The following is a 144,179-nucleotide window of genomic DNA, read 5'->3' on the forward strand; positions in this document are numbered from 1 at the left end:
CAGAACAGAAGGAATGAACAGGAATAGCTTTGTACAGAGCTTCCCATTCATTCACACACAAAGCATAGTAAATTGTTTACTATGCTTCCATTATTAATGAACACAGTCAGTGATCGATACAGATCATTGACTTTGTCCATTCAGAAAAGGAACATTCTCCGTTGCCCATCCAGCTGATGAGATAGTTGAGGGGGAAAGGGGGGGAGACAGCAGAAAGAAGAGGAAGCTAGATAGGAGGGGCACCATATAGAGGAATCGATGCCTTCAATTTTCCTCCTGCAGCTGCTAAATGTCTATGGGTGGGGGAGAGGAGGAGAAGCAGGCTTTCAGCAGCTGCAGGAGGAAAATGGAGGGCATTGGTTCCTCTATATGCCACCTCTCCTGTACAGGGGAGCAGCAGAGACCCCCTGGAGCATGGGGCCAGGTCGCAACTGCGACTCCTGTAGTTACACCCCTGGGGTGCAGCATAGGATACATTCTCACACAACTTAGTGCAGGAATTCATTATAAAACTCTGCTCATCTTGAGTGTACAGGTGAGGTTTGGTCACCAAGTCTCAGGTAGGATGGCATTGGACTAGAGGTCATCTGAGAAAGGAGGCCCCGCCTCCGAAACACGTTGTCATAGCAACAGACGTGGGACGTACAGTTGACCCACTCCTCCCTCCCCATCATCCTTAGCCTTCTGGGTAAGCCACGGCGCCCCTGCCTACAGTGACTGTCGGCTAGTCCGGGCGCATGCCCACCCTGCCGAGTACGCCGGGGCCCCATGTGAGGAGGACTTGAATTCCATCAGGGGATGTCACAGGAGCAGCGATCGAGCTCCGTGCTACTTGAAGGGGAATATTAAATGTACATGCCCACACCATCCGGGAATATGTGAGTGCAACTATTACTCAAGTCTTGTTTTATGTTTACAATAAAAACGTTATTATGCTAGGGCGGCTGTGCGCTTGTCTTCCTTTGAATCTTTGTACAGGGCTTTCATCCACCATCCAGAGGAATCGAGAGGAGCTGCAACAACCTGACTACCTACCAGCCAACTCCGAAGGACAAATTGGTCAGCGCATGAACTGGTGAAAAATCTTTTTATGCTTTTAGTATAAATTGACACAAGTGCATTTACACCCGCTGGTACATTGGAATGCAAAAAAAAAAACTGATAGGCGGACCTGATCAGATTGCCCATGTGAAAGTGCTCTAAGCCTCTGTTAACACCAATTCCGACTTTGAAATCGCACAATTTCAAAGCTGCATGTCGATGCAACTTGGCTGACATCTGTGAGACATGCACAGATGTCATTGTAAGTCACACCTGAAATCTGCAAAAATAGCGCAGGAACCTCTTTTTCAAATCGGTGCAGCACCGCAAAGTCAGCATTGCACCAATTTGAACAGTTCCATTGCCGACAATAGGGTGCGACTTGTCAAATCGCACCGGTGTAAACGGGGGCTAAGGACCAGTTCCCACCGGGAACGTTAATCCCACTGAAACATGGAATCAGTAGTGCATGTTTTACTTTAATAACACCAAACGCGCATGCTGGTCTAAAGCCCATCGCATGTGGGTATAAATCCTGCTGCAAGCCAATATCACTCAGCCGGTTCAGTCTCAGGAAAGATCCTGACTTTTAAGTTGGGATCCACCCAGGTTCCTAGGCTGGCAGCTGGCTCAGCCTCTATGAGCCGCTGGGAGGCTAAGCCAGCGGCTCCTGCCCCTCCACAGCCTGGCACTCTAGTGATCGCTGGAGGGGCAGACCAGAGAGCCAGCAACTGACAGTCACTAGCTCATTACAGGCCGAAGACAGAGAGCTGAGCCATCAGCGGTCTTTGATCAGTTCTCTGTGTTGGTGAGGTGGTGGGGGGGAAGCTGAAGCTAGGATCAGTGCTACTGCCATCTAGGGGAGGATTTTTTTTTATGTTTTTAACCCGATCCTGCCACCAGTATGCATAGCTGCGGCCTCACTGGACTGGGCTTTTTCCAGTGGGGCCACATAAATGTATACATCTTTTTGTGCTGGGAATGCGCCATGCTGCGCACTCCCTCCCAGCACAGAAACCGGTCTCTCACCTAGTTCCAGGACACCGGATCGCCTCTGGATTGGCTATCACCAGTGATCCTGCCCCTGTGTTTACTTCCCCTACTGAATGAGGAGGAAGATACACCATATTTTCCTCTCCTTGTAGAAGATGAAGATATAAATACAAAAAAGTGAGGAGAAAAAAAAAATAGATCAGGGTTAGATCTAGATCAGTGCCAGTGTTAGTAGTATTATGGTCAAGGCAAGAGTCAAGGTCAGGGTCCGTATACGTTTGGTGGGATTTTTATTTTTAAAAAAGCATTTTTTTTTTTTTTTAATTAGTGTCAATGTGTTGTAGGTAGATAGAATGAAAAAAAAAAGTATATGTACACCATTGCTTCTGGGCCCTACAACGGATACAAATAACACACATCTGTGGTATTGCTGCAATTGTCAGGAGCAGGAATTTTATTTTAGGTTATTCTATGGTGGTAAATCATGGTAATAGCGAGAAATATACAGCTAAATTTAATAAAAAAAATGTGTGTACTATGAGTACAAACAACAAATAACATACACATATGTGGTATCTCTGTGATCATCGGGAGCAGGAGAGTTTATTTTGAGTTGTTCTTTGGTGATAGGTTATGGTAGTAACAAGAAATATACAGCTAAATTTAAAAAAAATATATATTTTTTTTTTACTATTTTGGGCCAGTTTTCCCTTGCTACTAATAAAATTTGCCACCAAAAGAAAGCCCAATTTGTCCTGGAAAAAAAAAAAAAAAAAAAAAAAAAACAGGTATAAGTTACAAAATGATGTTCAGGCATTAACATTTGTTTTACCCTCCATCACTAAGAAGCCCAAAAGCCGTGCTTCTCTTTTTATACATCCAGGTCCCGGTATACTGTAGCTCATAGTAGTGAGGCACATTTAGCTGTGCATGTTCTGTACTGTTGAAGATGTTTCACCATTCATCCAAGTGTCATCTTTAGTTCTAAATTGAATGGGCTACTTGGATCCAACAATGACGTGGAAGACACTTTGGGATGAGGGTATTTTTAAGCGACCCTTCTGTGTCCTGAACATTGCAGTTGTGTAAATGGATACAGCTCATAAATAGAAAGGCAATGTCAGGCATTTACTAGGATTGCAAAAGCTCCAGTATGTTTTGAACACCTCAGCTTGAAAACAAAGGTAAACAAACAACTTGTTACAAGGAGGTTCATTTACTAAAGGCAAATACACTTTGCAAGTGCAATTGCACTCATTTTCCCCAGAGCTTAGTGGATGTGGTGAAACTTCAGTTTGTTAAAAACACCCAATCGGCTGCAAGGGGAAAAAAAAACCTTCATTCTTTGCTTGTATATGATTGCTTGTATATGATTGGATAATGGAAATCAGCAGAATCTCACCACATTCCCTAAGCTCTGGGGAAATAATTGCAACCATGCTTGCAAAGTGCACTGTCTATTTAGCTTTAGTAAATCAACCCCAATGCCCAAGTAGCAATGAAGTTAGTAGGTTTGTGATTTAAACATGTTATACTAACCTGCTCTGTGCAATCGTTTTGCACAGTGCAGTCCTGATCCTCCGGTTCTTGGGTTCCTCGCCGATGCTCCTGGCTTCTCCCAGTCGCAAGCCACCTGCAATGGGGGCACTCATGCATGCTCGCTCCTGAGCCCCACTCTGTGTGTCATCACTGGCTGTGATTAAGTGAAGCAGGAACCAATGGCTCCTGCTGTTGTATCTGAGCCAAAAAGGAGAGGGAGAACACACAGAGCCTCTGCTCTCATGCACACGGCAGGAACCAGGCGAGCTCAGGTAAGTATGGGGGGGGGGGGGGGGGGGGCTGCTGGAAAAGCTGCATGCAGAAGGTTTTTCTTTTTACCTTACTGCATAGAATGATAAGAAACAGTAAGGTAAGAGAAAAAAAAAAAAGAAAAAAAAACCTTCTGCCTTTACAACCACTTTAAACATCTATTAGTAACCCCATCCACTATTAACACGCCTCAATTTTTTATGTGCCCACCTTTTTCCTTGTTTTTCCCCTGCCCAATCACCCATCATTGCTAAAGCATGCTTTACAACCAGGGCAAATAAAAGTAAAAATTGGCCAAAGTAAACAGCTTTTATACAAACCCAATTCCAAAAAAGTTGGGACACTGTACAAATTGTGAGTAAAAAAAGGAATGTACTCATTTACAAATCTCATAAACTTATATTTTATTTACAATATAATATAGATAACATATCAAATGATGAAAGTGAGACATTTTGAAATGTCATGCCAAATATTGGCTCATTTTGGATTTCATGAGAGCTACACATAGTTGGGACAGGTAGCAATAAGAGGCTGGAAAAGGTAAATGTACATATAAGGAACAGCTGGAGGAACAATTTGCAACTTATTAGGTCAATTGGCAACATGATTGGGTATAAAAAGAGCCTCTCAGAGTGGCGGTGTCCCTCAGAAGTCAAGATGGGCAGAGGATCACCAATTCCCCCAATGCTGCGGTGAAAAATAGTGGAGCAATATCAGAAAGGAATTTCTCAGAGGAAAATTGCAAAGAGTTTGAAGTTCTCATCATCTACAGTGCATAATATCATCCAAAGATTCAGAGAATCTGGAACAATCTCTGTGCATAAGGGTCAAGGCCAGAAAACCATACTGGATGCCTGTGATCTTCGGGCCCTTAGACGGCACTGCATCACATACAGGAATGCTACTGTAATGGAAATCATAACATGGGCTCAGGAATACTTCCAGAAAACATTGTCGGTGAACACAATCCACCGTGCCATTCACCATTGATGGCTAAAACTCTATATGCCAAAAAAGAAGCCATATCTAAACATGATCCAGAAGCGCAGGCGTTTTCTCTGGGCCAAGGCTCATTTAAAATGGACTGTGGCAAAGTGGAAAACTGTTCTGTGGTCAGACAAATCAAAATATTAATGTTTTTTTGGAAAACTGGAACGCCATGTCATCCGGACTAAAGAGGACAAGGACAACCCAAGCTGTTATCAGTGTTCAGTTCAGAAGCCTGCATCTCTGATGGTATGGGGTTGCATGAGTGCGTGTGGCATGGACAGTTTACACATCTGGAAAGGCACCATCAATGCTGAAAGGTATATCCAAGTACAACATATGCTCCCATCCAGATGTTGTCTCTTTCAGGGAAGACCTTGCATTTTCCAACATGACAATGCCAGACCACATACTGCATCAATTACAACATCATGGCTGCGTAGAAGAAGGATCCGGGTACTGAAATGGCCAGCCTGCAGTCCAGATCTTTTACCCATAGAAAACATTTGGTGCATCATAAAGAGGAAGATGGGACAAAGAAAACCTAAGACAGTTGAGCAACTAGAAGCCTGTATTAGACAAGAATGGGACAATATTCCTATTCATAAACTTCAGCAACTTGTCTCCTCAGTCCCCAGACGTTTGCAGACTGTTATAAAAAGAAGAGGGGAGGCCACACAGTGGTAAACATGGCCTTGTCCCAACTTTTTATGAGATGTGTTGATGCTATAAAATTTAAAATCAACTTATTTGTCCCTTAAAATGTTACAATTTCACTTTAAACATTTGATATGTCATCTATGTTGTATTCTGAATAAAATATGGAAATTTCAAACTTCCACATCATTGCATTCTGTTTTTATTCACAATTTGTACAGTGTCCCAACTTTTTTGGAATTGGGTTTGTATTTGATATGAAGCAAGATATGATTGGTCTTAAAGTAGAATCAAAGTCAAATACTTTTCATTTTGGATAGAGTAAGGGTGGCCATACATTATACAATTTTCTTAAAGATTTACCAAAACCATATACAATGAGGTCAAACCTAAACACTTTCAAATTTGTATGCAATTAGGCAGGTCCTTGCACTGCATAGCTGAAGGTAAATCTAAAGGAAGTTGAACAAGAAAATTGTATAATGTATGGCCAGCCTAATGGAGGGCTATAACCCTTGACAGTTTTTTGCCATCTGTGTCCCATCGAGATTTCCCTTCACTTCCTGTCCTACAGCCAAAGTATTAAAGACTACTTTGAAATGCAACTCCTGTGTGAACTTAGTCTAATGGATGCAAGCAACGACTAAGAAAATAAGAAGAAAATATAGTAGCAGAAGTGCTGATTAAACCTTTTCTGCAAATAGAATAAAGGAAGGCACGGAGCTATGAGGAACAAAAATAAAAAGCTAGCATTTTGTAATTATAAAAAAACCCAGAGCAATGAAGATAAGGAAATCTACAAGATTAGGCAGAAAGAGGCCAAGCAAGTTATAAGAACTTCTAAAGCGCAGGCAGAAGAAAAACTAGCTCAGTCTATGAAAAAGGGGGATAAGACATTCTTCAGATATATAAATGAAAAAAGAAAATTAAAACAAGGAATAACTAAATTAAAAACAAAGGACGGAAGGTATGTAGAAGAGAATAAAGGGCTAGCCGACTGCCTTAATGAATACTTCTGTTCAGTTTTTACAGAAGAAAAAGAAGGAGAAGGACCTCCACTTGAAAGGATGACTAATGAATAGTTTGATGCATGTGTCTTTACAGAGGAAGACGTTCTAAGATTGCTGTCTAAAGTGAAGACAAATAAGTCACAGGGTCCTGATGAGATACACCCAAAATTATTAAAAGAGCTTAGTGTTGAGCTGGCAAAACCATTAACAGATTTATTTAACCAATCATTAGTAACAGGAGTCGTCCCGGAAGATTGGAAATTGGCAAATGTCGTGTCCATTCACAAGAAAGGTAGTAGGGAGGAATCGAGCAACTATAGACCAGTGAGTCTGACATCAATAGTAGGCAAATTAATGGAAACCCTATTAAAGGATAGGATTGTGGAACATCTTAAATCCCATGGATTGCAAGATGAAAAACAACATGGGTTTACTTCAGGGAGATCATGTCAAACAAATCTTATAGATTTTTTTGACCGGGTGACTAAAATAATAGACGGTGGAGGTGCAGTAGACATTGCATATCTAGATTTTAGTAAGGCTTTTGACACTGTCCCACATAGAAGACTTATCAATAAACTGCAGTCATTAAGCATGGACTCCCATATTGTTGAGTGGATTAGGCAGTGGCTGAGTGACAGACAACAGAGGGTTGTAGTCAATGGAGAACATTCAGAACAAGGTCATGTTACCAGTGGGGTACCTCAGGGATCTGTACTGGGACCAATTTTGTTTAATATCTTCATAAGTGATATTGCAAAAGGCCTCGATGGTAAGGTTTGTCTTTTTGCTGATGACACAAAGATATGTAACAGGGTTGATGTTCCTGGAGGGAAACGCCAAATGGAAAAGGATTTAGGAAAACTAGAAGAATGGTCAGAACTCTGGCAACTGAAATTTAATGTGGATAAGTGCAAGATAATGCACCTGGGGCGTAAAAACCCAAGGGCAGAATATAGAATATTTGACACAGTCCTGACCTCAGTATCTGAGGAAAGGGATTTAGGAGTAATTATTTCAGAAGACTTAAAGGTGGGAAGACAATGTAATAGAGCAGCACGAAAGGCCAGCAGAATGCTTGGATGTATAGGGAGAGGTATAAGCAGTAGAAAGAGAGAAGTGCTTATGCCGCTGTACAGAACGCTGGTGAGACCTCACTTGGAGTATTGTGCGCAGTACTGGAGGCCATATCTCCAGAAGGATATAGATACTCTAGAGAGAGTTCAGAGAAGAGCTACTAAACTAGTACATGGATTGCAGGAAAAAACTTACCAGGAAAGGTTAAAGGACCTTAACATGTATAGCTTGGAAGAAAGAAGAGACAGAGGGGATATGATAGAAACTTTTAAATACATAAAGGGAATCAACTCGGTAAAGGAGGAGAGCATATTTAAAAGAAGAAAAACTACCACAAGAGGACACAGTTTTAAATTAGAGGGGCAAAGGTTTAAAAGTAATACGAGGAAGTATTACTTTACTGAGAGAGTAGTGGATGCATGGAATAACCTTCCTGCAGAAGTGGTAGCTGCAAATACAGTGAAGGAGTTTAAGCATGCATGGGATAGGCATAAGGCTATACTTCATATAAGATAGGGCCAGGGACTATTCATAGGATTTAGATATATTGGGCAGACTAGATGGGCCAAATGGTTCTTATTTGCCGACACATTCTATGTTTCTATGTTAAATAAGTGTAGGGCTGGCATGACAAGGTGGAAGGGGAACCAGACAGCATATCGTTAACATGTTTAAGAGAAGAGATGTAAGGTTTACTTACGTGATTGGTGGAGTAGATGGGGTGATGGGGGAGGAGCGTAAGAGAGTAGACTGTAAGAAGGGGTGGGACATTAACAATCGGAGTTGGGAAGCCACCAGATAAATGTCCGTCTGCACATCTCCTGCGTTTGTGCATGTGAAAGCAGAAATGGGAGATTTAAAACAGCTTTTAAATCGGCTTAGGGCTGCAGGTGCTTTCCGTGGCCCTGAGCTGTTGCAGGGCAGGATTTCTGACATGCTGAAGGGGATGGAGCAATGGCATCCGGGACCGGAACCTGCCCCTCGGACACGTGCTTGGAGGTCACAGCCTCCGATGCGTCTTAGTCCCAAAACTACCACCTCGGGTTCTAAACGCACACCTGCTGGGAAGGGTGATCCTGGTAGGAATCCCCATCACAGGCGGAGCTGGGGGGGTGTGGGGGGTGGTGGAAACTTACCAGACACCTGCACCTCCCATCCATCATCGTAAGGATTCAGGAACGGACAGCTGGCTCCACTGGTGAGGCTTCGGTCGGGGGGTCAGCTCAGCGTGCGAGAGTGACTGCTGTGGGCGCCGGCCTGTCTCCTGGTGCAGCTGGCAGCCTGTCTTTGTCAGGGGACAGAGGACAGCGAGGGGGCACAGCTCACAGGCAGAAGCGGCAATCGGAAGCAACTTGGTCCGGATACCAGCCAGTACATGCTGCCTGTGTAAGTGGCTGCCTCTGCACTGCTCAGCCCGGACCAGGAGGACTTGTGGATGACATCACGAGGGGGGGAAGAGCAGAGGCACAGCCGCTGCTCACAGGCTCTTAGCTGTGACAGGTCGGCCAGGAAGAGCAGAGCTCTGTGCAGGGACGAGGGGAGAGACAGCCAGCAGCAGCAGTGGAGAGTGATCTGAGTGGAGGAGAGGACAGCTATAAAGGTTCCTCTGCCCTGGATCCAGAAACCATCCGGTCTGAAGGGGAAGTGACCAGCTCTGAAGATGGTGATCTCCAGAAGCCAGCGGGGTCCTCCGGATCTGTGGCTGGAAGGGTTCCTGGCCCTGAGCAGCCTGGCAAGTGCTCTAATGTGTCTTCCTCTGTGTGCTTCTTCTGCCTCTGTTAATTTTAGGTAGTGGGGCTGGGGGTTTTGGAGAGTTGGGAAGGGGTGGGGTTGGTATTAGGGACGGGTTGCCTGGCCTGAGGGATCTGCTTCAATGCTTGAATTCAGGGATGGTCCCAAGGCGGCAACGGGGACCGCACTGGAGAGGTCAAGTGTCAAACCCCCTGAAGGAAAGTACGCACCAGGGAGTATGTGGCTAAGGCCCATTGAAAGAAGACTGCCAAGGCCGACACCTGACCCTTGATTGTACTCAAGGCCAGTTTCTGCTCAACCCCCCCCCCCCCCTTGAAGGAAGGTCAAGATCCGAGCAACAAAAAAAAGAGCGAGGATGAACCCCAAGAGACTCACATGCAATGTACGTCTTCCATGTATGATGGTAGCTCTTCCTAGAAGTAGAATTCCTAGCTTTTAACAGCATTGGAATCATGACATTTTAAAAAAAACTCTATCCATCAGCACCTGGCGTTCAACAGCCAAGCCGTCAAAGCCAGCGACTGTAAAGAGGATGGATGTTTGGTCCTTGGACCGCAGATCCTCCCTGAGAGGAAGCTTCCAAGGAACGTCAGCGACCAGCCGCACCAGATCAGCGTACCAAGGCCAGTCTGGAGCCACTAAGATGACCGGAATCCCTTCTGCCTCAATCCTGTGTAGAAGTCTTGGCAGAAGTTTGAGAAGAGGGAAGGTGTAAATCAGACGATACTGACCCCACAAGGCCACCAGCGCATCTGTGGTGTCCGCCTGCCAACTGAGGTAATCCCTCTGCCAGTTTTCCACCCAGGAAATGTGTACCCCAGGGGGAGAGAGGGCTGGAACGAACCCATCTTAAAATGCCAGCTACCTCCAGAACACTTCTTTTGCCACCTTGGTGATTGACATAAGCCACGGCCATGGAATTGTCAGATTGAATGCACACTGGTTATCCCTGAACACGATCCGTCCAATGTTTCAGGCACAGTCTGATCGCTCGGAGTTCGAAGACATTGATCAGTAGTCTGGACTCTTCCAGTGTCCAGATCTCCTCAGCAGAATTTTTGCAGAGGACGCCTCCCCAGCCGGACAGGCTGGCATCCTTGGCGGCCACTGTCCAATACAAGGGGAGGAAGGATTTTCCCAGCCAAAGCACCGGAGAATAAGGCCACCATATTGGGGACTCTTTCATCCCCTGGCTCAGCCAGATCTGATTTTCCAGAGACTGGGTAAGGCCGAGTCCAGAGTCAGACCCAGATAGTCCAGCTTTGTGGACAGAACCAGAGCAGACTTCTGAAAATTCAGAATCCAGTCAAACTCCCTAAAACGTTTGTATGATGATTTCCAGGTTTTCCCCCAGAGGAGATTCCGCTCGCAGAAGGAGGACATCCAAATAGCCCAGTACCACGATCCCTCATTGGCATAGCAATGCTAGCACCGGGGCCAACACTTTTGTAAGGACCCGAGGAGCAGGGGCGAGACCAGAGGGTAACGTCACAAACTGATAATGCTCCTCTCCCAGGGCAAAGCGAAGGAAGCGCTGGTGACCGACACATATTGGAATGTGAAGGTAAGCGTCCTTGATGTCGATGGAGGCAAGAAAATCCCCCTGATACAGGGAAGCCACCACCGTGCAAATGGACTCCATTCTGAACGTCTGCACCCGCATTAAGCAGTTCAGCACCTTGAGGTCCAGAATTGAATGCACCTTGCCTTCCTTCCTGGGGACTATAAACAGGTTTGAGTAAAAACCCCTGAAAAAAGTCGGAAGCGGGACAATCACCAGTTAAAGTAAAAGGTCTTACACTACCCCAAAAAGAGCCTGTAAGCGGACCGGGGACAGCTGCACGTTGGAAGGAAGAACCTTACCGGAGGATAAGAACAAAACTCAATCTTTTAGCCAGACCGTATGACCTCGTGGACCCACTTGTCTTGTACCCGGGACATTCACGGGCCTGGGAACCAGCGAAGATGTCCCCCCACCCCATATATGGGTGAGGGCACACCTTCCTGCTGAAGGGGCCTTGTCCACTAGTCTCGAGAAGCTGGCTCTTAAATTGCCAGACGAAGTTCACTTGGATCCTCCAGAGGAGGCCCCGAAGGGCTTCAATCCCTTGTCAATCGACCCTGAGGGACGAAAAATCTTCTTATGAGCCGAGAAGGAGGGCCCACGTCTACGACGAGGGTCCTTGCCCTTAGTAGCCTGAGGAAGAAAGATACTGTTCCCTCCTGTGAGACCTTTAATGATGTTATCCAGGGTAGCACCAAACAGGCGATCTCCTTGAAAGGGAAGATCAGTCAGGCCTTTTTAGAAGTCTGGTCCACAGACCAGTATTTGAGCCAAAAGACACGCCGAAGGACCACTGCCGAAACAGAGAGCCAAGCCACTAGGGGAGCCGCATCCAAAGAGGCATCACAGTTAAACTGATTTGTTTGGGTTTGGTGCCTCAAGCCAAATAATTGGGACTTTAAGGGCAAGAGTAAGAAGAGTAGTATAGCATTTAGATAAAATTAAACAATTTATTTTCAAAAATTTCAAAAATTTTTTTACAGAGTAATAGACAGGTTTGTCGTGGATGGGTTGAGGCCCATCAGTGGAAGAAGTGAAGAAGTTTAGAAGGTAAGTGACAAGGTGAAAATTGGTGACTCTATGAGGGACATTAGTCTCTGTTGTTCCATGCATAACTCCAAGCTTGGAACTTTGTTCAGAGGAAACGTCCAGCTGTTTATCCTATGCGTTTTGGCCATATATTAAGGCCCTTTTCAAGGATAAGTCACCATATCTACAAATAACAAATAATAATTTTAAGTTGATAAAGGCACATATGCAGAAACTCAATTAGAATTGTGCAATCTGCTTTATATTACACACATCTTTTCTCTGTTCCATGTGTGAATGGTATTCCCTCAGGTTTCTAGGTCACATCAGGAACTACTGCTGCTTCTACAAAAGTGTAATTAAGATAAGTTGTTTATTGAAACTCCAAATGAGAGTAAAAAATAAATTAGGAAAAAAAAAATATATATATATATATATATATATAATTTGTATATTTACTTGAACGTTAAATAAAAAAGATTAGCCGTGTTGATAGGATCCAAATAGGTTCCTTCTGGGTTTTGGACCTTGGTAACGAAAACAAGAAATAATTTGGAGTTTGGAAGAATAAATCCAAAAAGGAAAAAATTCCTTAGGAGCTGAAAAAGTAATTCAATGAATAAGAGTAAAAATCATGAGGTTCATGGTGAATATAATTTATTTGGAGCCAACATGAATATGTTGTTTGTGACTGGTAAGCAAAGACCGATCAGTCTTTGAAAAAACTCACTGTTGTTTGGTCTTGGTAAAGGGAATCCACAAGCAACGTCTCTCAGGGTGTTGTCTCTCCCTGAGTGTGTTCCCCGGCCTTATAAAGCGGTTCATACATCGGCACCGCTGTGCTGCGTGATACCACGTGACGCGGCTTCTCCCTATTCGGCGCCTGCGCATCCCGGATGCCGTGTGGTCGTGCAACGTAGTCCGCCAGTACGTATAGTGGAGTCACGAGACTCCGGGAAGGGGGAATCTAAGGAGGCAAAAAACACCATCCTTTTAACTCCAAGTGCCCCGATCATTGGATAGGGGCTTACCGTGCCGGGTGCAACTAATAGAAATACTGACGGCAGTCATCACATGTAAAGACTTTACATTTTAGGAAGATAACATCATTTATATGTCTGCAGATCAGAGTATTCATACAGAGGTGGAAATATAGCTATATTCAAAGTATATACACGATATCATATCATATCATATAGTGTTAACAGCAGTTATTATTTTGGGATAGGAGGTGGCACATGTAGTGCCTGGGTAGATTAAACTGGTATAGGGGAGGGGGAGAGCAGTCTAAAACCTGGGCAAGGCCATATGTCCTCCAGGGATGGGATCTGTTTGGGTTTGAATCCCTAGGTGAGGGAGGGCATTTGTATAATTTTTCAGGATATAATTAAGAGAGAAGGGGAGAGGGATGTTTTTATATATATTATATATATATATCCTCAAGGATGACATGAAGAGATGGAGAGGGAAGAGGAGGTGAATAGATTCACTTGTAACCTTATGTAGTGAGGTATTTTCCAGAAAGGAATTGTGCAAGCTTATTGATGAATGGATGACAGTTTTTTGGTGAATGGATTACGTCATATTTTTTAGGAAGGGGTGTTAATCTGTTTTTCCGGAGGTGAAGCCTTCGAGGAACGGATGGAAACTTTCCGCTTAGTTTAAGCCTGGTGATCGTGTGGCTGATCCACCGCATTTTGATTTGCAATAGTGTTTTATTCCAATCCCCTCCTCTCATTGGAATGTGGATTCGATCTAAGGCCATGAATTTCACTTTTGGCATCTTGTAATTGTGATCATAGGCTACATGTCTCCCCAAAGGGACATAATAGTTACCAACACGCATGGTTTGAAGGTGCTTATTTATCCTTTTTCCAAATTCCTGTTGGGTTTTACCGACGTAGAATGATCCGCATTCACATAGCATTATATATACTATCCCTTTTGTTTTGCGGTTGCAAAAGTGTCTTGGCTTGAAGATATCTCCATTTGGTAGAGTAATAGTTGTGGATTGACAAATGACAGAGCATTGTGCGCAGCTTCCACAGAGAAAAGTTCCTTTTGTTTTTCATGGATCTTTTCTGGATCCTTATTTGTGCTCACTATGGACCAAGCTTTGTTTCAGGGATCTGGCTTTTCTGAATGTGATGGGTGGATTTTCCGGTATCAGTCCAGTGATGTTGGGGTCCTCTTTGAGGATATGCTAATGTTTGTTTAGAATACTTCAGATTTTTTGATGCTCATTTGTGAATCTCAGAATTATCCTGGTGGTGATTTCCTTACATTCTGGTTTTTTGTTGTCTTTAAAGAGGAGTTCTTTTCTATCTTTTTTCTTCACCCTATTAAAGGCTTTCCTCAAAGATGTCTTTGTATAACCTCTTTGTGTGAGGCGCTCAGTCAGGGCATTCGTTTTTGACTGGAAATCCTTTGGGTTTGTGCAATTTCTCTTAAGCCTTAAAAACTGACTGTATGGGATGGAGTTTTTTAAAGGCGTAGGGTGGAAGCTGGAGGCATGTAGTATTGTGTTGCCCGCCGTTTCTTTTCTGTATAGTGTGATTGAGATTCTTCCAGTTTTGTTTTTGTAAATCCAAGTGTCAAGAAAAGAGACGTTTTTTTACTAAAGTTCATAGTAAAAAACATATTATATTGGTTTTGGTTCATCTCTTGTAACAGATCATAAATCATGTTGTCTGGGCCGTTCCACCAGATGATTAGTATATCATCTATATACCTTTGCCATATCATGATGTTGTTTGTGAGTTCTCTTCCCTAGATAGGAATTCTTGCTCCCACATCCCTAGGTAAATGTTTGCGTAAAACGGGGCACAACTAGTGCCCATAGCAACCCCACAGGTTTGGAGGTAATAATTTCCACAAAAGCTGAACACATTATGGTTCATAATGAAGTCCAACATGTCTATGATGAAGTCGTTGAATTTTTGGTAATGTTGGCTTTGTTGGCCTAGTGCTTTCTGGACGGCATGAAGGCCCTTGTTATGCGGGATGTTGTTATATAGCGATTCTACATCAATGGTTATGAGATGTGCGTCAATTGGTATTGTTAAATCATTGAGGATTTTGAGTAGATGTAGTGTATCTTTGGTATATAAAGGTAACTTTATATACCAAACTTTATATACCATGAGGTCTGAGGTACAGGTCGATGACCTTGCTCATTGATTCGGTAATATTGACGTTACCGGAAATTATGGGTCTTCCTGGTGGGTTCGCTGCATTTTTATGTACTTTGGGCAATTCGTACGTACTCCCACAGTGTTTGAGATATTGTTCCATTGTTGAGCACTCTATCGGTTTTTTTGTAAAATTCTTCGTTGTAGGTTTTTGTCATAATAGGAGAAATTTTTTTGTAGCATTTCTTATTTGCTAGTACACTCAAACACATGGCTTTATATTTGTCATTATCCATTATTACTACATTCCCTCCTTTTATCAGAAGGTTTAATGGTGATTTTCTCATGGTCTTTAAGCTCTCTTAGAGCTAGTTTTTGTTGTTTCGTGAGGTTCTGATTGTTTTTTTCCTCACGTATTTTCTCAATATCTTTGGTAGTTTGTCTAACAAAGAGTGCGTTTGCTGGGTTGAGATTGAGTGAAGGAAATTTACTTGATTTCTTTTTGAATTTTGGGTCTTGGCTTGTTTCTTCCTCTTCTTCACTATCTACTATTATTTCTGATTCCATTTGGTCGTCTAGGTCGTCCATATTTCTTTCTTGAAGTAGGCCTTATGGCTCTAAATTCAGCCGCTGTTAATGCTGGTGATGTTTGATCTTGTTGGGGTTGCTTTTGATAAATAGTTTTAAAGAGTAAATTTCTGGCAAACATGTTGATGTCTTTGATGGCTTCGAATTTATCCATGCCGATGTTGGGGCAGAAGGATAATCCGAGTGATAGTACTTCTTGTTTATCTGTAAGTGTGTATGAGGATAAATTTATGATCGTTCGTCCCTTTTGTCTTCCTGTCTCTTCTCTTGTGGATCTGTTGACAGTGGGGGTTTCTTTGTTGGTTTTGTGTTTTGTTTCCCTAAAAAAAACCACATTGTTGCTTTGGGTCGTCCTCTTTGTTTTTCTTTGATCTTGTAAAAATATGGTGGCGTCTAATCGGTTGATTCTGTTCTCCTTCATGTTGTGACTCGGTTTCAGGGTAAGTAGGGTCTCCCCTTTCATTATAGGGGTCTTCCATTCTATTTTCGTTGTCCATTTGTGGGTCATGCATAGTTGGTTTTTGTGTTTCTCTTCTTCCTCTGTTTTGTTCAGTTCCAGAGGCATAAGAAGATGAGTCTAAGGAATAGTATTGTCCTGTTTTGTTAGGAGGTCTGTTGCCATATTGTTTTTTATGGTTTTGTCTTTGGTTAGTCCATTTGTACGCTCTTCCTTGAGTGAAGGCGTTTTTGTCTCGCCAGTATTTGCATTTTTGTTAACAGAGAATTTCTTTGCTATGCTCCTCTAGGTGTAGTTTGAGTTTGTTTTCCTGTTCGCTATATAGCGCAGCCGATTTAAGAGGGGATAGTTGTTCATAAATATTTTTTATGTCGCTATCCAGGCTTTTAATTTGCCTTAAGTATTCTTCTTGTAGCAAAATCATTAGGTTGCATGAGCATTCATTTAATTTATTCTTTCAGTCTTTTTTCATTTGTACAGTCACGTTGTCCATGGTTGGAAAGATTTGAATCCTTAGGCCTACAGGATTCATATTTTCATTTATTATTATTTTAAATATTTCTTAATTACACTTTTGTAGAAGCAGCAGTAGTTCCTGATGCGACCTAGAAACCTGAAGGAATACCATTCACACATGGAACAGACAAAAGAGAAAAGATGTATGTAATATAAAGCACATTGCACAATTCTGATTGAGTTTCTGCATATGTGCCTTTATCAACTTAAAATTATTATTTTTTATTTGTAGATATGGTGACTTATCCTTGAAAAAGGCCTTAATATATGTCCGAAACATGTAGGATAAACAGCTGGACATTTCCTCTGAACAAAGTTCCAAGCTTGGAGTTAAGCATGGAACAACAGAGACTAATGTCCCTCATAGAGTCACCAATTTTCACCTTGTCACTTACCTTCTAAACTTCTTCACTTCTTCCACTGATGGGCCTCAACCCATCCACGACAAACCTGTCTATTACTCTGTAAAAAAAAAATTGAAAATAAATTGTTTAATTTTATCTAAATGCTATACTACTCTTCTTACTCTTGCCCTTAAAGTCCCAATTATTTGGCTTGAGGCACCAAACAAACAAAATAATTTTCATAGGGACGGTGGCAAAAACCACACTACAGGGCTTCCCCCAGATCAAAAAAAACCCCTCTCTACTCACAGTTAAACTGAAGCCCCTGGACCAGCTGGTCTGCCAGCTCAACAAAGGCAGGGGGGAGCTACTCCCCCTCCAGGTCACGGCGCAAAAGCTTAGCCCATTCGGTCAGAGTCTGCGACACCAGGGCAAGGGTGAATATCGGCCTTAGTGCTGAACCAGCCAGGGTGTTTATATTGCGAGCCACAGCCTCTGTCTTCCTGTCAGCCGGGTCCTTAAAGGCTGGGGACTCTTCAACCGAAATCATGGTTTGCCTTATTTATTCTGGAAACCAAAGGGTACACCATTGGTGGAAGAGTCCACTTCTTAAGAAGGGACTCCTCATAGGGGTATCACCTAGTAACTCGCTTAGGGACCCCAAGGGGACGCTTTGGTCGTCCCCACTCTTCAGTGACAATTATGTCAAAATAGGAGGGGAAAGGGAACACCTTTTCCGCTCTGGATGGCTTGAGTGGCAAAGGGAACCTGCACCTCCATTGCAGCCGCAGCTGTGTCCTCCAACTTTAATGCCCCATACACACGTGCAGATTATCTGCAGACTTTTGTCTGCAGACTTACCAAAACCATATAATATGAGGTCAAACCTAAACACTTTCAATTTGTATGCAATCCGGCAGGCCCTTGCACTACATAGAAAAGGTAAGTCTGCAGACAAAAGTCTGCAGATAATCTGCACGTGTGTATGGGGCATTAGTCTCAAGCACAGATACAATCAGTGCATCCACCAGCGCTTCTTCGTACTCTGTTGCAGAAGTGGGGGAATCCTCACTATCTGAGAATTCAGGGCGTGTGGTCACAGGCCAGGCAGGATGACCCACATCCGCGGCGGCCGAATCAGATTCAGGATCTGATGAGACAGATGAGCAGGGGAGGGCAGGGGGCTTAATGCCAGCCTCTCGCCCAAAAGTCACCTCCACTTGGGACACCAAGGACTACAGGAGTGCTGTCAGTGCATCGGTGGATGGATGGGATCAGGAGGGACCCGCAGCGCCAGAGAGGGGAGCAGGTGGGGAGATGTGCTCCAAAGACTCCATGAGTCACTAGGGGGACCCCACAAAAAAGTGTAAAACACTGCTAAGGGACAACCTCCACCGCTATGGCAGTACCACCTGGTTGCCAGTCACAGATCACCAATCGATCCTCAGCAGAGAGGAAAAGGACCCCACCAGACTCACCACTCCGCAGAAACCAGGCATCTGCAGCCACCAGGAGAATCTGCACTGCAAGATCGACGATCAGGAAATGAAAAAATCCAGGAGTCAGCACCAGGGGATGAGGAAGGGCTCCCACCGCCAAAAACACCACCCAGAAGGCTCCACAAACATGGCCGCCGCTGTTTTCTATGGCAGACCACCGCAAAATGTCCACCGGACTACACAAACATGGCCTCTGTGCATTGCAGCACAAGGCTACAAAATGGCAGCACCACAAGGCTCCCAGGAGGGATCCCTAGGCCTGAAGGACAAGCCCAGGCAGGACAGGGGGCCCTGGCAGGAGCCCCCACCAGGTACAGCCCCCTGCACAGCTAATCATCCAGTCGCCGGCGGTGCACCCCCCGCCCCCATCGCCAGCATAGCGCCCTGCCCCACCACTGGAGGTGGACCAGACCACCCACACAGCCCCAGCATAAGTGGGAGTAGGATGGGGGACAGATGAAGGGGGGTGCCTGACGGGAAGAAGGGGAACCTGGGGGTCTGACTGTCCCATGGAGGGGCCCATGTCCACCCCAAAACCCTCCAGAGGGAGAGAGGGGCAATTACTCACCATACCAGGAACCAGGCGAGCACCGCTCCAGACAGAATCCCTCACCATCTAAATGGGGAGCTGTCGGCCAGGAGGAACACTGCGACCGTATGCAACCTCACTAGGTGTTTAACTTGCAGGCCAGCCCCTTCCTGTGGGGCTATGTCACGGATGACCTAGCGCAGAGGTGAGGTCTGCGTCAACTCGCTGGCCAGACTGGGGTGACCACTGGATCTAGATTATTCAGCCTGTGGCCCAGTCCAGGAGTTGATTGTAGATCTCAAAGGAAAAAAAAACAGGAGAAAAAAATCTATCTAAAAAGAAAAAATTTGCTAGGACCAGAGATCCCAGCAAGGAACTAGGTCCTTACTTCTGACTAGGCAGAAAAAAAAAACTAAATACCTATAGCAGAGAGAGGGAGTTTACCCCCTGGAACTGCCCATAGGCGTAGCCAGACTTTCTTTCTGGCTAGTGTCCTATCTCTGTAGGGGGCAATATAACCCCAATGGTTAAGATCAGGGGCTGTGTCCATCATTGAACAAAAGAAAAATTAAGTTTTATTATATTGGATGCCAAATGTCTGGTGCCTGCCTAATAGAAGCATTTGGTACGTGTTAATTGTTTATATACATACTTCCCCAATAATTAGCATTTTATTATTTCTGGCCATTAAAAGCCACAAATATACAATTTGTAACTCTAAATTTCAAGTAATTCATTCACAAGTAAATAAGTATATTTTAAAATGCCACAAAATTAGCGCAGGACGTTCAACCCCCTTAAATTAACACCACCTAAAATTAAATTTAATAATTTACTGGTTCCTTATCAAATTCTGTACTAGCCTGTAATACCTATTCATTACCAGGCCATTTTTTTTTTTTTGCTATTAAAAAAGGAAAAAACATTGTTAAAAAAAAAAAAAAAAAGCCCAGTTTACCTTAGGTTTCTTTCACAAGGAGCAGACTCTGTTTTATCAGCAGGGGATCTGTCCACTGATCAGAGCAGAGAGAGCTCATTCAACCCAGAGTATGGAATAACTGTCATGGCATGCTATAAAACATAATGTGCATAGTCACTCATCCACTAAAGATTGTTTTATGTAGAGTGAAAAATACCTGGTTGATTCTGCCCTTAGCTGTCGCTCCTGTCTTCTCGGTGTCCCTGATGCAGCCTGAGATTGTACATCTTGCCCGTTGCCACATCTATTGCACATTCTCCATTTTCACTTCAAATCTAACCTGTTTATATCCTCCTCTTTAGCTACTGAGCAGCCCACATGACCACATGTGGGCGTATATACAGTACTAAATGATAGTCCCCTCTCTCTATCCCTCCTCCTCAATGCCCCATCATCTTTGATTCCTACACCATGTTACTGCACAAAAAAAAAAAAAAAAAAAACTGCTCCCCTATAAATCTATAGCAAGCAGTAAACATTTTTTTTTTTCCTATTGGTAAAGGTCCATCCCAATTTTAAAGGTAACATGGCCAGCACAGAACAAATCAGCACTGTACAGACACATAGTTCAGACGTCCTCTGCTGACAGAGCGTCAGCAGAGTAATGACAGCTCCTTCCAAAGGTCTTTCCCCCATGGACAGCAAAGAACAGGGAAAGATCACATGACCAGTGAACAGACCTGTTGAAACAAGGTACTGAGAAAATTTAAAATACAGTGGCATGATCGATATGCATTAGCTGAAAGAATGACAATTAAGACTTCTCTGTTTAACTATCACTTTAAGGACACTGCTGATACAAAAAATATACCTGTTGATCTGCCAGAGGTTCACTTATTTTGGGTTAACACCACACAGCATTTTTTGGACAGTGGTATCAGCCCTGTCCAGTGTCTTTTGCTAATCTATTCAACCACTCCCATTCTCAGATTTCAAAAACATAATGGCTATTTATTCTGTAGTCCAGGATAAAATCTGGAAGGGTAAAAATGGATTTTTGTAAGATCTTACCGTAAAATCCTTTTCTCTTAAGCTCATTGACAGACGTAGTCTTCTTGATTCTCAAGAGCTGGGTTATGTTGTCTCCGCAGGAGTAGGACTAGGCAGAAAGACAAAACGTTCTGGCTCCACCTTAGGGGCAGTCCCTGAGGGTATATCCTCCCTCTCTCTGCTACAGGGAATCAGTTCTGTTCTAAAGCAGTAACAGAGAATTTAACCCAACCCAACTCAATGATAGAGGGGCGGGTACTACGTCTGTCAATGAGCTTAAGAGAAAAGGATTTTACGGTAAGATCTTACAAAAATCCATTTTTCTCTATCGCTCATTGACAGACGTAGTCTTCTTGATTCTCAAGAGCTGGGACATCCAGAAGCAGTGCCACAAATGAGGGGTGGGATTGACAAAAATCAAATCCAATCTAGAAGGCCCAACCGGTGCCAAACTAGAAGTTTTAAAGGCTCATTATAAACAAAGAATGAGACTCAAAAGAAAAATTTCCAACGGAAAAAAACCCTCGAGGCAGACCACTGGTCTCCTCAAATGGCGGCCTGCAAAACCTTGCGGCCAAACACGGCATCAGATGATGCCATTACATCAACTTTATAATGTTTTGTAAAGGTATGCACCGACGACCAGGTAGCCGCCTTGCACACCTGGACTACTGACGCCTGATGGCGAAAGGCCCATGACGCACTAAGCGCCCGAGTGGAGTGCGCCTTAACAGGGAACGGGGGCTCCCGACCCTTAATAGAATAAGCCTGTACCACCGTCTGTCTGATCCATCTGGAAATGGTCGCGGCAGATGCAGGCAACCCCTTTTTGGATCAATCCGGGATCACAAAAAGTGAATCCGTCTTGCGAAACGAGTCTGTCGTTTTCAAGTATACCCTGATCGCCCGGACCACATCCAAGGAGTGTAAAGCAAACTCCCGAGGATGACTGGGCTTAGGACACAGGGAAGGTAATACAATTTCTTCATTCAGATGAAATTCTGAAACCACTTTTGGTAGGAAGGATGGATTCGGACGAAGAACCACCTTATCTCTATGAACCACCAGATATGGGGAACGACAAGATAAAGCGGCCAGTTCTGACACCCTGCGTGCAGAAGTGATAGCCACCAAGAAGGCCACCTTCTGGGACAACGTAGGTAGAGGAATCTCCCTAATATCTTCAAAGGGAGGTTTCTGAAGAACCGACAATACTAAATTAAGATCCCAGGGTGGTAACGGTGCGCGCACTGGCGGAGCCAGATGTCGCACCCCCTGGATGAAATTCCGCACCAAGGAATGAGTAGCCAAAGGCTTCTGAAAGAAGATAGCTAATGCTGAGACCTGACCCTTGATAGTGCTCAAGGCCAGTTTCTGCTCAACCCCTTGTTGCAGAAAAGCTAATATTCGACTAACCGAATAAGACCGTGGACGGAACCCCAAAGGTTCACACCATGCAATGTAGGACTTCCATGTGCGATGATAAATCTTTCTGGAAGTCGCTTTCCTTGCTTCAACTAGAGTAGGAATAACTGAAGCTGACAATCCCTTGTCCTTCAGCACCTGGGTCTCAATAGCCAGGCCGTTAAAGCCAGCGATCGTAAAGCAGGATGGAAGATCGGTCCCTGAGACAGTAGGTCCTCCCTGAGAGGAAGTCTCCACGGGACATCCGCCACCAGTCTGACCACGTCGGCGTACCAAGCTCGACGAGGCCAGTCCGGAGCTACCAGAATTACTGGAATTCCTTCCTCCTCTATCCTGCGAAGAAGTCTTGGCAGTAACGCGAGAGGAGGGAAGGCATACATTAGCTGGTATTGCCCCCACGGGGCGATCAGTGCGTCTGCGGTCTCTGCTAGAGGATCGCGGGAGCGAGCCACGAATCTCTGTACTTTCCTGTTGAATCGTGATGCCAACAGATCCACATCCGGGGTGCCCCAACGTAGGCACAACTGGTGGAAAACTTCTGGATGGAGGGACCATTCCCCCTGATCCAGAGTCTGACGGCTGAGATAATCTGCCTGCCAATTCTCCACCCCCGGAATGAACACCGCAGAGATAGCTGGAACAAATCGTTCCGCCCAGCGAAGAATGCAAGCCACTTCTTTGGCCGCTCGGACACTCTTGGTGCCCCCCTGGTGATTGACATAAGCCACGGCCGTGGCGTTGTCCGACTGGATCCGAACTGGGCTGCCCTGGAGCTGCTCGGTCCAGTGAATCAGAAAAAGTCTGATCGCTCTCAGTTCCAATACATTTATCGGCAACCTGGATTCTTCCAGGGACCAAAGTCCCTGGACAGATAACTGACCGAGAATTCCTCCCCATCCGGATAGACTGGCATCCGTGGTCACTATCGTCCAATATATTGGCAGAAATGACTTTCCCTGGCTGAGCATCGGAGACCGAAGCCACCAGACCAGAGACTCTCTGGTCTGTTTGCTCAATCGGATCTGATTGTCCAGGGATTCCGGATTCCGATTCCATCTGAGAAGAATCTCTTGCTGAAGAATTCGGGTATGGGACTGGGCAAATGGGACTGCTTCGAAGGAAGCCACCATCAATCCCAGAATCCTCATGCAAGTTCGAAGAGAAGACCAGCTGTTGGATAGTAACAACTGGACTGCTAATTGAATCTTCCGGAGTTTCCCTACCGGAAGAAAAACTCTTGTCCTGACTGTGTCTAGAATTAGACCCAGATATTCGAGCCTCTGTGTGGGAACCAGAAATTACTTTTGCTGGTTCACCAGCCACCCGAATTCCTGTAAAGAAATCATAGTAATTTCTATGTTTTGTAGCAAGGTCTGAGGAGACTCTGCATGAAGCAGAAGATCATCTAGGTAACCAAGAATCGATATGCCTCTTTGGCGCAGTAGTGCCAACATTGGGGCCAACACCTTCGTGAAGACCCGAGGAGCCGTGGCGAGACCGAAAGGTAACGCCACAAACTGATAGTGGTTCTCTTCTACGGAAAAGCGCAGAAACCGCTGATGTCCTGCGAAAATGGGAATGTGAAGATATGCGTCCTTGATGTCTATGGACGCTAGGACATCCCCTGTATGCAGGAAGGCTGCTACTGTGCGAATGGACTCCATTCTGAATTTTCTTATGTTGACAAAAGAATTGAGTGCCCTTAAGTCCAGAATTGGACGCACTTTGCCCTCTTTCCTGGGTATTGTAAATAGGTTTGAATAAAACCCCTGAAAACGTTCTGTCCAAGGAATGTGGACTACCACTCCTTGTTGTAGTAAATCCGTGACTGCTCTCCGCAGATCTTCTAAACGATCCGGGGATAGTCGAATATTGGAAGGGAAGAATCGCGGCGGTGGGAGAGATCGAAACTCGATCTTGTACCCTGACCTTATGACTTCGCAAACCCACTTGTCCGGGATTCTGGAAAGCCATGGATCCGGGAACCGGCGAAGACGTCCCCCCACCCCAGTTATGGGTGGGGGCGCACCTTCAGGCTTTGGACGATTTATCTTCAGGTCTGGAGGGGGCGGGCTTTTGCTTGCCCGACCAACGTCCCCTGAAGCCTCCTGAAGGAGCTTTGGAGGACTTAATTTTTTCACCCACGGGACGAAAAAACCTCTTGTGAGCAGAAAAAGAAGGCCCTCGTTTTTGACAAGTTCCTTTACCTTTAACATTTTGCGGTAAAAAGGTGCTCTTTCCACCCGTGAGATCCTTAATGATCTCATCTAAGTTGGCTCCAAATAGACGCTCTCCTAAAAAGGGGATATTAGCCAATGCTTTTTTGGAACCTTGGTCGGCTAACCAACCTTTTAGCCACAGTGTACGCCTGAGAACCACCGCTGAGACAGATGCTCGCGCCAATAATGGAGTGGCGTCTAACGCCGCATCACACACAAACTGTAACCCCTGTATCATTTGTTCCAACAAATCTGATACCGCCTGAGGGACCTCTTCTAAGTCCCGGCGTAACCACTTGGTCCATTCAGTTACAGCCTGCGAAACCAGACCAATAGCAATTATTGGTCTGAAAGCTGATCCAATCAAGGTAAACATGGTGCGAGACATAGCTTCTATCTTGCGATCCACTGGATCTTTAAAAGACGGAGCGTCTTCTAGAGGAATAACCGTGGCTTTATTCAATCTAGCAATTGGTGAATCCACCACAGGTGGTTCTGTCCATTTCTTAATGAGGGTTTCCTCAAACGGATAACGCCTGTTAATGCGTTTAGAAATAGTAGAAGTGCGTTTTGGCAGACTCCATTCTTCTTTGATTGGATTGCCAAAACATTTGGGCAATGGAAAAACCTTCGCCACTTTGATGCGTTTTTTAGTCCCAAAAGGGATTTCAGTTTCAGCTATTTCTGACGGAATACCCTGTAATCTTAAGGTTTCTTGAACAGATACAATGAGTGCGTTTACCAACGCTTCCTCTTTGGCTATGGCTGATGCCGAAACATCCTCCTCACTGTCTGAAGAGACAGTACACGAGACACCAATCCCAGATGAAGTACCTGCAACTGCAGAAATAGGCTCAGAGTCTGAATCCGAGGTTTCAAATAATAAAGGGTTAGGCGGGGGTCGCTTTCTTGCGCCCTGTCCCTGACAAGCCACTTCCACCCGGGACACAAAAGTTTCCATAATAGCTGACAATGATTCAATCGTCAGTGGGGTGCTGGAGGATCCTGCAGACCCCTCGAGGGGATCCGGAGGAGATACATGAGTGGCAGGGTCCATGTTAATTCAGGACACCTTTGCCAGAAAACACAAAAAAATTTTTTTTTTTTATGTGTCTCCCCCTAGCGCAATAGCGCCCCTCAGAGTACCTGCTTCTCGATCCCCACAGAGAGAGAGAGGGACCCCCAAGGCTCACCAACCGATGCAGTGAAGTTTCCCACCAACTGCAGTCAGCGTCTGTCCTTTACAGACTGGAAGGAGCTGTTGCTTTTTCCCGGGTAGAAGGACGTGGCTCCGCCCCCTGTGTACGCCTTCCGGCGTTCCCAGCTCTCCACGAGGTAGCTGGGCTCATGAAACATGGCCGCCCCCATACAGGAGACATTAGACTCCAAAAACATGGCGGCCGGCGTGACCTGAGGACATACATGCACCTGGTCTACGGCAAAATGGCGGCGGACCGCCGAAATCGTTTTTCCCCAGCACATCCACCTGCATCTCTGCTGAGTGGCGATTTATTGATCTAGAGGAGATACACTACAAATAAGGTAGGATTATACCTCCTATGTCTGCTGTAATGCTACAGTCTGCTGGGTAGAGTGTTAGCTCTCAAACCAAGTCCACTTCCCACAAACACATACTGTATTTACTAGGGGGACTTTTAGTGTCAGATAAATACTGACCATGTATGGAGGGGCCCATAATTCATACTGCCTCATAACGAGGAAAGAAAAAAGGGAACGTTTACTCACCATACCGAACCGACAGGCACCCTCTCTTCACAATACCCTCTCCACCGGGGTGGGGGGTTGTGGACCACTCCGGACGCCTCGACTCTCTGGTTCCTGGCGTCCAAGCGAGACTTTTAACTCGCAAGGTCAGTCCCTCCACTGGGACTCCGTCGCGGCCGACCCAGCGCGGAGCTCTGGTCTGCACGCGCTCGTAGGCAGAAACCGGGGTGACCACTGGATCTCAACATCCAGCCCGTCGCCCGGCCCCGCATACTTACTTGAATGTGTCGCGGCCGACCAAGCGCAATGCAATGGTCTGCGCGCGCTCGTAGGCCGGCTGGGGTGACCACTAGTGTCGCCCAGTCCGGCGTTCTTGCTTGAAGATCTCACAGGAAAAAAACACTGGAGAAAAACTACCTAAAAAATATTTTTTCTTAAGAAAAAAATCTTGCCAGGACCAAAAAGATCCCAGCAAGGAACTTAGGTCCTTACTCCTGACTAGACAGAAAAAAACTGATTCCCTGTAGCAGAGAGAGGGAGGATATACCCTCAGGGACTGCCCCTAAGGTGGAGCCAGAACATTTTGTCTTTCTGCCTAGTCCTACTCCTGCGGAGACAACATAACCCAGCTCTTGAGAATCAAGAAGACTACGTCTGTCAATGAGCGATAGAGAAATAGTCTTTTTGAGATAACACAGGAAGTGTGCAAAGGACAAAAGGCAGCTCTGAGTTTGGCAAAATCAATAGTTTTTGTATTTTATCTTATCAAACAGATATAGCAAAACACTGATCTGAGCACTCCAAACCAAAAACACTATTTAATTCATTTTTAATATTAAAAAAAAAAACTGCCCCATCCATCGAATGTCTCCATGCTTTAATTTGCAGAGAAATCACTTTGAAAAACAACCCTCAAGCATTTCTGGCCATGGCCATCTTGCGTAAGGGGAAATTATTAATGTAGCATTTAATGGAATCCATCAGCCCTTAGCTCAACCATGCAGGAGAGAATGCTTGGCTGAGTAAAAGACTCCTGGGATGTATGACATCATTTACCTGGGCCTGGAAGCCAAAAAGTATGTGAAGCAATGTAAAAAAAAAAAAAGTTTAAAAAAACAAGTAAATATGATATACTTTCCTAAATTTTTACTAATGCTAACATAAGGGTTAAAAATAGTCAATGTCAATTGAGAGAGTGAAGTTCCACTTTAACATGCCAAAAAGGGCGCACATAAAAGGGAAGTTGATCAGTTATGTGCATAAGACAGAACCCTGAGTTTCACATTTCTGGGCTACTCTGAGGTTTCTGGAGTATCTGACATTACATTTTGCTTCCATTTGGCATCCATAAGATTGGCACGGATAAGATTGAATGTATTATAGCATTACCTACCAAATACACACTAATGAGGACTTTGCATGCAGCTATTTCAAAAACAATTTAATTTCAATGTCAAGATGTCTTTGTAGGCAGGAGAAAATGAGACACCCTAAATCCAGTTTAGCAACACTCGTTATACATGCAAAATTGGGACAGGGTGTAACTAGGAAGCCATAATTAAAGAGCCAGAGCAGGAATTATCTTTGTAGGGAGCAATTTTAGTTATTTGTCCAAATATGTGCTATATTTAACCACTTGCTGACCGTCCTATAGCAGTTTTACTGCTACAGGGTGGGAGCTCTGTGCCGGATCACGTATATATACACAGTATGTGATCCTGCACTTCCACCTGCAGAGGGCACGTGTGCCACTGGCAGGCCGCTTCTGCTGTGATGTCGGCCGGGAAAATCAGAACAGAGCTCTGCCTATGTAAACAAGGCAGATCTCTGTTCTGACAGGGGGAAGGGATGGACTTTACCCATCTCTTCCTCTAGTAAAAGCAGCACACATAGTAAACACAAACACTGGCTAGGCACACAGTTAACAGTTTTCCAGCCAGTGTCATTAGTACAGTGACTGTGCTTTTTTCTCAGCACTGATTACCCATATTAGTGTGATTGGTTGCCACAAAGTTTAGTTAGTGTCTGATTGAGCGCTGTAATATCCAAGTCCTGCAGTAAGTCGCTGTTCACTGCCATTAGGAGTATAAAAAAAAAAAATCAATAAATACATCCCATAATGTGTTGACCCAATAACGTAATTTTTTTTTTTTTTTATTAGAACATTGGTCGGTATTTTTTTTTTTCTTTATAGCACAATAAAAAAAAAAAAAAAGAGATAATCAAATACCACCAAAAGAAAGCCCTAGTTGTGGGGAAAAAAATGGCAACAATTTATTTGGGTACACTGTTGCAAGATCTCGCAATTGTCGGTTAAATGTAACGCAGTGCCATATAGCAAAAAAAAAAAAAAAAAAAGGCCAGGACATGAAGGGGGGGGGGGGGGGTAAATCTTCTAGAGGTCAAGTGAATAAAAATGGATTTTTGTAAAATCTTACCGTAAAATCCTTTTCTCTTAGCTCATTGACAGACGTAGTCCTCGGTGATACACCACCTTCGGGTTATGTTGCCTCCACAGGAGCAGGACTAGACAGGAAATTAAAAAGCTCTGGCCACACCCTAGGGGCAGTCCCGGAGGGTATATCCTCTCTCTCTCTGCCTCAGCAAATCAGTTATGTGAAAAAGCAGTCTTTAGAGATTTTAACCCAACTCAAAAAAACAGAGGGGCGGGGACTACGTCTGTCAATGAGCTAAGAGAAAAGGATTTTACGGTAAGATTTTACAAAAATCCATTTTTCTCTAGCGCTCATTGACAGACGTAGTCCTCGGTGATACACCACCTTCGGGACGTCCCAGAGCAGTATCACAACTGAGGGGTGGGAAAATGAAATCAAATCCCAATCTAGAAGGCCCAACCGGTGCCAGCTAGAAGTTTACAATGCTCATCCTTAATGATGAGACTCAACAAAAGAGAGAAAAAAATTTTTCTTTTTTTTTTTTTCAAACAGAAAAAAACCCTCGAGGTAGACCACCGGTCTCCTCAAATTGCGGCCTGCAAAACCTTGCGGCCAAATGAGGCATCCGCCGATGCCGTCACATCAATTTTATAGAATTTTGTAAAGGTATGTACCGACGACCAAGTGGCCGCCTTACATACCTGGACCACTGACGCCTGATGGCGAAAGGCCCAGGAAGTACTGAGCGCTCGAGTGGAGTGCGCCCTAACAGGGAACGGAGGACTCTGACCCTTAATAGAATAAGCCTGTACCACCGTTTGTCTAATCCATTTGGCAATGGTCGCGGCAGATGCAGGCAAACCCTTTCTGGGGCCATCCGTGATCACAAAAAGTGAATCCGTCTTACGGAATGATTCCGTAGCTTTCAGGTATACCCTGATTGCCCGAACCACATCTAAGGAATGCAACGCATGTTCCCGATGATGCTTGGGCTGAGGACACAAGGAAGGTAGTACAATATCTTCATTCAGATGAAAATCTGAAACCACCTTAGGAAGAAAAGATGGCTTAGGATGAAGTACTACCTTATCCCTATGAATCACTAGGTATGGGGACTGGCATGATAATGCAGCCAGTTCTGACACCCTGCGAGCAGAAGTAATAGCCACCAAGAAGGCCACCTTCTGGGATAAAGTAAGCAAGGGAATCTCCCTGATGTTTTCAAAGGGAGGTTTCTGTAGAACCGACAAAACCAAATTAAGATCCCAGGGCGGTAAGGGCGCGCGGACTGGAGGAGCCAGGTGCCGCACCCCCTGGATGAAATTCCGCACCAAGGATTTGGTAGCTAAAGGCTTCTGAAAGAAGATTGCTAATGCTGAAACTTGACCCTTGATGGTGCTCAAGGCTAGCTTCTGCTCAACCCCTTGTTGCAAAAAGGCCAATATTCGAGACACCGAATAGGTACGTGGAGGAAATCCTAAAGATTCGCACCACGCAATATAAGTCTTCCATGTGTGATAATAGACTTTGCTGGAAGTCGCTTTCCTTGCTTTAATAAGGGTAGGAATGACTGAAGTAGAAAAACCTCTGTCCTTCAGTACTTGGGTCTCAATGGCCAGGCCATTAAAACCAGCGACTGTAAAGCACGAAGGTAAATTGGTCCTTGAGACCACAGACACTCCCTGAGACGAAGTTCCCACGGAACGTCTGCGACTAACATGTCCAAGTCGGCCAGGCCGGCTTGAGGAGGCCAGCCTAGAATTTCTAGGACCACTGGCGCTGATTGGATCTGAACCAGGCGTCCCTAGAGCTATCTGGCCCCGACCATCCGAGAAAGTCTGGTCGTTTTCTGTTCCCACACATTTATCAGATACCTGATAGTTATCAGGAAAGGTGATCTTTTCTGGTTGAACCTCAGGGACCGAAGTCACCCGACTAGAGGCTACTTGGCCTATCTGGTCAACCAGATCCGATTCCTGTGAGGTATCGGGACTAATCTTAGGAAAAGGTAAAGGAAAAGATCTATTCAGGGAACGGTAACTACCGCTTCCTGTGGTACTTAAATGTTGGAAGGGAAGAATCGCACCGGTAGTAGTGGTTGATGCTCGATCTAATGTCCTGAATACCGGTGAAAACGTCCCCCCACCCTGAAACCGGGTGGGGGCGCACCTTCAGGCTGTGTACTCCTTTACTTCGGGTTTGGCTGGGTTGGTCCTCTGCTTGTCCGACCAGCCCTTCTTGAACCCTCCTGGAGGAGTCTTGCCTTTCCCGCTAGTACCAGCCGGGCGCCCTTTATGGGCGGTAAAGAAAGGTCCTCGCTTGTTGCGAGGTCCCTTAGCTTTTGCAGCCTGTGGCAAAAAAGTGCTCTTGCCCCCAGTGGCATCCTTAATGATTTCATCTAGGTTGGCCCCAAATAGACGATTCCCCTGAAAAGGGAGATTGGTCAAGGTCTTTTTGGAACCTAGGTCAGCTGACCAGCATTTTAACCACAGCACACGTCTGAGGATCACTGCTAACTTAGATGCATGCCCTAATAAGGGAGTAGTGTCCAAGGCTGCGTCACAGATAAACCGTAGCCCTTGTATGATCTGTTCCATCAAATCAGATGTCTCCTGGGGAATATCTTTTCCCCTAAGATCTTGGCGTACCATTTTCGCCCATTCCGTAAGTGTCTGGGAAACTAGACCAATAACAATTACTGGTCTAAATGCTGACCCTATCAGAGAAAAGATAGTGCGGGACTCTGCTTCTATCTTTCGATCCACCGGATCCTTAAAGGACGAAGTGTCCTCCACTGGAATAACCGTGGCTTTATTCAGCCTGGAAATAGGCGGATCCACGACTGGTGGTACCGTCCATTTCTTAATGATGGATTCCTCAAACGGATAGCGTCTAGCAATACGCTTGGAAATAGTAAAGGTACGTTTAGAATGCTCCCATTCTCCTTTAATCTGATTACCAAAACATTTAGGTACAGGAAAAGCCTTCGCCGTCTTGATGGGCTTATTAGTACCAAAAGGCATCTCTGTTCCAGTTGCCTCTGCCGGTAAAGCCTCAAGTTTTAAGGTTTCTTGCACTGCCACAACTAGTGCGTCCACCAATGCTTCTTCCTGAATTATAGCAAGAGAAGAAGCGTCCTCACTGTCTGAGGGGGCTTTACCTGGGATAACAGCCCTTGCAGAGGAACCTGCAACTGCCGTGACCATCTCTGAATCTGAGTCAGAGGTGTCAGATGGTATAGGGGTAGGCGGGGGTCGCTTCCTTGACCCCCGTCCCTGACAGGCCGCCTCCACCCGAGCCACCATAGACTCCAAAATTGCTGTAAATGACTCTATACTCTGTGCACCGGCGGGTCCCGAGGCCTCCTCGAGGGAAACAGGTGGGGGAATATGTGTGGCAGGGTCCATGATAACTCCAGTTACTTCCTGGATAATATAATTCAAAAGTAAAGAAAAAAACTTTTTTTTTTTTTTTTTTCTTTTTCTGACCCCCAGCGCCACAAAAAGCCCCTTAGTGTTACCTGCTAGGGATCCCTATCGATCGAGAGAGAGAGAGATAGACCCCCAGGCTCACCACTTGATGCTCAGAGTTAAACTGCAACAGGTTACAGCGCTGTCTTGACAAACAGGAAGTCTTTTGGCTGGCTGCCCAGGAAGAAAGGAGGCGGCTCCGCCCCTCTGCACGCCTTCCGGCGCCTCCCCCAAGCTCCACGAGGTGTAGGATCACCTCAAACATGGCCGCCCCCATGCTGGAGACACGAGGCTACGCCAAAATGGCGGCTCGTGCGATCCAGCAAAAAAAATGGCGGCGGCCTGTACTGAATAGCGGTGTGCTGCAGGGCACACCTCTGCATGGGGATATGGCGTGGTTGGCGGTACCGGCCCTGGCGGACCGCATGGCCGTTCGGGAGGCCTGCTAATAGCTGGAGATCTGATTTGGAAGGCAGTCTACATGTCCGTGGCTTCTGACTGGTAGGTAGCTTATACTTAACCCATAAGATTCCCAGAATGCCACAGATTACATCTTTTAAACATGTATACAATAGATTGTTAGCTCCCAAACCAAGCCTCCTGGCTTTTTGCACACATAAAATCACACTTCAAGTAGGAGGATCTGTGACATGTTATAGGATAGAAAGGACTCTTTCTTACCATACAGAGAGGGGCCCGCGTTCACCACAAAACCCGTCAGGGAAAAAGGGGGAACATACTACTCACCATACCGGAACCAGGCGGGCACCAACTCCTGACAGTACCCCTCTCCACCGGGGCGGGAGGGCTGTCGACCGATACGGACGCCGTGACTCATGGTCTTTGGCGTTTCAACGAGACGTTTAACTCGCGGGTTCAGTCCTTTTAATGGGACTTTGTCGCGGCCGACCCAGCGCGGAGCTATGGCCTGCACGCGCTCGTAGGCTGAACTGGGGTGACCACCGGATCTCAACATCCAGCCCGTCGCCCAGTTCAGCTTTCTTGCTTGAAGATCTCACAGGAACACTGGAGAAAAAAAGCTGTCTAAAAAATCCTTTAAGAAAAAAATTCTTGCCAGGACCTAAGATCCCAGCAAGGTATCTAGGTCCTTACTCCTAACTAGACAGAAAATAACTGATTTGCTGAGGCAGAGAGAGAGAGGATATACCCTCTGGGACTGCCCCTAGGGTGTGGCCAGAGCTTTTTAATTTCCTGTCTAGTCCTGCTCCTGTGGAGGCAACATAACCCGAAGGTGGTGTATCACCGAGGACTACGTCTGTCAATGAGCGCTAGAGAAAATGTTCATATTTTTGACAGGTTGAAAAAATACGATCAAATGATGCGAAAATTCGATCAAGACTAAAATCAATAAAATCTCATACAACTGTTACCATGTTAATGTAATTTCAAATATCATTTCAATCCTTTTAAATCTGCAGCTTTCATTAAAATAAGTCTGATACTCCCATTATGAACGCTCTTGTCCAGGTACTTACTGTTACAGGGTGACAAATGTGTGTCTTCCAATCATTCTTCTGTGCTGTCACCCTGTCACATTTGCTTTCAGTTGAATTAAGACGTATTGACACAAATAATGCTGGCATTTTAGGCTGTTGCCACCATCAGCAGGTCCAACTGTAAGCAATGATATGCTGCCTTAGCTGGAGCAAATGCTGGGTAGAGTAAATAATGGGATTTTTGACTTAGCGTAAAATCCATTTCTCTGATGTTCATTGACGGACACAGCACTTAATTTATTGACCGTAGGGTTATCCTGCCCCCTACAGGAGTAGGACACTAGGCAGAGAAAAAAAAAAAAGCCCCTATGGGGCAGTCCCTTGGGGTATACTCCCACTTACTGCTATAGGTCTTCAGTATTGTAACAAGCAGTGTCAGAAGAAACAAACCCAACTCCATAGAGGGGCGGGTGCTGTGTCCGTCAATGAACATCAGAGAAATAGATTTTATGGCAAGTCAAAAATCCCATTTTCTCTTTAGTTCATTGACGGAGACAGCACTTCATCTTCTTGACCATAGGGATGTCCCAAAGCAGTGTCAAACATGGAGGGGTGGGAACAGCAGAACAAAACTACTTCCCCAAAGGCTAAACCTAGCCAACCAGGTAACTTGGAGCCCAAAGGTCAACAACTGGAGCTCACCTGAGAAAAAAAAAAAAAAACCTCTTCAAAGAGGAAAAGTCCTCTAAACAGCAGCCTGCAAAACTTTGCGGTCAAAGGAAGCATCCGCAGATGCCAACACATCCACTTTATAAAACTTAGTGAATGTGTGTACAGACCACCTTGCAAACCTCCATCACTGACGCCTGGTGATGGAAGGCCCAGGAGGCACTGAGCACCCGAGTAGAGTGTGCCTTGACAGAGAAAGGAGGAACCTGACCCTTAATAGAATAAGCCTGAACCACAGTCTGTCTGATCCATCTGGAAATGGTCGCAGCAGAGGCAGCCAGCCCTTGTGAGGTCCCTCCGTGAGGACAAATAGTGAGTCTGATTTCCAAAAAGACTCCGTAGCTGCCAGATATACCCTTATTGCCCGAACCACATCCAAGGAGTGCAAAGCAACTTCCTTAGGATGCTTAGGCTTAGGAAACAGGGTGAGCAACACAATGTCTTTATTCAGATGAAAAACAGACGACCTTTGAAAGGAACAACAGACATGGACGAAGAACCATCTTAACAATGCGAACCACCAGGTAAGGTTGACAAGACACCGCCACCCATTCAGACACCTTGCGCGCAGAAGAAATGGTCACCAAAAAAGCCACCTTCTGAGACAGCGTAAGCAGGGAAGTTTCCCCAATATTTTCAAAAGGAGGCTTCTGGAGAACTGACCAAATTGAGGTCCCACGGTGGCAATGGAGACCACACTGGGGGAACCAAGTGTCTCACGCCCTGTAGAAAGGTACGCTCCAAGAAGTGTGTGGCCAACGGAAGTTGAAAGGAAACCGCCAAGGCCGAGATCTTGCTCTTGATGGTACCCAAGGCCAGGCACCACTGCACCCCTCCTTGGAGAAAAGCCAAGCTCTGAGTCACCTAAAAGAAACAAGGAGGAACTCGGAGGGATTTACACCACGCAATGTACGTCTTCCACGTACGATAGTAAATCTTCCCAGAAATAGATTTTCTAGCTTTTAACAGTGTAGGAAATCACCCCCCGGAGACGACATGTCCAATGATCTAGACAAAGTCTGATCACTCGGACCTATAGTACAATGATCTTCCAGAGACTAGACCCCCTGGGCACACTACGTGCCAAGGACGCCTCCCCACCCAGACAGGCTGGAATCCGTGGTAACAACTGTCTAGTACAGGGGAAGAAATGATTTTCCCTGACGAAATCCGGGAGAATAAAGCAATCAAACCAGGGACCCTCTCGTACTCTGGCTCAACAAGATCAGATTGTCCAGAGACTGAGGAGCCTTGTTCCATTTTATCAGAATCTCCTTTTGCAGAGATCTAATGTAGAACTGTGCAAACGGAACCGCCTCGAAGGTAGACACCATCAAGCCCAGCAAGTCCAAAGAGACGGCTGTCCGTTGGATAGCAGAAGCCGAACTGCCTCCTGCAGCTTTCAAAGTTTCTCCAGAGAAAGAAACACTCTGGCTGAGGAAGAATACAGAGTCAGGCCCAGGTAGTCCAGGCTTGTGGATGGAACCAGAGCAAACTTCTGAAGATTTAGAATCCAATTGAACTCCCTCAGTGTTTGCAGAGTAATCTCCAAGTTGTCCAACAAGGCAGTCAAAGACTCTGCTTATAAGAGCAGATCATCCAGGTACCCCAGTACCGGATCCCTCGCTGTCGCAGTAATGCTAGAACCGGGGGCCAACACTTTTGTGGAGACCAGAGGAGCGGAGGCGAGACCAAAAAGTAACGCCACGAATTGATAATGCTCCTAAGTCCAGTATTGGACGCACCTTGCCCTCCTTCCTGGGGACTGTAAACAAGTTTGAGTAAAAACCCTGTAAACATTTCAGACTTTGGAACTGGAACAATCACCCCTTGAAGTAACAAGTCTTGCACCACGCCATAGAGACCCTTTAAGCGATCTGGGGACAGGCGCAGGTTGGAAGGGAAGCACCTTTCCGGAGGATATGATTAAAACTCAATCTTGTAGCCATACGGATGACTTTGTGGACCCACCTGTCCTGGATCAGGGAGGTCTACGCAACCGGAAAGCAGCAAAGACATCCTCCCACCCCAGATACGGGTGAGGGCGCCCCTTCATGCAGAGGAATGATTGTCCACAGGACTGACAGAACCCGCTCATGGTTTGCATGACCAAGACTTCTTGGAACCCCCAGCGGAGACCCCAAAGGGCGTGGATCCCGTTTTGAGACCCCGAGGGACGAAAAGGCTGTTTGTGAGCCGAAAAGAAAGGCCCCGTCTGCGACGAGGCTCCTTACCCTTGGAAGCCTGAGGAAGAAGCACATAAGGCTACAAAAAAATGACGGCACCAAGTGGCTCCCGCGGGCCCCAGAGGGAACCCTGGAGCACAAAAAACTACCCCTTCCGAGGAACGATAGTTTGGTCGCCGGCGGCGCGTTCCCCCCACCTCCATCGCCAGTGTAGCACCCCATTGTAGATTCTCACAGAAACAAAATAATGAAAAAAAGAAAAAATTATTCCATTTAAAAATAATGCCAGGACCAGAGATCCCAGCAAGGAACTAGGTCATTACTTCTGACTAGGCAGGAAAAAACTGAAGACCTATAGCAGGAAGTGGATTATACTCCCAGGGACTGTCCCATAGGCGTGCCCAAACTTTTTTTTTTTTCGCCTAGTGTCCTACTCCTGTAGGGGGCAGTATAACCCTAGGGTCAAGAAGATGAAGTGCTGTGTCCGTCAATGAAAGAAAGAGAAATAGATTATGGTAGAGTAATAGAGCGGTGTCATCAACCCTTAACATGAATTCCAAAAAAAATACTCTTAATTGGGACTATTATAGGCACAACATGTGTGAAGTAATGTAAATAGCTTTGATATACATAAGAGTTCATTTAAACTACAGTGCGTTTAGATCATACACATGTAGTATACATAGTGGTGATTACAGACATCAACCTTGACCATGAATAGGTAAATGCTAAGCATCAAACGCCTTTCGAGACAGGGCTTTAAAATTCTTCTTTAGGGATGCACATACAGTTCAAGTATGTTCCAACTATGTTTGAGCTTTCAAAAATGTATAGCGGCTAAAATAAAAATGAAGGGTAGATATATGCTGGTGCTCTCTTGTGGATTCCCAAATGGGAGCATCAAGGTCAGGCCCAGACCCGTATGGCTGATGAGGCAGCTATATGATGGCGCAGGTTGTTTTTATCCCAAATACTGACCTCTATGCTGCCAAAAAGGATACACAGACATTAGAGTGGCTGAAACTGCTGAATATGTATATAGTACTGAGGCCACTTAAGACTGTATGTGGCAGGACTACAGTGCCTTGAAAAAGTATTCATACCCCTTGCAATTTTCCACATTTTGCTATGTTACAACCAAGAAAGTAAATTTATTTTATTGGGATTTTATGCGATAGAGATTTGTTGTGTTATTTTTACAAATAAATATCTGAACAGAGTGGTGTGCATTTGTATTCAAGCAGAGGGGCTCTGGGGGGGGGGGGGGTAGTAAATGATTTAATCTAAACCATTCCATTGTAGCTCTGGCTGTTAGTTTAGCATCATTGTCCTTTTTTCAACCTCACAAACTATGTAACTATAGCAGTTGTATCAGAAGGGAGCATCGATAGTTTCAAAAAACTATTAGATGGGCACCTTAAAGACCACAACATACAGGGGTATACAATGTACGGTTAACAGCAAAAACACACACACATCATAGGTTGAACTGGATGGACTGATGTCTTTTTTTCAACCTCACAAACTATGTAACTAATTGTCCTACTGGAAGGTGAACCTCCACTCCAGTCAAGTCTTTTGCAGACTCAAATAGGTTTTCTTCTAAGATTGCCTTGTAATTTGCTCCATCCATCTTCCCATCAACTCTGACCAGCTTCCCTGTCCCTTCAGAAGAAAAACATCCCAACAACATGATACTGTCACCAAGATGTTTTACAGTGGGGATGGTGTGTCCAGGGTGATGTGCAGTGTTAGTTTTCCACCACATATAGCGTTTTGCTTTTAGGCTAAAAAGTTCAATTTTGGTCTCATCTGACCAGAGCACCTTCTGCCACACGTTTGCTGTGTCCCCCACATGGCTTCTCACAAACTGCAAACTGGACTTCTTATGGCTTTCTTCTTGCCACTCTTCCATAAAGGCCAGATTAGTGGAGTGCACAACTAATAGTTGTCCTGTGGACAGATTATCCCACCTGAGCTGTGGATCGCTGCAGCTCCTCCAGAGTTACCATGGGTTTCTCTGATTAATGCTCTCCTTGGCCGGTTTAGGTGGACGGCCATGTCTTAGTAGGTTTGCAGTTGTGCCATATTCTTTCCATTTTCGGATGATGGATTAAACAGTGCTATACGAGATGTTCAAAGCTTGGGATATTTTTTTATAACCTAACTCTGCTTTAAACTTCTCCACAACTTTATTCCTGACCTGTCTGATGTGTTCCTTGGCGTATATGATGCTGTTTGTTCACTAAGGTTTTTCAACAAACCTCTGAGGGCTTCACACAACAGCTGTATGTATATTGAGATTAAAATTTACACAGGTGGACGCTATTTACTAATTAGGCAACTTCTGAAGGCCATTGATTCAACTAGATATTAGTTAGGGGTATCAGAGTAAAGGGGGCTGAAAACAAATGCACGCCGCCCTTTTCAGATATTTATTTTCTAAATATGTTGAAAACAATTTATCATTTTCCTTCCACTTCACAATTATGTGCCACTTTGTGTTGGTCTATCACATACAATGCCAATTAAATACATTTACGTTTTTAGTGGTAACATGATAAAAATGTGGAAAATTTCAAGGGGTAAGAATACTTTCAAGGCACCGTAAATGGATCAATGTTCAGTCTCGCATGGTTGATAACAGTAGCTTGTCCGTTGTAAGTAGCTCTTAATTTTTAAGTGACTATGTTTGAGAGCTCTAACAGTTGGAGCATTCTTGAACCTATGTATGGGCATCCCTGAAGAATTATAGAGCCCTGTCTCGAAAAACACATTGGATGCCTAGCATTTACCTATTTATGGTCAAGGATAAGGTCACCACTATGTAACTGCACTGTATTTTAATCTAACTCTAATGTGTTTGTATCAATAAAGCTATTTACATAATTTTTATACATGAGTTGACACGTATGCTTTGGCTATAATATTCCCAAATAATAGATGATTTTTTTTGGAATGCTGGGTTAAGTGCATATGCCTGAGGGGGTATAACACTGTGCAAATACAGTCACTGTGCTCTGAATCTGCAAAATGACAGGGTCTATTTAGGTCTCCCAGAACAAGGTACCAAAAATCACTCCACAAAACATTTACATATGAGTGTTTACTTTATTGCAAATTCTAGATAGTTGCAAACTGGGACTGGACAATCCAGTGGTTTTTAAAAAGCAACTAAAACATTTGGGAAATATGAAATAAACTGAGTATATCTTTTCTAAATATTTTAATGCACTCATCACTGTCCATACACCATGACCCTAAAAAGGAGTACACTCCGAAATCTCTTCCACTGCCAAAGGGCAGCTTGACCACTTTGCAGTGATAGGGCATCGATTCACAAAATGTTGCAGAGGACAGTCATGCAGTAACCACCTGCCTTAACATGCACATGTACCTGCTAAAAAGCAGGCATATGCCGGTTTGCAATGGTTACTGCACATCAATGCTCTGTGCAATGTTATCGCTATGTAATTAAGGCAGGAACACTTAACCCTTTAACTGCCAAGTTAGCCATATGACTTTGGCAGTTTAAGGACAAGATTGAGCATACATGCCAGCAAATAACTAGGGACAAGAGATATTGGAAATATCATGAACTGCTCAACTGGGCAAAACACATCGACCTTTGCTTCAAATAGCTAGTTTCACTTCAGATGAGTGAAAAGCAAGGAGCACAAAATGCTATAACCCGATGTGGCAAAAATCACCCTCATATACATGTTAGCCATGTTTCCACAGCACAATCACTGTTACAGAGCAGGCCAGCCCAAAACTATGTTTATTGTGGACTTCTAATGTAATGATACGTGGATCAGTATTTAGTGATATATGTAAATACCATTAAATAGATAAAAAAAATCCTATAATAAACTCCGGACAAAACAAACTGATAAAAAAAAAAAGAAAAGAAATAAAAGGATAAGGGGACACTGTTAACATTAACATTTTCTTAAAAAATAGAACTGTTTTCATGGATATTAACTTTTGATGGGGGGGTGTCCCACAAGACTCCTGGTTGTTGTACATGTTAATCACTGCCTATGTGGGCCTGCCCCACACAGAGATAAGTCCGCCTGGATCAAGTCCGGAGGAGTTGAACTCTGTAGAATCGGTTTTTATTTTTTGTTGTCTTGTCAATCCAAAGGAAGGAGTTGGAGAGAAGAAGAAAAAAGTTTCAGTCAATGTACTGAGAGAGCCAACGAAAGCCCTCGCCATAGCCTTGCCTCTTGAGCACGCTGCACATGAACACTTCCATGGGGCGAGCATTAAGATCCTTCAGTGGCACGTTTCCCTGCAGATGAAGGGAGATCACCTTGTTAGCCTTGGCACACCACAAACTATAAAAGAATGCAAAGCTACATACATACAAAATTATGGCATTGTGACCGTCTCCTCTTATTCTGCCTATCACTATACTTGTTATATTTCTGGAGCCTTGGCAAGTAGGTCTCACAGTGATGTCTCTCATGATATTTCCTACACTTAAGGTGCAAATACATAGCCTGACTCTCTGCTAATTGTTTCAGTGGATACTAAGATTGTGCCAAGTAAGGCTCCGTTTCCACTATTGCGACTTGACACATGTCAAGTCGCACAGCAAGTTAAAAGCCATTAATTTCAATTTGGCCTGTTCTAACTGCTGCGACTAGTTTTTGCACTACTTTTGGGCCGACTTCAGTGCGACTTGTCCCTCATAGAAGGAAGGTCGCACTGAAGTCCCCAGAAGTAGCCGCAATAGTGGAAACGTAGCCTAAAGGAAGGAAGAGAAAGTGCTCCAGACTGCTAGACGTACTCATTACCAAAAACAAAGACTTTAGAACCATAAAATCAATGATATCTACTAGCTAGGGATGCACCAAAAAAAAAAAAAGAGTACCAATAATGGCATGCTGTATCCCATAGACTTCAATGCATAGCTGCCCCCCCTCATGACTTCAATGCAGTTGCAGCCAGCCCCCCCGTAACTTTTATGCACAGTTGCGCGCCCCCTCCCCCCCCCTCGTGACCCCCTAGTCAAACGCCAGCCACATTACGTATAAATTTTTTTTTTTTTTAAACTATCCAGTCCAAGTGCCTCCTGAATTTTCAGTTTCTGCACCAAAATTTTCATTTTGGTGCACCACTACTACTTTTGCCTTTTGTAACATGTTCCCAGTTCAGTATGGTTTTCTGTAGCATGTCCGCACTCTCTGACCCTCCTTTTTTCTATTAGATCTGCAGTTTCCAACAATACTCTCAAGCATTACATACAGTATCTCACAAAAGTGAGTACACCCCTCACATTTTTGCAAATATTTTATTAGATCTTTTCATGTGACAAGAATGAAGAAAAAACACTGCTACAATGTAAAGTAGTGAGTGTACAGCTTGTATAACAGTGTAAATTTGCTTCCCCCTCAAAATAACCCAACACACAGCCATTAATATAAACAAAGTATGCAGCGCTTGATACGGTCAATATTAGCAAAGGCTAAAATAAATGCAAATCCTTATAGATGATGGTATCATATATGAGAAGCATAAAAGTCCATAGGCAGAGGGGCCTCAAGAATAGTCCCATGAACCAGGTGATATAATGATGATGAAACCTCCACCAAACACCAATGAGTGTGGCCTCTTCCAAAAAGCAATTGATCCCCATTACATGGATCTATATTCACTTCAATGGAAATTCTCACAATCACGGATGGATGGATGGATAATTCCTCTTGCTGGTCAGATCTGACCAGCAAGAGGGATCATCCATCCATCTGTGATTGTGAGGATTTCTATTGCCAAGACCCTGGCCACCGTGCTGCAGCTCAGTTTCAGGGTCTTGGCAACCTTCTTATAGCCTAGGCCATCTTTATGTAGAGCAACAATTATTTTTTTCAGATCCTCAGAGAGTTATTCCCATGAGATGCCATGTTGAACTTCCAGTGACCAGTATGAGAGAGAGAGCGAGAGAGAGAGAGAGAGCGATAACACCAAATTTAACACACCTGCTCCCCAGTCACACCCGAGACCTTGTAATACTAACGAGTCACATGACACAGAGAAAGGAAAATGGCTAATTGGGCCCAATTTGGATATTTTCACTTAGAGATGTATTCACTTTTGTTGCCAGTGGTTTAGAAATTAATGGCTGTGTGTTGAGTTATTTTGAGGGGACGCAAATTTACACTATACAAGCTGTACACTCACTACTTTGCATTGTAGCAAAGTGTAATTTCTTCAGTGTTGTCACATGAAAAGATATAATAAAATATTTACAAATATGGTGAGGGGTGTACTCACTTTTGTGAGATACTGTATACTGAACTTCATGTGCGGCCATTTGGTGATGTCAGGGGTCACATTTGAGAGCCCCTTTAGCTCATGAGTAATTACTGCTTTATGAAGAGACAAGAACTCACTGCTCAAGGTGGTGTAATTGCCTGATGACGCACACTGGTGCATGCCCTGGCTCGCCTCCGCGAAAACTTGATAAAGGAAAAGGAATTGGCAGCACTCCAGGTTGAGTCAAAATCCAGATTTATTGACTGGACATCCAAATATGACAATCGTGACAAGGTAGACGCGTTTCACACACTGACTGTGTGCTTAATCATTACAAAGAAAAATGGATATAACATCTCAATATATACACACACAAAAATCCAATCATCAATTAAAAAACAGGTGATACAAATAAGGGGTAAACCATTTTCCTAATTACAGAGGACACGGATAGACCCATAAAACATCTTAGTGAAACCAGTGAAAAATCAAATGTAAATGCTGTGACACAAATGTGTATGAAAGAATATGTAAATGCAAAAAAATCTGATAAAATCTAAATATGTATAAACTATGTATGAAAATTAAATGTATTGTGTTTAAAGATATGGATAAAATTACCATTGTTTAATAATATGTGTCAATTATAAAATGAGAATAAAAGCACAAAAAATATACAAAAATACAAGGAATAGTGAATATATATATTGATATCTGTACAATCAGATTATGTGAATATAAAACTATGAAATAGTTTGTTATTAAATTTTCAATTTTAAAAAAAATTGTCAAATATATAAATCTATTCGTGCATATTAGTTGTATGGTCAGAAGAAAATCGATCGTATAACATACACAGACCAGAACCATATATCCTTCCTATTATGGATTCTCTACAATTAGATCTTACCATGTATGGATCCCCCATCTTGTTCCGTATCCAGTGTTATAATCTGATGTATGTAGCTTTGATCTCCTCGGACTATATATCTCTCTCCGGTCACCCCGATATGATTGTAATTGTTTTTATGGGTGACCGATTGATGCATATATACACAGGATCATGTGTGTTTATTTTGTCTTAAAAACCATATTGTTCGAAATAATTGTTTTTATTGTACATATATCGTTTGGTCTGTGTATGTCATACGATCGATTTTCTTCTGACCCATACAACTAATATGCACGAATAGATTTATATATTTGACAATTTTTTTTAAAATTTAAAATTTAATAAACTATTGCATAGTTTTATATTCACATAATCGGATTGTACAGATATCAATATATATATTCACTATTCCTTGTATTTTTGTATATTTTTTGTGCTTTTATTCTCATTTTATAATTGACACATATTATTAAACAATGGTAATTTTATCCATATCTTTAATCACAATACATTTAATTTTCATACATAGTTTATACATATTTAGATTTTATCAGATTTTTTTTTGCATTTAAATATTCTTTCATACACATTTGTGTCACAGCATTTACATTTGGTTTTTCACTGGTTTCACTTAGATGTTTTATGGGTCTATCCGTGTCCTCGGTAATTAGGAAAATGGTTTACCCCTTATTTGTATCACTTGTTTTTTAATTGATGATTGGATTTTTGTGTGTGTATATATTAAGATGTTATATCCATTTTTCTTTGTAATGATTAAGCACACAGTCAGTGTGTGAAACGCGTCTACCTTGTCACGATTGTCATATTTGGATGTCCAGTCAATAAATCTGGATTTTGACTCAACCTGGAGTTCTGCCAATTCCTTTATCAATTACTGCTTTATAACTTCTCACAATGTATCTACATGCCAGGACCAATCTACTATTTTGTCATTAAAGTGGAGTTCCACCCAAAAGTGGAACTTGCGCTCATTTGCTTTCTCCGCCCTCCGGTGCAACATTTGGCACCTTTCAGGGGGGAGGGGGCGAACGGGGTACCTGTTTTTGACAGGTACCCTTTCCCACTTCCGGGAGACGGCGCCGTCCCTCGGAGGTTTGGCCCCCTCCTTCCCCCACGGCCAAGCCAATTCGAATGCGCAGCGTGATTCACGCGTGCGCAGTAGGGACCCGCCCATGAAGCCGCCAAGCTTCACTGCTGTGTTCCCTTACCAGCAATGCCGGCAGCAGCACCCGACAGCTGATGGAAACATCGGCTGTGGTGCCGACATTGCTGGACTCCATGACAGGTGTGTCCTAATATTAAAAGTCAGTAGCTACCGTATGTGTAGCTGCTGACTTTTAATTTTTGAAGGGGGGGAGGGGCTGGAACACCGCTTGCCTCATCGAGCTGTACAGATGCTTGCAGAAGCTCCTAGAAATCTCGCACTACCCATTAGTGTCCCATGAAACACCCGTCCATCACTGAACAGTAATACTCTGCTTGCAGTGTGCTATTATAATCAAGGAATATTACATATTGGGGAGACAGACAGCTGGGCTCTGGGAGAAGATAAAGATTTGTTTTTCTTAACCTAAAAGTAAAAGCAAATTTTCAAAATAAAAAACCTATCACAGTAATTATGAAAAGCTGATGAATTGATATAAAAATAAATCTGTGAGAGGAAAAAAATAAAACTTACTTTTCCTGTGGTTTGTCCATAAAGTCCAAATATTTCTCTCAGCTTCTCTTCACTGATTGCTTCAGGTCTGTCAATTTTATTCCCAAGGATGAGGATTGGCACATTAGATATCGTTTCATCGGTCATCAGTGCCTGCACGATTAAAAAAGGTGGGGGGTCAATATAAAATCAATATAATGTAATTTATATAAAACATTTAACAGTTCAAATAATTATGTTTGTTTATGTGCTGTGGAATTCAAGACTACCTCATGAAAGCGCTACGTACGCAAGGTCGAAGTACGACTGCTTAGGACTTGAAAGTCATTGATATTAAGCTTCTATCTGTAGATGTGATTGCTGTTGCAGGTTGTTTTCCTTAAAACGTTTTAATAAAAATTTATTGAAAGAGGAAAATGTCATTGTAGTTAGTCTGATGAAAGCGGACTGTTGGTTGGTTGTTGTTGGCACAAATCACTGCCGTCTGAATGTCCCCCTTTGTCACATTATTATTGTCTTAATATTTATAAGCATGTCTGTGCATAAATGGTTACAAGTAGTGATCCAGAACAATTTCGGCCGCTGAAGATCATCGACCTAAAATAGGGTTTTCAGCGCTGTGGCGAAAGAAAAAACAAAAAAAAAACAAACAAACAAATAATGGCTGCCAAAAACCCCAGCGATTTTGCTGCGATTTTATACGTATGAACATCCATGCGCATACAAAGGCAGATTGCAAAAATGTATAGACACAGTTCTGGTATATAGAAGATAAAAAGATTTGCAGCACCCAGAGGAAATGTCACTTAGCTTTTGAAACTGTTCACAGTAAAAAGTTGTATAAAGTCGTTCAGCAGTGTAGATAAAGCATTATGCAGAGAACCATAACTGTGAAAAGATCCTCCAGCAGCCCGTCACTCGTAGAGCATAAAAAAAAAAAAAACACATGAAAAAAAGGAACATAGCGTGATTCTGCTACAATCAGATACATATTGTCAGAAGGGGAGGGTCACACCCGTGGTGGGAGATGGATATAACTGGTGAAAGTGCTGATACACAGAAGCTCCCTGCTTCCCTCATGCAATAAACACTCACCAGCTCCAAGCTCTCAGCCAGCATATACAATGGGAAAGGAAGCACAGCAATCCTCCTTCCACAGTGAAGCCACTCACGGATCAGCTGATAAGCAACCAGCCCTAAGGATCCCAAGCCAGCTCCACTTCCTCTCCTCTCATAGTGATCATACAGGCTCACAAGTCACTGGTTCACATAGGAGTGGGACAGATAAGGGCCAGGTAGTAAGTTTAAAACAACTCCATTTATTAAAAATACAATATAAAAGCAGAGCAGCCAGCCACTTACATAGATCCTGTAACAGGCATAGCAGCGGCAAGACTAGTCTCAGCAGAGGACGCCCTGTAGTAAAACACGCTCAGCGCGTTTCCGGCTAATCGCCGATCATCAAGGGGCTGATGCCCCGGACCGAATTACCTCGTGGACCCACCTGACTTGTACCAGGGGAGTCAACGGGTCCGGGAAATAGCAAAGACATCCCCCCACCCCAGATACAGATGAGGGCGCACCTTCATGCTGAAGGGGCCTTGTTGGCGGGTCAGAAGAAGCCTGCTCTTGATTTGCCAGGGCAAGTTCGATTGGATCCTCCAGAGGAGGACAGGAAGGGCTTCAATACCTTGTCAATCAACCTTGAGGGACAAAAAACTTCTTAGGAGTCAAGAAGGAGGGCCCACGTCTATGACAAGGGTCCTTGCCCTTAGTAGCCTGCAGAAGAAAGGTACTCTTCCCCCCCCCCCCCCCCCCCGAGACCTTTAATGTCATCCAGGGTAGCACCAAACAGGCGATTTCCTTGAAAGGGAATATCAGTCAAGGTCTTTTTAGATGTCTGACCCACAAAAGAGCATTTTGGGCCAAAAGAAATGCAGAAGGACTACTGACGAAACAGAGAACAGAGCCACATCCAAAGAGACAGACATCACAGATAAACTGCAGCCCCTCCAGCTCATCAAAGGCAGGGGGAGCTACTCCCTCTCCCCCCAGGTCACGCGCAAAAGCCTAGCCCATTCGTCAGAGTCTGCGACACCAGGGCAATGGTGAATATCGGCCTGAGGAAGGAGCGCATGCTCCAAGAACGTGTTGCCGGCGCCATGACGTAATCACGTATCTCGGAAGTGGCGACGGATCGGCATCCGAGTGTCCCCGCGACCAGGAAGTGCGGACTGCCACCGTTTACTGCCTGTATACCGCAACCGCTCAAGCCATCCTGATCCAAATACCGGAGTGATTGTCTATGATGCTTTGTACATTATTACCTTTGTGAGTACCTTTTCCTTTGGTTCTATCAATAAATCTCAAGATTCTGCACTTAGAGTGGCGCCTGTGTTTTCCTTCCAGACGTCACATTTTTTTACTGTTCTTTTGAACAAATCATTTCTCATGAATCAATTGCAAAGTTAACCACTGCCTTGCAATTAGAAGCAATGTTTTTAGCTTGCCACGTGAGCTCCTCAATTGGCTGTTGGCCTGCCTATCAGGTCAAACAATCTGTATACAATGTTGTGAATTTATTAAGACTGGGGGCTATGTAAGGCAACCAATCACCTTCCCAACACAGTTACATTAAAGGAATACCCTGAATGATCGCTTTTACAGTTACTAGTGTGCTTAGGTTCACTCCCAACCGAAGAGGCCATAAAATAACTGATGTCCTAGCTGATTACATGTGCTGCACAATGGCAATTGCAGATCAGAGGAAAAGGTGGCATCTTCCTTGGGTGTAAAGTATAGGTGTGTTTACTTCTGCTTTAAGGGTCAGCTCACACCACAGAAATGCAGTTCGGATGCGTTCCGGCTTCTTTTCTGCATGGGCGTTTTTGATGCGTTCCAGGGCATTTCCCCCCCCCCCCACTTTACTTTTTCTTCACCTTAAATAAGGACGTGTGTTTTAGTGCATTTTTGGTGTGTGTATAGGTGCATTCCAGTGCGTTTCTGATGTGTTTTACCATGCTCCAGTACAGTTCAGGGCAGAAAAAAATACAACATGTTTGCCTTTTATTTCTGGAACTGGAACGCACTGGAACTGACTGCACTGGTGTGAACTAGGCCATTAAAACCAATAGAACCTACTATTCATGCGTTTTTGATGCAGAAAACAAATGCACTAGACTGCATGTGGTGTGAATTAACCCTAACTGAAGACTTTGCTCTAACCGAAAGCAACCAATACAGGTATACCTTCAGCACAGTGAATTGTGATAGGTTTTCTAAGGGCTACTAAATTTAAAGTGGTAGTAAAGTTATTTAAAAATCCTAGAGGTCTCTTCTGTCATAAATCTATCACCTGTCAGTCAGCGGGTAATGTGATCTGAGCCGCACATGCGCAGACCAGACCACATTTACAGCCTCACTCCATATGCCGCGGTGATGGGACTCCCACGCGCATGAGTGACGTCACCTCTGCCTGGCCAATCAAGCTGCTAAAAACACGAAACCCAGAAGGAAGATCAGGTGAAGATGGAAGCGCCAGGGACCAGAAAGAGCCCTGACAGCGCATCAGTCTGTAACCAAGTCTGTCATGACGTACTAACATGCAGTGCATACTAGTACATTATGACTTAAACCTGCAGGGGGACCAATTCTTTTATTTTGTACTACCGCCTAAAAGAATATTTACTGAATAAAACTAATGATGTACTTCCTAAAACAGAACATACAGGCAGAATATGTAGAATTTTATAAAGTTCAAAGGCATAAAACAGCCCTGGTCATAAAAGGTATAAACCACAATAGTGTCATGCTTGATCTATTTCTGAAGGTAAAATAATGCAGCAATAAAATACACAAGAGAGTAAACAAAGCCCTGTGGGTTACTGATGCAATAGTCAGCCATGCATATGGATGATTAACAGCTTTCCCTCTGGTATCTGGTTAGAAAAGGACCAGTTTATGTGGGAGAGATTGGAAAAAGAACACTGCAGTTTTGAAACCAGGTGACAGAACAACGGATACCAACTGAGGCACATTAGATAGTGTCACCTGGTTTGTAATGTCAAAAGTAGAAATGTAATACATTCCTGGTTTGAATTCACACTGACTGCAATAATGTATCGATTAGTTCCTCGTGGTAATGCTTCCAGATAAGTTTTGTTCATTATAAAAAAAATAAATAAGAAAAACAACATAAAAAATAAAAAAAAGAGGCGATCACTGTAATTCTCATACATAAAATACCCAATCTTGTGTTCCAAAATGCATTATGGTCCTTGTTTACTAACGAGTCCACTATAAAAACATGTAGCACTGTTGCAACTTTACAAATCTGTATGGAAATATTCCCAATATTCCTATATGCAGAGGCAGTACGATTTAATTTAAAAACCTTTCACCCCTTTTTATTTAAAGGCAGTATTTGTGCTCCAGCCATGTAATGGTTGTAGAACTAAGAGTTACTTTGCAGAAAAATGTCGTCAATATACTGCAGACAGGATGAAGCATTCCTTTATTTTCCCTTCCCCATCACTCATCACACAGAATATACATTGTACTATTGTGAAAAACCAGAGGCGGCAGCAGCAGCAGGAGAATGACATTTACACACAGCTGAACAACACACAAGTGTTACACTTAGTTAGAATGCATGACTTTAAGGCCCCTTTCAAACTTTTGCAACTTGTCCTGTGACTTGGGACTGCAAAGTTGTACCCCGTGATTTCCAATGAGTACTGTTCATATCTGTGCGACTTCAAGTCCCTGCACTACTTCGGTCCGACTTTGATGCGTCTTGAGGTCTATAGACCTTAAGATTACACAGGCATTGTGTCAAAGTTGCACAACTTTCAGATCCCACAAGTGTGAAAGGGGCCTAAAGTAGAACTATAGGCAAAACTTGTTTTTCTCTTTTGGATAGCGAGGGTTGTAACCCATGTCACATTTTATTTTTTTTGCCATCTTTGTCGCCTTAGGGAGATTTCCCTTCACTTCCTGTCCCATTGCCAAAACAGGAAGTGAGAGAAAATCCCTGCAAATTAAGGGAATTCCTTGGGGACCCCCAGGTCAACAGAACTAGTGTCCCCATTTGAAGAATTCCCCTCTAATACTTTTCTGGGTACAGCCCAAAATTTGGGATTTTCTTTTACTCTTGCTTTTAGTGATAATGGTAAACAGGACAAGGGGCACAAGGCAGCAATCACAACTGACAGGGGTTCTAATCCATCTCCACTCTGTCCAAAACTAAAAGTTATATTTAACTTTACAAAAAATATTTTTTTGCTAGGCCTGCTTTGGAGTCCAATTTTAAATTTCAAAAATTAATAAAAATCGGAGCGGCTCCAAAGTACTGTTAGAGCCCATTCACACTGCCGCGACTTGTCAGCCTGACAAGTCGAAGTCGGTCGCGGTCCATTGAGTAGTACAGGATCCGTTCTAATTGGAGCGACACAAGTCGCTCCAACTTAGAAAAAGGGTCCTGTACTACTTTGGGGCGACCTCGGAGCGACTTGCATAGACTTACATTATGTGAAGTCCCTGCAAGTCGCGCAGGTCGCCCCCCGAAGTCGTGTCGCCTCAGTGTGAACCGGCTCTTAGCTACATACAAAAAACCTAATGTTTTTAACGTCAGCTGTTGAAAACTGTTCAGGTACTTAAAATAAATAAATAAATAATACAATAAAAGTGGACTAGCTGAAAAAAAGTTTAGGGGAATTTTTTTTTTAAATCATTTTTATCCAGATTATAATAAAGAAAACAAAAACCACGGTGCATCCCATTTAAGTATATGTTGAATTAATTGCATATTGCTTCTGGGCTTATGCCAAGCTAACAGGCGCCAAAAGCAAAAAATAAGACAGGAAGGAAGCGGATTTGACCATTATTCGTGGTCCCGAAGCAAAGATAGTGGGGGTGTGATGACATAATAGAAGAACTTTGCATCAGATAGTTACTTACATTAAGCTCCACTTTGGACTCCATAAGGCGTGAATGGTCTACACAATCCACAAGAAACACAATTCCATTGATAGCCGGTAGATAGTTTTTCCAAACACGCCGAGCTGAACACCAGAAAAAAAAAGAAAAGAAAAGGAAAAACAATTAAATTGAAAGGCACATCAACAAGATAACATAACAAAAGAAGCAAAAAGGTGACTTCTGGTTATAGCCCTGAGGACGTATATTATATATTATATGGGCTTTTCGGTATGCAGGAGCATGTGACCTCCTTCCAGGATGCAGTGCTTAAGCCTGAACGCCCAAACACTACGCCAAAACATCAGCCCAGTGTAAGCTTCAGTACCACGTGACACTAAACATACCCAGGTGTTGACTACTGAATGGGCAAAGTGACAGTGTTTAAAAGGATTCATGCAGTTATAAAAAGTTACTACAAGGTTTTAAGGATACTATAGTCTTTTATATACACACACACACCATTCCTTATAATAGGCATGTGACAGCCATGCTTGCTCACTACCAGTGTTACGAAAAAGTTTGTCATAACTTTCGTCAGCTGCATTTTTGCAGTCACGAAAACTAAAACGAAAAGTACACAACATTTTTGTCCACTGATGAAAACTATGACGAAAATCAATTTAGTTTTCGTTAACGAAAAGAACAAAATGTTAGGCAGGGACGTTTACTCTTATAACTCCCAGTTTCCACTGAGCTCCGCCTGCTTTCTCTGGATGGAGCCCAGCATTTGTAGATAAGAGGCTGTCCGAGGGGATGGTTAGACCATCAATGGCTGTTATCTGCAGCCTTAAGGGGGGATTGTTCCATTAGGATGGCGAGGCCTGGGTTGTGTGATTAACCCTCTCACACTCTGCCTCTGTAGATACACACATGTGGGGCTGATTGAATCTCTACTATGTGAAGCTAGAAGTCAGAGGTAGCAATGCCTCAGGTGATCTTATGCCCCGTACACACGTGCAGATTATCTGCAGACTTTTGTCTGCAGACTTACCTTTTCTATGTAGTGCAAGGGCCTGCTGGATTGCATACAAATTGAAAGTGTTTAGGTTTGACCTCATATTATATGGTTTTGGTAAGTCTGCAGACAAATGTCTGCAGATAATCTGCACGTGTGTATGGGGCATAACACTGCAGAAAGACATCTATGAGGCTCAAGACACAGGAGTGCCTCCTAGGCCCACTCATATACCAGGAAGTTCACTGCTGTTTTTCAGGAGGAATGAAGGCTAGAGGGTAACTTAAAAGTGGAAGTAAAGTCAAAATCTTACTAAATCTAAACCTGCTCTCTGCCACATTCTAAGTCTAATCTATCTAGCCTTGTAAAGAGAAAAAACAAAACAAAAATCAAATCGCTATACTTAACTGTTCTGCAGCCTCTCTGGTCCAGCTTTTTGACACTTTTCTGGGAACCAGTGACACGAATACAGTGATCAATACTAAAATATATGCACAGTCACTGTACTAATGACACTGTGGCTGGAAAGGGGTTAAAATCTAGGGCGATAAAGGGGTTAAATGTGTGCCCAACATGTGTGCTGGGTACGGTTTTTACTAAGCAATGTGCTGGTTTTAACTTCCTGCTTTACAGGGAGAAAAAACAGCACATTGTTGCTGTCAGAAGATAGCCCTGTTTGTATTTACATACATCAGGGTTCATACACATTTTCACCAATAAAATTCCATGACTTTTCCATGACTTCACGTAAATATTCATGACCTAATTTTTCATGAAATGTCTATGTATACATGTTAAATAAGAAGAAAATTCATGTCACACCCAGCATATTTTTACTAAAATAAAATGACAATCTTTGTTGTGTACAGTATCTCTGCAGTTCGGGTTTAGTTTCTGGATACAGCGTGACTCAAAATGGTCCCTTGTTTTACAGTGGATGAGATGGAAGAACCGCTGCCGCAGCTGGGAGCCGGTGTCACTTCAGGCGCACGGGTGAAAAAGCGCTGCCTCTCCCATGTTCAAAATGTCAAACGTTTTACGACACACACTGTACATTTAGCGGACATGATACAGGAGAAGGTCAGAGGCTGCAGACATGATAGAAGATAGAAGAGCACAGGGGAAGCAGAGAGCACTGGAGGAGCTTAAGGGCACGGGGTGGGGGGGGGGACTGGAGAGAATTAAGGGGGGGGTTTGGAAAGCATTGCAGGGGGGTTGGAAGGCGCGGGGGGGGGGCATGGAAAACCAGGGGGATGGAGAGCACAGGGGGAGGGGGGGGGACTGGAGAGCACTGTCTGGGGGGAACTGGAAATCACTGCGCTGGGAGCTGAAGAGCACGGGGGGGGGACTAAGAGCACTGGGGGGGGGACTAAGAGCACTGGGAGGGGCTAAAGAGCACTGGGGGGGGGCTAAAGAGCACTGGGGGGGGGCTAAAGAGCACTGGGGGGGGGCTAAAGAGCACTGGGGGGGGGCTAAAGAGCACTGGGGGGGGGCTAAAGAGCACTGGGGGGGGGCATTTTTACATTCAGCGTATAGCACTGGTACAGGTAGGTGTCCTTCCGGGTCCGCACTTTGCCCTTACTGTCAGTCACTGGCCAGCAGCAGCCGAGGAGATGACCCAATCAGGCAGCGGGGAGGGCCGGCTGCGGTTTGCCTGGAGACACGGTGACTGACTAGCAGCAGCAGTAACAGCTGGGAGATTATCAACCAATGAGGCAGCGGAAACGTCACTGGAGGGCGGGCCGGCCGCATGAACGTGATGACGCGGGGGTGCGGTAACCGAAACGGTTACTGCCCCCTTTCGCGTCATCATCACGTTCATGCGGCCGGCCCGTCCTCCAGTGACGCTTCCGCTGCCTCATTGGTTGATAATCTCCCGGCTGTTACTGCTGTTGCTAGCCAGTCACAGTGTCTCCAGGCAAACCGCGGCCGGCCCTCCCCGCTGCCTGATTGGGTCATCTCTTCGGCTGCTGCTGGCCAATGACAGCACGTGCATACCGAGGACCCAGAAGGACGCTAATACAGCAAAATGTAAATACAGTATGTGGCAATATAATTCTCATAAAATAATTAAAGTAATTCAGCATAAGCTCCCCGCTTCTCCCCGCTCCTCCACAGTAATTTAATTCCATGACTTTTCCAAAACCTAGTGTATTTCCTAATTTTCCATGACCTTTCCAGGCCTGGAAAGTGTCATCTAAAAATTCCAAAACTTTTCCAGGATTTCCAGGACCGTATGAACCCTGATACATACTGCGCTCTTTGGTAATTCTCTGAGCCAATCGGCGGGTGTCGTTGACCAATCAGCGACCAGCACCCACTAGTTAGTTTGTGCTGTAGCAAATTGTAGCACAGCCTGGGGCGGTGGGAACGCCCCCTACCTCGGTGCACGGATCTTGTACTAGGTACGTGATCCAGCACAGAGCAGCCGTTCTGTCACAGTATATCTACGGTGGGCAGTCCACAAGCGGTTAAGCAAGGTTTTAATGTTATAATAGATGTTATAATCTGATAAGTAGAAATAAAAAGCATACCTTGTTCATGCCCCCCAAGGTCAAAGGTTGTGAAAGTCATCCCAGCAATCGTCAACTCTTCTGAGGCTAATGAATAAATAAATGACATGTTAGAATGCACAATAAAGAGAAAAGGCACATCTACAATAAAAAGGTAAACATCGATTACAAATATGATAAATACAGCGTCTAAACCTGTAAGCTAAGGAGTTTGTCATTTCCTAACCAACTGCAGTAGGAAAATCTTTGTAATGTATAAACACACATTCGGCCTCTAAGTGAAATTTTAATTTTGCTGAGCAGTGTCAATACACCCAATATTACCGTAACTACCTAAAATACATGTCACTCTGATCCTCTCTGTAGCTCGTGTCTTCAAGGTTATAAACATGATCCACCAAAACATCTAAATACAGATCATTTCTAAATGTAGCTACAAGTGGAATATGAGCAGTTGCTTGGAGGCACAGTATCACTCTCAAGGCTTTGAAAGAAGAGGCAAAGCTTCTGACAGTCACTTTCCAGTTTATCACAAAGCATTCAATGTTATCAGCAATGTTTTACCATGGCAGTTTTAAATACAAAGGCATACATATTAAATTCCTGCAAAGCCAGATGTTCTAAAAGACGTGTTTATGTTACTAGAGGCCTGACTTCCGGGCCAAGCTCACCCAAGCTACAACTGTATGTGCCCTTATTGACCAATGAGAGCCCCCGGTGGACCAGAGAATGGCTGTGGGGTGCAACATGGAAAATGACAGAAATCCACTCAGATCTGCATCAAAAATCTTTATTTAAATAAACAGCTTAAAGTCTCACATTGTAAGATGTTTCTTATCACCATGTTGTAAGATTTTTCTCCTAATAAAATACATTTTTTATCTATCTCTGAGCAGTGTGCTGGCCTTTTCCATATTGGACATTGCTTTAAGGGTGATCAGGAAACTCTGACGATAATTCTGTGTTCCGATGGTTGCCTAAAGACAGTGAGGTGGAGGGAACATATTTTCTGTACGTATGAATGGCTGTTATGGGTAGATTCGGCCCTGAAGTCAAGGAAGTCAGGACTAAATAAGAAAGTCACATCATTTCTTGGCTAATATTTGTTAAAGTAAAAACACCTGCAGTACATGCCTCCGTCAGGACTTTAAACTGAACTTTACCCATAACAACTTGCTTCTTGCTGGAGGCTGCCATTTTGCTGAAGCCCAGAGTCCCTCAACAGCAGTAAATAAAAGTGGAACTAATATAAATGAAAAAGTGCACTGATAAATGTGAGTGTGCTGCTACCAAAGGTGTATAAATGAAACAGTGTAAAAAAAAGTCTGGTGCGCTACTAAATTGCAATAAAATGAACAAATAGTGCACAAACAATTTGAAACAATTTAAAACAAATGAAAATGTGATTGAATAAAGTCTCTGGTTTCTCTTGCAAATCAATATAATGTGTTTTCTGTGAACAACTCTACCAGAAAAAAGCTAAATGGATAAATGTGCAAATGAAGTCCAGTGTTCATATAAATTCCAAAAGTAATCACTGGTGACCGTGAGAAAACCAAGTGCTGCTGCAAATCAACGAACATGACGTGAAAATCCCATCACCTGGTGAATTCACCGCTTACCAGCTTTAGTCCTGGTTCACACTTGTGCGATGCGGGAAGGCTGCGAATTCGCAGCCTGTTCCCGCATCGCAAACGCACCCCTGGCAGTTCACACTGCCATATGCGATACGCAGGGGGTGTCAATGAAATGTTAACGACACCCCCAGTTTGATCGCATATCGCAGTGCGATCTGACAGTTCGCACAGGATCGGATCGCACAAGTGTGAACCACTGCGCGATCCGATCCTGATACGGCTGGAAAAAAGGGTCATGTGCGTGTTTGGTGCGGATACAGTGCGAATTCAGCCATAAAGTGTATGGCTGAATTCGCATCCGCACCTCCAATCGCATGTAATGAAGGAGCAGTGCGCTCCGAATTACATGCGATCGGCGCACTCGCAGGAATGTGAACCGGCCCTTAAGTAGATTTAGGGCAGATAGACAGAATATGAATCCAAAGGGACCTCTGTAGATAACCAAAGGGAGTGCTATGTTGGAATCCACCCTCGCATGACCCTTTTTCCCAGCCGCATCAGGATCGGATCGCACAGTGGTTCACACTTTGGATTCATATTCTGTCTATCTGCCCTAAATCTACTTAAAGCTGGTAAGTGGTGAATTCACCAGGTAATGGGATTTTCACGTCACGTTCATTGATTTGCAGCAGCACTTGGTTTTCTCACGGCCACCAGTGATTATTTTTGGAATTTACATGAACACTGGACTTCATTTGCACATTCATCCATTTAGCTTTTTTCTGGTGGAGTGGTTCACGGAAAACACATTATATTGATTTGCAAGAGAAACCAGAGACTTTTTTCACTCACATTTTCATTTGTTTTAAATTGTTTAAAAGTGGAACTAAACCCATTGATTTAAAGCTTTCAAAAAACAGTTACATTCCTGGAATGTCGGGATTGTTAACCGTCACATTTGCTTGTGTCCTCAACCAAACTGTCAAACCATCAAATGTCTGGTGTCAAAACTGATCACATGTGCAGCACCGTGGCAGTTACAGTTTAAAACAAAAGCAGTGTCTTTGGCTGCAAAGGATAGGAGGGTTTAATTCTGCTTTAAGGCTGACAGCAGATTGGCCTCTGCAAACTCAGCTGTGCCTAAAAAAGCCTAAATTGGGAGAGCAACTGAGCATGTGCAGAGCAGGGTGAGACAGTGTATTGCTGGATTTCAAACAGTATAGATGCTTATTTTTAATGTATTACATAGCTATAACTGCAAAATGGGCCAGCCCGAAGTGATATAGCAGGACTTTAGTTATGCACAAGGGACTATCCAGCTGCAGTTACTCTCCCCCAGGCTTTTTAGTGCACCCAGGAAGGACAGGTGCACCCCATCCAGCCCACCCCACTGCAGGAAGCCTGCGTCTGGACAGGGCTAAATGCTGTACACAGTGGTTCTGACGGACAGGGCTGAATGCTGTACACAGTGGTTCTGACGGACAGGGCTGAATGCTGTACACATGGCCCTAAGCACTGGTTCCACTAATGCCTCGTTTCCACTGAGCGGAACGGTTCGGGTCGGTACAGTTTGGGAGGGTTAGAATGGTCCGGTCTATTCAGGTGAGCGTTTCCACTGCAAGTCGGGCCACCAGGGACCATGCGGGGTTTACACCAAACGAGGAGTTTGTTTTGCTCTTTCATTTGACGTGAGCATTGACATTTTCCTGTCCGCCAATCAGTGGAATCTATTGTGTGACGCCAGTAGCTCCGCCCTAACCGTACCGTTCCATTTCCTATGGCCCTACATCTGAAGCAGGACCAGGAATGGTGCGGTTTGGTTCGGTTGTATGGGCCACTTTCATAATGGAAACACCCAAAATAGCGTACCGTACCGAACCGACCCGAACCGATCCGCTCAGTGGAAACGAGGCATAAGTTTAACTTTTCCCAGGACATCCCTACCCTTCAATCCAGTTAATTCACACAACACTGGCCATTGGATTGTAGATTTGGCATTTACAGGCGAGGACATATTAAATGATAATCAAATGCAGCAATATGAGGTACACTGTATGGGGAGGTTTAGAAACCAAAGACAGGCTGAAAACAGGGGGATTTATGCAATGCAGGATTTTTTTTTTTTTTTTTACCTGAGCTATGTTCCACCTAATAAATAATTGTTTAACTTCATTACGATTTTGCAGGGTAAATTAGCAAATCTCAGCTGTTTTTCAAAGTGTAAGAATTTAACAGTCATCACCTGGTCTTCATTTCATAAATAAAATACTATACTGTATTATTTAAAAAAAAAAATGAAATCAGACTTTAGAACAGCGCATATCACTGTTCCCTACACAAAGCAGCTCTGTAGTTGCACAACCCGATTAGCTAAACAAAGGCCTCCAAGGTTTCATTTTTCTAATCCTTATAAAACTCTAGATCACATGCACGAACATTGACATTTCTCGGATATAAAGGTTATACCACTTAGCATTCTAAGGTTTAAAGAAGAAAAAGTCCTCACAAAAGATTTGGGGATTGAATTATACAAAGAATAAAAAGAAGGTACAGGACTGAGACACTTGTTTGAGTAAAATAATATATGGTAGTATAATAGAATATAATATATGGTAGCAAATGTCTGACAATAGAGGTCTGAAACAGGATATGATTTTATTATGATAAATTGAGCAAAGCCTCATATTGATTTTCAGCAATACTCGTATCCCCAAAACAGTGTAGATCAATTGGTACACCTTCGCCCGATATCTTTTGATTCGCAGACAATCCCACCACATGTATCAAACTGCCACCCAAGCCACGCCCTCCGAAGCAGTGGTCTGAGGCTCCTCAGGTAAATTCAGTCAGTCAGTCTTGACGGTACTATGTACCATCGCAGCATAAGTTTGTAGTTTGCCTCCAAGAACTGACTGACCCAGTATGCCATATTTGGGACCAGTGATTAGTTTTCAGTGGGGTCCCCAGGTCTACCTCCCATTGAGTGGAGTAAAGCAGGTGGTCAGACATATCCCCAAACAACAAGGATTTATATATCAGGGACAAAATGACCTTTTATCTAAGGGGCAACATGACAGAGGCACTGACCAGAAGAATAAGCAATGAATTTGCGTGTCTCAGATGTGGTTGAACGAAGTTACGGATTTAGAGAGAACAGAACAGTGTCGAGGGAGGGATCTTATGGGAGGTATGCAGAGCATTGTAGGTCAAAACCCTTTTTTGTGTCAAGAGGTCTTAGATGCGCTGGAATCCCACCATCAGAACCAACCAGTCTCTTCCAGGCCTGGGCTGAAGAAAGGGTTGTGAAACAAGGTAGCCATCCAGAAGTGAAGGGGGCATCAGCTTCCCAGAGTACTTAATCAGGCCGCATATATTCAGCAAATGTTTTAGTTAGAACTGGCAACAGGTTTTTGTGTTTCCAGTAGGATCCATAAGATTGTGTTTATGGCAATGGGTGTTCTCAAAAATGTTTTAAAACTCACCCACAACATGGTATTAGCTGTCACATGGTAGGTCACCAATGGAGCACACTGTTCCGCCCCATAATAGTGCCGAATCTAGGCCGCAGTTAAGCCCCCCTTGAGATTTTGCTTGAAAAAGGACTTCGAGCCCCTTGGTTTGGAGTCCTGCCAAATTAACCTGAGGCACAGTTGTTGGATAGATCTAAGGATATGTGGGGGGGAACACATATTGGGTGGGTCAGGAAAGGATTAAGGATCTTTGGAAAAAGCGTAATTTTTCAGTGCTGTAATCCTTCCCAGCCCAGGGATCTGGTATCTCTTCCAAGACTCCAGGGTCAGAGATAATTGATGTAGAAATGAACCAAAGTTAGTGTCAAAGTGTATCATGATAGAGACCCACTGATAAGAGTAGTTAATCTGATGTAAGAGATATGTTCAAGGCCTCAGACTTAGAATCATTAACATGTAGGCCTGAAAGGGCAGAAAAATCTTTAAGGAGTTTGATCAGATTGGGGAGGGAGATCACTGGGTTGATAAGGAACAGCAAGACGTCGTTAGTGAAAATGCATCTCTTGTGATTATGCCCTGCTTCCTCCACCCCACACTCATCAGGGGGCGGAACTCTAATGGGATAGGGTTCCACTGTAAAAAAAGAAAAAAAAGAGTGCACTATTGTATCATGTACGTTATGCAATAAAAATTATAATAAAGTGTGTGTGTGTGTGTGTGTGTGTGTGTGTATGTGAGATATAAGTAATATAATATGGGAGTGACGGATTCACCACTAATGAATTTTTTGTGCAAGTCACCTTCAATGCTTTATTAATATGCACCTTTAAAAGTGATGCAGAAGTGTATGGGGAATCTGGATCAAGCCAGGAGCAAGAAAATGTGTAAAAGGTAAAAATGTAATTTTGCACTATTTCCTAATTATGAACACCAAAAAGCGAAAACATTTGGAAAAAAATGTTGGAAAAAAACAGTAACACTATGCAATACTCCTATTTAGAGGAATTTGTTGATTATGTTGGGGGAAAAATATCTGGGTCTCCATGAAATGCATAAAAGCTAGGAGGTTTTTTTTCCCCCTTTTAAGTAGCGTTAAATTAAAAAAACTTTAGGAAATAAAAAAAAAAAATATGTAACCAAATTTGCTACCTAATTAAAATCTGATCTACCCTGGAAAAAAAAAGAAGTTGAAAATATGCAAGAATAAACTACAAAATCTATGAACAGGGAGCAGAACTGAAAGCGTTTGGGGAAAAAAATTGGGAGTGAAAGAGGGAAAGGGCTCTGGACCAGATTTAACCTCTTAACAATGATGTATTGCATGCACATATGCGGAGGCAAGAAAAGTTGGCTTTAACACCCTGCCGCCACACGTGTCCACAGTGATCAGAATTGCGTGCCAAGAGCATGCTAATTGCATGCTCCCAGAAACACTGACTGAGCTTTGTCCAAAAGTGGGATGGGCTCCAGTCCTGTGGCTGACGTAGAGGCCAACTACAGGGTCATGTGATCGGGAAGCTGCTCCACCTCCCAGCATTGAGCCCATGTTCACATTGGCCCAGTTTGACATTTCAATCAATGCAATTGCACCATCCGAACCGGTGCAACGCCGACTTTGTGGCGCTGCACCGATTCCCAAAAGTAGTTTCTGGACTAATTTTGGCGACTTCAGGGGGCTATTGCTTTGGACATCTGTACAGGAACCCACACGGATATCTGTAAAATCACCCCCGAAGTCAGACTGAAATGCCAGCTGAACTCGCACAATTTCAAAACGGCCTCAGTGTGAACCTGGGCTAAAGCTCATTAAAAGCGCTGTGATTCTAATCAACAGGTGCAGATATCCATATATAGAAGCGGGATATTAACATTGCCACAAGCCTCAGTAGCATCATCTTGGTAAGTATCAAGCTTTGAGGGGTAAGGCTGGTTATGCTCAGGGAGGTGGGGCAATATGGGTTTCTTTGAGAGTTTCCTTACACTTTAAGCAACACAAAACACCAGGATTTCCATACAAAGAACCAAACTTTCAACAATAGAATGATTCTACCAATAGGCCACTTAGGCTTTTGCTTTTATTGTCATACAAGTCAATGCAAAAAAAAAAAAAAAAAGTCAAAAGACATACTTGGATGAAGTGTGGGGACATGCTGTCCAAGCCGGTCATCCTTCAGCATGTGAAGCAGTGTTGTTTTGCCAGCATTGTCCAAACCTAAAAACACTAGTTTCCCCGACTTTTTGTATAACCCTACAAAACAAAAAATATGCATTAGAAAGGTCTGCGACACAGATGTGCAATATCTGTTTAATAGTGTAAAAAAAATAATTTACCTAAAAACTGCAGCATACTGCTGAAGCCATTATAAATCCACTCAAATATGAAAGACATTTCTGTATCTGTGTCCTGAAAGAGAATAACTTAATTAATTGATGGTAACGTGTAAGCATATAAATAATTAAATAATAAAGTCAAACACCTTTCTGTTCTATAAAACAAAAAACAAAATGAACAAGTTTGCCAGAAAATCTTCATCAGGTAAGTAAACCGCTTTCCCCAGTCCCCTAGATGTAAACGAGCATTCCACTTTTGCAGTGTGGTGACAGCCCCACTACAAGGGAGGATATTTATTTTCCCCAGAGTTCAGCTTTTAGACTCCGTTCACACCATGTCGGATCAGACTTCGGGGCGACCTGTGAAGTCGCATTTAGCGCGACTTGCACGGACTTCATAAAATGAATGTCTATGCAAGTCACTCCAGGTCGCCCCGAAGTAGTACAGGACCCTTTTTCTAAGTCGGAGCGACTTGTGTCGCTCCTATTAGAACGGCTTCTGAACAACACAATGGGAGCGTGAGGAGCGCGACTTGTCAGGCTGACCAAGTCGCGGTCCAAGTCGGATCAGTGTGAATGGGCTGTAAGGAAAAGTCCTAAGCACTTTTCACAACAGAATTGTCCAAGGAAACACGGTTCATTCAGTATTGTTTTTGCTGTACCTACTTTTAAGGCCCAAGTACAATAAAAAAATACCCTTGCAATGGGGCCCCCACACTGTAAGGGTTGAGAGTGAGACTGCTCTCTAAGTCTAGGGGTAAATGAAGACTACTACTTGCCATACTCCTAGCTCTTGTAGGCTCCCTCCATCTGTGCCTCCTCTATAAGGCACTCCAGGCTGTGGCCACAGACCCACCTCTTCCACATACAATGCCAGGCTATTAGGCCTGCATTATACATGATGAGTCAGAGGGACTGCACACAGCCCAGAGCAGAGGAGAGAAGAGGAGCAATCCGCAGAGGGGTGTAAGGCAAGTAATACATCCTCTTCATCTCTCCCTAGGCCTAATAAGCATATAGCCCTTGAACTCTTCTCCATCCTAGAGTTGGGCTTTATATATTTCGGTTTTCATTTTAATAACAAATGTATTTCATTCTCCTGGCAAAAGCATAATGTAAACATTACAAGAATATTTTCTTAAAGTGAACCTGACCTGGGCTTTAAATAATGTCCAAGGTAATAATCAGTACTGAAGTGCAATTATAGTGAGGAAAAAAAGTATTTGTTCCCCTGCTGATTTTGTACGTCTGCTCACTAACAAAGACATGAGCAGACTATAATTTTATTGGTAGGTTTATTTTAACAGGGAGAGACAGAAGAACAAAAAAAAAAAAAAAACACATTTCAAAAAAGTTATAAAGTTGATTTGCATTTTAATGAGTGAAATAAGTATTTGACCCCTTCGCAAAACATTACTTAGTACTTGGAGTCAAAACTCTTGTTGGCAATTACAGAGGTCAGATGTTTCTTGTAGTTGGCCACCAGGTTTGCACACATCTCAGGAGGGATTTTGTCCCACTCCTCTTTGCAGATTCTCTCTTAAGTCATAAAGGTTTTCGAGGCGGACGTTTGGTAACTCGAACCTTCAGCTCCCTCCACATATTTTCTATGGGAATAAGGTCTGATGACTGACTAGGCCTCTCCAGGACCTTAATATGCTTCTTCTTGAGCCACTCCTTTGTTGCCTTGGCTGTGTTTTTTGGGTCATGGTCATGCTGGAATACCCATCCACGACCAATTTTCAACGCCCTGGCTGAGGAAAGGAGGTTCTCACCCAAGATTTGACAGTACATAGCCCCGTCCATTGTCCCGTCCCCTTAGCTGAAAAAACACCCCAAAGCATAATGTTTCCACCTCCATTTTTGATGGTGGGGATAGTGTTCTTGGGGTCATAGGCAGCATTCCTCCACTTTCATACACAGCGAGTTGAGTTGATGCCAAAAAGCTTGATTTTGGTCTCATCTGACCACAACACTTTCAACCAGTTCTCCTCCGAATCATTCAGATGTTCATTAGTTCAGACGTGTCTGTACATGTGCTTTCTTGAGCAGGGGAACCTTGCAGGCGCTGCAAGATTTCAGTTCTTCATGGCGTAGTGTGTTACCAATTGTTTTCTTGGTGACTATGGTCCCAGCTGCCTTGAGATCATTGACTCACTGTTCTCATGATCATTCAAATTCCACGAGGTGAGATCTTGCATGGAGCCCCAGACCAAGGGAGATGGACAGTTATTTTGCATTTCTTCCATTTGCGATTATTCCCACCAACTATTGTCACCCTCTCACCAAGCTGCTTGGCAATGGTCTTGTAGCCCATTCTAGCCTTGTGTAGGTCTACAATCTTGTCCCTGGCATCCATGGACAGCTGTTTGGCCTTGGCCATGGTGGAGAGATTGGAATCGGATTGATTGATTGCTTCTGTAGGCAGGTGTCTTTTATACAGGTAACAAGTTGAGACCCGGAGCACTCCCTTTAAAAGAGTGCTCTAATCTCAGCTTGTTACCTGTATTGAAGACATCAAGGAGCCAAAAATCTTGCTGATTATTAGGGGATCAAATACTTATTTCACTCATTAAAATTCAAATCAACTTTTTTTGAAATGTGTTTTACTGGATATTTTTGTTATTCTGTCTCTGCCTGTTAAAGTAAACCTACCATTAAAATTATAGACTGATCATTTTTTTGTCAGTGGGCAAACGTACAAAATCCATTGGATGGAAAGGCTTTAAAGCGGAGTTCCACCCAAAAGTGGAACTTCCGCTTTAAATAGTCCTAACCCCCTGACATGCCACATTTGCCACACCTAGATTTGACATGTACCCGCTCCCACTTCCGCTCGGAGCGACGCGGCGCCCTGAGCGAAAGTTCTCCTCTCTCCCTCCCTCCAATCTTCTGGGACATGTCAGAGAAGATTGCCGGCCAATCACGACGCATAGCGCAACTCGCGCATGCGCAGTGCGTACCCGGCTGTGAAGCCGCAAACTGTCACAGCCGGGTGCCCACATCAGTGATGCCGGCGCCGCGGAGCAGAGAGGGAGAAGACGGCGCATCGCTGGACCGTGGGACAGGTGAGTGTGCGGTTAGGCTGGAACTCCGCTTTAAATTGAGATTAGATCCCCGGCATTAAGCTTACCCCTTGTCATTCAACTGTCAAATGCCAAACACTGTGCGCATGTGAGGCTCTGGGATTTGACAGCAATATGACAAGGATAGGGCTTGGTGCTGTGAGAGGGAGGGGCTTAATCCTATCATGAAGCAAAGTCATGGAGAGCTTAGATCTGGTGCCCAAGTTGTGTCACAGAGATGGATTTGAAGGTACAACTTAAACAGGTACTTGCAGGCACTTCTCACTATTCTTCAGAACTTTTGATATCTTAGGAAACTCTCAGGCCATGCCAGGTTTACTTTAACAAAAAAGCAGGAAGTTAAAAAAAAAAAAAAATCTTATTATAGAATAGAATATTGTAATCTTACTTTATACTACAGAATTTGTAAAACACGAATGCACAGATTTGTTGTGTTTTTATACAAGTGTGAAAACGTGAGCTAAGCTGTCGGCTCAATGTGTGCTATCATATTTCTTGTATAAACCCCATAATTAATTTACACTGCTAAGCCAGATTTCCTATGTGCTTTGCTAGTTATTGAATAAAACAAAAATGGTTCTCATAATAAGAGCAGAATTAGGAGTTAGGCCAAGTCCCATAGGGAGAGCAGATCTGTAATTAAAATATTGCCAAGGGAATGAGCTTTATCTGTAATTAAGGAGGCAGTGTTAGGCTTACTTGTTGGCAGTATAATAGACAAGAGTTTTCTACTGGCAGAGTCTGTTCAGAAAGAAATGACTAAAAAATCTCTCTAGTAAGAGCTTGTTTAGAGTAGACCCACTGTGAAATCAGCAAATAACTTGATAGAAGACACCTAGGTTTAGACGTTTAGGTGCTGGATGCCTGGTTCTAAATATTCTCACAAAATTACTCACACCTCACCCACATATTGGTATTGTAAAAAATGAGATTTTTACTCACCGTAAAATTAATTTCTCTGATGTTCATTGACGGACACAGCTCCTGATATTCTTAACTATTGAGCTAAACTGCCCCCTACAGGAGCAGGACACTAGGCAGAAAAGAAGTCTCGCTACGCCCATGGGCAGTCCAAGGGGGTATAATCCCGCTATCTGCTATAGGCACTCAGTGCCTAGTTACAAGCAGTGTCAGGAGAATTACAACTCCACAAAGGGGTGGGTGCTGTGTCCATCAATGGTCAGAGAAACAGATTTTACGGTAAGTCAAAAATCCTATTTTCTCTTTTGGTCATTGACGGACACAGCTCCCGATATTCTTCACCCTAGGGACGTCCCAAAACAGTGTTAAACTTGAGGAGAAGGAACAGCAAAAAATTCCCAAGGCTAAACAGTAGCCAACCAGGCAACAGGAGCTCAACCAAAACAATTGGAACCCACCTGAAGATAACAATACACCCTCAAAGAGCATCAGGTCCTTTTCAACAGCAGCCTGCAAAACCTTGTGGCCAAAAGAGGCATCCACAGATGCCAACACAACCACTTCACAGAACTTTGTGAAAGTGTGCACCGACGACCAGGTGGCCACCTTGCAAACCTGCTTCACCAACGCCTGTAGACGGAAAGCCCAGGAGGCACCAAGCGCCCTAGTAGAGTGCGCCTTGACAAGGAAGAGAGGAACTTGACCCCTGATGGATTAGGCCTGAATCATGGTCTGTCTGATCCATCGAGAAATGGTTGCGGAGGACGCGGTCAACCTTTTTCGAGGTCCATCTGTGAGCAAGACTCCGTAGCTGCCAGGTACACCCTAATTGCCTGGACCACATACAAGGCATGCAAGGTATATTTCCATCAGGTGTTTAGGCCTGGGGCACAGGGAAGGCAAAACAATGTCTTCAGTCAAATGAAAATCAGAGCCAACCTTTGGAAGGAACGACGGACAGGGGTGCAGAACCACCTTATCCCTGTGAATCACCAGGTAAGGTGAACAGGATAACTCCGCCAGTTCCGACACCCTATACGCAGAGGTGATAGCCACCAAAAAGGCCACCTTCTGGGACAGCGTAAGCAGGGGAATATTCCAAATATTCTCAAAGGGAGGCTTCTGGGAACTGAAAGCACCAAATTGAGATGCCAAGGCGAGAACAGAGCCCGCACTGGAGGAACCAAATTATGGACACTCCGAAGAAAGGTACGTACCAGGGAATGTGTGGCCAAAGGTCGTTGGAAGAAGACTACCAAAGCCGACACCTGGCTCTTGATGGTACTCAAGGCTAATTTCTATTCAGCCCCCCATTGAAGGAAGGTCAAGATCCGAGCCACCGAGAAGGAGCGAGGATGAATGCCAAGAGACTCACACCACACAATGAACTTCTTCCACGTACAATGGTAGATCTTCCTAGAAGTAGATTTCCTAGCTTTCAACAAGGTAGGAATCACCGACTCAGATAAACCCCTATCCTTCAGCACCTGGCATACAACAGCCAAGCCATCAAAGCCAGCGACTAAAGCAGGATGGAAGATCGGTCCTTGGGACAGCAGATCCTCCCTGAGAGGAAGCTTCAAAGGAACGTCGGTGACCAGCCCCACCAGATCGGTGTACCAAGTCCGGTGAGGCCAGTCCAGACCCACTAAGATGACGGGAATCCCTTCTGCCTGAAACCTGCGGAGAAGTCTTTGCAGAAGCTTGAGAGGGGGGGGGGAGGTGTAAATCAGACGAAACTGACTGACCCCACGGGGCCAACCAGCACGTCTATGGCGTCTGCCAGAGGATCCCTTGACTCACAAACCTCTGCAACTTTCTGTTGAGCCGAGACGCCAACAGATCCACCTTGGGAGTGCCCCACCGGAGACAATGTTAACGAAACGCCTCCAGGAGAAGTGACCACTTCCCTTGGTCCAACGCCTGCCGGCTGAGGTAATCCGCCTGCCAATTTTCCACCCCTGGAATGTGTACAGGGGAGAGGGCTGGAACGACCCTTTCTGTCCACCTTAGAATGCTGGCTACCTCCAGAGCCCCTAGGACACTTCTGTGCCCCCTTGGTGATTGACAAAAGCCACTCCATTCTGAACATCTGCATCCGCACAAAGCAGTTTAGCGCCTTGAGGTCCAGAATTGGACGCACTTTGCCTTCCTTCCTGGGAACTGTGAACAGGTTTGAGTAAAAACTCTGAAAACGTTCCGGAGTCGGAAACGGGACATCCACCCCTTGAAGTAACAGGTCTTGTACCACCTCAAACAGGCCCTGCAAGCGGTCCGGGGACAGACGAAGTTGGAAGGAAAGAAACTTGCTAGGGGGACAAGAGCGAATTAATTAGTGGACCCACTTGTCTTGCACCAGGGAAGTCCACGGGTCCAGAAACCAGCGAATAAATCCCTCCCACAGTCAATACGGGTGGGGGCGAACCGCCATGATGAAGGAGCCTTGTCCGCGGGTCTTGAGAAGCTTGCTCTCGGCTTGGCAGACCAGGTTCATTTGAATCCTCCAGAGGAGGCCCTAAAAGGCTTTGAGCCCTTGTCAGTCGACCATGAGGGACGAAAAAACGTATGAACCGAGAAGGAAGGCCCATGTCTACAACGAAGTTTCATGCCTTAAGTAGCCTGCGGAAGAAAAGTACTTTTTCCCGCTGTGAGACCTTTAATGATGTCTGCCTGTTTGGAGCTACCCTGGATATCTCCTTGAAAAGGATTATCAGTCAAGGCCTTTTTAGAAGTCTGGCCCACAGACCAGCACTTGAGTCAAAAGACACGCCAAAAGGACCACTGCCAAAACAGAGAGCCTAGCGACTAGGGGAGCCGCATCCAAAGAGGCATCACAGATAACTGCAGCCCCTAGACCAGCTCTTCCATCAGCTCGGCAAAGGCAGGGGGGGAGCTGTTCTCCCTCCAGGTCACGGAGACGGAGCATAGCCCACTCAGAGTTTGTGACACCAGGGAAATGGTGAATACCGGCCTCATTGCTGAACAAGCCAGAGGGTACATGTTGCAGGCTACAGCCTCCACCTTCTTGTCAGCCAGATTGTTAAAGGACAGGGATTCTTCAACTGGAATCACGGTTGCCTTGTTTAATCTGGAAACCGGAGGGTCAACCACCGGTGGAACTGTCCACTTCTTAAGAAGGGACCCCTCATAGGGGTAACGCCTAGTAAAGCACTTAGGGACCCTACGGGGGCACTTTGGTTGTCCCCACTCTTTAGCGACAATCCTGTCAAAATCGGCGGGGAAAGGAAACACCTTTGTCGCTCTGGATGGCTTGTAAGTGCCAAAGGGAACCTGCACCTTCGTCACAGCTGCGTCCTCCATCTTCAGGGTCTCACGCACAGATACAATCAGTGCCTCCACCAGCGCCTTTTCATGTGCGGTTGCAGACATGGAGGATTCATCCTCACTATCAAAAGGATTTCAAGAGTGAGGTTGCAGGCCCAGCAGGGTGACCCACGTCTGCAGCAACCAAATCAAATTCCGGATCAGAAGAGGCAGGGGAAGGCGAGGGGGGGGGGGGGGGGGCGCTTTTTGCTAGCCCATCGCCTGAGCCACCTCCACCTGAGACACAAAGGACTCCAGAACCGCCGTCAAGTGCATTGATGGATGGTTGGGACCCAGAGGGCTCCGCAGCCTCAGAGATGGGATCAGGTGGGGAGATGTGCGCCAAAGACTCCATGAGTCACCAGGGGGACCCCACAAAAAGTGTAACACTGCAAAAGGGATAACCCCACGATGCTGGCAGCACCACCCAGCCACCAGGCTCAAGCACCAAGCAATCCTTCGAGAGGGAGAGGATCCCACTAGACTCACCACCCTGGAGAAACATGCACCTGCAGCCACCAGGATAATGTGCACCCCACGTGCCTCAATCTGGAGGTGAAAGGATCCAGGAGTCTGCACCAGGGGATGAGGAGGGGCTCCAACCGCCAAAAAAGGCCACCTACAGGGCTCCACTGTCATGACCGCTTCTGTTTTTAATGGCAAACAACAGCAAAATGGCCGCCGGACTACACAAACATGGCCGCTGTGTATAGAAACATACAGGCTACAGCAAAATGGCATCCCCGCGGGGCACTATGAGGCTTACAGGAACCAATGAGGGAACCCAGACCTAAATGACAGAACCAGGCAGGACAGGGGGGCCCTGGCAGGAGCCCCCACCAGGTACAACCCCCCCTCTGCACATTCGATCATCCAGTCATCGGCGGTGCACCCCTCCGGTCCCCATCACCAGCTAGCGCCCTGTCACCACCCCAGGAGGTGGACCAGACCACCCAAATAGCCCCAGCATATGTGGAGGGGGGAGGAGGGGGGACACTGGAGGGGGGGTGCCTGATAGAAAGGAGTGGAACCCTGGGGTCCGACTGTCCCAAGGAGGGGCCCACGTCCACCCCAAAACCCTCCAGGGAGAGAGGGGGGGACAGTTTCTCACCATACTAGGAACCAGACGGGCCCCGCTCCAGACAGAACCCTTCTCTATCAAAATAGGGGGGGGGCTGTCGGCCGGGAGGAACGCTGCAAATCAGGTCGAGACCCGGTCGTATGCGACATCAAAAGGCATTTAACTCGCAGGCCAGCCCCCATCTAGTGGGGCTACGTCATGGCTGACCTAGCGTGGAGCTGAGGTCTGCGTGCGTTTGCTGGACCACTGGATCTAGATTATCCAGCCTGTCGCCCAGTCCGGCAGTTGATTCTAAATCTCACAGCAATGACGCAGGAGAAAAAAGTTTCTATTTAAAAAGAAAAATATTTGCCAGGACCAAAGATCCCAGCAAGGAACTAGGTCCTGACTAGGCAGAAAAAAAAAACTGAGTGCCTATAGCAGAGAGAGGGAGTATACCCCCTGGGACTACCCATGGGCGTAGCCAGGATTCTTTTTTGCCTAGTGTCCTACTCCTGTAGGGGGCAGTATAACTCAATGGTTATGAATATCAGCAGCTGTGTCCATCAATAAACTAAAGAGAAATAATTTCATCCTGTCTTGCATTATCTAAAATAAAAAGACCCAACAGCCCCCAGATTTGATATGGTAAAAATCCAGTTTTTAACCTGACTGGCATCTTATTGGGTATAACTAATGGCAGCAACTTATTTTTAAATTAAAACTGTTTGAGGGCTTTGATCACACTGTGTGCATTTTCCAAAGTGTAAGACTGGCAGAATAAAATCTCATAAAATGCAGCACATTTGTACATTTCTCCAAGTTTTGTCTGCTTAAAAATGCTGTGAGTACAGAAAAATACCTGTGAATTCTGGCGGGATCAATAGGCATTTTTAGAGACAAAAAACAAGGAAATGTGTATGTATTACAAACCCATAATAGTTTTTTGGGGAATTTAAAATTTTATTTTGCCTAGACTTGCATGTAAGGAAGAATAAAATGGAGTCTTACAAATATAACAAAAATGCCCTAAACATGTGGTCGACCCACTATATAAAAAGTATTCAGGCAACATAATCTATTCATGCATGATAGATTATATATATATATATATATATATATATATATATATATATATATATATATATATATATATATACACACACACATCTATCTATATATACACACACACACACACACAGGTCCCTCAAAAAATTAGCATATTGTGATAAAGTTCATTATTTTCTGTAATTTACTGATAAACATTAGACTTTCATATATTTTAGATTCATTACACACAACTGAAGTAGTGCAAGCCTTTTATTGTTTTAATATTGATGATTTTGGCATACAAATCATGAAAACCCCAAATTCGTATCTCAAAAAATTAGCATATTTCATCCGACCAATAAAAGAAAAGTGTTTTTAATACAAAAAAAGTCAACCTTCAAAAAATTATGTTCAGTTATGCACTCAATACTTGGTCGGGAATCCTTTTGCAGAAATGACTGCTTCAATGCGGCGTGGCATGGAGGCAATCAGCCTGTGGCACTGCTGAGGTGTTATGGAGGCCCAGGATGCTTCGATAGCGGCCTTGAGCTCATCCAGAGTGTTGTGAAGAGAAAGTTGAGAGACGCAAGACCCAACATCCCACAGATTCTCTATGGGGTTCAGGTCAGGAGAGTTGGCAGGCCAATTGAGCACAGTAATACCATGGTCAGTAAACCATTTACCAGTGGTTTTGGCACTGTGAGCAGGTGCCAGGTCGTGCTGAAAAATGAAATCTTCATCTCCATAAAGCTTTTCAGCAGATGGAAGCATGAAGTGCTCCAAAATCTCCTGATAGCTAGCTGCATTGACCCTGCCCTTGATAAAACACAGTGGACCAACACCAGCAGCTGACATGGCACCCCAGACCATCACTGACTGTGGGTACTTGACACTGGACTTCAGGCATTTTGGCATTTCCCTCTCCCCAGTCTTCCTCAGGGTCCGGTCACCTCTTCTCGTTGTGCAGCGTTTTCTGCCACACTTTTTCCTTCCCACAGACTTCCCACTGAGGTGCCTTGATACAGCACTCTGGGAACAGCCTTCATTCAGAAATTTCTTTCTGTGTCTTACCCTCTTGCTTGAGGGTGTCAATGATGGCCTTCTGGACAGCAGTCAGGTTGGCAGTCTTACCCATGATTGCGGTTTTGAGTAATGAACCAGGCTGGGAGTTTTTAAAAGCCTCAGGAATCTTTTGCAGGTGTTTAGCGTTAATTCGTTGATTCAGATGATTAGGTTAATAGCTCATTTAGAGAACCTTTTCATGATATGCTAATTTTTTGAGATAGGAATTTTGGGTTTTCATGAGCTGTATGCCAAAATCATCAATATTAAAACAATAAAAGGCTTGCACTACTTCAGTTATGTGTAATGAATCTAAAATATATGAAAGTCTAATGTTTATCAGTACATTACAGAAAATAATGAACTTTATCACAATATGCTAATTTTTTGAGAGGGACCTGTATACACACACATAAACACACATCTATCTATATACACACGTTATTTAAAAAAGAAAAAAAAAAAAAATATATATATATTATTTTTTTTTCTCATTATGTATTTATTGATGAATGTTTTTTACATTCTGTGCATGAAGGTTAAAAAAAAACCTTCAATATGCAGCTCTCCCTTAATACTTAACCGAGCCCGATGGCAATCCAGCAAGGTGCATGAGAGTGGCTGCTTTCTCGGCTCTCTGTCTCCTAATAGGCTGAGAGACCCAGTGGGAGCCATTGGCTCCCTGCTGCTGTCAATCACAGCCAGTAAGGAGGGAGTGGGGGGCAAGGCTGAGCCTTATGTGTGTCTTTGGGAGTGAGCACACAGAGTGCCCCCATAGCAAGTGGTTAGCTTTGGGGAGACTCGAAAAAGGAGGAGCCAGGAGCGCCGGCGGGGAAGAAAAGGACGCTCATTTTGTGGCACTTCATTAATGCCAATGGCAAACGCAGGCTTTGATGAAATAAAGTGACAAAGCTATTTTAAACACAAATATTCTATTACTTTGCATCTATACAGGCCTGATACTTTTTCCTGACAAAATATTGATTTTACACCTGTACTTCTACCAACCTGCTTTTTATAGAAAAAAACGCTATTTTTATAGTGTATAACGAGGCATACTTTTTTTCCCCATTTCTGGACAGACAGAACTTTTGGGGAAATTTCCCCTACATCGCTGTTCTAGTAAAAAAGTTGGCAAAAGAGGAGAAACCCCCAATGAACAAAGACGGAAGAGTCTACCTCCTCCTGAATAATGATTTACAGTGGATTGCTTTTCAGAGGTTGGTAGAGCAGTGGCCACCTAGGCATTCAGGAAGCAATCCTGCCCACTCCTGAATGCCTGCTATTTTTTTCCTCTCTCAATCCTAGGGGGTTGTATTAAAAATACCACACTGCAGCCATGAGCCAAACATCTGGCTTGCTTTTACTGACTTTATTGGGCAGGTGTGACAGGTAGTTCTCCCTGCCAAACTCTGCAAGCTGCAATAAAATTGCAACTGCAGTATGTGTCCCGCCCCGTCTTGCTGCCATGGTAGAACTTAGCAAGGTAGTTGGCAGCAGTGACAGCCGTGACTCAACCAGAAGGCAGGAAATACAGGAGGGTTTAAAAAAAAAAAAAAAAAAAAAATTCCCTAACTGTCCAAAACAGAAGGGAGAGATTGAGGACAGATGTCAGCTGTCAATGAGAATAATCCCTAAATTTAGGATCAAAACTCGTTACCAAATTACAAAATACAAAAAGGACTTGCAAGCATAAAATAGACAAACAAAAACATCTGCCATTTGCCACAGATAGACGGCCTTTATTAAATGACTCAAGAAATCTTTTCAGAAACACTTGACTCATATGCTTAGTGTAAAGCCTCCAGACTAGTCATTTTTTTCTGTATAGACAAGAATTGGCCATCAACAACAAAACGTGACCCAAACAAAAGTTTCCCATGCAAATAACCTGCCCATACACAGTATATGCAGAAATGTAAAACCTTTTATTTTCGATTCAAACCTTACAGCTGATCTGGCAGACATAAAAAAGACATTAATTCAGCTTTGTATTTATTAATACCATTGCTTACATTAATGCATTTCTTGTAAGTGTCTGAATGTGACCTGGTAGCTTCCTGCAAATCAGTGTACAGCAGAGCTTAGACTGGGAGAAAAAATACAGCATAAGGCCCCTTACACACAAGAAGACTGATCGGGTCTGCCTAGCAGATTTTCAGGAGGACCCGTTCAGACCCCTCATCCCCTTCTATGGAGCTTTGTAAAGGAAAAGGAATTGGCAGCACTCCAGGTTGAGTCAAAATCCAGATTTATTGACTGGACATCCAAATATGACAATCGTGACAAGGTAGACGCGTTTCACACACAGTGTGTGAAACGCGTCTACCTTGTCACGATTGTCATATTTGGATCTCCAGTCAATAAATCTGGATTTTGACTCAATCTGGAGTGCTGCCAATTCCTTTTCTTTTATCAAGTTTCCACGGAGGCGAGCCGGGGCATGCACCTGTGTGAGTCATCAGGCAATTACACCACCTTGAGCAGTGAGTCCTTGTCTCTTCCCTTTTATGTGTCCATTTACAATCGCCTACATCCAATCCACTAAAAACAATCTGCTTACCTTCTGTTTAGTGGATCGGATCAGATGGCAGTCGGGTGTAAATTAACAGGCTGTCTGTTTACATCCAACCGCCCATAGAGGAGAGTGGGACTGGGTCTGTGTCTGCTCTGCATAAATGCATCGGACACGGACCAGCAGAGAAATTCCCAGCTGAGCAAGCAGACTCCTGGCGGAATTCTCCCCATGAGGAAGGGGCCTAAGGGAGCAGTCAGTTGTGATTAAGTGCTTATGACAACCAGGGACATGCTGATATGAAGGGAGAGGAAAGTGACAGAGGGGTCAGCTCATCATTCTTCCACTTCTACTTTCACGGCCCAGTCACAGCTGGGGGGGTAAGACCTGTAGGAGAATCCTAAAGCAGAGCTAAAGTCTTACAAAAATGTAGGCGTTATGGCTATTGGAAGAAAGAAGAGATATGCAAAGTCTTTTAACAAGAATATTTTTCCCATGGTGATAGGATTTTTTTTCCATTGATATGTACACTCCTATTCTGTGGTTGGCCTAATAGGAATAAGGATCTGAGAAGAAGAAGCAGGGAAGATGGCAGCAGAGGGGCATGGAGCATCATTACTGAAGGAGGGTAAACTTTCCATGGGCTGTGTGGCAGATCTGTGTAAATCTCAGGTCTGGATGGAAAGAAATACAAATCCATTGACTGGGGAAACCGCTACCATATATGCATGTTAAAGGAGATGTACAGCCAAAGCTCGTCTGGCTGTATATCACCTATGGATCACAGGAGTGCAGTTTATTCTGCACACCAGTGACCCGTTTTCATCAAATAGCGGTCTGAATCCCGCTCTCTGCTGACGTCACAGATGTTGGTCCAGGCACCACGTCATCACGACCACGTATCCGCCAGGTGCCTGGACTGACACCCGGCTCAGCCTCTCAGCGAGCCGCTGAGAGCCTGAGCTGGCTGCTTCCACCCCTCCACAGCCCAGCGCTCCAATGAGCGAGGAGGGGGCAGAGCAGAGAGCTGTGACTGACAGTGAGCAGCTCTCTGGTTGGGGAGCTGTGAGAACCGAGCGATCGGCGGTGTTCAATCGCTCGGTTCTCAGTGTAGAGCAGGGATCCTCAAACGACGGCCCTCCAGCTGTTGCAGAACTACACATCCCATGAGGCATTGTAAAACTCTGACATGCCCAGACATGACTAGGCATGATGGGAATTGTAGTTCCTGAACAACTGGAAGGCCATAGTTTGAAGACCGCTGGTGTAGAGGCTCCGGGGGACAGACGCAGCATCCACCTAGGTAAGTATAAATGGGGGAAAATGCCAAACCCGATACTTCTCTTTTAACTGTAAAGTTTGTTGCTTGCCAGGAGCTCAGCTTTAGGATTTGCCTTACTGCAGTCAAAGCTGATGTTCTAGATCAGTAGTCAACCTATCAAAACACAATAGCACAGCAGGGAAATTGCTGTACTAACATCGGATGTTTTAGTACAGCGATCTGTACATTTTTTCCGTTAAGTCCATGGGGTTGGAAAAAAAAAAAAAAACTTCCCTTGTGTACCCAGCTTAATTCTGCATAAGATCTTTGTCTAATACCCAAATCTGGATGATAAAAAGCACCCTAACGGAACCAACATCTGGGCTAACTGTTCTTTCAAACATCCACACCTGTAATTTTATATATAAAACATGCCTATCTGGGCATTCTTCTCATTCAATATATGTATCCTATACACATTAAAAAAAAAAAAAAAAAGAAGTGCAACCATTTCATGCTCATTCATTTCTTTTGTATACAAGAAGTTAGTATACAGTTGGCAGAAGAGTGCCTATAATGTTAGTTTACATGTGCACTGGCAATCTGTATAGTAAATCTCATGTTGTACAAAGAGCAGGATTTAATATCCTGTTACATTGGATAACAGAGAATGAAGTGTAGAATTTCCTTACTCCATTTGATAGTTACAGTATGTACCTCAGCTAGGCAATTTTGTGGCATGTAGAAAAGGTAAAAACACAAGCATGCATTAAGTGCCGTTTCACACTAGGGCGACCTGTGAGGCGACCTGGTCGCCTCACAGGTCGCCTCCCATAGGGAAGCTGCGGACCCGTTCTAATAGGAGTGACACAAGTCGCTCCGACCTAGAAAAAGGGTCCGGAGCTTCTTTGGGGCGACCCGGAGGCGACCGCCATAGACTTCAATGTTATGAAGTCCGTGGCGGCCGCTCCGAGGACGCGGTGCAAAGTAGCGTCGCTGCAGTGTGAACCGGCGCTTAAAGGGCCTGCGATTAGAACACCAAGTGATCGGAGATCGCTACACTGATTTCCTAACCTGAAAGCGGAGTTCCACACGATTTTGTGTTTATTAAAAGTCAGCAGCTACAAAAAGTGTATCTGCTGACATCTAATAAACACACTCACCTGTTCCAGGATCCACAGATGCTGTCACCTGAAGCCCTGGTTCCCTCTGGCGCCTGCATTACTGGTGTGGCCACCCAGCTGTGACAGCTTGCGGCTTCACAGCCGGGTGCGCTCTGCGCATGCGCATCCTGAATGGCTGGGCAATCTTCTGGGACCTCTGACATATCCCAGAAGATTGCAGGGAAGGAGGGGGGAGAAAAGAACTTCCACTCAAGCCACCTAGGCGGCCTGAGCGGAAGTGGGAGCCTGTCAAAACTAGGTACCCACTCCCCTACACCCCCAAAAAATGACATGCCATATGTGGCATTGAAAGGGGCGAGGAGTCCTTAAAGCGGAACTTCCACTTTTGGGTGGAATTCCGCTATAAACTAGTTAAGCACCAATATGTAGGAATTTTTTTGCCGACTTAAAAAGAAGAAGGGCTCGTTCACACCAGTGAGCCGCCCTAAACACAATCGCTGGTGCGCTCTGAGGGACACAGTGCCCATATTTCAGTTCCAGTGTACCACGCAGTAGGGCTGAACGATAGTCGATATGATATCGACTATCGTTCTGTGGGCGTGGGCGATATTCATATCGCCAAAGCCACGATATTTACCATCAGGCAGGGAGAAGTCGGGACTCGGGGGGAGAAGGAGGACTCACAGTGCTGGCAGCCGTCCCACACGTTCAGCGGTGAGCAGCGCACAGCTAACCAATCACGCGTGCCTGCACACCCGATTGGTTCCCTGTGCCGCTACTCACGTGATTGGCTCACCGCTCGGTCAAGAGAACTAGCTCCAGGGCGGCAGAGGGAACGTGTGTGACAGATGTCATGTCGGGCTGTGTTCTTCTACCTCCTACCACAACTGTGAGTCCCGACTCTGCCTAATCCGTCTTCTGCATTCCACCCAGAGAAATATCGCGATATATATCGTTGAAAACGAAATATTGCAATGTTCTTTTTTCCCCCAATATCGTGCAGCCCTATCACGCAGCTTACTTTTTTTCCACATAACCTCACCAAAATGCCATGAGTGACATTTCAATACAATTCATTCACTGCTGCAGCATTGCAATTGCATGTAGTACTTTAGTCATTTTTTTCAGTGCACAGTGTGTTGCTGTATTGTGAACTGACAGCATCAGACACAAAGCAATTTGCCTTGTCTATGCGTTAGGGCTGCACTGCAAATAGCTCAGCGTAGGCTACAATGCATCTGGTGGGAATTAACCCTAAGGCCTCCTGCACACTGGATGTTATCAAACCGTCAATCAAAAGCTATAGATGTAGAAGGAGGTTTTTCATCTGTAGCGTTTTTTAGCTTTTTTTTTTTTTAGCAAAACTATACTCATACAACAGCTTATGGCTTAAAAAACTCTGATAAATGCCGAATAGCTGCGTTTTTCAGCTTTTATCAGAGTTAGAGCTTTTTCACAGCTAAAAAACGCCAACGCCTCCTAAACCCACTAGTTCGGGGTTTTTTCCAGCCAGAAAAAGCCCCTGCCAAAAACTGTTGATAACAGCCTATGTGTGCATGGACCTATAGAATAACATGCTGGGGAGTTTACTGGCTGCAGAAAAAAAAAAAAAAAAAAAAGTCCGACGTCAAAAACAGCCGCTGTAAAAATGTCCATTGTGCATGAGGCCTAAGGCCCCGTTCACATTGCCGCAATCCGACTTGGGGGGGGGCGACCTCCGAGGTCGCGGTGCGAGCAGCGCGCCGCGACCTCGGAGTGGCCGCCACGGACTTCATAACATTGAAGTCTATGGCGGTCGCCTCCGGGTCGCCCCAAAGAAGCTCCGGACACTTTTTCTAAGTCGGAGCGACTTGTGTCGCTCCTATTAGAACGGGTCCGCAGCTTCCCTATGGGAGGCAACCTACGGCGACCTGTGAGGCGACCAGGTCGCCTTAGTGTGAACGGGGACTAATAGTTTATATGCCTTTGACCCAAAGACATATTTTGTTTATTACATTTTCATAAAAACGGAATTTTTGTAAAATCTTACCTGTAAAATTCCTTTCTCTGAGTCCTCCGACAGTCGCCGCCTCTTCATATTCGTCACATATGGGGTATTAGACTTTGCTCCGAAGGAGTAGCTAGGCAACAGAATATGTTAACAATAAAGCTTTAACATATCCCACCCTCAAGGGGTGGTCCCCTCAGTCAATACCCTCCTACTTCCTGCAACCATATCTCAGTTTTAGTGGAATAGCAGTAGAGTATACATTCAAACCCCAAAAGAGGGGCGGGGGCGGCGACTGTCGGAGGACTCAGAGAAAGGAATTTTACAGGTAAGATTTTACAAAAATTCAGTTTTCTCTTACGTCCTCCGACAGTCGCCGCCTCTTCATATTCGTCACATATGGGGACGTCCCAAAGCAGTGCAAACATGAGGGGTGGGAAACGCATCCGCGCCGAAAGGCAACGCAGTCTCCACATCAAAGAAAGGAACCTTACCAAAGGAAGGAAACCAGCTGGGCAACAGCAAAAATAAGTGCTCAACAGGAGCAACAACCCAGGAAAAGACAAAAAACCCAGGGGATACAAAAAACTATCCCAACAGCCAGGAGTCCCCAACAAGGGACCCTAGGGAACAGCCGCACTAAGAACCTTGCGGCCAAAGGAAGCATCCGCCGATGCCTGAACATCTACTTTGTAGAATTTTGTGAAAGTGTGCACGGTCGACCAAGTCGCCGCCTTACACACCTGGGCTACAGAAGCCCCATGACGGCAGGCCCAAGACGTACTCAGAGATCTAGTAGAGTGCGCCTTCACAGGCACAGGGGGAACCTTCCCCTGCAAGGCATAGGCCTGTTCAATGGTCTGCCTGATCCATTTGGCGATGGTAGAGGCCGAAGCCGCCATGCCCTTCCGAGGACCCTCTGGAAGAACAAACAAGGAGTCCGTCTTACGAAAAGACTCAGTCGATTTAAGGTAAACCCTTATCGCCCGAACAACATACAGAGAGTGCAATCTCATCTCCTTTGGATGTTTAGGCTTCGTGCACAACGAAGGCAAAACAATATCCTCGTTAAGATGGAATTCCGAAACTCGTTTCGGCAGAAAAAATGGATTTTTGTAAGAACTTACCGTAAAATCCTTTTCTCTTAAGCTCATTGACAGACGTAGTCTTCTTGATTCTCAAGAGCTGGGTTATGTTGTCTCCGCAGGAGTAGGACTAGGCAGAATGACAAAACGTTCTGGCTCCACCCTAGGGGGCAGTCCCTGAGGGTATATCCTCCCTCTCTCTGCTACAGGGAATCAGTTCTGTTTAAAGCAGTACAGAGAAATTAACCCAACCCAACTCAATGATAGAGGGGCGGGTACTACGTCTGTCAATGAGCTTAAGAGAAAAGGATTTTACGGTAAGTTCTTACAAAAATCCATTTTTCTCTATCGCTCATTGACAGACGTAGTCTTCTTGATTCTCAAGAGCTGGGACATCCAGAAGCAGTGCCACAAATGAGGGGTGGGATTGACAAAATCAAATCCAATCTAGTAGGCCCAACCGGTGCCAAACTAGAAGTTTTAAAGGCTCATTATAAACAAAGAATGAGACTAAAGAAAAAAATTTCCAACGGAAAAAAACCCTCGAGGTAGACCACTGGTCTCCTCAAATTGCGGCCTGCAAAACCTTGCGGCCAAATGAGGCATCAGACGATGCCATTACATCAACTTTATAATGTTTTGAGAAGGTATGCACCGACGACCAGGTAGCCGCCTTGCACACCTGGACCACTGACGCCTGATGGCGAAAGGCCCATGACGCACTAAGTGCCCGAGTGGAGTGCGCCTTAACAGGGAACGGGGGCTCCCGACCCTTAATAGAATAAGCCTGCACTACCGTCTGTCTGATCCATCTGGAAATGGTCGCGGCAGATGCAGGCAACCCCTTTTTGGGTCCATCTGGGATCACAAAAAGTGAATCCGTCTTGCGAAACGAGTCTGTCGTTTTCAAGTATACCCTGATCGCCCGGACCACATCCAAGGAGTGCAAAGCAAATTCCCGAGGATGACTGGGCTTAGGACACAGGGAAGGTAATACAATTTCTTCATTCAGATGAAATTCTGAAACTACTTTTGGTAGGAAGGATGGATTCGGACGAAGAACCACCTTATCTCTATGAACCACCAGATATGGTGAACGACAAGATAATGCGGCCAGTTCTGACACCCTGCGTGCAGAAGTAATAGCCACCAAGAAGGCCACCTTCTGGGACAACGTGGGTAGAGGAATCTCCCTAATATCTTCAAAGGGAGGTTTCTGAAGAACCGACAACACTAAATTAAGATCCCAGGGGGGTAACGGCGCGTGCACTGGCGGAGCCAGATGTCGCACCCCCTGGATGAAATTCCGCACCAAGGAATGAGTAGCCAAAGGCTTCTGAAAGAAGATGGCTAATGCTGAGACCTGACCCTTGATAGTACTCAAGGCCAGTTTCTGCTCAACCCCTTGTTGCAGAAAAGCCAATATTCGACTAATCGAATAAGACCGAGGACGGAACCCCAAAGGTTCACACCATGCAATGTAGGACTTCCATGTGCGATGATAAATCTTTCTGGAAGTCACTTTCCTTGCTTCAACTAGAGTAGGAATAACTGAAGCTGACAAACCTTTGTCCTTCAGCACCTGGGTCTCAATAGCCAGGCCGTTAAAGCCAGCGATCGTAAAGCAGGATGGAAGATCGGTCCCTGAGACAGTAGATCCTCTCTGAGAGGAAGTCTCCACGGGACGTCCGCCACCAGTCTGACCATGTCGGCGTACCAAGCTCGACGAGGCCAGTCCGGAGCTACCAGGATTACTGGGATTCCTTCCTCCTCTACCCTGCGAAGAAGTCTTGGCAGTAACGCGAGAGGAGGGAAGGCATATATTAGCTGGTATTGCCCCCACGGGGCGATCAGTGCGTCTGCGGTTTCTGCTAGAGGATCGCGGGAGCGAGCCACGAATCTCTGAACTTTCCTGTTGAATCGTGATGCCAACAGATCCACATCCGGGGTGCCCCACCGTAGGCACAACTGGTGGAAAACGTCTGGATGGAGGGACCATTCCCCCTGATCCAGGGTCTGACGGCTGAGATAATCTGCCTGCCAATTCTCCACCCCCGGAATGAACACCGCAGAGATTGCTGGAACAAATCGTTCCGCCCAGCGAAGAATGCAAGCCACTTCCTTGGCCGCTCGGACACTCTTGGTGCCCCCCTGGTGATTGACATAAGCCACGGCCGTGGCATTGTCCGACTGGATCCGAACCGGGCTGCCCTGGAGCTGCTCGGTCCAGTGAATCAGACAAAGTCTGATCGCTCTCAGTTCCAATACATTTATCGGTAATCTGGATTCTTCCGGGGACCAAAGTCCCTGGGCAGATAATTGACCGAGAATTCCTCCCCATCCGGATAGACTGGCATCCGTGGTCACTATCGTCCAATATATTGGCAGAAATGACTTTCCCTGGCTGAGCATTGGAGACCGAAGCCACCAAACCAGAGACTCTCTGGTCTGTTTGCTCAATCGTATCTGATTGTCCAGGGATTCCGGATTCCGATTCCATCTGAGGAGAATCTCTTGCTGAAGAATTCGGGTATGGGACTGGGCAAATGGGACTGCTTCGAAGGAAGCCACCATCAACCCCAGAACCCTCATGCAAGTCCGAAGGGAAGACCAGTTGTTGGACAGTAACAACTGGACTGCTGATTGAATCTTTCGAAGTTTCCCTACCGGAAGAAACACTCTTGTCCTGACTGTGTCTAGAATTAGACCCAGATATTCGAGCCTCTGGGTGGGAACCAGAAAAGACTTTTGCTGGTTCACCAGCCACCCGAATTCCTGTAAAGAAATCATAGTAATTTCTATGTTTTGTAGCAAGGTCTGAGGAGACTCTGCATGAAGCAGAAGATCGTCTAGGTAACCTAGAATCGATATACCTCTTTGGCGCAGAAGTGCCAACATTGGGGCCAACACTTTTGTGAAGACCCGCGGAGCCGTGGCGAGACCGAAAGGTAACGCCACAAACTGATAGTGGTTCTCCTCTACGGAAAAGCGTAGAAAACGCTGATGTCCTGCGAAAATGGGAATGTGAAGATAGGCGTCCTTGATGTCTATGGACGCTAGGACATCCCCTGGATGCAGGAAGGCTGCTACCGTGCGAATGGACTCCATTCTGAATCTTCTTATGTTGACGAAAGAATTGAGTGCTCTTAAGTCCAGAATTGGACGCACTTTGCCCTCTTTCCTGGGTATTGTAAACAGGTTTGAATAAAACCCTTGAAACCGTTCTGTCCAAGGAACGTGGACTACCACTCCTTGTTGTAGTAGATCTGTGACTGCTCTCCGCAGATCTTCTAGACGATCCGGAGATAGTCGGATATTGGAAGGGAAGAATCGCGCCGGTGGGAGAGATCGAAACTCGATCTTGTACCCTGACTTTATGACTTCGCAAACCCATTTGTCCGGGATTCTGGAAAGCCATGGATCCGGGAACCGGCGAAGACGTCCCCCCACCCCAGTTATGGGTGGGGGCGCACCTTCAGGCTTTGGATGGTTTATCTTCAGGTCTGGAGGGGGCGGGCTTTTGCTTGCCCGACCAACGACCCCTGACGCCTCCTGTAGGAACCTTGGAGGACTTAGTTTTTTCACCCGGTGGACGAAAAAACCTCTTGTGAGCAGAAAAAGAAGGCCCTCGTCTTTGACGAGTTCCTCTATCTTTAAAATTTTGCGGTAAAAAGGTGCTTTTTCCACCGGTGAGATCCTTAATGATCTCATCTAAGTTGGCTCCAAATAGACGTTCTCCTGAAAAGGGGATATTAGCCAATGCTTTTTTGGAACCTTGGTCGGCTATCCAACCTTTTAGCCACAGTGTACGCCTGAGAACCACTGCTGAGACTGATGCTCGCGCCATTAATGGAGTGGCGTCTAACGCCGCATCACATACAAACTGTAACCCCTGTATCATTTGTTCCAACAAATCTGATACCGCCTGAGGGACTTCTTCTAAGTCCCGGCGTAACCACTTGGTCCATTCAGTTACAGCCTGCGAAACCAGACCAATAGCAATTATTGGCCTGAAAGCTGATCCAATCAAGGAAAACATGGTGCGAGACATAGCTTCTATCTTGCGATCCACTGGATCTTTAAAAGACGGAGCGTCTTCTAAAGGAATAACCGTGGCTTTATTCAATCTAGCAATAGGTGAATCCACCACAGGTGGTTCTGTCCATTTCTTAATAAGGGTTTCCTCAAACGGATAACGCCTGTCAATGCGTTTGGAAAAATTAAAAGTGCGTTTTGGCAGACGCCATTCTTCATCGATTGGATTGCCAAAACATTTGGGCAATGGAAAAACCTTTGCCACTTTGATGCGCTTTTTAGTCCCAAAAGGGATCTCAGTTTCAGCTATTTCTGATGGAATACCCTGTAACCTTAAAGTCTCTTGAACAGATACAATGAGTGCGTTTACCAACGCTTCCTCTCGGGCTATGGCAGATGCCGAAACATCCTCCTCACTGTCTGAAGAGACAGGACCCGAGACACCAATACCAGATGAAGTACCTGCAACTGCAGAAATAGGCTCAGAGTCTGAATCCGAGGTTTCAGATAATAAGGGGTTAGGCGGGGGTCGCTTTCTTGCGCCCTGTCCCTGACAAGCCACTTCCACCCGGGACACAAAAGTTTCCATAATGGCTGACAAAGATTCAATTGTCAATGGGGTGCTGGAGGATCCCGCAGACCCCTCGAGGGGATCCGGAGGAGATACATGAGTGGCAGGGTCCATGTTAATACAGGACACTTTTGCCAGCAATAAACAAAAAAAAAAACTCTTTTTTTTTTTTTTTTTTTGTGTCTCCCCCTAGCGCAATAGCGCCCCTCAGAGTACCTGCTTCTCGATCCCAGAGAGAGAGAGAGGGACCCCCAAGGCTCACCAACCGATGCAGTGCAGTTTCCAACAAACTGCAGCCAGCGTCTGTCTTACACAGACTGGAAGGAGCTGTTTGCTTTTTCCCGGGCAGAAGGCGTGGCTCCGCCCCCTGTGTACGCCTTCGGGCGTTCCCAGCCCTCCACGAGGAAGCTGGGCTCACAAAACATGGCCGCCCCCATAGAAGAGACATAAGACTCCAAAAACATGGCGGCCGGCGTGACCTGAGGACATACATGCATTCGGTCTACGGCAAAATGGCGGCGGACCGCCGATATCGTCTTCCCAGCACATCCACCTGCACTCTGCTGAGAGGTGACATATGGATCTACAGAGATACACTGCACATAAGGTAGGATTATACCTCCTATGTTTGCTGTAATGTTACAGTCTGCTGGGTAGAGTGTTAGCTCTTGAACCAAGTCCACTTCCCACAAACACATGCTGTATTACAAGGGGGACTTGTAAGTGTCAGATATATACTGACCATATATGGAGGGGCCCATAATATATACTGCCTCATAAATGAGAAAAAAAAGGGAACGTTTTACTCACCATACCGAACCGACAGGCACCCTCTCTTCATAATACCCTCTCCACCGAGGTGGGGGTTTGTGGACGCCTCGACTCTCTGGTCCTGGCGTCCAAGCGAGCTTTTAACTCGCAAAGTCAGTCCCTTTACTGGGACTCCGTCGCGGCCGACTCAGCGCACTGGTCTGCACGCGTTTTTAGGCAGAAACCGGGGTGACCACTGGATCTCACATCCAGCCCGTCGCCCGGCCCCGCATACTTACTTGAATATGTCGCGGCCGACCAAGCGCAATGCCTGGTCTGCACGCGCTCGTAGGCCGGCTGGGGTGACCACAAGTGTCGCCCAGTCCGGCATTTTTGCTTGAAGATCTCACAGGAAAAAAACACTGGAGAAAACTACCTAAAAAATGTCTTTTTCTTAAAGAAAAAAAGTCTTGCCAGGACCAAAAGATCCCAGCAAGGAACTTAGGTCCTTACTCCTGACTAGACAGAAAAAAACTGATTCCCTGTAGCAGAGAGAGGGAGGATATACCCTCAGGGACTGCCCCCTAGGGTGGAGCCAGAACGTTTTGTCATTCTGCCTAGTCCTACTCCTGCGGAGACAACATAACCCAGCTCTTGAGAATCAAGAAGACTACGTCTGTCAATGAGCGATAGAGAAAGAAGGATTAGGTCGCAAGACCACCTTATCCAAATGAACAACCAGGTACGGAGACTTGCAGGACAAAGCCGCCAGTTCCGACACTCTGCGAGCCTAAGTGATCGCCACCAAAAAGGCGACCTTTTTGGACAACATAGACAACGAGATCTCCCTGATCTGTTCAAAAGGAGCACGTTGTAACACAGATAGAACGAGATTCAAGTCCCAAGGGGGCAAAGGATCCCTCCTAGGAGGAACCAGATGCCGCACACCCTGAATAAAGGTGCCAACCAAGGAGTTGGAAGCCACGGGACGTTGAAACAGAACGGCCAGCGCAGACACCTGACCCTTTATCGTAGCCAGCGCCAAACGCTGATCGACACCCGTCTGAAGGAAAGACAGCACACGGGAAACCGAGTACGTGTGGGGTGAAAACCCCCTGGACTCACACCAGGCAAAATAGGCCTTCCAAGTACGGTAATAAACCTTCCCCGAGGAAGACTTCCTCGCGTTGATCAAAGTATGAACGACCTCTGGAGAGAGACCCTTCTCCTTCAGGACCTCGGTCTCAACAGCCAGGCCGTCAAAGCCAGCGACTGTAAAGCAGGATGGTAAATCGGTCCTTGAGACAGTAGATCGTCTCGAAGAGGCAGACGCCAAGGGGCGTCGACCGCCAGATTCACGAGGTCTGCGTACCAGGACCGGCGAGGCCAGTCCGGTGCCACAAGAATCACCGTGCTGCGTTCCGAGTGTAACCTGCAAAGGAACCTGGACAGCAACTGAATCGGTGGAAACGCGTTCATCAGCCTGTACTGATGCCACAGGGCCACTAACGCGTCCGACGCGTCTGCCCGAGGGTCGCGCGTCCTTGCCACGAACCTCTTCACCTTGTAGTTGAGGCGAGACGCGAACAGGTCCACATCTGGAAGACCCCACTTCGCGCACAACATCTGGAAGACAGCCGAGTGGAGAGACCATTCCCCCTGATCCAGGGTCTGGCGACTCAGATAGTCCGCCTGCCAGTTCTCCACTCCCGGAATGTGAACCGCCGTTATCGCCGGGACATGAGTCTCGGCCCAAGACAGAATGTCGGCCACTTCTCGAGCCGCTCGGGCACTCCTGGTGCCCCCTTGTTGGTTGATGTAGGCCACCGCCGTGGCATTGTCCGTCTGCACCCGAACCGGGCAGCCCTGCAGCCGGTCCGTCCAGCGATGAAGACAGAGCCTTATCGCACGCAATTCCAGAATGTTGATCGGGAGGGAAGACTCCCCCTCCGACCAGGTCCCCTGGGCGGACAGAACGCCCAGAACACCACCCCAGCCCGACAGGCTGGCATCCGTGGTGATTACCGTCCACGGGATCGGACGAAACGACTTGCCCCCGGACACCAACGGGGACTGGAGCCACCACAGAAGGTTTTCCCTGGTGCAATGACTCAACGAGATCTGAAGATCCAGAGATTGAGGTCGCCCGTCCCACCTGGACAGGATCTCCGCTTGGAGACCCCGCGTGTGAAACTGCGCGAAAGGAATCGCCTCGAAGGCCGAGACCATCAATCCCAGACATCTCATACACGTCCGCAGAGACGAGTGTGGAACGTCCCTGAGGGACCTGACTTCCTCCTGAAGAGTCCTGAGTTTGTCTTCCGGCAGGAAGACCTTCGCCTGCACCGAGTCCAGTATCATTCCCAGATAGGGGAGACGAACCGACGGACTCAGTGTCGACTTTGGAACATTTATCGTCCAACCAAACTCCTGCAGAGTTTGCATCGTGACAGACAGGTCCTCCTCCAGACCCTGTCTGGTCGCAGACCGAACCAGAATGTCGTCCAGATACCCCAGGACAGAAATGCCCTGGGCCCTCAATAATGCCAGAACCGGTGCAAGCACCTTGGTGAAGACCCGCGGAGCCGAGGCGAGACCAAAGGGCAACGCCACGAACTGGTAGTGATCCTTCGCAATGGCAAATCGAAGGTATCTCTGATGACCCTCGAATATGGGGATGTGAAGGTACGCATCCTTCAAATCGATGGAGGCCATGAATTCCCCCGGAACGAGGGCAGCCACCACCGAGCGCAGGGATTCCATGCGGAACTTGCGAACCCGCACAGAGCGGTTCAGAGCCTTCAAGTCCAGAATCGGACGAACCTTGCCCTCCTTCCTGGGCACGGTGAACAGATTGGAATAAAACCCCCGAAATCTGTCCCGATGAGGCACCGGAACCACCACTCCCTGAGCCCTCAGGTCCCGCACCGCCAGGTGCAGATCCCGCAGGCGCTCTGGAGACAGTTGAAGATTTGAGGGAAAAAATCTGCTCTCCGGCCGAGAGAGAAACTCGATCTTGTAACCAGATCGAACGATTTCCAGAACCCATCTGTCCCGCACACGGGCCAACCAGGGCTGAAGAAAACCGAGCAAGCGTCCCCCCCACCCCAAAACTGGGTGAGGGCGCCCCTTCAGGCCGAACTGTTATGGGCTGCAGGTCCGGATTGGCCGGACTTCTGTTTCCCAGACCAGGGCTTCTTCTGAGAGCCTTGGCCTTTGAACGGTTTGCCCTTGTAGTGCGGCCGAAAGGCACGAAAGGACCCCTGAGGGGGCCGAAAATTAGCATGCTTCTTCCCAGAAGCCCCCTTAGCCTTGGGGAAATGGGGCAAGAGAGTGCTCTTACCCCCGGTGATCCCCTTAATCAACACATCCAGGGACTCCCCAAAAAGGCGAGACCCATCATAAGGCAGATTGGCTAAGGTCTTACGTGAAGATTGGTCCACCGACCAACATTTCAACCAAACCAGGCGGCGAGACAACACCGCCACGCTGTGCACACGTGCAGCCAACGGAATCAGGTCCAGGTCCGCATCACACAGATACATGACACCCTGGTGGATCTGATCCACCATATCCAGGGTCGCCGCCGAGGCCGAATCGGCCACTAGGACGCGCCTAAGCATCTGCGTCCAACTTGCGATCGCCTGGGCCGCCATGAGAGAAGCAAACAGAGCCTTAAGCATAGAACCCGTAACAGAATAAGTATGACGGGCAAGAGACTCCAGTCTCCTATCCGTGGCATCACGGAAAACAGGGGAACCCTCTGCAGGAATCGCAGTGGCTTTGTTCAAAACCGCAATTGCATGATCCACTGGCGTAGGCACACACCACCGTTCATCAGTGGCAGGCGAGAAAGGATAACGCAGCTTGAATTTACTTGGTACCGCAAAAGGCTTGCGCAGATCGCGCCATTGATCCTTAACAGCGCGCTGAAAATCAGCATTGCAGGGAAAAACCTGCGGCGTCCTGCGTTTCCTCTGCGTCCCATAAGCCGCCAAGGCAGCGGGGGGGACACACTTCGTCCTGCAAACGTAGCGTCTGCTTAATGGAAGCAATCAACTCATCCATGATTGCAAGCTCTTCAGGCGAGCCAGGGGGAGAATTATCAACCCCCTCAACTTCAGCCTCTACCTCAGACCCCACTAGATCAAGAGAGGAGCGGGACCCCGATAAGGAGGTCCCTGCCAGAACAGCCCCATCACCTTCACCCTCAGAATCAGAGGACAGAGCAACTCTGGGCCGTTTAGTAGATTGAGCAGCCACCAGCATTTGCACCTGGGCAGCAAGGCCAGCCACAATAGTGGCTAAATCCCCCCCTGGGGGGGAAACAGCGGTCCCCTGGCTTTCCACCAATACTGTAGGAAACTTGCCCTCCTGAGAATCCATTGCCCCTGTAATGCCAGACAACCAAGGGTTAACTGCCCCCTTTTAGCAAGCGCGGCAAGCGCAGCCCACCGCACCACACTCAGGCACAATGAGACCCCCACAGGGAATATACAAACTGAATACAGGCAATGGATAGCAAGAACAGAAGGATAAAACCTGAGGAGACCCCGCTGCTGCTGCTGCCTCGATCGGTGTTCCTGGAAAGAGGAAGTGATGCTGCCAGGGCGCTCTATGTAAGCCTATGGAGGCTACAAGAAAATGGCCGCCGTGCATGTAAACCATGCGGCCGGAGCGGGCGCCGGTAAAATGGCGTCGTTTGGCACCGAAAACGCCGCTCCACAGTGCATAAAAACACACACATTACATCCCAATATAAGGATACATGTTAGATCGCCGCAGCGATCGCTGCATATGCCCAAACATGCCAAGAAAAAACATGCCCCACAGCACACAGCTTCTCACACTGCCCAGCCTGACACACACAGTGTCATACAGCTCCCCCCCCCCCCCTTGCAGCCCACAGCATGCAGCCGAGAGATAGGGAGACAAGCAGTGTGATTAAAGGCAGGTTACACAGTCCCAGACTGAGACCCCCCCAGACAGACAGGTCCCCACATAAATACACTTACCTCACATGGCGTGGGGAACCCGCACAGGCGAACAAGCCGCTGCACATGAGGCAGGGAGAGTCGCAATTCAAGACGCACACAATGGAGGTTAAGAAACCGCACAGCGTCCGGTGAGGTAGCCACCTCACCAATCATCCCTGCACCGAACAGGGATGGGTCGTTCACTGTGCCAGGAGCGTTACCTGGCTGAACGCTCGATGGCAGACTGGGAAGCCACTGACCCACGACCTGCGACCAGGGGGATCAGCCCGAGACCCAGTCCGCATGATCCTCTTCGTCCGAAGAACTAACTAATGCTGACAAAAATAACAGCTAAGTAAAGATAGAGAGAAAACTCAAACAAAATATTAAAAAGAAGAAAGAGTCTGGGACAGAAAGTCCCAGCACAGAGAGAGCCAGCCACTCCTGACAAGCTAGACATTAAAACTGAGATATGGTTGCAGGAAGTAGGAGGGTATTGACTGAGGGGACCACCCCTTGAGGGTGGGATATGTTAAAGCTTTATTGTTAACATATTCTGTTGCCTAGCTACTCCTTCGGAGCAAAGTCTAATACCCCATATGTGACGAATATGAAGAGGCGGCGACTGTCGGAGGACGTAAGAGAAAAAAATGTTTTAAATAACCAACGTTATACTTACCTGCTCTGTGCAGTGGTTTTGCACAGAGCAGACCAGATCCTCCTCTTCTCGGGTCCCCCGCCAGCGCTCCTGGCTTCTTCCTTCTGTTGAGTGCCCCCACAGCAAGCAGATTGCTATAGGGGGACCCGAGCCGAGTCACAGCTCCCCGTGTCCATTTAGACATGGAGACGGGGCCTGACCCCGCCCCCTTTCTCTCCACATTGGCTGACTGACTTTGACTAACAGCAGCAGCCAGCCAATGAGGAGAGGAATCCCAGGCAGCCGAGACCCTTGTGCAACATCGCTGGATCAAGATGGGGCTCAGGTAAGTATTAGTGGGGCTGCTACAAACAGAAGACTTTTTATCTTATTGCATAGAATGCATTAAGATAATAAACCTCCTGCCTTTTAAACCACTTTAGTAGCTCATTCTGTCCCTGATGTGCTGCAAACGCACATTTTTTCACACATAACATGTTAACATGTACTGTCGGAAAGCAGCCCATTTACACGACATACCAGCAAAGCTCGAAAACAAAAAAAAAAAAAATGGACATGCACCCTTTTGGCAACACCACATAGCACAATGTACAGCAGTGAGTTACCACCCATTGTGGAGTGCTGCAAAGCATGCGTGTTGGAACTGTGGTGCCTTTGTGCCTCTATGCAAAGTAGATGGCACCGCAAAGCACAAACGCAGGTAATGTGCATTATGATACACCACACTGGAAAGGTGTAAATGGGCCCTAAATAAACGTACAAACCCTTTCTCAAAGCACGAAAAGACTAACAAATGATGGAAAAAACACGATTCTCGAATATCATCCAACCTGACATTCAAATATAAAACACGATCATACGAAGACACAGCAACTCTTTAATAGGGGAAAGGAAAGAAAAATGTAACTGGTCCTTTTATGGTCATGCACAGGGAGAAGAATTAAACTGAATTTTAATCTGTTTTAGGTTTTGCCTTCCCTGGTACCTCAGTTCCCCCCTCACCAACATGCTAATGATTTTTTATTTTTAATACAAACCTTCTGTTTTTATTACATGCTTTATTACAGGCCCAGCTATGTCAGTGAGTCTCTATGCTTCTCTATGTAACTGACACTTCCCTCGGTCCGACAGTCCTGTTCTCAGGTGTTTACATCCTGGCTGTGCCCACACATTACCACCCCCTTACACGTCTATAGGGCCATCTCCCTTCATTTCTGGCTTCGGGACACAGCCAGAAGTCCACCAGGCTGATCAAAGTAATAAAGACCCCCTCTGGAGCTATACGCGCTTTCCCTTAAAGTGATACTAAACACACTCTGTTTAATTTACATTGTCCATTCTCTTTCTGTAGGTTAATGATGGCACTGTAATTATTTTAATTTGAAAAACCTAATCTATACCTTTTTTCCTACTCGATATACAGCTGTCACATGACCCAGCTCTTTCCCAGCCTGTCTGCAGGGAAACAAAAGCAGGAAGAGCTTCTAGTCCTCTGCAGCTAGTTCAAAAAAAAAAAAAAAAAATCTAAAATCTTTACTTTTTTGGCAATAAAATGGTGTGGGCAGATTTCTGTCAATCACAAGCTCTGTCACACTCCTCCAGCATGGGTCTTAGGATAAGAGGGAGGTGAAGCCTCAATCTACATGGAATACCTCACCCCTGTGTTTAGCTGGTTAGTGGGTATGGAGGAGGAGGAGGGAGGAAGTAGGCTGTCATTTACCACTTTACACACAGGTGTGTGACTCTATACTATAGTCCCATGCAAGGAATAGAGACACACTGAAAACTGAGCATGTGCACTAGTTGCCAATGCTGCTCTGCAGAATCCCCAGCTGCAGCGGGGACATGGACAGGTGGGAGGAACAGTGAAAAGCAGGATCCGATTTTTTACACAATACAGAAAATGAATCCCATAGTGACTGAGTGTATAGTCAGGATGTAATACATTTATTGATCGTTTTTATTAATGTTGTTTGAATGACACTTTAAGCTAAAATTAAAAGGGCAGTTTTTTTTCTCAACCAACAGGCTCAACAAACTTAAGTCAACCATAGATGGCTCGAATCACAGCCGGTTCAGCAAGGACTGGCAAAGATTTGATCCATGTATGGGCATGCTGATTGTACCCAAGCCGATCTATCAGTCGTCTTGGGTACAGCCAGCATGTTGGATTTCTACCAATAATCAGTGTTCTCCCGGCAGGAACTGCTCCGTCAGGGAGGTTGACAGGTACCCTTCCCCACTTCCAGGAGACGGCCTCGCGATGCGGTCCCTCGGAAGTTTGTCCCCCCCTCTTTCTTCTCCCGCCGCCAGGCCAATTAGAAAGTGCATTGCGCATGCGCAGTAAGGAACCGGCTGTGAAGCTGAAAGGCTTCACTGCCGGTTTCCTTTACAACAAATGGTGGCGGCAGCCAATCCGAAAGACAGCTGGGGTGCCGACATTGCGGGCTCCCTGGACAGATTAAGTGTCTATATATTAAGTCAGTGTGTGAAACGCGTCTACCTTGTCACTAGGGATGCACCGAATATTCGGCGGCCGAACATTATTCGGCCGAAAATAGAAAAAATAGCACTTTCGGTGTTCGGCCGAATAAGTCAAAAGGCCGAATAATTTTGTGCCGAACAATAGGGCTGAACGATAGTCGATATGATATCGCGTTCTGTGGCCGTAGGCAATATTTATTTTGCCGAGGTCACGATATTTACAGGGGGAAGGGACTCGGAGGACAGGAGGACTCACAGACTTCCGTGAAGCCGGGACACTTCAGCGGTGAGCATACATACATTACTCACTCGTGCACTGCAGCCCGCCCCACACATTCAGTGAGTCTTACTCTCCTCCCTAGTTTTTTCAATGGCACATTCAGGAAGCCAATCACGCCGTGATTAGCTGCACAGCAAACCAATCACGCGTGCCTGCACACCTGATTGGTTCCGCTGTGCCGCTACTCACGGCGTGATTGGCTTCCTGAATGTGCCATTGAAAAAACTAGGGAGGAGAGTAAGACTCACTGAATGTGTGGGGCAGGCTGCAGTGCACGAGTGAGTAATGTATGTATGTGGCTGTGCTCCTTTCCAGCCTCCTACTAGTCAACCTCCAGCCTCCTACTACCACCACTATGAGAGACTGTCTGTCACTGTATAATCTGATCGAGTCCACACTGACACTGACTGACTGTCACTGAGTAATTGATGTTACCACATTAACCCTGACCTGCCCAGTGCCCTGTATCTGCAATTAAAATTTACAAGGCTGCCTGCATGCTTCCTGATTTCCATTCCCAGCATCCTTCCCAATCCCTACAGTGTCACTAACATTAACCCTATGGTACAAGGCTGCAGTGTGCACTGAATCCCATTCCCTACAGTAACATTTAGGGAGAGCGAGAGAGACATGAGAGAGAGAGAGAGAGAGAGAGAGAGAGAGAGACATGAGAGGACGAGAGAGAGAGACACGAGAGGACAAGAGAGAGGATAAAAAATTGGCAAAATAAATGGAAAAAATGCGAAACACCGCGTTCGGTATTCGGCCTTCGGCCAAACATTTCATTATTATTCGGCTTCGGCCAAGAATTTCATTTCGGTGCATCCCTACTTGTCACGATTGTCATATTTGGATGTCCAGTCAATAAATCTGGATTTTGACTCAACCTGGAGTGCTGCCAATTCCTTTTCCTTTATACAATATTTGTAGCTGCTGACTTTTCATTTTATTTTCCCCATCTGGAACACTTAACTTCTTTAACTTAAAATGTAAGTTCGCCTTATTTAGGAAAAAAAAAAAAGAAAACAAAACACTGTACACCCTCCCAACCAGGACCCATCCAGGATAGATCAAAGTGAGGCTCTGAGCGATCACTGACCAATCAGAATCACTCTTATCTGTCCCACAAAGCACTGCAGAAAGAAGGAGGAAGAAGAGTGGGATTTCAAATCCCTGGACTGCTACATCAGCTGCATGAGCACCAACAGCTTTAAACCCACTGAGGATATTGTCCAATCACAATGGAAGATGTAGGACAGCTTTACACTAAGATTTGACAGAATACCAACAGTGTCAGACTCCCGGCGTGTATACAGTATGGTAAGGGATAAATATATGTAGATTATAATTAGTTAGGACCTTTGGCATGCAAACTGGTTTACAACTTTTTGAGAGATTGGAATGCAGAATTTTAATAGGCATCTCAAATTCCAACCAACAGATTCATATTACTGGTTCCAAGAAAATGGTGAAATATGCAGGGCAAACTTGGTATGGGATTTTTTTTTTTTTTTAAATACTTACCTAGGTGGATGCAGCACCAATCCGATGCTGCATCTGCACCCCGCTGTCTCCAAGACCATGAACCGATCGATCAAACACAGCTGATTGCTTGGCTCTCAGTGCTCCGTGAGCAGAGAGCCAGTGACTGTCAGTCACTGGCTCTCTGCTCTGTCCTGACCCTGTGCTCCCTGGAGTGCTGGGCTGTGGAGGGGGCGGGAGCGGCCGGCTTAGGCTCTCGCTGGTCCAGTCATGAGGCGGCTTTGGACCATATGGTCACGATTTTTCCAGAGCTTGGACTGGCACTTTAATAAAAAGCCGACAATGAGCTTCAGACCGCTTTATGCTGAAAATGGGTCTCAGGAGTGCAGAACGAACTGTACTCCTCTAATCCACGGGAGAAGTACAGCCAAACGAGCTTTGGCTGTACGCCTTTAACAAATACTGCATGTTAAAAAAAAAAAAAAAAAAACACAAATGAACAGAAAATACAGCTGTTACAGAATTCTAAGTGCAAGATTTACATATGAAAAAAAATAGAGAAATAGGTCTACTTTTTACTCATCTACTTGTAAAAAACTGCAGCCAATAGTGCAACTTCCTAGTGCTGTATCCTCCATTCATGCAAAATCAGCAAAATATGGGCAATCTCAGATGACCTCATTTCAACCACATGGATAAAAGTATCATTCAAAACTTCCAAGATACACTAAGGTCCCACACACCCTTAGTGCATGAGGAGCTGGCATTCAGGTGTGAGCAGAAAGCACAGGTACATTGTACATTGTCCAGTCATACTGTCGACAGCCTGTAGAACGAACGAGAGGCTGTAAGCTGCTCCAGCCGGGCAATGTGATGAAAGGGACTTGTGTTTGGGGCAGTATGTGACCAGGGACAAATATTGAGAATGCATGCAGCCTGCGTTCTGAACATGGCAGCACCTCATGCACTGGGGTTAAACACGGGGCCTAAAACTTATTTATTTAAAAAAAGAAATAGTTTCCTTTTCTTAATTTGTGTCATAGCCATAAAAAAATATTGATAATTGAAAGCACCTTTCGGGTCCATTCAGACTAGCGCGACTTGTCATCCTGACAAGTCGCGCTCGGTCGCTCGCCATTGATTAGCACAGGACCCGTTCTAATAGGAGCGACACAAGTCGTTCCGACTTAGAAAAAGGGTCCTGTACTACTTTGGGGCGACCTGGAGGCGACTTGCATTGACTTCAATTATATGAAGTCCGTGCAAGTCGCGCCAAAGTCGCCCCACAAAGTCGGATTGCGCCAGTCTGAATGGGCTGTAAGAGTTGGAGGCTTTTACAATCAATGACAGAGCAACTCACAGGTCTGGTGCACATACCCACCGCTATACTATAGCTAGGAAAGTAATACCCCTAAAAGAAAAGTGGAAATACTCCCCTCTCCTGCTGCCCGCACTGCCAAACACAGCTGGATTTATCCCCCCCCCCCCTCAAGTCTGCTGGGAAACAGACACTTCGGGGAGTTTCGATCTCCATGTTCCTCAGCAGCCCTCACCAATTCCTTCGGCAAACCACCGCCTACAAAACGCTTCAATCCAAGTAAACAAGATGCCCCATAGATGCCCAGAAGGCATCCAAGAAGCTTTTGCTTTTATTACATGTTGTTCTTTAAACTGAATCCTGAAAGCTTTAGACATTGGTTTAAATATTCCTCCTAAACTGTCAAACCACGTTTTAAAGGAGACGTTCATCTTTTGTAAAAAAAAAAAAGTAATAAATGTACATGATTTTACACTTAAATAATTCCAAATGCGTTTTTTTTTACACTGCAGCCATGATCAGCAGGTTGCGGGTGCAATGCCAGGCTCCTTCACATTAATGTACAGGCAGACAGACAGCTACTGAAGTGAAAGAAGAACTAATGAACAGTGCATTAAGAACTATAAGCTGTCTGCCAAATTGATAGATGAGCCTTGTAGTTCATCCATTCAAAGACCTCTCACATTTTAAAATGGGCGTGGCTGTGCGGGGCTCCGCCCACACAACTGTGCCATTTTTAAAATGTGACAGCAGGTGCAGAGAGAGAATCCTCCTCCTGCTGTCACAGGGGGCATGGGGGGTGCGGGGGGACTGCTCCAAAGCAGCATGTTAGTCCCATATTTAGGGTGTAACATGTTACTTTAATGCTATATACTTAACCTGTAATTCTTTATATGTTTAAAATGCACAGTTCTAATGTCCGTGTGACTTTAACCTTAGTATTTACTAGAACCGTAAGTATTTGCTTTTTCTTTAAAGCAAATAGACAGCCCCAACATTTGTACAGTTCTGGATATCCCTGAAGGCATTGGCTTCCATAAAACAACCAGAGCAGGGACAGCTGGCTCCTGATGACATCAGCAGGAAAAAGCTGGATTGGCTGGATAGGCATGTATTTGAATTGAGGACAACCATGCAGAACAGGTAAGAGGGGAATAAAGGAAATGTACAGACAAAGCTTGTTTGGCTGTACATCTCTGATGGATCAGAGGAGTGGAGATTGTTCTGCACACCTGTGACCTGTTTTCAGTAGGTCTGAAGACCGATTTCTGCCGACATCACAGAAGTCGGTCCACGCACCGCGTCATCATGGCCACGGGCCGCTGAAAACCTGAGCTGGTCACTCCCCACCCCAATGAGCAAGGAGGGGGCAGAGCTCGGGGAGCTGTCAGAACAGAGCGATCGGCGGTGTTCGATCGCTCGGTTCTCAGTGCAGAGGAGCCGGAGGACTGATGCTGCATCCTAAGTCTAAATTGGGGAAAAAAAACAAGATTCCCATACATCTCCTTTAAAGAAAAAAAAAACAAATAGGGAAGGGGTGTGCAGTTTCTCTTTATGAAAATCCTTTTTGCAAAGATTATCATAAGGAGATCCAGTAACATTACAGCACTTATTGTTGCAGACAATAGTAAACGACTGCCTCACAATTAGCAGCAGTGTTGTCAGCCTACTATGCAAGAACTTTTTGCTTGTCGGTTGGCTGCCTATCGGAGAAACCCAATTGACAGCCCAGTGGACAACGATACCACGAAGCGTAAAGGGAGTGACTAATGGTCAGCCTGCTACAAGGAATGCTGTTACTGGTAGGATCTCAACGTAAACAAAATTTGCAACAGGGTCCCAAAAACTGTATAAGAAATGCTAAAACAGCGAGAACATACTGAAAAATAGATTTAGCATTTACATACAATGTCTGTCGATTCATTTTCTTTTTGGTTTTCCTTCACTCCCTGCCCTTGAGATGCAACATGAAATATCTACAAAGTGCGGGAAGCCCCTTCTTTGACCGTCACCCCAATAAGCCTTCCCATTGAAATATTTCCCCTTGCCTCTTCAGGTGATAAGTGGATTTGCTTTCTGTTTCAGTGACTGTGGTCACCAAGACAAAATAGAGAGGGTGAATCTACCCAGGGGGACACAGACAGCAATAAAAAAAACCTTCCCTACTACTCCAAAACAAAAAACATTTTGGCTTTACATACACCTTAGACCCCCTCGCCACCACCATGGCCCTTTAAATGGGTGATTGCCAGGCCAGAAGGTATGAAGGATCTCCGGATTATGTGATCACTGTGCACTCTCAGTCTCCATGAATGGAGATGTGCAGTGTGTGGGTGTGAAGGTATACAATCCTGTTGACGCAAATATGCATTATGTGGTTCGCCACAAGTTAAGGCCTGGATTCACACTTTTATGTTGGGGTAACCCATACCATGCATTGTGGTGTTATTCATTTTGAATCCTTGGTGCAATGTATTTAAAAGAAAAAAAAAAAAAAGGGTTCTGACTGATTGGCAGCCTTAACGCAAGATCAGTACCATGGCGCACATCTATAATGGAGCCTAACACAGTACACCAACCAACCAACCAAGGCTCTTAAGATGTAAATCAGATCTTTCTACATTCTAACAAAACACTACAAGGAACCAATATTCTTTACATGACGTGCACATTTCAGCCACGTTAAACTGATCCCCATGAAGACAGAATAGAATATCCCTGAACCCAGAGAACAGTGTAGGCCGCCATCCCCAAATATCATTTAACATGGCTCTACCCAAAGCACCCTTTAAAATTATGGACGGACTCGAGGCACCCCATTCTAAAATGTAAAAAGCTATTCTAATAGTTTTACATAATGCAGCAACATCCACACGTAGGGCACCCAACGTTAGAAGTGATTTATTCCTCAAAAACAAACACACTTTTGCACAGTGGTACTGATTTGTATTGCAATGTTTCCCTCCTTCCTCAGTTTTTCTCCATCACTGATCCTGGTGCTGATGGAGGGGGCAGGGGAGGGCCAAACAAGGATGCTGTGTAGATGACCGACATCCTCCTCATCAACTGATAAAAATGCCATTGGTTGTTAGAATACCAGCGGCTAGAAGGTTATAATGGTGCACAATAAAATAAAAAGTGTGGCTTTGTGTAACTAAAAGGCAGGGTTGACTTTAACCTTAAGGCACCCTGGTTAAAAAAGGCTGCTCTACTGTTAGAATTGAAGGCCTGTGCACACCTAGAACTATAATAATAATAAAGATTAATGATAGTGCCCTCCTGTCAGTGATCAGTGTGGATCTTCATAGAACACAAGCTTACATTACAGCTTAGCAAGCAGTGACAAGTGATCAGCCCTGCCAAGGATCTCTATGGATCGTGTGCTCAGTCCAGCCGGGGACTGTCAACTCTACGGCTAGGGGCGATCAGCCCAGCCTGGGATTGTCATCTCTATGGCTAGGGGTGATCAGCCCAGCCGGGGACTGTCAACTCTACGGCTAGGGGTGATCAGCCCAACAGGGGACTGTCAACTCTACGGCTAGGGGTGATCAGCCCAACAGGGGACTGTCAACTCTACGGCTAGGGGTGATCAGCCCAGCCTGGGACTGTCAACTCTACGGCTAGGGGTGATCAGCCCAGCCTGGGACTGTCAACTCTACGGCTAGGGGTGATCAGCCCAGCCTGGGACTGTCAACTCTACGGCTAGGGGTGATCAGCCCAGCCTGGGACTGTCAACTCTACGGCTAGGGGTGATCAGCCCAGCCTGGGACTGTCAACTCTACGGCTAGGGGTGATCAGCCCAGCCTGGGACTGTCAACTCTACGGCTAGGGGTGATCAGCCAAGCCTGGGACTGTCATCTCTACCGCTAGGGGTGATCAGTCCAGCCTGGGACTGTCATCTCTACGGCTAGGGGTGATCAGCCCAGCCGGGGACTGTCATCTCTACGGCTAGCCTGGGGTAGTGATCTTTGCAGATTGGGGAGATCAGTCTAGGCAGGAGCATAGATCTGTAAAGATTGGGGTGATCATTGTAGGCATGGACAGGGATCTCTATGGATAGAGGTGACCCGGCTAGACAGGGATCTGTATGGATTGGGGTGATCAATAGACAACAGGACAGGAATATCTTTGGGTCAGGGTGATCAGTCCAAGCAAGGACAGGGATCTGTAAAGATAGGGAAGATCAGGTTAGGCAGAGATCTCTATGGGTGAGGGTGATCAGGTTAGGCAGGGATCTGTATGGATAGAGGTGATCAGGTTAGGCAGGGATCTCTATGGGTGAGGGTGATCAGTCCAGGCAGGGATCTCTATGGGTGAGGGTGATCAGTCCAGGCAGGGATCTGTATGGATAGAGGTGATCAGGTTAGGCAGGGATCTGTATGGATAGAGGTGATCAGGTTAGGCAGGGATCTGTATGGATAGAGGTGATCAGGTTAGGCAGGGATCTCTATGGGTGAGGGTGATCAGGTTAGGCAGGGATCTGTATGGATAGAGGTGATCAGGTTAGGCAGGGATCTCTATGGGTGAGGGTGATCAGTCCAGGCAGGGATCTGTATGGATAGAGATGATCAGGTTAGGCAGGGATCTGTATGGATAGAGGTGATCAGGTTAGGCAGGGATCTCTATGGGTGAGGGTGATCAGCTCAGGCAGGGATCTGTATGGATAGAGGTGATCAGTTTAGGCAGGGATCTCTATGGGTGAGGGTGATCAGTTCAGGCAGGGATCTGTATAGATAGGGAAGATTAGTCACCTGTAATGGTGACACAGACTATGATATGTGTTCAGGGCCCGGATCTGCCTGCGTGTCACCCCCCTGGTGCCCCCATCTCCCCACACCGGCCTCACCCCCCTCCTCACAGACTCAGGATGCCGCTTCTCTATACAGCTGACCCGGGTAATGCCTTCCTCTAATAGGATCACTGAGGCCTTCCTGTTCACTTTCACTATGCTCTCCATATCCCCCTTTTCTCCTCCCCCAACCAGCGAACACCTCACCTCCTTCCGTCTCTCCGCTTCTCCCCGTTCGCTTCCCGGCGGCGGCAGCGACTCCTCCTCTTCTCCCGGCCCGGGGCCTTGGACACTGGCTAGCAAGAGAGAACAGACACCGCACACCGGAAATACGTAGCAAAAAGGGCAGCCCGGTCTGTCAGCAAGAGGGAGAGCGGCTTCAATGGAGCTAAGGGCGCATGCGCCGGAGGATTGCCGAGCGCTCGCCTGCAGATTGGGCATGCGCGGTATACAGAGGTATGCGTGTCAACCTGGCACGCAGCCGCAGTACTGCGAGCCCGAGGCAGTGCTGGTGATTCGGCTGCGTGGCTCTTCTCAGATCATGTGACGTGCTGATGACGTCAGGTTTAGAATGTCACAGGGAGTTCCCAGCTGGTTGTTTGTTCTGAGAATTGTGTAAGAGCTGCTATGAGGTCAGCACGAGGGGCTCAGTGCAAGAGGCATGACTTAGGGTTGGCACAGGAGGTAGAAAGCGGTGCCAAGGTGTTTATGGTGCTGACAGGTGGATATATTTAGCCCAGTGTGCTGTACACAAGTCTTGTTTGTTTATGGCTTCACGAAAGCTCAAAGGTCCCATTCACATGTACTTGATATGTGACATGCCCCACACATTACAAAGGTGCCAAAGAAGCTCCTGCAGCTTTACGGCATTGAGCTTCATGCCGCTTATAACTGTTCATGAAAATGTGTTCGGGGTGCCATGAACAATCAATGACACTGCATGCATAAGAGCCGGTTCACACTGAGGCGATCCGACTTCGGGGGGCGACCTGTGAAGTCTTGTGCACCGCGACTTACAGGGACTTCACATAATGGAAGTCTATGCAAGTCGCTCCCAGGTCGCCCCAAAGTAGTACAGGACCCTTTTTCTAAGTCGGAGCGACTTTTGTCGCTCCTATTAGAACGGGTCCTGTACTACTCAATGAACCGCGACCGACTGCGACTTGTCAGGCTGACAAGTCACGCTAGTCTGAATGGGCTCTAAAACCCATGTGCGTTTTATTGTGGAAATGTGCGCTTCTGTGCCTGTTCCTGGAATGTGCAGATGTGAATGTAAAGGTGGCCAAACAGTCAGGGTGGGGTTGCCACCTTTTCTTCAAGCCAATCCTGAACACTAGTGGTGCATGCAGGGCCGCTGATAGGGGGGGACCACCAGCCCTCTTGTAGGGGGCCCGAGCACACAGGAGGGCCCACACCGGGAGGGGGATTAGTGATGGACAACAAATACAGAAATCTTCCTCCAGCACCTGAATCTGATCTGTCCCTCTCCCTGCTATCAGCTTTTATCTGTTTAGAAAGAGACAGTCGTCCCTCACTAATCCCCCCTCCCAGCACTGGCTCTAATGTTATGTCTGCTCAGGAGTTATCTATAACTTTGTTTCTCTTCCTCTGTCTCTCTAATCACTGAGCTCCAACTGCCCAGCCTGTATATTTTTCTCATCTCATCTTCATTTTTATTTAACATCATTTTTTTTTCCAGATGTAGCAGGAGTTATGTGAGTTATGTTATATTTGTGTCTGCTAATTGTGATTTTGTTGTAATTTTAGCTAAATATAGCTTTAAAATTTTCTTGGGGGGGGGGGCTGCCAGGTAGTCTGTACGGGGCCCTGCGATTTCTAACAGCAGCCCTGGGTGCATGGCGTTTTTTTTTTTTTTGTAGTATACACTATGCATATATTTTGTGATTAAATAACATTTATGATCATATGGAGTTATTTACAACTTTCCAAATTTGCTGTAGAAAGACACTATTTGTGCATTTAACCTGTATATAGAAAATATTATTACCTATAGGAAAATAAATTCATTGTATGTAATGAGTAAAAAGAGATTTAGTAAGCTTTTTCACCTAGTAATGGCGGTGATCAGCGACTTATAGTGGGACTGTGATAGTGTGACGGTAAATCTGGCACTAACAGACCCTCATTGGGAGGTACACTAACTGCCACTGACATCACAATTGACACTAAGACTTCTTTCACACATGTGGACCGTTTGTCCGTTTTTCATTCATCCGTTGACAGATGAAAAACGGACATCAATGTATCTATGGAAAAACGGATGTAAATGGATGATCATCTATTTACATCCGTTTACATCTGTTTTTTTAAACAGATCAAAGCAATATTTTTGTAAACTGACAAAGGTCAGTTTTTCATCCGCTTTTTCATTGGTAGTAGATGTAAAAAATAAACTGATGAGCTGAATACCTCATCCGTTTTGACGTGACTGAACTAATGAAATGGACGGTCTGCGTGTGCGAAAGGGGCCTAATACAGTGATCAGATATAATACTGTACTAATGACACTGGCTGGGAAGGGGTTAATATCTAAGGGCAATCAAGGGGTTAACTGTGTGCCTAACAAGTTTAATGTGTGCTGCAACCATTATATCAGCAGTCAACATCCCCCATTAGAGACCCCCATTAGCTCACAGTCCCCTTATATCAGTGCTCCCCCCCTTCGAGGGGGGGGGGGGAATGGAGCCGCTGCAAGCAACAGTGTATGGGAGGTAGAGCAGCCCTAGGAAAATCCCATATGTTCACAGCTGCAAAAGCATCATTGGTTCTAAGACACCAATGGTCCTAGCAACCAGTGACTGCAAAGAAGAGCATTTAGGTGGGTGGGGGGGCAGCAGGCGCCCTGCGGGGGGAGAAGGCAGAGAGACAGCACACAGCACAGGAAGCCGCAGCTGAGGAGTTGTCACTGAAATCGTGGTTACCCCTCACTTAGTTCCCGCACTTGCGCCATCCCCAGATACTTGATGACTGGGACTGGGGGTATGTTGTGTCCGGGTTTCAGGTGGACAGAAACCTGGGCACAAGTGTCCAAACCCAGAGTATCCGGGTCAGTCCTAAACAGGTGGCAACCCTAGTCGGGGGCGATTGGTGTGGCGGTGGGGACAGTTACAAGTACCGATCTTCCTGTATGGCTTTCAATGAAGAAGCTGAATGCCGCTTCTCCTCTCTGGCCTGCTGATTTCAGCTGCTTCATTGAAAGCTACACAGGGAGATCAGTGCTTGTAACTGGCCCCACTGCTGCACTGATCACCTCCCGACTGTTCTCCAGATTTCCCTTAGCTTCTGGGCCCCCCTTGTGATTCTTAGCACCCCTAGTCCCTTTGCAGCACTGTCAGCTTCCCTCCTCTCCCATCAGCTGCTGCGGGGGATCTGTCAAGATGGAGAGTGGAGGAAGGGGATGGTAAACGTCTCATTAACTGGCCCCTTCCTTTTCTAAATGAGCAATGACTGTCCATTCATAACTGAAGCATCATCAACTGTGTTGACTTTGTTTCAGTTTAGGAATGAACAGGAGCCTCTGTCACCTATTCTTCAGTGCAGCTGAGGATACAGAGAAAGGGACTGGGGAATCTCTGTCCTCAGTCCTTTTCTCTGTCTCAAAGGGGAGATATCAGGGGTCTGTTTAGACCCCTGATATCTCACCAAAGGTCCCTGTGACAAAATGCCGTCACGAGTGCCATACCCATATGCGGGCACCCACTTGTCTAGTCACATTATACCCCAAGGACTTGGACTGTAGACTCCGGGGGGGGGGTCCAACCAACTTTTTGCAGGCCCGTCGTGGGTCTGGCCACAAGTCTGTCTATTTTCATGGGGGAAGATAAGGGATGGATGGCCTGATTTGTTTGGTGCGGGCCACAAGCTTGCGGCGCCAATTTTGTGATTGTTTTACATGTGTTTATTGGGGACACAGGGTGATCGAGAAAATGATGAACAGCTGCTTAGTGGACACTGAGAATATGGTTTGGTTACTTCAAATGGGACAGTTATATTTATCCACAATATTCCTCTAAAAATCTATGACACATTAATTCCACTGTATCAGAATGATAGAACATTGTATGAGCTTTGCCTCATAGACTATTGTAGACCATTGCCATGAAGTCTGTGACTTCTGAATAATCAAAGCATTGCTTAGATGTGGATTCCATGTACTTCAGTGTAGGAGACCAACTGTCTGCTACTGGGGTCTCCTTCTTGTCAGTTTCATAAGGTGTTCTGTGTTTATACTTAGGATATTGTGTAATGTACTTTATTTTAGCCTTGTTGCATTGCTAAGTTAATTAGCATGTTAATTATAACATTGTCTAGATGTGATTTCCCATTCACCTATTGTTTCTGTCCAGATGGCTAGTTAATTAGCTCAGGTTATGTTTCCGCATATGATAATGTAATCAGGCTCTCCTGAGTTTGTTGAATAAACATTAATTCCTGTTGTACCCTTCATCAAGTCTTGGCTGATGTTTGGGTAACCGAGGGCTCTGATCACTGATTTACTTGGGATTTGGGAGACTTATAACGGATATACTCAGTCGGAGTATAGGGAGTCCATTACAGCGTCCAACAGGGCTGGAAAAAAAATAGAATTGTAATAAATATTAGAAAACGAAATAGTAAAAAAAATAATAAAAAACATAATTGTAAATTTTTTTTAAAAAAACTCCCCCCCCCCGCAAAATAAAAAAACAAAAAAACATTGTAAATAAAATAATAAAAAAAAATGTAAAAAATTAAATTGAAAAAAGCTAAATAAAAATAAAAAACTACTAACTGCCCACTGCTCTACTGACACCATCCACTGCCCTACCAACACGATCAACTGCCCCAAACCCCTCTCCCCCAAAAGCATTGTGAAAAAAATTGTAAAAAATGTATTTAAAAAAGTTAAATAACAATAAACTACTGATACTGTCCACTGCCCTACTGACACTGTCCACTGCCCCTTTCCCCCCCCCCCCAAGTATTGTGGAAAAAAATAAAACAAAATTGTAAAAAATATTTAAAAAAAAACTAAAATTGTAAAAAACAATAAAAAATAAAATTATACCAATTAAAAACTACTGATACCATCCAAAGCTCTACAGACACTGTCCATGTCTCCTTCTAATGCTGTCCACTGCCCCCCCCCCCCAAATCATGAATGAATTGTAAAAAATACAACTGTAAAAAATAATAAAATAATAAAAAACTTCTGACGCTGTCCATAGCTCTGCTAACACTGTCCACTGCCCTATTGACACCATTCTTTGCCCCCCAAAAAGCATTTTGAAAAAAATAAAATTGTGATAAAAAAAAAAGAACTAATGACACCATCCACTCCCCTACTGATACTATCCTGCACATACTACCCACAGCCATACACTCCACAGTCCTCTCCTGCACATGCTACCCACCGCCATACACTCCCTAATCTTCTCCTGTGCAAACGATCTATTGCCATACACTCCTCTCTTGCACATACTACCTGCTGCCATACCCTCTGCACTCCTCTCCTGTACATACTACCCACCGCCATACACTCTGCACTCCTCTCCTGCACATACTACCCACCGCCATACACTTCCCACTGTTCTCCTGCGCATACTACCAGCCACCTTAAACTCCGCACTCCTCTCCCTGCACATACTGCTTGCCGCCATACACTCCGCACTCCTCTCCTGCACATACTACCCACCGCCATACACTCTGCACTCCTCTCCTGCACATACTACCAGCCTCCATACACTCTGCACTCTTCTCCTGCACATACTACCCACCGCCATACACTCCGAACACCTCTCCTGCACATACTGCCCGCTGCCATACACTCCACACTCCTCTCCTGCACATACTACCTGCCGCCATACACTCCACACTCCTCCCCTGCATATACTACCCACCGTTATACACTCTGCACTCCTCTCCTGTGCATACTACCCACCGTTATACACTCCTCACTCGTCTCCTGCACATGCTACCTATTGCCATACACTCCGTACCCTTCTCCTGCACATACTACCAGCCTCCATACACTCTGCACTCTTCTCCTGCACATACTACCCACCGCCATACACTCCGAACACCTCTCCTGCACATACTGCCCGCTGCCATACACTCCACACTCCTCTCCTGCACATACTACCCGCCGCCATACACTCCGCACTCCTCTCCTGCATATACTACCCACCGTTATACACTCTGCACTCCTCTCCTGCGCATACTACCCACCGTTATACACTCCTCACTCATCTCCTGCACATGCTACCTATTGCCATACACTCCGCACCCTTCTCCTGCACATACTATCCGCCGCCATACACTCCGCACTCCTCTCCTGCACATAGTACCCACTGTCATACACTCCACACTCCTCTCCTGCACATACTACCCACCGTTATACACTCCTCACTCGTCTCCTGCACATGCTACCTATTGCCATACACTCCGCACCCTTCTCCTGCACATACTACCCGCCTCCATACACTCCGCACTCCTCTCCTGCACATAGTACCCACTGTCATACACTCTGCACTCCTCTCCTGCACATACTGCCCGCCGCCATACACTCCTTACTCCTCTCCTGCACATACTACCCACTGCCATACACTCTATGCACTGTTTATTTTTTATTTAACATTCTGCACTATGTAAGTCATCTCAACTCTATTTAACCACAGCCCCTTTAAGCCACGCCCAATATTTATTGAAATGTAAACCATGCCCACTTTTCATGCACTTTTTTTTTTTTTTTTAATCAGTGCCTAGGGCCCACTTTTGTTCTTGCACACGGGCCCACTAATTTCATGGTACGCCCCTGTCCAGACCACACACTTGGCGTAGTTGGAAAAGGACCACTGACACACATATGTACTGGGACCCAGCCACTGCCCTGAATGCAAGATTTTGGCCTCTGTATGCAAATGAGAGTTTTCATATTTCTTTGCATACATTTGGGCAATGCCAAGAATTTACTGAAATTAAAGACTACTACACTCACAATGCCTATAAAAAGTAATCATACCATGGAAGTTTGCATGTTTTATTGGCGTGACACATTACAGCAGGTAGAGCTGTTTTTTTTTTTTTTATTTTCACTGATCAACTTCAGAGACTCCTAAATATCAAAGTAAAAAGAGGTCTGATTTAGACGAATATAACGCTAAAACACAAAATAGCTAACTTCATAGGCATATATCCCCTTTGATTCAGTGTTTAGCAGATGTTCCTTTGACAGCAATTACAGCCTTTAGTCCTTGTGAGTAGATTTAGAGCAGTGTTAAATCCAAAAACAAAAATGTAATATATAGCAGCTTACCATTTCTTAGATAGATGCTTTAGATTCCTTTTTTCCCTTTATTTTCACCTGGCGATCCAGCCAGTAAGTCTGTTATTTTTCAACTTCCATTAACAGACCAAGCTCTTCAGCAAAAGTGGAAGTTAGAGGGTTGAGACAAACCATTTAACACTTGCAGGGATGCTTATAATGATGCGTTTTTTTCTTTTTTTTTATATAAAACCTTTATCCCAAAAGTAACAAAAAAAACATTACTGTAGCAGCCTAAAGAAGTGTAAGCTGGGCTTGGCGTTATTTGTTAGTCAAGTCCATCTAAACCTGCTTGACGTCTCCAGACTGATTTAGCTGCTTTCCAAATGTGTCTCTGTTGCTCCTCCATTCAGATTGTAGGAAGTGTGTTACTTGGCTGACTACCTGGTGGAAATGAATGAAGAAAAGCTTTAAAAAAAACAATGGAACCATCACATTAAGACCCCATCACACAGGGGCAACAGGACTTGCTGGGGCGACCTGTGAAGTCGTGGTGCACAGCGTGCACCGCGACCTCGGTGCGGCATGCACGGACTTCATATCATTGAAGTCAATGCAAGTCGCCTCCAGGTCGCCCCAAAGTAGTAGAGGACCCTTTTTCTAAGTCGGAGCGACTTGTGTCGCTCCTATTAGAACGGGTCCTGTGCTAATCAATGGCAGGCGACCCACCGCGATTTGTCAGGCGACCAAGTTACCTGACAAGTCGCGCTAGTGTGAATGGGGTCTTAGGGATTATATATATATTTTTTTTTTTTTGGGGGGGGGGGGGATTTAATACGACTTTAAAGTGATTGTAAAGTCTCATTTTCTTCCTACTAAAATACCAAATATGTTATACTTGCCTGCTCTGTCTTGTTGGCTTTGCATAGAGTAGCCTGTATCCCCCTCTTTATGGGTCCCTGGCTGGAGCTCCTGGCCCCTCCCTCCTGAGTGCCCCCACAGCAACCACAGCAATCCGAATTAAATAGTAACACATTTAAAATTAATGTATTCATTTTCTAACGAGTTTTCAGAACAATTTGAATTAGGATTGGTCGAAAAATGATCGACCAATTCAAATTCTGCGTGAAGAATAGCTGGTTATTAACTGCTTGCTGACCGCCCGCCACAGTTGTACGGCGGCAGTCTGGCGCTCCCAGGCAAAGTGCCGTACATGTATGGCGCTAGCCTGGGAGGAGCTAGAGGGGGGGTTGGCTGGGGAATCAGTGTGACCACTCGCGATCTCCCGCTGCAGTGAGAGAAGGACAGACGGCTGATGTAAACACAGCCGTCTGTCATTCTCACTAAAGTAATCACAGAGGCTATGCGATCCTGCTATGTAGGATCGCATGTCTCTGTGATTACATCACAAGCCATGCCCCCTGACAGTTAGAATCACACCCCTAGGAACACACTTAACCCCTTGATCACCAGTAAAGTTAACCCCTTCCCTGCCAGTGTAATTTTTACAGTAACAGTGCATATTTATAGCACTGATTACTGTAGTGATGTCACTGGTACTCCAAAAAGTGTCAAAAATGTCAGTCAGGGGTCCGATCTGTCCGTCGCAATGTCGTAGTCCCGCAAAAAAAATCGCAGATCGCCGTCATTACTAGTTAAAAAAAAAAACAATACAAATGACATAAATCTTTCCCGTAGTTAGTAAACACAATAACTTTTGTGCAAACCAATCAAAATATGCGATTTTTACCAAAAAAAGTAGCAGAAAACAAATTGGCCTAAAATGTTCAAAAATTTTGATTTTTTTTTTATTTTTACATTTTTTTTGAGAATTTTATATAAAAAAATGTGAAAAATATTGTTATTTTTTCAAAATTGTCGCTCTTTTTTTGTTTATAGCGCAAAAAAATAAAAAATCGCACAGGTGATCAAATACCACCAAAAGAAAGCTCTGTTTTTGGGGTAAAAAGGACGTCAATTTTGTTTGGGTATAGTGTTGCACGACCGCGCAATTGTCCGTTAAATTCATGCAGTGCCGAATCGCAAAATCGGCCTGGTCTTTGAGCAGCCAAATCTTCCGGGGCTAAAGGGGTTAAGGAGCGGGTGAAGCCTGCCACCGAGTTCTTAACAATGATAACTCATCAGCTGTCAGCGGGCCTCTCCACCGAAAGATGAATGTAAAGAAAAGAACGTGGCAATGACTCCAATCCATACCAGGCTCTTCCTGAACCATACCAAGTCACTTGCCCTCAACATGGGGGGGGGTCTCTTCCCCACAACCCTGGCCAGTGGTTGTAGGGGTCTGCAGGGAGGGAGCTTATCGACCCCACCCCCCCTTACATAGTACTCCTACCCCTACCAAAAAGTGTAAAAAGTAATAAACAGTAAAAAAACACAACTCAAGTTCTTTATTAAAATTTTTTTTAAAAAAATGTCCCCCGGTATAGATCCATTGTCAATCACGACACCCGCTGCCACCGCCGACCTAAAAAAAAAAAACCTCTGGTCCCATCCAAGGTTTCCGCTGCCTGACAACGCCTAAATAGCTAAGAGGCGGGGCCAGCCGATGACGCCACTGAGTGACCCCTGCCCCCTTTTGACGTCATCAACCTGGGGCATGCTGTGCCAGACCCGAAGGCCTTTGGAATTTGTTAGGAAATTAATAAACAAAACAAAATAAAACTAAATTAAACTAATTCCGAAACAAATCAAATAGACTAAATTAGTAGCATAACTAATCTATCCGAAACCAAATGAAACAAATATTTCTATTCTGCGCATGTGTGGTCAATCATTGGCCATCACTCACTGATCAGCTTGTGTTGTGACTAATCACAGCAAAGCCAGGATGGCAGGCACGCGTCTGTGTGGTTCCTACCTAGAAGTGCTGGATTACGTATCAGATATGTGATCCAAGGCAGCGAGGTCACTTTGCCATCATGCTTGTAAGTGAGGCGTTCAGCAAGAGATTAAAGGAGACGTGAGGGATTGAAAAAAACATACATACCTACCTAGCTGCTGTAACAATGGTGAAATGCTACAAGCTGTCTACTGCCAGCTCTAAGCCCAAGAACTGTGAGATCGCGTGACCACTAATTGCTCAGGTCTGCTCAATCACTGCTCTCTGTTCTACTCCTCCAATGCTCACTGGAGCACCGAGCTGTGGAGCGAGAAGGAACAGCTCGCTTAAGCTCTCAGCGGCATGCTTAGAAGCAGAGCCAGCTGCCTGTGCATATGGGTAGATCCCAACATTATTGTCGGGATCCTCTCAGAGACTGGAGCAGAACTGTGACGTCAGCCAATAGCCGACTTTAGCCTATTGTCAGCTGACTCTGGGTCACAGGAGTGCAAAAGTATGTGCACTCTTGTGACCCATATGAGATGTATGACCAAACAAGCTTTGGCTTAAATCTAGACTGTGACTTTTCTGCTCCAGGATATAGATGTAGCACCCTCCTAGGTAGGTGTTAGGCAGAGAAAGTATAGTTGCTCTGTCTGCTTATCAAGAGAGCCTGATTAATAGTTAGCCAAAAAAGAAAAGAGTGATAATAAGCACCCTGCTCCTGCGCTCAAAACCAGGTCCTCAAGCTGTTTCGATCTGGGAACCTACACTTGGCATCCCGTATGGCTACGCCTTGCTGCCCTTTATGACCGGGGTGGTCAAAGACACTGAAAAACAAACACAAAAAAGGGCGCACCAGCCTAGCGCATTATCCTCAGCAAGCTTTTAATAATAATGGTATAAAATCAACTACTCACAAACATGCGTGGTAGGTCAGCATATAGATTCCAACAGAACGGCATCAAAATAGAAGAATCCGATATTCCATATGAACGGAAGGCTAACGCGTTTCGAGGCCTTGCCTCTTCCTCAGAGGGCTCAGGGGCCCTCTGAGGAAGAGGCAAGGCCTCGAAACGCGTTAGCCTTCCGTTCATATGGAATATCGGATTCTTCTATTTTGATGCCGTTCTGTTGGAATCTATATGCTGACCTATCACGCATGTTTGTGAGTAGTTGATTTTATACCATTATTATTAAAAGCTTGCTGAGGATAATGCGCTAGGCTGGTGCGCCCTTTTTTGTGTTTGTTTTTCAGTGATTAATAGTTAGGCCTGTTGCATGTGTCCAGGGTGTGATTCATCTGGGCTGAGGGAGTGTCCCCACTGCATCCAATAGGGGAGCATGTTGGACAGTAGAGAAAACCTAGCCAGGCATTTGTAACTATCTCAGTGGGTTGGCACAAGCAGTGGTGCATTCTGGGATACGTTATAAATGCCAAGGGCACATGTGACAGGGGGTCTTTGGGCGGGAAGCCGAGTCCCAGAAGGAGGGTGACAGCTGTCTCCTCTTCTGCAGCTGTGAGGGTGGTCGTAGGCAGTCGGCCTAGTGAACCAGTGGTGTGGCTGAGCCCAGAGGTCCAGTGAAGCTGACTGCGGAGGTGAAGGCAGAGCAACTCTGGAAAAACATTGTCCGTGAGTACAGGGGAGCTTGCCAATGCGTCTACCAAGGAAGGGGACCACTTCAGAGGCTAGAGTCAGTGGACTGATGTCAAAACACAGGTACTGAGAGTAAAGGGGGTGCCAAGTTGTTAACCCTGAAGAGAATATTCAATACGGGAAAAGTCAATTTAACTTCACTCCAATGGCAGGTTGAAGCAGCGGCCTTGCCGCATTCTACAGTCAGTTGTCCTCAGATTTGTGCATAGTTACTAGTTGGAGTATCCCACTCATCTTCTCCCATCCCAGTTCTAAATAAAACACAAAAACCAAATCCCCTGGACTGATTATTGTCTGAGCCAAGAACTGTTAATGCGGTGTATCTGCTGTCAGTTGCTATTGGTAACCCAGGGGAACCCAATAAGTGTATTTCTCAGCAGCTGTCTAGGGGGCAGTGCTACATAAACATTGTTGGTTCTAAGCCATCCTTATGCAGTGTTGGCTTTTGGCTTAGAGTTGTTGTCTTCCCAAAAGACAGATCTCCCTTGACTCTTCCTTCAGGTTCAGCTGTATGTTGCTGCAATCATTGTATTTTCTTCCCTCACAAGCCTTGCAGAGCATGCTGCAGAGAAAAGTCCCCACAGCATGATGCTGTTACCACCCTGCTTAGTGATGCAGATGGTGATCATAGTCTTTAATTTAAAGAGCAATTAAAGGTATGGATATTTTTTACATAGTTACATTGGTAACAGACAAATGGTACTATGTATATACCATACTTCGCCAATGCTCTTGGAAGCTGGAAATCACTGTAGACAATGATACTTCTAGCAATCCCCACTTACTTCCTGATCCTGTGCCTGCGGCGCTGCTCAGCTGGGACAGAAGGGGTTAGCAAGTTTCCCAATCTTTTTACTTGGTCCACTCTACTGGGCTCTGCCGCCCTTCCTGTACAAATAAATTCAGGGGGAAGGCTCTGCCCGGAGAGACATAGAGTCACCGCTATGACTAATGCTGGCCATACACGCACAGAATTTTCGGCCGTTTGCAGACTGAACGATTATTCGTCAGTCGAAAGCGAATTGGCCACTAACTTACAGAATAAACTCTTTTACATAATCGTTTTCATGATCATAATGATCGCATCGTTCGATAACATGCACAATACGAGTCATAATATTATTTTCAAAATTAATGAAGAAATATGCCTTCAGATAGCAGCAAACTGAGCATATATACTATATACAGGCGGTGCCACATCCTCAATAATTATTCAAAAAGGAAGGATTAGGAAACAAGGATTTTAGGGCACATTATATCATTAAAATGAATTTTTATTGTTAAAGAATCACATAATATCAGGAAACACAAAAAAAACACATACTGGATAAAAAAGACCTGTAACGAAAACAGTGTAGAATCGATTAGCAGTTGTTGAGGTAACAATTTCCATACAGAATATATAATTAGTATTGCAGTTTAAGCAAACAAAATACTTGACATCAGGAGATTCCTGTTGACGGATGCCCAAAGACATGAGGTGCCGTCCAACCGAGTCAACTGATGTCGTATTCAAACATTCATATTAGTGCATTTGATTATTTTTGTTTCAATTTTACCATACACGTAACAACTTTTGTAGAAATTATAAAAGTTTTCGCTATGGATCCATCGACATTAGCCGGGCACACGATCAAAATCGTCGGTAAACTTGTGTTCACTAACGGCCCGATTTTCGAACGATCTTTCCTAAAACAACCATTTTCGGGCCGAAATTCTGTGCGTGTATGGCCAGCATAAGCCATGATGGGTGGGGCGAAACATGTCAGAGGGTATGGTTTGTGGAGTGGTGCAAGGCTGAGACCATCTTTTTTTTTGATCAGAAAAAAGTATATTTATTGAACAGACTCAAAAAAATATATAAACAAACACATGGCATCAAATCAGACACGATACAGTAATACAAAGCACTGATATGTAAATAAAAGGAGAATTACAGAAAAGTACCAGACATCAGGCAAAAATGAAATGCATTTGTATATGTAACAGAGCCGCAACCCACACTGTACTTGTGGACTTCGGTCAGTATACGGCTTCCTCCCAGTTGTGAACATAGATATCAGAATTTCCCAGCCGCCTCCCCATACAAAGCTAGACGACAACTTAGCTTGTATAAGTTTTGAAACCTTCCAGAATAAGAACAGTTTCACACTCAATTTATACACACATGAGCTGAGCACACCCCCCTCCTGATCAAATTACCCCATTAGGTCAGGGGTTGCCTGATAACATTATCCTATGCAGATGAAATTGTATACAGAAATATAATCAACATATCTAAAGAACAACCAACACAAACAGAATACTATTTCTCAGCAACTAACAGATGACAATTATTCAATCAACCTGAGCCAATTAACTAGGAGACGGCCATCCTTGAGCTCCTAAAATACAATACACATCTAAGCATTGCTTTGCTTATTTAGGAGTCACAGACTTCATGGCAACAGGCTATAGGTCTCATAGTGTAAAGTGGGATTAAATCTTGATATTTCTTGAGAGATATTGTGGATAAATATTACTCTCCCATTTGAAGTTATCCAAACCATATTCTCAGTGTCCATTAGGTATCTGTCACATAGTGTCTGTCTTTCACTTCCAGTCAGGGTGAGAACCGTCACCGTTACCGTATATGGTAATCAAACACATAAAAAGTTGACATACTCGTAAAGATAACATACCAAACCTAAACAAACAACAACATGGAAAAATTCACTCAGAACCTTGAGGGCTAAGAAGGAACCAATATGTGGCTTGTGTGGTCACATCATCTATGTTCCATTACCCATACAGATCCATACCTTTACGTCTTGCCACCCCTGCGTAAGGTCCTAATATCTGTCTCTGGCCAGCTGGGGAGGTTCCAAACCTGGAACATCTAACCATGGTCACCACTTAGAGAAAAATGTACAGTAACATTTCTATGTTGTTAGGTCAGCTTCTCGCATATTAAAAAATGTTTTACTTGTTCCACCCATTGCTGTCTGGTAGGCACCTGGAAAACAATCCAATATTGAGCAATTAACTTACGGGCAATATATAACAAACGTAAAACCGCAACATGGGCTTGGGGAGTTAAGGATTCCTCCTCCAGTGCACCCAGTAGACACACAATAGGATCTTTCGAAATCTTGAACCTAAACACTTGTGATATTGTGTCTGAGACCTCTGTCCAAAATCAGACTAGCTTCAGACATCTCCATAACATGTGAATGAGATCACCATGATCCCGCTCACATTTTGGACACAAGGGAGTGCTCTGCTTTCCCCATTTATGTAGTTGAACTGGAGTTCTATAGACTCTATGTAGGAGATACATATTGGAAAGCTTATGCGAGGCTGACACTGAAACCAACAGGGCAAACAACAGATAAACTTACATCTTTCCCCCATACCTTTCTGCAAAGTAATGCATTAGGGTCCTGGAGGACATTAGGAAGGAGGGTGTAGCCTCTAGAAATCATCCCTTTTTGTCCCTTTCCAATAAAATATCCCGAATCATAGGGGTGGTCAATTGGACAGAGTCAAGAAGTTCACAACTGCAATTGAGGGGCATGCCGCAGCTGCAGATGTCTATAAAATTGACTGGGGGGTATGGCAACTCAATTTGTAAGTTTAAGAAGGAATTAAGGATCAAACCATTATACACCTGAGTTATATAGCGTATGCCCATTTTTTCCCAGTCTTGGAAACCTACTAATTTAAGCACTTCAGAAGAATTTGAATTATGCCACAGTGGAGTATGCGGTAGGAAACCTTGGATTCCTAACACATTTTTAACATAGGACCATAGCATCCTCAATAAGGCAACTGTTGGAGCCCCAGGTGCATAAATGCCTCCTCTAAATCTGTGAGGGTGAAGTCATCCACCCCCATAGGGGATAACAATATTACAAATAGGATCCAGAGGGTCTGCATAAGCCCAACCTCCCAACTGATGCAACTGAGAGGCGAGATAGTAAGCCCTAGAGTGAGGAACCGCCATGCCTCCCTGAACTTTGCCATAATGTAAGGTCTATAATACGGGCCGTTTTTTTGCACCATATTAGCTCTCTAAACTGAGGGTCTATACGAACTAACCAACTTCTCAGTATCCACACTGGGAAGTTGTACCGAGGCCATCTTACACACATTTACCACATAGACTGGATTGGATTGAGCAGTAATCTTTCTAAGTATGCTATACACTACTGGATGGTGATATTTTAGAGCGGCGCTACAAGTGTTAGTAGGTCATAATGCAAGTAATTGGCACCTTTAACACATAGTCCCCCACTGTGGGTCACTAGGCACATTGGGGTATGAAGAGTCAGCACCTAAAGTATTTGTTACCCTAAAAAACAAAAAAAAATAAAGATCCTGTTCCCTTAAAGCATGTTATACAGCATAGTGCTTCTACTGCGCCATTTGGCCCCTTGTAACACCTAAAAAACCTAGCGGATTCTGCCAGTTTCTGGCCTCCCCTCTGTAAACTGACCACTGCTGAGCCCTGACACCGTGGTCAGTTTATGTGCCTACATCATCCGCAGCTCTCCTGTCTGCTCTCCCCCCTCCCCTCCCTGCCTGTCTGCTCCTCAGTGACCGCCTCCTTCCCTCCTTCTGCTCTCATATTTATTTAAAATCATTGAATCCCCTCTGTAATATAACAATAGCTTCCCCTGTGTCTGTGTTATAGAAACAATGTGCGATCTGTACCTAAATCTGAGCAGTTCCCGGCGATCACGTAAACGCTCGGCGCTCTCTCTCCTCTCTTCCCCTCCTTCCCGGCTGATGTCAGCGGCAGTGCTCATCCCTGCTCGCTAGAGCTGTCAGCTGGGCAGAGGAGAGAGCCAAGGGGTCAGCTGGGTGCCGGGAGCTGCTCCGATTTAGGTACAGATTGCATAATTTTTCTATAACAGACACAGGGACACTTTTTGGTATATTACAGAGGGGATTAGATGACTTTATATAAGTGACCTAACAACCACTTTAAGCGCTTGCCGACTGCCGCACGACTATTTACGTCGGCAGTCAGCCCCTCACAGGCAAAGCGACGTAGGGCTACTTCGCTAGCCTGTGAGGGTCTAGGGAGTGAGCGCGCTCCCGCTCCCGCGCGGTCACAGACCCCCCGCGCATGTGCCCGGTGGACCCGATGTCCGCCGGTCACTCGCGATCGTCCGTTAGAGCAGGAGAAAGGCAGGTGACTAATGTAAACAAGGCGCCTGTCATTCTCCCCTGTGTATTGTAACAGGAAGTCAGCTAAATCTGGGAATGTAGTCACAGGAAGGAGATACATTTCTACCTGATTTAGAAAGTCCATTAATTAATTTAGGGTGTTGGCTACAGAGCTAGCCAGCAGGAAGTTGAAAGGCCTTCACCTGTTCAGAATGAGGGAGTTAAGGCTCTATAATTTGTTCAGAGAAATTCCTATTGTTTGCTGCCTCCAGAAGCTGCATCCTGAAGCCATGTGGGCTGGGAGCAGGAGGACAGTCAGCGTGTGCCTCCCGACAGGATGTGTGGGCCTGGGAGAAGACCCCCCGGAGTGATGTGTGCCCGGGACGGTAACCAAGGGTGAATACGTCTCAAAGGTGAGAAGACGAACTGTTGATGTGAAAGAAACAAAAGGACTGTGTTGCCCTGTGAAGCTATTATAAAAGGACTATTGAGTGTCCGCTGTAGGACAAGGAAGTCTGCCCGACGGTAGGTTGGAGACAGACACTTAGGCAGGTTCCAGTTGTGAGAAGGTAGCCGCCCACAGAGGCAAGGATTTATTTTCTGTTTTATTTTATTTTGGATGTTTTGCTGCATACAGCCTGGTGAAGAAAACACCATTTAATAAACCACACTGTTTGTTTGCAAGCACTTGTCGGCTACCTCTCTGGGAAAACGCACCCCCCAAGGGGTCATCCACACCCGCCACCGAGCTAATCCCTCACATATGGTGGAGGTATGCAGTGGGCATAAGCAGAGATCCCTGCAAGGAAGTGCAAATGTTTGATGAACTTTATCTGGTGCATGAGATTGCACAATCTATGTGTGCAGGAGAGAAGATCCTGACAGAGAAAAAAAAAAAGTGTTTTAAAGAGACAGCGGTCTCAAAATTATTTGATGAACTTTGTTGTGTCTGGTGCAAGTGACTGCACAAACTGTGTGTGCAGGAAAAGAGATCTTGCAAGAGAGAGAAAAACTACATGTGTTAAAGAGACAGTGGTCTGAAAATTTTTTGCTGGACTGTGAAAAATTTGTTTGTGGAGTTATTGAAGATGGGGCGTTCAAAACGCCTGAAGAATGCAAAGATAGATGAAATGAGAGACCGGATTCTATGGATGGAGGGGATGCTACCGTCTGAACCAGCCCCATCCATGCCTAAAGAGAGTCTACTAAAGAGGAAGGGTGTTGTCCCTAGCAACACTGATGAAACTGCTATGGAGACGCAGTGTGCTCAGATGAAAAGTAAACCCAAAATGGGGGAGATGCTGAAACAACGGAGCTTTGCAGCTCAACAAAAGGCTCATCAAGAGAGCATGGCAGGCTGGAAACAGAGACGCCAGCAGCCAATGGAGGCCATCGGTTTGGAAGAAACCGAGTATGTGTGCAGGGCTGAGTTGGATGCCTTGCAACGGAAAATGGAAGAAAAGGAACAAGCCTTGGAATTGCTTAAAATGGAGCATAGAAACTTGCAGGAAATGAATGAACTACTCAAGTCTCATGTGTTACAGTGGGAAGAATCCACTGCTCTTCTTTTGGTCGAGTTGCAAAAATGTCAAGACACTATAAAGGAGAAAGAAGCCTGTGTGGCAGAATTACATTCTTATTCCCAGATGCTAGCCAATGAGGTGAAGGCTCTTATGCAGGGAAAAGGAGATTCTGAACACAAGAGAAAAAAAGTAGAGGCACAGCTTCTGGAATCGCAAGTCAAGGTGTCAGAAGGTGACCGAGTGTGTGCTAAGCTGTCAGAGAAGGCAACCCGATTGCAGGTTGAGTTGGACAGTGTCACAAATCAGCTTTCTCAAGCAGACAGCAAATCTAGAGAAATTGCGGAAGATTTTTCTATCTTGGAATCGCAGCTGCAAGACACGCAGGAACTCTTACAGGAAGAGAGGTGTCAAAGGCTGAGTTTTAGCACAAAGCTCAAACAAATGGAAGATGAGAAAAATGGCTTCCTGGAACAATTAAAAGAGGAGGCGGAAGCAAAGAAAAACCTATCAGAGCAAGTCGCAACATTGCAAGCTCAGATAGCGGATATGAAAAAACGCATGGAAGAAAGCGTTGGTTCATTACAGTGTGTTGAAGATGTGAAAAAGAAGTTTGATCAGATGCTTGGTGAAGAGAAGACTGTGTCTGCAAAATATGCAGAAGAACGCGCCCGTGCAGAAACGGAGGTGCGTGATAACGAGAGCAAAGCCCTGTTCTTGGCTCGCTCTTTGGAGGAAGCTCTAGAGTGTAAGGCTGAACTAGAAAGTGTTAAACAGCTGCGTACAGAAATGGAAGAATTGGTCAGCTCCAAGGATGATGTTGTGAAAAGCGTTCAGGAGCTAGAAAAGTCTAAGCGAGCCTTAGAACAGCAAATAGAAGAGATGAAGATTCCGTTGCAGGAACTGGAAGAGGAATTCCAGGCAACAGAGGATCTGTGCCAAAGAGGGGATAGTGTGCCTGATGCAGTTTTTAAAAGGATCAGTGTTTTGGGGTCTGTCCTGAGTGAGCCTCAGAAATGTGATGACACGTGGCTTGAATCACCCCTTTGGAATAAACCGTTCCTTCAAAAACTTCAAGCATTGGAAAATGTATCATTAGAGCTTCAGCAAACAAAAGAGTTGTGTAAGAAATGTGATGATTTCTCAGTTCAGGCTGAAAACCTAGTGGAGAAAACTAAAGCGGAGAAAACTAAAGCAAGTGATATAAATCTGGGAGAAAAAAGCAAACGCCACCTAGTGGAGAAAACTAAGGCTGTTGGTGAAAACGTGAAGCAAATGAATAAGTGCCTTTCAGGGAGTGTTTCCAAAATGGAACTGGTGAAAGACGGGTGGCAGAAGTTTGATCATGATCTTGAGATACATTCCATGTGGAATTCAGATAGAGAAAAGGAACTAGGTGACCTTGAGCGGTCAAATAGTTCAGCAGAAAGTGCATTGAAGAAACCTGTAAAAGAATGTGTTGCAGTTCCATGCTTCTTCACTGATGCAGAGAGGAGGTCTATAATGGATACCACCCAGATCGCTGGGTTCAACTGTGTTGTTGCCTTTAACCCCTATGTTGGTGGAAGGAAAGTTGATGATGTTCTGGTTGGCTACTTCTGTGAAGAGTTTGGCAAGAAATATAAACTGAATATCAAATCAAATAGTAGGCCTTTACTGCGACTCGCTCAGGAGGGCGAAAAGTTTAAGAAGTTGATGAGTGCAAATGCTTCAGATCTGCCTATGAATATGAAATGTTTGAATGATATTGATATCTCTGGGAAAAGGAACAGGGGTCACTTTGAAGAAATGTGTGACAGCCTGTTGTCTCAATTGGAAAATCCTCTGCACAGCATCTTAGAGCAAGCAAAGCTCAAGAAGGAAGATCATTCCCTTTTACAACAAAAAGTCAATGATTGTGTACAGCTGTATGGAGAGGCAACTCAAGTCACAGAGGGATGTCAAGAGTCCCTACTTGGAACAAAGCTTAGTGAAGCAAAGGTTCTCAAAGTTTTGTGGAAAACATTTATTGATTGCAGAGAGAGGCGTCTTAAGAATGTTGAAGACATTAAGACTAGCCCAATTGAGTTGCCTATGGATCACGGTCCTCCATGGTGGATTGGACAGACGGTTATGAGGGACAAGCTGTCTGACATTTAGGAGAAAGCTGTCAATGAAGATGACAGAAACGAGAAGGAGCGAAATGATGCCAAAAATGCAGTTGAAGAATGTGTATATGAGATGAGAGACAAACTGTGTGGCATTTATGAGAAATCCGTCAATGAAGATGACAAAACAGTTTCATCCGGAAGCTTGAGGATAATAGGAGGCTTATCAGTGAGTCAGCAGTGCTTGACACATGCGTGCCTGGAAATCTGTGTCCCAACCCTAGGGTTGAAACAAGAGGGGGGGGTATGTAACAGGAAGTCAGCTAAATCTGGGAATGTAGTCACAGGAAGGAGATACATTTCTACCTGATTTAGAAAGTCCATTAATTAATTTAGGGTGTTGGCTACAGAGCTAGCCAGCAGGAAGTTGAAAGGCCTTCACCTGTTCAGAATGAGGGAGTTAAGGCTCTATAATTTGTTCAGAGAAATTCCTATTGTTTGCTGCCTCCAGAAGCTGCATCCTGAAGCCATGTGGGCTGGGAGCAGGAGGACAGTCAGCGTGTGCCTCCCGACAGGATGTGTGGGCCTGGGAGAAGACCCCCCGGAGTGATGTGTGCCCGGGACGGTAACCAAGGGTGAATACGTCTCAAAGGTGAGAAGACGAACTGTTGATGTGAAAGAAACAAAAGGACTGTGTTGCCCTGTGAAGCTATTATAAAAGGACTATTGAGTGTCCGCTGTAGGACAAGGAAGTCTGCCCGACGGTAGGTTGGAGACAGACACTTAGGCAGGTTCCAGTTGTGAGAAGGTAGCCGCCCACAGAGGCAAGGATTTATTTTCTGTTTTATTTTATTTTGGATGTTTTGCTGCATACAGCCTGGTGAAGAAAACACCATTTAATAAACCACACTGTTTGTTTGCAAGCACTTGTCGGCTACCTCTCTGGGAAAACGCACCCCCCAAGGGGTCATCCACACCCGCCACCGAGCTAATCCCTTACAGTATGAATAGTGATCATACGGTTCTACTATGTAGGACCGTTGATCACTGTTCCTACACCTCAAGCCACAGCCAATCACAGTTAGAATCACGCCCCTAGGGACACACATAACCCTCCCTCTCAAAAAAAAGTTAAAGCTTTTTGCCATTTTTTTTTACCAAGCATATGTAGCATAAAACAAATTGGCCTAAAATGTTAAAAAAATTTGATTTTTACATTTTTTTGGGGGGAATTTCATATAAAAAAATGTGAAAAATATTGTTATTTTTGCAAAATTGACGCTCTTTTTTTGAACGAACGAACGATCTGATTGACTGACTGACAGGTTGGTCTGGTCCTTTTAAGGCCCTATGATCATTTTTTGCCCTTTATGTTTCGGTTTAGATGCATAGAGGTCACCCATAGTGGTTTTTTTTTTTTTTTTTTTGGGCTATTTTGAAAATACAGAGAGAGAGAAAGTGATAATTTGTTAAATTTTTTAGCTATTTGGCGAAGTCCCGCGGAGGGGCTCCGGATCTTTCAGGATTATTATCTTTTACTGGTTCTGTTTTGATCCCCCCCTTGCTGCTCACCCTCCCTAAACCCTTGAGCGGAGCTCGGTTTTCCCTCACCTGCGTTTCCCTCCAGGTAGCGGGCCTCCAGGAGGGACCACGGTTGGGGGATCATCGCTCTTTGGTGAGTGTTCCTCACCGATATACTGTCGCTATGGCGACAACCTTCTTCCCCTTACTCCATGTTTTTTTTTTTTTTCTTTTCTTCATTGTTTCTTTCCCTCCCATGGTGTACACCAGCCTATGTGTGGATATTGGCATATATACGGTCTAGATTGCAATGGCAAAAGTGACATATTTATCCTATAATGTAAGGGGCCTTCATACTCCAGCTAAACGGCATTGTCTATATAGGGAACTGAATGCACTGAAAGGAGAGGTTGTGTTCCTTCAGGAGACTCATATCACCCACACCTCAAATCTTAAATTGACCACCCCTACATACCCTATTTGGTACTATAGCCCCTCGGATATTCGTAACTCCAAGGGAGTTGCCATAGGGTTTCGTAAAGGCTCATCCTTTAAACTTACACAAATGGTAGCGGATAAATTTGGGCGTTATTTGTTCCTGAAGGGCACCCTGGGCAGCACTGTTGTTTCTTTTGCAAATGTCTATGCCCCTAATCAAGATCAAGTGTCTTATTTAACAACCACCCTGCGTAGGTTCCATGAATTTGCTGACGGAATATCAGTGGTGGCAGGCGACTTCAACGTTACTATGGACCCTCTGCTGGATACCTCCTCTGGTAAGTTCTATATCTCACATAAACGGTTAAACTATTTGCGCACACAACTGTATGAATTTCAATTAATAGATGCTTGGCGTGTTTTCCACCCTTCAGATAGGGACTACTCGTATTTTTCCAAAACACATAATTCATATTCGAGACTTGACTATTTCTTGGTGGACCATTTCCACCTCAAACTAGTTGACTCTATTGCTTCATCTTCTATTTCAGATCATTCCCCCATTTGTTTGACTTTGAAGATTCCTTCTCTCCCTTATAAAAAATCTACATGGAAGCTAAATGACTCCCTAATTCTGAGCCCACCGGACAGACAAACTATAGGTAAAGAACTTGATAATTTTTTTGTGGATAACTCCCTACCGGAGGTCAATCCAGCTGTTCGCTGGGAGGCCCATAAAGCCTATATTAGGGGTAAACTAATAGAATTAGGAGCAAGGAAGAAGAAAGAGCGCGTATCATGTCAAAGAGCTCTTGTTGCAGAAATACAGGTTCTTGAACGCGCCCATAAGGCCTCTCTTGCCGCCTCTACTTTACAGTCTCTGACTAAAAAACGGGAGGAACTTAAGGCCCTATTTCATACACAAAACAAGGCTATATACCGCAGGGTGTCCCAAAGGATATACGAATGGGGTGATAAACCTGGCCGACACCTAGCACGGTCTTTGCAACAACAAAAAGTAGCCTCTTACGTCTCCAAAATTAAGCGACAAGATGGCTCTTTGGCGCATGATTCCACCTCTATCGCGGCTGAATTTTATAAATTTTATTTAAATCTTTATTCCGTTCCGAAAGCTATCTCGGATCCAGAAAAGCGTAAATCATTGATGTTAGAATATCTTGCTAGCGCTAATCTCTCTTCTATTCCACCAGAGAAAGTTAATTCCTTGGAGGAAGGAATCTCGGTGGAAGAACTCCAAACTGCTTTAATTGCTACCCCAACGGGGAAGGCCCCTGGCCCTGATGGCTTTTCGGCCTTTTATTATAAACAATACACCGAAACCCTGCTCCCTCACCTGGCCTCCTATGTTAATTCTATTCTGGAAGACTCTTCTTTGCGTCCGGAGACTTTGCATGCATATGTTATGTTAATTCCGAAAGAGGGTAAAGATCCCTCTTTATGTTCTAGCTATCGTCCCATTTCTTTATTAAATGTCGATGTTAAACTATATGCCAAGGTAATCGCCAACAGACTGCTTCCCTTCCTACCCTCTAGTATTGCTAACAGCCAAACTGGTTTTGTTTGTGGTCGTGAGGTGAGGGACAATGTGTCACGCACAATCTCACTTCTATCTTTTGCTCGCCGGCACTCCCAGCCCACCCTGCTGCTTTCCACGGATGCTGAAAAAGCGTTCGACAGGGTGGACTGGGAGTTCCTGATGGCGACACTACAGGCGTTTGGCCTAGGCCCCCGCCTGTGTCGCTTGATTAATGCTTTATATAAATCCCCTACTGCTCAGATTAAAGTTAATGGTATCCTTAGCGAATCAATTAAGCTTTCTAATGGGACCAGACAGGGCTGCCCGCTTTCCCCTATACTTTTTGTTTTATATTTGGAACCTTTCTTAGCTAGAATTCAAGCAAACCCCTCGATTCACGGTATCACGGTCGGGTCTATGTCACACAAATACCCGGCTTATGCGGACGATGTTCTCTTTTATGTACAACAACCCATGATATCCTTGCCTAATCTTCTTTCTGAATTTGATAGATATAGTGCTCTGTCTAATTTTAAAATCAATCTAGCGAAGTCGGAAATTTTAAATGTTACAATCGCCCCGGCAATGGTACATAACATCAGCCCAGCATTTCCCTTTATATGGCAATCCTATTCTCTTAAATACTTAGGGGTACATATTACTGCCCAGGTGGAGGATCTAGCACGGGCAAATTATATTCCTTTACTTAACACAATTAGAGCTAACTTCGCAAATTGGCATCATTTAGCCACCTCTTGGGTAGGGAGGGTGAATGTTGTCAAGATGAATGTGCTGCCCAGGGTGCTCTTCATGTTTCAAATGCTGCCGTTTAACATACCCGTCAATTTGGTGAGGACCTTAAACTCTTTGGTTAGAGCATATGTTTGGCGCCGCTCACAGCCTCGGCTGGCGCTCTCGCTACTTATGCGGGGCAAAAGCCGGGGGGGGGTTGGCGGTGCCGGATTTTGGGAGATATCTGAATGCCGTTTCCCTGGTTCGGATAGCCGATTGGAAATATCATACAGATGAAAAGCTCTGGGTTCAGCTGGAGCAGAAGCTGGCAAATACATCATTATATACTCAACTTTGGGTACCGCCGGAGACTAGAAATCTTGCTGATACTATTTCGCCCTTAACCAGTTCGGTTCTCCGTGCCTGGGATCGGCTTCATAGGCTCCATAAAATTCCATACAACTCACCGCTTATGCCGATTTTAAGCCATAGCCTTTTCCCGCCTGGTTATAAAGATCATTCTTTTTCCCATTGGCTACCACAGGCCAATGCTACGCTGTTGCATCATATAACGGGGATGGAAGGAATACTCCCACTCTCTAAAATATGCCAGACCTCACCAAAGACATTTATGGACTGTTGGAAATACCACCAACTTCAGCAATTTGTGAAAAAACTACCTCAACCCTTACGCAATATACACTCCCTGAACCCGATTGAACAAATCCTAGCACGCCCTGAACCAGGTAAAGGTTTACTATCAAAGTTTTATAAGGCATTGGACGCACTGAGTCCAAACTCCACCCCACATTTCCTGAAACAGTGGCAACTAGATTTTAAATGTACCTTCTCGCCGACACAGGAGGAGGTTATTCTCCAACTGTCTCATAGTTCAGGAATTTCGGTGCGGACAGCAGAAGCCAATTATAAGTTGCTCACTAGATGGCACTACTCCCCAGTTAAGCTACAGATGATGACACCATCTCTCTCGGCTGCCTGTTGGAGAGGCTGTGGGCTTAAAGCTACGCACGCACATATTTGGTGGTTCTGCCCAGCAATCCAACCCTTTTGGACTAGCGTATTATCTTTAATTAAAGAGATTCAGGGTTTTCCTATTGCTAGGGATCCGTTGTCTGTTCTATTCCATGACACTAAACTCCCGCCGGCCCAGTATCGAAAATCTATTACCCCTCACCTTTTAAACGCAGCTAAAGCACTAATCCCAAAATATTGGAAACAGTCTACAGTTCCCTCGATACCTCAATGGTTGCGGGCAGTCGACCGTATTTATTACCTGGAAGACATGACATTGGATCTTCGTGGTCAGGCATCTTTGGCACGTAAGATTTGGTCTTGTTGGTTAACATTTACCCACACTAATATATACGCTTCATATATGGCTGAGGACTCACCAGGCTAGAACGTCAAGACTGGTGAAACACCAAGGGACCCCCCCTCCCTCTCCCCTCTTTTTTTTTTTTTTTCCCTCTTCCCCAGCTCCTTCTTCTCTTTTTTCTTTCTCTTTTTCCTATATTGAAGATCCCCCCCGTTAAATTGCACTAAAATGTTTAACAATCCCAGAAATATTGATTTTTCTTTTTGTATGCATATTAAACCGTATGTCTTTGCGTTCGCTTTAGCTATGACGTGTAGGGATTGCCTAACTGTATGCAGCCTTGGGAGACTCTACCTTTCTTTTCTTTCTTTTTTTTCATGCTTGTATAATTTGTATAAAACTCAATAAAAATAAATTAAAAAAAAAAAAAATATATCGTACAGGTGATCAAATACCACCAAAAAAAAGCTCTGTTTGTGGGAAAAAAAGGACGTCAAATTTGTTTAGGTACAGCGTCGCACGACTGCGCAATTGTCCGTTAAAGTCACGCAGTGCCGAATCGCAAAATAGGCCCTGGTCAGGAAGGGGGTAAAATCTTCCGGGGCTTAAGTGGTTAAAAAGTCATCCTGGTGCAGTACTCAATGTGGTTGCCATGGGCAACGGAAGTTTACAACCAGTTAAAACAGCCTGTCGGTAGCTTGTACATATGTCAGTTGGGACAGCCTTTAGCAGCGAGGGAGTTGTGTTCTGTACTCCTTCCGCAAGCAGTCTTTTTCCTATAGCAATGGAAGCAGACTCACTCTGCAGAGGCTCTCATTCTGCGCAAAGTTACAGGAAGTCAAGAGTAAAGTGAGTGCACACGTGGAGCCCGTGAAGCCAGTGGTGCCCCAATCTACTACCGGGAGGAGGGTAGTGTAAAACACTTAACAGGTGTATGTGGACAAAGCTCAGCGTGTCTCTCCTGACTGCAAGCTACAATGAGAGGTGTACACTCACGTGGGGACCCAAGAGTTAGCTGAAGTACAGTTTGGTTCAAGTGTACACGGTGTACGTTCATCTCTAAAGAGTGGAGGCCCTCCTTAGGGTTGAGCATTCCCAAACGGCGGCCTCAGCCTTGTCCCAGGGCATTGATCGAAATGGAACAGAGCAAAGGTACCCCATGTGCAGAGCTGAGTGACCCTGATACAGGTGCCTAGCGTGCCCCAGAAGATTCCACCCTAAGGGTAGTCCTCTCATGTGGCCCAGGCTTGGCACCCGAGTTAATGGCAAAAAATGAAGGAAAGGTCCATCATTACCTTCCTACCCCTTACACGCTGAGTGGCTGCCCTGTATGTATGTATGTATGTGCTGGAGGTGGAATCTCACAAGAGAAAGACCAAAGTATGTGCTGTAGGTGGCATCTTACTAAGGAAAGACCAATGTAGTGCTAAAGATGGGATCTCTTGAATGCGGTAGTTGCTACCATAGTACACGATGACCAGGCGGGGTTCATGCCCAACAAATCCATGGCAGTTAACCTTAGGAGATTGTATATTAATATGCAGTCCAAGGCAGATAATGTGGGCTCCCGGGCCCTTTTGTCCCTTGATGCTAACAAAGCCTTTGACAGCGTTGAATGGGACTACCTCTGGGCGGTGCTAGAAAAATTTCGTCCCACATTTATAGCTTGGGTGCGTCTCCTTTACGAGGCCCCGCGGGCGGTTATTCGGGAGGGGGGCAGACAGTCTTTGCCATTTCACTTGGAGAGGGGGACCAGGCAGGGCTGCCCTTTGTTCGCTTTGCTGTTTGCCCTTGCCATTGAGCCCCTGGCAGCACAAATTAGGGCCAGCTCCTCTGTGGTGGGCTTTCGGTATGGGACAGTACATGAGAAACTATTATTGTATGCGGATGATATGCTGCTGCTGTTGGGTGACACGGGACCCTCTTTGCAGGCAGTGATGCATATTATTACTGCCTTCGGTGGCTTTTCTGGTCTTACCATCAACTGGTCTAAGTCGGCCCTGTTGTCGCTGGACCAGGGGCTGGATCCCCAGTTGGCTACCTTTTGCCCTGTGTCGGGGGTGCAGCAATTCAAGCAAGTACTTGGGTGTAGTTGTCTCGGCCACTATTACTGACTACTGTCGCTTGAATATCTTTCCACTTCTGATGCGGTTTAGGGACAAGGTGGGTATCGGGTCCAAGCTGTGGCTCTCGGTGGCCGGACGGGCGAATTTGGTAAAAATGATTTTGATGCCCCAATTATTATACTTTCTCCACAATGCTGATTATTTCGCTGAAGATATTTAGAGTGGTGAACTCCATCTTCCGCTCTCTGTTGTGGAAGTCGGGTGTAGCCTGGATTAAGCTGGAGCAACTACAGAGGTCCAAAGATGGTGGGGGCTTGCCTTCCCTAACCCCTGGATTTACTATTTGGCGGCGCAGCTGCAGCACTTTTTGGGGGCCCTTAGGATGCGGGACCAGGGGAGGAGGGACTCCACCTTGGGAGTTATGCTTCATGCGGTGGCTGCGGACAGTCTCCCTGAGGCCCTGGAATCACAATTGTTTTTGAAATCTAATAAATTGTTCCCTACTTATAGATTGATACATAAAATTTGGGCCAAAGTGAAACAACTTCAAAGGGTTACCAGTTTTACAGAATACAGTTGGAAGATTATTTGGACAGGTTCCCTAGTCCGGCTAAAATGCAATGGGAGGTAGATGTGGGGGACATCACTGATGATCAGTGGGACGAGGCGCTAGAGACGATGCGACATTGTTCCTTAAATGTTGCGCAGTGACTCTCGCAATTATACATACTCTTCAGGGTGCATCGCACCCCACTCCGACTACATAGGATGGGCCTGAGAGCGGACTCATTGTGTACCCGGTGTAATAGGGATTGCGGGGATCTCGTTTACCTCCTGTGGCGTTGCCCTAAGCTTCGTAAGTATTGGACGGCGGTGGTTCGGACCATCAATACTACATACCTACTGTCTGTACGGGTGGACCCAAAACCTTTCCTTCTTGGTATGGTGGAGGAGTATACCTCAGACGTCAATGTTAAATTGGCGGTGTCCAGGGCTCTGTTTCCTGCCCGAAAACGTATTTTGCAACACTGGACCTCTCCGTCCCCTCCCACGCTGGAGATGTGGGCACATGCCATGGGCGTTACTCTATGATGTGAATGTATGATCTACCAACATAGAGGTATACTGCTTAGATATGACAGAATTTGGGGTGGTTGGCTGGCGCAACTGGGCTTGGCTCCTGCTGATTTGACTCTTGATCGTCTACTACAGTAATGTACTATTTCTGCTGTTGATGGGGGGGGCACCATGGGGGGGGGGGGAGTGTAAAGGCTGTGGAATGCTTGATTGACCAACTGTTTTATTAAGTGGGGGTCTGTTCTTCTGGCTGTGTACTACTCATGGTATATGGATGTATCTTCCTCTGTACAAGTGCTTGTGTTCTGTGAAACTTGTAACTTCTTGTTTTCTTCAATAAACTTTGTTTCTGATTTAAAAAAAATAAAAGATGGGCTCTCACTATGGAAATACCCATGTTTGTGCTTGAGGTGGGATATCACTGGTAGAACATACTGTTCATCTGAATTCAAGACTTAAGGCACAATCCCACTGTAACAGTGGAAGTGAAACAGACTTATTATACTAAGGAGAGATAGAAAAGTCCAGATCGCCACACACCAAACAAGAGACCTCCATGTTAAGTCCCATGGGCAAGGCAAAATGCATCAGTGGGTTGTGGCTTTCATGGAGCTAGGCTGAGGCTGCTATCACTTGCATGACTATCAGGTTTGTTTGGCATGCAGTGATCTGGACTTTTCTCTCCTATTTGAATACACAGAGCCAGGAGGGGCTCTTTATACTGAGCCAGTGCCTACAGTCAGGGCCGCTGATAAGGCAGTACAGCCAGCCCTCCTGTACTGGGCCCAGGCCCCATCAATTAAAAAGGAGGCCCAGGCACCTACTGAGCAGGAGGGCTGGCTGTACTGTCTTATTGCAGACACAGATCCTCTTCTGTCTCCCACTGCCAGCTTCTCCTCCTCTCTCTCTCTCTGGATGCACTGCATATTGTTTATGTCTGTACATTTAAGACACATTGCCCAACTGCCCATTCAGCTTTACCTATAAATTGTTCTTCCTTTCACTCCTCCATTATCCCCACAATTCACAATTAGGCCCGTTATGGGCAGGTTTAAGAACAATTTTTTTTTTTTTTTGGTTTTGTTAGAGCTAGGCTTTTAGCAGCTCTTTCAGTACTAGGACTGCCCAGCTGTAAGATAATTACCAGCCACTCATTGTTTCCACAATGACTCACCTGGTTACCATTATCTGCCTTATTAGTCCAGGCTACAGCCAGCCCCTTTTGGGTTCAAACTAGAGATTGACCGATTATCAGTAACACCGATTTATCGAAGGCCGATATGCACTTTCCCCAAATTATGTCAGAATCGGCCTTTTGATTTGCCGATGTTGCCGATATTTTCGTGACGTCATTCCGTATGTTGCGCCCACACGTTATGCTTTCTAACATCGCCTCCCACGCCTGTGTGGCCCATACATGACGCCAAAACTTAAGACTGCCTCCCACGCCTCACACAGCCTCGTGTTACAGCCAGCTGCAGTCCGGTCCGGTCACGCTGCCAGCCATCCATCCACCCACAGGCCCTGGCCTCAGAAAAGCCAGCAAGCAAACAGCCACCCAGATCACACCAAGCCAGCCACCCGTCACCGTGACCAGTGTTCCAGCAAGCCAGCTACCCACCACAACAGGCTTGGGGGAGTGAGTGACAACAAGCCAGCCACCCACACAACAGGATGACCCCAAGCCAGCCCCCCCACCACAGTGTTCCAGCAAGCCAGCCACTCACCACAATGTTCCTGCAAGCCAGCCAGCCACCATAGTGTTCCTGCAAGCCAGCCAGCCACCATAGTGTTCCTGCAAGCCAGCCACCCACCACAGTGTTCCTGCAAGCCAGCCAGCCACCACAGTGTTCCTGCAAGGCGGCCAGCCACCACAGTGTTCCAGCAAGCCAGCCACCCATAACAGGGTGACACCAATCCAGCCACCCACCACAGTGTTCCTGCAAGCCAGCCACCAATAACAGGGTGACACCAAGCAAGCCAACCAGGCACCACAGACTGTTCCTGAGAGCCAGCCACCCATAACAGGGGGACATCAAGCCAGCCACCCACCAGTGTTCCTGCAAGCCAGCCACCCATAACAGGGTGACACCAAGAAAGCCAAACAGGCACTACAGACTGTTCCTGAAAGCCAGCCACCCATAACAGGGTGACACCAAGTCAGCCACCCACCACAGTGTTCCTGCAAGCCAGCTACCCATAACAGGGTGACACCAATCCAGCCAGCCACCAAAGTGTTCCTGCAAGCCAGCCATCCATAACAGGGTGACACCAAGCAAGCCACCCACCACATTGTTCCTGCAAGCCAGCCACCCATAATAGGGTGACACCAATCCAGCCACCCACCACAGTGTTCCTGCAAGCCAGCCACCTATAACAGGGTGACACCTAGCAAGCCAGCCACCACAGTGTTCCTGCAAGCCAGCCACCCATAACAGGGTGACACCAAGCAAGCCAAGCAGGCACCACTGCCTGTTCATGAAAGTCAGCCACCCACCACAGTGTTCCTGCAAGCCAGCCACCCATAACAGGGTGACACCAAGCAAGCCAACCAGGCACCACAGACTGTTTCTGAAAGCCAGCCACCCGTAACAGGGTGACATCAAGCCAGCCACCCACCAGTGTTCCTGCAAGCCAGCCACCCATAACACGGTGACACTAAGCAAGCCAACCAGGCACCACAGACTGTTCCTGAAAGCTAGCCACCCATAACAGGGTGACACCAAGCCAGCCACCCACCACAGTGTTCCTGCAAGCCAGCCACCTATAACAGGGTGACACCAATCCAGCCAGCCACCACAGTTTTCCTGCAATCCAGCCACCCATAACAGGGTGACACCAAGCCATCCAACCAGCCACCACAGACTGTTCCTAAAAACCAGCCACCAATAACAAGGTGACACCAGTCACCAAGCCAGCCAGCCACCCATAACAGGGTGACACCAAGCCAGCCAGCCAGCCACCACAGTGTTTCTACAAGCTAGCCACCCCTAACAGGGTGACACCAAGCAAGCCAGCCACCACAGTGTTCCTGCAAGCCAGCCACCCATAACAGGGTGACACCAATCCAGCCAGCCACCACAGTGTTCCTGCAAGCCAGCCACCCATAACAGGGTGACACCAATCCAGCCACCCACCACAGTGTTCCTGCAAGCCAGCCACCCATAACAGGGTGACACCAAGCAAGCCAACCAAGCACCACAGACTGTTTCTGAAAGCCAGCCATCCGTAACAGGGTGACATCAAGCCAGCCACCCACCAGTGTTCCTGCAAGCCAGCCACCCATAACACGGTGACACCAAGCAAGCCAACCAGGCACCACAGACTGTTCCTGAAAGCCAGCCACCCATAACAGGGTGACACCAAGCCAGCCACCCCCCACAGTGTTCCTGCAAGCCAGCCACATATAAAAGGGTGACACCAATCCAGCCAGCCACCACAGTGTTCCTGCAAGCCAGCCACCCATAACAGGGTGACACCAAGCAAGCCAGCCACCACAGTTTTCCTGCAATCCAGCCACCCATAACAGGGTGACACCAAGCCATCCAACCAGCCACCACAGACTGTTCCTAAAAACCAGCCACCAATAACAAGGTGACACCAGTCACCAAGCCAGCCAGCCAGCCACCCATAACAGGGTGACACCAAGCCAGCCAGCCACCACAGTGTTTCTGCAAGCCAGCCAACCATAACAGGGTGACACCAAGCAAGCCAGCCACCACAGTGTTCCTGCAAGCCAGACACCCATAACAGGGTGACACCAATCCAGCCAGCCACCACAGTGTTCCTGCAAGCCAGCCACCCATAACAGGGTGACACCAAGCCAGCCAGTCAGTGCTACCACAGTGTTCCTGCAAGCCAGCCAACCAGAACAGGGTGACGCCAGCCAGCCACCACAGTGTTCCAGCAAGCAAGCCACCCACAACAGGTTGACACCAAGCCAGCCACACTGCCGGGCTTCAGCCACCAACCCACAACAGGGTGCCAGCATCAGCAGCAACTTCAGCTTCAGCAAGACATTTATTTAATTTTTTTTGTGTCTTTCAAGTTGAAATGGAGATGGGTGAGGAGAGAAAGAGTAAAAGTGTGGTCTGGGACTATTTCTCTATTTCTCTTTTTTTACTATTACATTAAAGGTGTGATAACTGCATTTTCTGTCTCTGCCTGGTTTATGGTCCCTGACAGGTTTAAAGGATAAGTTCACCTTTTAACAAAAAATAATAAATGCACATTTTTTTTGTAGTTAAAAGAATGTGCATTTACTATTTTTTTTGTTTTGGGAGCCTGTAAAGCATTGCACTAGAGATCAGCAGGTTGCTGATGCCATGCAGTTCTTCAGCAGACCTGTCAGTGTATCCGTTTGCTCGTACCTAGTAAAAGCAAGTAGATACTCACTGACAGGATGGATGAACTACCACAGAGCTCAACAGCACCATGGTAGCTCATTAAAAACTACAAGCCGACAGCCGCAAAGGCTTCCCATTAACAGAGGACTGTAAATGATCGACGCGGCCGGGTGGGCGGAGACCTGCATGGCTATGTTTTTTCAAAAAGTGACAGCGGACACCCAGAGAAGATGCCACCCGCTGTCACTGGGGATGGGGGTGGAGAGGGGAAATGGCTGCAGCTCCTGAAACATGTTACATGTTCCACTCTAAATAGGGGTGGAACATGTAACATGTTCCAAAGGGTGAAATTATCATTTAAGGAGAAGTCAGCAGTACTTGAGAATTGGCATTTGAAAAGACTAACTAATAAAGTAAGAAATTTATTAAAAAATAATAAAGGATATGGGTGCCCAATTTGAAAGGGAAAGCTTTTGCAGCCTCACAACTGGAAACGTAAAGAGAAATGTCACCCTCTGTGTTATTTACTTACACGTTCAGTAAATCCAACATTGTACTGTTATAAACTTCCGAAAGCTACCATGCATTAAAGGCCACACCGCCATCTTGCAGCTGGCCTCCCAATGACTCATGGCTGTACATGCACAGTTTGTTTTAGATTTTGGCTAAAGCTTCCTGGGATGCATGACACAGGCATTTGTTTTTGTTTCTTTTGTAAAGCATTAAAAAATGTACCTTTAAAGGTGATATATGTCCCAATCCTCCATCTGTTTGTACATAGATAAAGATGGTAAATCAAACATTGCCATATGAAAACCTTGTATATGAACACAGGGGGTACCCAACAAAACATGATAAGATTTCTAATATGTGGTGTACATCTACCCTTACCGTTTCCACTAATTAAAGCGGAGTTCCAGCTATTTCACTCACCTGTCCAACGGTCCAGCGATGCGGCCGCCCGAAGCCTCGATCCTCTCCCTCGGCGCCGGCATCACTGCTGTGGGCACCCGGCTGTGACAGTTTGCGGCTTCACAGCCGGGTACCCACTGCGCATGCGCGAGTCGCGCTGCATGTCTTGATTGGCCGGCAATCTTCTGGGACCTCTGACATGTCCCAGAAGATTGCAGGGAGGGAGGGGGAGAGGAGAACTTCCGCTCAGGGCGCCGCGGCGCTCCGAGCGGAAGTGGGAGCGGGTACCTGTCAAAACTAGGTACCCGCTCCCCCCCCAAAAAAAATGACATGCCAAATGTGGCATGTCAGGGGGTTAGAATACCTAAAGCGGAAGTTCCACTTTTGGGTGGAACTCCGCTTTAAGAAGCCCATTGACTCAGACGTACACTATAATAGCCGTTAGAATTCAGACTTCTCAGAGTTGATATCTAATACCTGGGGAAATAACGGTGACTCATTGTATGCTTTATATCTTTTATTTTGTGATCCAAGCAAGTTGTATATACATTTTCAAATAACTTGATATGTGTCAGTTTAACTGTGTTTTATTGTTATGGTGCTCATGTTGAGACTTTTGTAGAAATTGTTACTGTAACGCACACATTCGTTAATAAAATGTGTTGAAAAAAAGGCAATATATGTATTAAAGATCATTTTTTGTTATTATTATTATCCCAGGAGGCTTCGGGTAGCTGGGGACAACATTGTGGCCAAGGCAAGAATGGCAGAACAGCTGACTGCATTTTCTTAAAAAAGAAACTGGGACAGCAATATTGTTTAAAGAAGAAAAATGGGGTAAAGGTTCAATCTAAATTTAAAGCTCAATTTTTGGATAAAAGTAACCTCCCTTCCACCTGCGGTCCTGTGATCATCCAAAGCTACTTCCTCTCTATTTGCAGGATAGAGAAGACTGCTTACATCAAACCAAGAGGAGTGAGGGGGACAGTGAAGTTTAACATGTGCGCTGGACTAGTGGTCCCCACAGATGAAAATTATATCAGTGAGGGACGTGGATGGGGGGACTCTAAGGTTGGCCATACATGTTCAATTTTCTTGTACAATTTTCTGTTAGATTTACCACAACTCATATAATATGAGGTCAAAGCTAAACAAAACTTTCACTTGTATCCAATTAGGCAGGCCTTTGTACTACATGGTTGAAGGTAAATTTCAAGAAAATTGTACAGAAAATTGTAAGAAAATTGTATAATGTATGGCCAATCTAAAGCCTCGTACACACGCAACGATTGTTGGCCGACCGATCGGCCATCTTTTGTCCAGTGTTGTTGTGTTGGTTGAAATGTGCTCTAGACTGCACACAAATTTTTTCGGCCAACAACAACCAACTTCAGAAGTGATGTCATGTTCTGGTTTACTTTCCGTGTGTTTTTTCTTCTCTGAGCATGCTCAGTCTTGCTCATCTGATTTTTGTCTGCCGAAATCTGTACTGACTGACGAACAATCGGCCGTTCTGTTGACGGGCAACAAAAATTTTATAGCATGCACACCAGATTTTGTTCGGCCGAAAAGTCGCAGTCGGTTGTCGGAAAGCATCATACTAACAAGCCGACAATCGGCCGATCGGACGTTGGCCGAAAATTCACGGCCAACAATCGTTGCGTGTGTACGGGGCTTAAGTGACTATAACTGACTTCACCAGTTAATGTAATTTGGGCAGCTGGAAGGACAGCTGGAATTTAAGATTTTTCCCAAAGTTGCACATTAAACGATACAAGCAACAACAAGGTATATTATTTAATCCAGCTAGAATCTTCCCATAGCATGGCAGCAATAAGTTTCAGTAAAAAAAAAAAGTGAATTCACTTGGGTATCCTCAGATAGGTTATTGAAAAACCAGACTGAACATGTCCTTATTGACTTCAGACAACTTTCTTGATGTACGCTCAGGACACTACCTTTTGAAAAGTGAGCATTGAAAGTCTGTATTTCTGTTGTAAAGAAAAAAAGAAACATTTAGTTTCTTCATTTTTCAGAATCTAGGAACAGCAAACCAATGTGCTAGCAGAACTAAAGAACTCTTCAGTTCTTATATGCCGGAGATGACTCAGAAGTCCTCTTATGCTGGAGTTCATTCAGAATTGGAAACGTGTAAAAAAAAAAAAAAAAAACAATCCACGAGGTAGCAGAAGTGCTTGAAAGGAAAGAAAAGAGGAAAATCAGAGGAAAAGTTTGATTCAAATTGTGAGGTTAGTGTAGAAAAGAATGAATCATACTTGGCAATATAATAAAAGTTTAGGGTAGGAAGTTTAGTATTCAAATATAATTAACCACTTAAGCCCCTTCCTGACCAGGGGGTTTTTTGTGATTTTTTTTACTGCGTGACTTTAACGGACAATTGCGCGGTCGTACGATGCTGTACCTAAACGAATTTCATGTCCTTTTTTTTCCCACAAACAGAGCTTTCTTTTGGTGGTATTTGATCACCTGTGCGATTTTTTGATCATGCGCTATAAACAAAAAAAGAGTGTAATTTTTGCAAAAATAACAATATTTTTCACTTTTTTTTATATGAAATTCCCCCCCAAAAAAATGTAAACATCAAAATTTTTTAACATTTTCAGCCAAATTGTTTTATGCTACATATGTTTGGTAAAAAAAAAATCGCAAAAAGCGTATTTTGATTGGTTTGCGCAAAAGTTATCGCGTATACTAACAAAGGGAAAGATTTTTGTCATTTTTGGTGTTTTTTTTTAACGAGTAATGGCGGCGATCTGCGATTTTTTTTGCGGTACTGCGACATTGCAACGGACAGATCGGACCCTTGACTGACATTTTTGACACTTTTGGGGGTACCAGTGACATTACTGCAGTAATCAGTGCTATACATATGCACTGTTACTGTAAAAATGACACTGGCAGGGAAGGGGTTAACTGTATTGGACAGGGAGGGGTTAAGTGTGTCCTAGGGGCGTGATTCTAACTGTAGGGGGACATGTCTCCTAGTGTAAAAACAGAGAGCAAAGGTTCTACATAGTAGAACCGTCTGATCTCCATTTTTACACAGGGGAGAATGACAGGCGGCTTGTTTACATAAGCCGCTCTGCCTTTCTCCCGCTGTACTGACGATCGTAGTGTGACCGGCGGACATCAGGTCCGCCAGTCACACGCCCGCACTCCTCCCTGAACGAGCCGAGGCGGGCGCGCGCCTCAGCGGGCGCGCGCTCGCCCGCTATTGGCTCAAATCCCAGTGACAGGCGAGCGACGTAGATCTACGTCACTCTGCCTGGCCGGGCTGACTGCCGCAGTAAATATACTGTGCGCAGTCGGCAACCGGTTAAGAACTGCTGAAAAGAATAACGTAGCAAGAAATAATGAATGGGAGAGCAAGCAGTTTAACACTGCTTGGTTTCAGTGCTAGATGTAGTGAATATTCACAGTGAATTCACTGCGGATTCAGCACCGCATCTAAATCACAACCCGTCCATGCAAACTGTTTGCGGAGTATATGTTAAGTTAATGACACCCAACAATGAGTTTAAAAAATGCAGCGCAATTTGCAGAATCGGATCACATGGTTGTTAACACCCATGCAATCCGATTCTGGTGCGGCCAAAAAATGGATCCTGCACCAGTTTGGTGTGAATGCGGTGAAATTTGAGCCATACAAATCCATGGCTCAAATCGCACCCCAGAGACGCCGCATGTAATTTGCTGCGATTCCTGTGCAAATTACATGCAGTGTCTCGCTCCGCAGCAGTGTGAACCCAAGCTAAGGAGACAGGGGACCTATATTCAGGGAAAGAAACCAGGAATAAATAAATTAGGAAGGCATTTAAATCTTGAGTTTTCATGTATAAAAAGTAAAAATATGTTTTTTTTTTTTTTAACTGAGTTTTTATTAAGTTTTAAGAGCAAAGAGTACAATGACAATACTGGGAACAGAGCGGCGGACGCAGCCACCTCAATTGTCAATAACAGTGTAACATAAGAAAAACGTTACAAAAGAAAGCAAGTAACATAAAATTATGAGTAGCATAATAGGGCAGAATTGATAGAGGCTACAGCGATCAGGCCCTTGTCAGAATAAAACGTTGTTTGGAGTCCGAGTTAGGGTCTGAGGGGGGCCCAAAAGGTCAATAGTTGACATAGTAAGGGGAGAAAAGAGGTTCAGCAGAGAGGCAGTTGAGAGTTATGCAACTAATACTAAATGGTGAGGACCTAGCAGATGACTCTCTTAGGGGTCAGGGGGAAGGAGATGTATAAAAGGTTGAAGGGAAGGTGTCTCTGGGGTTTGTATCAATCATAATTTACTGGTTTTCAAGGGATCTGGGGTCTGTGAGCCAGTAGTTCCAATGTTTAAGGAATTTAGGCAGAGCTAAATGGGTCTTGGCAAAGAGGTATTCCATGCAGTGATTGTTGAGGGTTGAAATGACAGCTTGTAATGTAGGGGGATTTGGGTTGTTCCATGCAGGGACAAGTGAGCTGCTATCAAGATACGAGTCACAACAGGGTAATAAGTAAGTGGCCATGAGTGTAGCCCTAGCCCGAAAAGAGCCATCTGCGGGGTAAAATTGATTGTAACATTAGAGATCTCGTGTAGGAGGGCAGAAACTTTTGTCTAAAATACATGTATTTATGGGCAGGTCCACCAAATATGAAAAATTGTCCCATCAAAGCCACATTTCCTCCAGCAGTTTGGTGAGTGAGAGGGGTAAATTTGAGTTAGCCTTGTTGGGGTGTAAAACCAGCAGTGGTATATTTTCATCATAGACTCCCAGTGTGTTATATTTCAAGAAAATATAGTGGGTGTACGGAGTGCTTGGTACCAGAGAAGAGGAGGCACAGTATTCTGTTGTGAAGTTTCCCAGTAAGACATGGCAGGAGACTTCCAATCTGGATTCGGTCGTGCAAGTAGGCTTTAGATGAAAGAGATTCCACTAACTTTAGCTTGCGTTGAATTGAAGAATGATAGCAGTTCCCTAGTTATAATGTTAGCGATGGTATGTACCTTAAAGATGATATGTCTGACACACAGGTAGATATAGAAGTCCTTATTATGCAGGGAGTAACCTGATGATAGTTGTTGAAAGGTAAGGAGCCCTTGGGGAGATAGAAGGTTTCCAATGTTGTAAATGCCAGCTGATAACCATTGACGAAGCAGAAGGTCAGTGAATAAGAGTTGGAGCGACAGCAGAGGAAGCTGGTGGAGCACCTAGACATGGAGGCCTCTAGAATATTGTTAGAGTTTCAGGTCAGGAAGGTGGCGTTAATAGTAGACAGAAAGGAGCTCGGTGGGTGATGACCAAGCCAGAGGGCGCTGAGGCATAATTTAGGGTCTCGATCCAATACAATTGCTTCAATTTGAAACCACGGGGTGGAAAGCTGTGGGGCCCACCACCACTTAGGTTGGTCTAGTAGGACTGCTTTGTAGTGGAACTTAATGTTCACTGCTCTAAGCCCATTGTAACATTTTGGGGTGCACAGGGAGGAAGAGTTCAAGCTAAACTTTTTGGATGCCCATATAAAGTCGTTGATAACTTTTTGAAGCTTCAAGAGATCACTAGATAATAAGAGTATAGGTAAAGCCCTAAAAAAAAAAAAAAAAAAAAAAAAAAGATGTGGGAGGAGGAACATCTTGTTGGCTAGTGCTATGCTCCCGGCCAGGAGGCTCTAGTTTGGGTGAGCGAGGTGCACTTCTGGACCGGAAGATTTTCCCCCTTAATGACCGGGCCATTTTTAGCAAATTCGGCACTGCGTTAATTTAACTGACAATTGCATGGTTGTGCGAAGCTGTACCCAAATAAAATTGATGTACTTTTTTCTCCATAAATGGAGCTTTCTTTTGGTGATATTTGATCACCTCTGCGATTTTTATTTTTTGCGCTATAAACAAAACAAGAGCAACAATTCTGAAAAAATATATTTTTTATAATAATTGCTATATAACATTCTGAATAAAAAAAAATTTTAAATCGAATTTTTTCATAATTTTAGGCCAATTTGTATTCTGTATATAAAAAAACTCTGCGCTTGTGGTCCGTTTGGGTAAAATGTGTTAAAAGTGTTTAGGCTGCAGCCTCCCTAAAATATAGTCAGAGAACTATAAATGAATATAAAGAAGGATAGGGGAATGGCGCTGCCTATTGAGGTGAATATTAAGGTTTTAATAAAGTGCTAATGTGCTAAATAAATATATTGCACTCTAAAAAGAGAAAAAACGAGGGTAGTGCATATATAAAGTGACTGGTGCAAGTACAACCACTAGGTGGTGTCCTTAGTGTAGTGAAATACAAATGGGTATAGAATATATATTGTGATATACAAATAAATATAAAGAATAAAATGTTGATATGAATCTAAGTGCCAATAATTTGAAGTGCCACTTGCACTAGTAACTATAGATTGTATTAATGAACACAGGACTTAGATGGTGAATGAAAGAATCCAAAACCAAAACAAAACAAAATTACACAATTTATGATTCCCACTAAGTTAAAGTGCTGTGCATAGGTGTTGGTGACAAATAAATATTGGTGACCAAATAAATAAATAGATGGTGATCCAAAAAAATGTCCAGATATGACCATATAGTCTATATAAACCTATAAAGGTGAAGTGGCAATTATAGAGATATATGAATATAAGTGATTGGAAAAAGTCCAAAATAAACAGCCAGTGATAATCTTCTAATATACACCTGTGGTGGGTGACCCCGTGGTGGGCAGTGAGGTACTCAGTGACCCCTCTAGTGAATGGAACACTCACCAGATGTACCCACCTCACACAGGGGTATAGAGCGGGTATAGGTGGTAGTCCGATGAATGGCTCCCAGTGTCCTCCTCTGTAACCCTGTTAAACGATATCACACTATATGCCTTTTTATTACCTTGGTACCCCTACTCCATCGGCACGAGTGTTACCCCGTGGATCTAGGACCCCTACTGCCCACTGTTTACGGTCAGGATCCCATTAGGCTCCAACTAACCCCCTCAGGAATCCTTACCTCACGGGACCCACGTAGGGACCACGCAGGACGTGTACACCAAGGACCGGAGGAGGACACTGGGAGCCATTCATCGGACTACCACCTATACCCGCACTATACCCCTGTGTGGGGTGGGTACTTCTGGTGAGTGTTCCATTCACTAGAGGGGTCACTGAGTACCTCACTGCCCACCACGGGGTCACCCACCACAGGTGTATATTAGAAGATTATCACTGGCTGTTTATTTTGGACTTTTTCCAATCACTTATATTCATATATCTCTATAATTGCCACTTCACCTTTATAGGTTTATATAGACTATATGGTCATATCTGGACATTTTTTTGCATCACCATCTATTTATTTATTTGGTCACCAATATTTATTTGTCACCAACACCTATGCACAGCACTTTGGGAATCATAAATTGTGTCATTTTGTTTTGTTTTGGTTTTGGATTCTTTCATTCACCATCTAAGTCCTGTGTTCATTAATACAATCTATAGTTACTAGTGCAAGTGGCACTTCAAATTATTGGCTCTTAGATTCATATCAACATTTTATTCTTTATATTTATTTGTATATCACAATATATATTCTATACCCATTTGTATTTCACTACACTAAGGACACCACCTAGTGGTTGTACTTGCACCAGTCACTTTATA

The 144,179-nt window shown here is 45.3% G+C and overlaps 1 protein-coding gene across 1 annotated transcript; it reads right to left on the minus strand.

Moving 5' to 3' along the window:
• Positions 1–39,653: 39,653 nt before the first annotated feature.
• SAR1A (secretion associated Ras related GTPase 1A) lies at positions 39,654–102,492 on the minus strand. Its single transcript, XM_082268072.1, has 7 exons — positions 102,244–102,492; positions 62,219–62,291; positions 62,016–62,135; positions 54,862–54,927; positions 51,352–51,455; positions 45,415–45,546; positions 39,654–40,856 (listed from the first exon to the last, which is right to left on the minus strand). The coding sequence occupies exons 1-7, from the start codon at positions 102,475–102,477 to the stop codon at positions 40,740–40,742; spliced, it is 846 nt and encodes a 281-aa protein (XP_082124198.1). The 5' UTR covers positions 102,478–102,492; the 3' UTR covers positions 39,654–40,739.
• Positions 102,493–144,179: the final 41,687 nt, after the last annotated feature.

This window comes from Pelophylax lessonae (genome assembly GCF_965119305.1).
Source record: "Pelophylax lessonae genome assembly, chromosome: 9".
Taxonomy (NCBI): domain Eukaryota; kingdom Metazoa; phylum Chordata; class Amphibia; order Anura; family Ranidae; genus Pelophylax; species Pelophylax lessonae.

Excerpts from the sequence above, each read along its gene's own strand:
- SAR1A (XM_082268072.1), bottom strand. The coding sequence starts at position 102,477 with ATGCCCAATCTGCAGGCGAGCGCTCGGCAATCCTCCGGCGCATGCGCC. Across the intron at positions 54,928-62,015 it reads TGTCCCCACACTTCATCCAA|CCTCAGAAGAGTTGACGATT; the intron begins GTATGTCTTTTG and ends TTTATTCATTAG. Across the intron at positions 51,456-54,861 it reads CCTTGGGGGGCATGAACAAG|CTCGGCGTGTTTGGAAAAAC; the intron begins GTATGCTTTTTA and ends TCTGGTGTTCAG.